The sequence below is a fragment of the Molothrus ater genome, chromosome 23 (genome assembly GCF_012460135.2).
Source record: "Molothrus ater isolate BHLD 08-10-18 breed brown headed cowbird chromosome 23, BPBGC_Mater_1.1, whole genome shotgun sequence".
In the NCBI taxonomy this organism is placed as follows: Eukaryota; Metazoa; Chordata; class Aves; order Passeriformes; family Icteridae; genus Molothrus; species Molothrus ater.
In genome coordinates this window covers 7984822-8123437 of record NC_050500.2, presented here as the reverse complement: position 1 = coordinate 8123437, position 138616 = coordinate 7984822, and the positions used below count along the sequence as shown (strand labels likewise).

Here is a 138616-nt window from a genome sequence, read left to right as displayed (position 1 = left end):
TTCATCTGATACCCAGACCCGGGGCCAATGACTTCATTTTCCCCAGGGAAAATGGATTCTATTTGTGGCCTCTTGCCCTAACCAAGAGGGTGGTGCCCAGCAAGACTTTTGCAATCTTGGCACGATTTCTCCAAATCTAAAGCTGCCAGTAAGTAGTACCCTGCAAGTCCTTAGAGCCCCAAAGGCCACCTTTCATTGATACTCAGACCCTGGGGACATGACTTCTTTTTCCCATGAAAAATGGTGTCTCTTTGGGGCCTCTTGCGTTGGTCGTCTGCATCGTTCCCGGTGTGAAATGTGCAAACTCGGCTGATTTTCTCCAAATCTAAAGCTGCCGCCAACGAGGACCCTGCAACTCCTTAGGGCCCCAAACATCACCTCTCTGCTGATTCCCAGATCATGGGGAAATTACTTCTTTTTCCCATAGAAATGGTATCCCTGCGCGGCCTTTTACCCTGGCAGAATTTGGGGTGCCAAGCAGGAAATTTGAAAATTCTGCTGGATTTCCATAAAAGTAAAGCTGCCAGCAACTAAGACCCTGCAAGTGCTTAGAGCCCCAGATGCCACCTTTAATCTGATACCCAGACCCAGGGCCAATGACTTCATTTTCCCCGTGGAAAATGGCCTCCATTTCTAGCCTCTTGCCGTAACCAATAGGCTGGTGCCCAGGAAGAAATTTGCAATCTTTCTTGAATTTCTTCAAATCTAAAGCTGCCAGTAAGTAGTACCCTGCAAGTCCTTAGAGCCCCAAAGTCCACCTTTCATCTGACACCCAGACCCTGGGGACATGACTTCTTTTTCCCATGGGAAATGGCCTCGGTTTGCATCCAGACACCCTGGCAGAAAGTGGGGAGCCAAGCTAGAATAATGCAATCTTTGCTTGATTTTTCCAAAAGAAAAGGTGGCAGCAACTAGGACCCTGTAAGTACTTAGAGACCCAATGGCCACCTTGAACATATTACTCAGACCCTGGATAAGGTCATTTTTCCCATGGAAAATGGCCTTCATTTCTGGCCACTTGGCCTGCCAAGCAGGGCAGTGCTTAAGCGAGAAATTTGCAAACTGTGCTAGATTCTTCCAAAACTAAAGCTGCCAGCAACTAGGACGCTGCAAGTCATTAGAACCCCAAACGCCACCATTCATCTGATACCTAGACCCTGGGAAAATGACTTCATTTTCCCTATGGAAAATACTCTTCGTTTGCGGCCGCGCGCCCTGACCAAGAGAGCTCTGCCCAGCAAGAAATTTGTAATCCCTTCTGGATTTCTCCAAATCTAAAACTGCCAGTAAGTTGTACCCTGCAAGTCCTTGGAGCCCCAAAGCCACCTTTCATCTGATACCCAGGCCCTGGGGAAAGGACTTCTTTTTCCCATGCAAAATTGCCTCCATTTGCAGCCATTTGCGCTGGCCAACAGGGCAGTTCCCAGTGAGAAATTTTTACACTTTTCTGGATTCCTCCACAACTAAAGCTGCCAGCAACTAGGAGCTTGCAAGTCCTTATAGCCCCAAAGGCCACCTTTCATTTGACATCTGTTTTTGGCCTCTTGCGCTGGCCGTCTGCATCGTTGCCTGTGTGAAATTTGCAAACTTGGCTGATTTTCTCCAAAACTAAAGCTGCTGCCAACGATGACCCTGCAACTCCTTAGGGCCCCGTTGGACGAGAATTGATTTAAAATGTCTAAATCTCAAGGGTAGTATGGCCCACACAGTCCCTATTTCCATGGCCTTTTAAATTCTGAATTGAGGTGGACTTTATTAATCCCACATGATTAAAAATAGCTTTTTTCATGCCTCATGACCTTTACAGAATTCAAAAAATTGACAATTCACATAGACACAACTGTTAAAAGAGGCTCTCCCTGGCTTGCATGCTGATCCAAACACACCCTTAGATGCTAATGGTATGCCAATTTCCATTGAGCATCTCTCCAGTGAAGGCCAATGGTCTTCACCCTCAATCCAAGCTACCACAATTCCTGTAGAAACACTCAAGAAAGTAAAGGAAGCCGCTGAGAAAGCATTCTTTTCCCTCCAACCTGAGGGGCCTTTTGAGCCCTACAGTAAGATTAAGCAGCTACCATCAGAGCCTTTTCTGAAATTTGTAGAATGGTTAACTAGAGCCATTGAAATCCAAGTTAAAAAAGAGAATGCAAGGGAAGAGGTTTTAGAGGAAATGGCATTTACAAATGCAAATGAACAGTGTCGAGCGGCAATTTTGAGTCTCCCTCTAGAACCTCCCCCTACACTAAAAGATATGCTTCTAGTCTGCAACAGGAAAGTGCCTCTGATGAGTGTTGCTGAAGACACCAGATCAAGGCTGCTGCCAAGACCACCACAGCGTGTCGGTGTTGCCAGCCCTGAGCCCATTCCCTCAGCACAGCTGTACCCTGAGCAGCAGCGAAGACCAGCAACGGTTGACCCCACAAATCCATGCCTGCTTTGCAATAACCTTAGGCATTGGAGTAGCCAGTGCCCCCTGAAAAAGCAATTTGATGAATTTAGAAATGGCACGGGAGGAGAATTACAAGCACTCCCAGGAGGTCAACAACAACAAAAAAACTAAAAGGGGAGCGCTGGCCTGCCAGGCATGCAGACACAAAAAGAGCAGGCCAAGGGAATAAGGGAACCAAAACAAACCAAGTGTGCGGTAATATTACTATTTATGTAAGTGAAGCAGATGCTTCAAAGACCCCGTCTGCTGGTCCACTGTTGAGAGTGAAAGAAAATAACCTTTGTTATGATTTAGGTGAACCTATGTTAACCACGTCTTCTGTCAATGAGCCTTACAGTTTGCAGCTGACAGGATCACTCCACCTGAAAGACACTGACTGGCATTTTGTCTCTGTCAATCCAGAACAGAAGGGTACTTGGCACCGAATTCGTTGTAAGTACATGGTCATTGGGGACACCAAACACACACCACATGAGATTGAAATTGTTCCAAGAATGACAACATCAGATCCTGAGCAATTCGTTCTTGGGCTGCACTGTTTCCACCCACCCCTGTTTCTTCCCAAAGGACAAATTGTTGCACAAGCTATCCCTGTGCCGTTTTTGCCTGAAGGCACCAAAAAACAAGGGCCCACAGTTGCCCGGGTCCAAGTTATTGGGAGAGACAAACCCAAATTATGGTGTAATGTTGGTGGGGGTGGGGAGTCAAAATGCATTGAGATTCTTGTAGACACAGGTGCAGACTGCACAGTGACCCCAGTACAAGACTGGCCTGCACATTGACCTTTGGAAAATGTTGCCGGTCACGTTCAAGGTGTAGGAGGCCTGCAATTGGTGAGACAATCCAAAAGCGTCATCCAAATCGAGGGACCAAACGGACAATTGGCAAATATCCGTCCATTTGTGTTAGATTATTCGGAACCTTTGTTAGGGAGAGATTCAATGGCCCAGTGGGGTGTCACAATTGATATTCCAGACTCTCCACAGCATTTTTGTACAGCGGCCATTGAACAACAGCGCCCCACCCAAAAACTGAAGTGGAAAACAGACAAACCAGTCTAGGTGAAATAGTGGCCGCTCAGTAAACAAAAAATGAAGGCGCTTGAGGAGCTAGTGGAAGAGCAACTTAAAAAGGGTCACATTGTGGAGACCAAGTCCCCGTGGAACTCTCCAGTGTTTGTCATTCAGAAAGCTGACAAAAAGAGATGGTGGCTCCTCCACAACCTCCGACAAATTAGTAATGTCATTGAAGATATGGGCTCTCCCCAACCTGGTATGCCATCCCCAACAATGCTTCCCCAGGATTGGAAATTAGCTGTTATTGATATAAAAGATTGTTTTTTCCATATTCCCCTACACCCTGACGACGCACCGCGTTTCGCATTCTCAGTCCCCACCATCAACATGGAAGCTCTTATGAAAAGGTACCATTGGACAGTTTTCCCTCAGGGCCTTAAGGTCTTGCCAGCAATCTGCCAGTGGTATGTCTCTTCCCTGCTTTCCCCAGTGTGTGCAGCCACAGAGAAGGCCATCATCTATCATTATATGGATGATATCCTTGTGTGTGCCCCCAATGATGATCTACTCACACATGCGCTTGACCTAACGATCGATGCATTGATTGTTGCAGGGTTCGAACTCCAGGAAAGAAAATTCAAAAGATGCCACCTTGGAAATATTTGAGCTTAGAAATTGGAAATAGGACCATTGCTCCTCAAAAACTAGAAATCAATCCAAGGATCAAGACCCTTGCGGATGTCCACAATTTGTGTGGGTCTTTGAATTGGGTAAGGCCATGGCTTGGTCTGACTAACAAAGACCTTGCCCCTCTTTTCAATTTATTGAAAGGGGGAGAGGACCCAGGTGCTTCTAGGTCTATTACCCCAGAGGCACGGAAAGCTCTAGAAAAGGTTCAGATTGCAATGTCCACAACACAGGCTAACCGATGTCAGCCTGACCTGTCGTTCAAATTTATCATCTTAGGTAAGTTGCCATACCTCCATGGAATCATTTTCCAGTGGGAGGAAAAACAAACACCTAAGGCAAAGGACACACCTAAAAAAGGGCCAGGAGAAGAGGGACCCTCTCTTCATCACAGAATGGGTTTTCCTCAGTCACAAAAGGTCCAAGAGAATGACAAAGTCTCAAGAGCTGGTAGCAGAACTGATCCAGAAAGCAAGGACTCGGATCAGAGAGTTAGCAGGATGTGACTTTAAGTGCATTCACATTCCAATTGAGTTAAAATTGGGTCAAAATACTATGCAAATATTGGAACAATCATTTCGAGAAAATGAAGTGTTGCAGTTTTCTCCTCATTCCTACTCAGGACAAATTTCTGTAGAGCGGCCTGTGCATAAAATTTCAAACAAGATGTTCAATTTACTCTGAAATTGAGAAGTGCTCAGAGTAGGAGACCTTTAAAAAAGGCTCTGAGTGTCTTTACAGAAGCATCCGGGAGGTCCCACAAGTCTGTTATGATTTGGAAGGATCCTCAAACCCAGTGGTGCGAGACGGACATTGCTGAGGTGGAAGGTTCACCTCAGGTTGCTGAATTGGCTGCTGTTGTTAGGGCTTTTGAAAGGTTCTCAGAACCATTCAATCTGATTACGGATTCTGCATATGTGGCAGGAGTAGTATCCAGGGCAGATCAAACAATACTGCAAGAAGTGTCTAATAACGCACTTCTCGAATTGCTCTCAAAACTTGTAAAGTTAGTCACTCGCTGGGAGCAACCATTTTATGTGATGCACGTCAGGTCACACACCGACTTGCCAGGGTTTATCGCTGAAGGCAACAGAAGGGCAGATGCCCTTGCTGCACCTGCAGTGATGGCCACACTTCCAAATGTTTTTGAACAGGCAAAAATCAGCCACCAGCTTTTCCACCAAAATGCACCTGGTCTGATTCATCAGTTTCACATCACTGGAGAACAGGCCAAAGCGATTGTGGACACATGCCCAAATTGCCAACAACATGCACTCCCTACAGTGAGTACGGGAGCAAACCCTAGGGGGTTGAACAGTTGTGAACTGTGGCAAACAGATGTTACACACATACAGTCATTTACACGGCAGAAATACGTTCACGTTAGTTTCTGGAGCGGTCTATGCTTCTGCCCACACAGGAGAGTCATCTAATGATGCCATTAAGCACCTCTTACAGGCTTTTTCTTTCATGGGCATCCCCAAGGAGTTGAAAACTGATAATGGGCCTGCCTACAAATCCAAGGAATTCGGGAGCTTCCTGCAGCAATGGGAAGTAGAGCACAAAACTGGCATCCCCTACTCCCCTACAGGTCAAGCCATTGTAGAAAGGACTCACCGTGATATTAAAAGAGTCCTGGACCAGCAACAACAGGTTCTGGAGCGGAACCTCCCCACATCCGGTTGTCCAGGGCGCTGTTCACAATCAATTTTCTGAATTGTTCCTTTGGCAGCCTGAACCCGCCCATCCTACGCCACTTTGGGGGGAGCAGTCATACGTTGATGAAAGAAAAGCCTCCGGTTTTAGTAAAGGACCCTGAGACCTGGAAGACGGTGAGACTTTAAAAATTGGTTACTTGGGGACGTACATATGCCTGTGTGTCCACCCCCTCTGAGTTAAAGTGGGTTCCTTCCAAATGGGTAAGGCCCTATGTTCCCAAGGTCTCAGAGAAATCGACAGAAGCGCCCCAGGTTGCCAATGCTGCCTGGAGAAGGAAACGCCGCACGCGTTCTCTGGAGGAAATTCCATTTAAGCCTCCTATCTGGAATAGTTTGTAATATATGTTCGTCTTAAGTTTCCTTTTACTGGTTTAGATCCCGCTGTTCATGTGCAGTCTCGAGACGCCATGAGACCGAGCCTGCTCCTCATCCTATTTGCGATCATTTCTCCAGCGATCTCCTGGATAGTCCCTCAGCCCAAAGCGAACGTATGGACCACCTTAGCCAGAGCCCTTGGACAAGATCACATTTGTCTCTCCACAGCAATGGCCTCTGATCCCCTCTCAACTTGCCTGGTGGGAGTTTGTGGGAAATCGGCGGAAGAAATGCGGCACACAATATGCGTGATCAGCAAGTCTCAAACTTTATTGATAGTTCACACATATTTATATTGGTGTTAATGAAGCTTATACATATTGCAAAGCTGAGCTCATTATTGGTTAATTACTTATCGGCCAACCATGCCTACTTCTATATTCTTATGGTTATTTTGTTACTACTTCTACATTCTTGTGGTTATTCTGCTGAAATTATCCTCATATTTTTGGCATAAGAGCCTCTCCTCTATCCAGTTGTTGCACCAAGGGCACAATGTCCTTGTCAGTTGTTGGACACTGACTGCTGAATCCTAGACTTGTCTCCTTCTAACTTAACCAACGGTATTATGTCGACATGACCTTTCTCAGCTAGCCAACTGTCCACAAAGCTCTCCACAGGAGTTCCCTTTAAATCCTCAGAGTTCCCAAATGAAATGTGGAATGCTTTAAAAGAAGTTAACTTACTTGCACCTTCTCCTGGCCCCTATCCTGCTGACAATCCTTTACTGTTTTGGTAGGAGTGGGCAAGAAAGTTACCAGTGCCAAAAAGGGAGCCACAAGAGTTCCATCTCTTAGGCTCCATGAATGCAACCTTTTGCATTCACTTTAAATTCAATTCCCGATTACCATATCAGGAAGTTAAACGAAACACCTATCCTGACCCTAGCAACCCACACTATACAGACAAAAACTGGTGTGAAAATTCAGTCCTAGTCATGCACTCATCAGGTGGTGATTATAAGCCTCATGAACTCCCAAAAGGTGTGTTTTTAATATGTGGAGACAGAGCATGGGCAGGTCTCCCTCCTTGTCTGCTCTGGGGTCCATGTACCTTTGGCAAGCTAAGCTTGTTAACCCCAAATCGAACAATCCTAATTCATTGGCAAACAAAAAACAACACACATACATTGGCTATCCAAAAAAGAGACCTAAGGCAATTAGACCCTGACTGTAATTCGGAAATTGTTCACTGGTCTAGACCTAAAGCCACCGCAATTACAGTCCTTCTGCCGTGGATCTCGGAAGTAAAAAGCATGGGAGAATTAGGCTGATTGGAATGCTGGGTTTCAAAACAGGCAAACCTTACTTCTACTGCCCTGAGTGACCTCTTATCAGATGAGGAAATTACCAGGCAAGCCACCATTCAGAATAGGGCAGCCATAGACTATCTGCTCCTTCTGCACAACCATCGCTGTGAAGAATTTGAAGGTCTCTGCTGCCTCAATTTGTCATCAAAGGCACAGAACATCCATGCCACGATCGACAAGATGAAAACCATGGTGAGCGACATCAAGCAAGAAACTGATGACTGGCTGAGTGGACTGTTCAAAGGCTGGGGACTCTCGGGCTGGGTGGGATCTATTCTGAAAACTGTAATTTTAGTATTGTTTATATTAGTTACTGTTGTTGTAGTTGTTAGCATTGTTTTTGGACTAGTCAAACGCATGGTTCTCAAGTTGATTTCAAGCTCATCTCCCCCTCCTGAAGTTTACCATTTGGAAGCCCTTAGTGCTCCAATGAATGACATGGAAGCCTCAGTGGAAAGCACTGAACGTCCTGTAGAGGAGGAACCGCTTTACCAACCATGGTTTGGCAAGCACTCTGCACCACAAACCCAGTCCTCTTCTTTTTAAACAAAACTAGGGGGAGATGTTGCAGTGTGATGCCATTTCCTGTTTCACCTATCCCAACCCCCCAGTGTGCCTTTCCTTTCCCCTTTTGCCCTCCTACTAAGAGCTGTCCATCAATCTTAACATTCCAGCAAGGGTGCCGTGTGGTTGGCAGAAGTTCAAAAGATGCCCCTCAGGTCCGGGCTCATTGGCCTGTCCAAGTGCCTTTATCCCTTGAGCCTTCCCCTCCTCACACCTGGTTGGTCCTCACCTGTCCCTTCCCCTCCCCCTGTCCCCAGGGCTTAAAAGGAGACGAGACCATGTGGTCGGTATTCTACTGGGAGCTGTTTCAGAGGTCTACCATCCTGCAATAAAACTCTGGATTAAGACTCTACGATAGAATCCTCTCCTTTCTCTTCACCGTCGCCTGAACCTTTTCCACCAGAGGTAAACTGAGTTCCTACTATGCCTGGATTTGTTGCGAGTGCCTAGCTGCAGCACCCAGCCGGCCAAATGTATCTCTGAGGTGAAACACCACAGCCGCTGCCTTTGGCCCAGCAGCAAGGGTCAGACGGGCCCAGGCATGTCCCACCCAGATATATTGGGATTACTATTCTATACACTATGTCCTTCCTTCTGCCACATCCTTCTGCCACTTCCTTCCCTGCCTCCACTTTGATGTTAATTTGCAAACTGTCAAGTAGTTACAGGAAATTACTCTTTAAGTATCCTTTTGGAGCTTAGAAATGAAGAAATAACAAAATTGTGTCAAAACAGTGCATTAAAAACCGATTTTAAAGTGAGAATTAGCTATTGAAAATTCAGAAATAAAAAAGGAAAGGATGGAATGGATGGTTTTAAGGGATCTTCTTTGTATTTCTGTGATACAAATGAGGTTCTCAATTTTTACACCTTCTAAAAACACATCGTGAAAGTTACTACTTTCAGTAACAAAAATATTTCTAAAACAAGGAAATTGATTTATGCAGATGAAAATATCATCTTCCAAATAGTCATCATCAATTCCAAAGGATTACCCTGCTTTTACACAGTAAGCTTTATGGAGATTTCTATTCTCACACAAACACAGAAGAATTTTTCAAATTACTAGAAAATCTTAAAGGAAATTAACCTTTGAGAAAAAAGATCCAAAAAAGAGCAGGAAGTTATATACGTCCACACTTGTTACATGTTGGTTACTAAATATTGGCTCTGGTTTTTGGCGAGTACACTTCCCATTCACACACGCAGATACCCCTCTTCCTCCTGCACACAGATGTGTGATATTAGATCTCAAAGAATGGACTATGTTTTTTACTCTTAGATATGTTTTGGTTCTCAAAGTCAAAGTGTATTCTTCCTGAATCTATTACCTGGATTTTTTTCCTGGAAGGTAATGTGCTTGTGTCTGTTCGAAATGTGGGGGAGGGGACAGGGAGCACAGCGATTTGAAAATAACTTGCAGCTTAACTAAGAAAGAGGGCTGCTTCTTGAATGTGCAGCAAATGAAAGATTGGGGGCATAATCATGGAAAGTTTGAGGTGCTAGAAGAGTTTCTCCTTGCAACAGCTTTAAAACTTATAGAGGTCAATACCTTATCAATCTCCTGCCTCTTAAATTCACGTTAACATTTGAATGGAAGGAGTTTTAGAAAACCTTCTTTTGCTTCTCGCTAAACACTATGTTACACTCTGTGGAAATTCTAGGGCAAGATCAGGAGATATTTTCTATACTGGCACAGTTTTTCCTTGTGAGACATAGTGGAAAAGCTTTCTGCTAAGATGTAGGTGACAAGAGATGCTAAAGACAAAGATACAGAGCTCTCCGAAGCGAAGTGCCAGTCCTGTGTGTCTTTGAGCAGAAGCTGCGCTCCGGAGCGCACGGCACCCGGCACAGTGCGCGAAGAAGCTGCTTCTTCACTGCCGGGAGATGGAGAGAGTGGGATCTTCTGAAAGGTGAAGAACGAAACTGCACAACACCAGCATAGTGTGCGCAGCTTTCAAGCTTACAGGAAACAGTACCTTAGCACTCTCCTGCCTTTTCCATTCATGTTAACATTAATAGGGAAGGAGTTCCGTAACCACTTTCCATTGCTTCCTGCTAAACTTGATTAAGCCCTCCATGCAATGTCTAGGACAAGATCGAGGGACGTCTTCTGTGCTGGCATAGTTTTTCCTTGCAAGACATAGAAGAAAAGCTTTTTGCTAAGATGCACATGACAAGAGATGCAAAAGATGGAGATATGATGCTCTACGAAGCTAAGCACCAGTTTCAGGCACCTTTGGGCAGATGCCGATCTGGAGCGCAGAGCACCTGGCAGTGTAATCTGTGCGTGAAGAAACTGTTTCTTCAGCTCCGGGAGACGGAGAGCGAGGCAGATCCTGAGAGGCGAAGAACAAAACCACACAACACCAGCATTCTTTGCTCAGCTGTCAAATTGATAGAGAATAGTTCCTTTCCACACACCTGCCTGTTAAACTCACATTACCATTTGTATGGAAGGACTTCTTGGTAAACTTTCTTTTGCTTCTTGCTAAACCTTATGCAACCCTCTGTGGAACCTCTAGGGGATGATCTGAAGACGTTTTCTTCAATGGCATAGTTTCAGCTTGCGAGACATAGTATAAAAGCTTTTCGCTAACATGCAGGCGACAAGAGAGACAGAAGACGGAGATATGGAGGTCTCCAAAGCGAAGTGTTGGTCCCGGACATCTTTCAGCTGAATCTGCGCTCCGGAGCAGACCGTGCCAGGCACAATGCTTGGTGCATAAAGAAGCTGCTTCTTCACCTCATGGAGAAGTAGAACGCGGCAGCTTCCCAGATGTGAAGAACGGAGCCACACATACCCGGCATTGTGTGCGCAGCTTTCAAACTGAGAGAGGACAGCACCTTTCCACTCTCCTGCCTATTACATTCACATTAACATTCGAATAGAAGGAGTTCCAAAAAAACTATCCTGCGAAGCTTGCTTAACTTTATGCAGCCCCCCGTTCAACTTCTAGGGAAGTGTCAGGGGACGTTTTCTGTGCTGGTACTGTTTTATCTTGTGAGACATAGTGGAAAAGTTTTTGCTAAGTTGTACACTACAAGAGATGCATAAGACTGAGATACAGAGTTTTTTGAAGTGCCGGTCCTGTGCGTCTTTCAGCAGAAGGCGCGCTCTGGAGCACACCGCACCCGGCACAATGCTCTGTGTGTCAAGAAACGCTTCTTCGCCTCCGGGAGACGGCGAGCACAGCAGCATCCAAGAGGAGAAGAATGGAGCTTCTCAACACAAGGATTGTGTGCATAACTTTCAAACTGTGAGAGGACAGTATCTTACCAATCTCCTGCCTTTTACATTCACATAAACATTTGAATGGAAGGACTTCTCAGCAACTTTCTTTTGCTTCTTGCTAAACACAATGCAGCCCTCACTAGTAATTCTAGGGCCAGATTGGGAGATCTGTTTTCTGTACTGGCACAATTTCTCCTTGAGAGACCTAGTGGGAAAACTTTTCTCTCAGACATAGGCAATGAGAGACCCAGAGGACAGTGATACTGAGCTTTCCAATGGTAAATGCTGGTCCAGGGCGTCTTTCAGCAGAAGCCACCCTCTGGAAAGAACTGCGAGCAGCACAGTGCTCTGAGTGCAAAGAAGCTGCTTCTTTGCCTCCGGGAGACAGAGTGAGTGGCAGCTTCCAAAAGGCGAAGAAGTAAGCCTCCCAACACAGGTATTGTGTGCACAGCTTTCAAACTGAGAGAGGATAGTACCCTTTCACTCTCTTGCCTTTTACATTCACGTTGACATTCGAATACAAGGGGTTCGAAACAACTTTCTTCTTGCTAAACTTTATGCAGCACTCCGATCAACTTCAAGAACAAGATCGGGGGACGTTTTATGTGCTGGCACAGTTTCTACTTTCGAGACATAGTGGAAAAGTTTTTCACTAACATGTAGGGGACATGAGAAGCAGAAGATGGAGATACAGAGTACATTGAAGCTAAGCGCCAGTCCCGAGCGTCTTTCGGCAGAAGCTGCACTCCGGAGTGCACAGTGACCGGCACAATGCTTTATGCGCGAAGAAGCTGCTTTTTCACCTCCGGGAAAGAGAGAATGCGCAGGTCCCATGAGGCGAAGAACGGAGCTGGAAAACACTGGCATTTTATGTGCAGCTTTCACACTGAGAAACGACAGGACCTAACCACTCTCCTGCCTTTTCCATTTACATTCACATTCCTAAGGAAGAAGTTCTGAAACAACTTTCCTGTGCAGCCTGCTAAACTTTATGTAGCTCTTTGTTCAAAATCTAAGGAAAGTTTGGGGGACCTTTTTTGTACTGACACAGTTTCTCCTTGCAAGACATAGTGGGAAAGCTTTTCGCTAACATGTAGGTGACAAGAGACACAGAATACAAAGATACGGAGCTTATTGAAGCTAAGCGCCAGTTCTGAGTGTCTTTTGTCATAAGCCGTGCTCTGGAGCACACGGCAACAGGCACAATGCTCTGTGCACGAAGAAGCCGCTTCTTCACCTCTGGGAGAACGAGAGAACAGCAGGTCCCGAAAGGAGAGGAACGGAGTCGCACAACACTGCCATTGTGTGCACAGCCTTCAAACTGAGAGAGGACAGGACCTTTCCACTGTCCTGTCTTTTACATTCACAGTCATATTCGAAGAGAGGAGTCCCATACCCACTTTTCTGTGCATCCTGCTAAAATCTATGCAGCCCTCCGTGCAATGACCAGGACAAGAGAGAAGGGCGTTTTCTGTGCTGGCATAGTTTCTCCTTGTGAGAAATTGTGGAAAATCTTATCGCTAAAATGCACACAACAAGAGACGACAAAGACAGAGATAACGAGCTCTCAGAAGCTACACACCCGTCCTAGAGGTCATTCAGCAGAGAAAGGGCGGCGCCATGCAAGAAATTGGCAAGCTTCTCTGGATTTCTCCAAAACTAAATTTGTCAGAAGCAAGGACCCTCCAAGGCCTTAGAGCACCAAAGAAAACCTTTCAACTGATACCCAGATGCTGGGAAAATTACTTCCACACGGAAAATGGCCTCAGTTTGAGGCCAGTCTGGCTAACTGGTGCTAGGCTAGAAATTGGAAAACTTTGCTGGATTTCTCCAAAAATAAAGCTGCCAGCAACTAGGACTCTGCAAGTCCTCAGAGCCCCAAAACTCACCCCTCAACTGATACCCAGTCCATGAGGAAAGGACTTCATTTTCCCTTGGGAAATGGCCGCCGTTTGCAGCATCACGCTCTAATTGACAGGGCGGTGCCTGCTAAGAAATCTGCAAACTTTGTTGGATTTCTCCAAAACTAAAGCTGCCAGCAATTAGGACCCTGCAAATGTTAGAGACCCAAACGTTACCTTTCATCTGATACTCCAACCCTCTTTTTCCCACAGAAAAATGCCTCCATTTTGCGGCAACATGCGCGGGCCAGCAGCGCAGTACCAAGCTCAAAATTGGCAAACTTTCTTGAATTTCTCCATAACTTAAGCTGCCAGCCACTTGGACCCTGCAAATCCTTAGAGCCCCAAACGTCACATTCCATCTGATACCTAGACCCTGAGAAAAGGACTTTTTTTTCCCAAGGAAAATGGACTTCGTTTGCAGCAACCCCCCCCTTGCCGCCATGGCGGTGCCAAGGTGGAAATGGAGAAACCTGGTCGGATTTCTGCAGAACTAAATCTGCCAGCAACTAGGACCCTGCAAGGCCTTAGAGCCCCAAACGTCACCCCTCAACTGATACCCAGTCCCTGAGAAAAGGACTTCTATTTCCCTTGGAAAATGGCCTCCGTTTGCAGCATCTCGCCCTGACCGACAGGGTGGTGCCTGGTTAGAAATCTGAAAACTTTGCTGGATTTCTCCAAAACTAAAGCTGGCAGCAACTAGGACCCTTCAAGGTTTTAGAACCCCAAAGATCACCTTTCAACTGATTCTCAGACCCTGGATAAGTGACTTCTTTTTCCCAAAGAAAAATGGAATCTGTTTTGCAGCACCCGGCCCAGGACAACAGTGCAGTGCCAAGCTCCATATTGGCAGACTTTGCTGGATTTCTCCAAAACTAAAACTGCCAGCAACTAGGACCCTGCAAATCCTTAGAGCCCCAAAGGCCATCTTTCAACTGACACGTAGACCCTGAGGAAATGACTTCTTTTTTAGCAAAGAAAATGGGTTCTGTTTGCAGCATCTCGCTCTGGCCAACAGGGCGGCGCCTGGTTAGAAATGGGCAAACTTTGATGGATTTCTCCAACACTAAAGCTGCCAGCAACTAGGACCCTGCAAATCCTCAGAGCCCCAAACGTCAACCCTCAAGTGATACCCAGACCCTGAGGAAAGGACTTTTTTTTCCCCATGGAAAATGGAATCCGTTTCCAGCATCTCACCCTGACCAACAGCGCGGCGTCAGGTTAGAAATGGGCAAACTTTGCTGGATTTCTCCAAAATTAAAGCTGCCAGCAACTAGGACCCCTCAAGATTTTAGAACCCCAAACGCCACCTTCCAACTGATACCCAGACCCTGGATAAATGACTTCTTCTTCTCATGGAAAAATACCTCCATTTTGCAGCATCTGGACCGGACAAATAGTGCAGTGCAAAGCTCTTAATTGGCAAACCTTGTTGGATTTCTCCAAAATTAAAGCTGCCAGCAACTAGGACTCTGCAAGTCCTCAGAGCCCCAAAACTCACCCCTCAACTGATACCCAGTCCATGAGGAAAGGACTTCTTTTTCCCTTGGGAAATGGCCGCCGTTTGCAGCATCACGCCCTAATTGACAGGGCAGCACCTGCTAAGAAATCTGCAAACTTTGTTGGATTTCTCCAAAACTAAAGCTGCCAAAAACTAGGACCCTGCAAATCCTTAGAGCCCCAAATGTCACCTTTCCTCTGATACCTAGACCCTGAGAAAAGGACTTCTATTTCCCCAAGGAAAATGGCCTCCGTTTGCTGAATCTTGCCCTGATCAACAGGGCGGTGCCTGGTTAGAAATGGGCACACTTTGCTGGATTTCTCCAAAACTAAAGCTGCCAGCAACTGGAACCCAGCAGCATTTTAGGGCACCAAACATCACCTTTTAACTGATTCCCAGACACTGCGGAAACGACTTCTTTTCCACACGGAAAATGGCCTCCGTTTGAGGCCACTCGCTCTGACCGGCAGGGTGGCACCTGGTTGGAAATTAGAAAAATTTGCTGTATTTCTCCAAAACTAAAGCTGCCAGCAACTAGGACGCTGCACCTCCTTAAAGCTTCAAAGGCCACCTTTCATCTGATACCTAGACCCTGGGGAAAGGATGTCTTTTTCCCATTGAAAATGGAATCTGTTTCCAAAAACTCACCCTTGCTGACAGGGTGGTACCTAGATGGAAATGGACAAACATTGTTGGATTTCTCCAAAAGTAAACCTGTCAGCAACTAGCACCCTGCAAGGCTATAGAGCCATAAAAGTTACCAATCAACTGATACCCAGACCCTGAGGAAACAACTTCTTTTCCACATGGAAAATGGCCACCATTTGAGGCCATTTGCTCTGACCAACATGCCGGTGCCTGGTTAGAAATAGGCAAACTTTGCTGGATTTCTCCAAAACTAAAGCTGCCAGCAATTATGACCCTGCAAGACTAAAGAGCCCCAAACGTTACCCCTCAACTGATACCCAGACACTGGGGAAGCAACGTCATTTCCACAAGGAAAATGGCCTCTCTTTGCGGCCACTCACTCTGAGCAACAGGGCAGAGCTAGGTTAGTAATTGGCAAACTTTGCTGGATTTCCCCAAAACTAAAGCTGCCAGCAACGAGGACCATGCAAGGCCTTAGAGCTCAATATGTCACCTTTCATCTGATACCTAGACACTAGGAAAAAGGGCTTCTTTTTCCCATAGAAAATGAAATCTGTTTGCAGCAACTCACCCTGACTGACAGGGTGGCACCTGGTTAGAAATCTGAAAACTTTGCTGGATTTCTCAAAAACTAAAGCTGCCAGTGACTAGGACCCTTCGAGGTTTTAGAGCACCAAACGTCACCATTACACTGATACCCAGATCCTCAGGAAACAACTTCTTTTCCATATGGAAAATGGCCTTCATTTGAAGCCACTCGCTCTGACCGACAGGGCAACGCCAGGTTGGAAACTGGCAAACTGTTTTGAATTTCTTCAAAACTAAAGCTGCCAGCAAATACAACCCTGCTAGTTCTTAATGACCCAAAAGTCACCTTTCAAGTGATTCCCAGACCCTAGGGAAAGGACTTATTTTTCCCATGGAAAATGGAATCTGTTTGCAGCAACTCACCTTGACCGATAGGGCCGTGCCAGTTTAGAAATGGGCAAACCTGGTTGGATTTCTCTAAAACTAAAGCTGCCAGCAACTAGGACCCTGCAATGCTAAAGAGCCCCAAAACTCACCCCTCAACTGATACCCAGTCCCTGAGAAAGGACTTCTATTTCCCTTGGGAAATGGCCTCTGCTTGCAGCATCTCGCCGTGACGAAAAGGGAGATGCCTGGTTACAGATCTTCAAACTTTGCTGGATTTCTCCAAAACTAAAGCTGCCAGCAACTAGGACCCTGCAAATCCTTAGAGCCCTAAGTGTCACCTTTTAACTGATACCCAGACCCTGAATAAATGACTTCTTTTTCCCACAGAAAAATGGCCTCAGTTTTGCAGCATCTGGCCCATGTAAACAGTGCAGTGCCAAGCTCCAAACCAGCAAACTTTCTTGGATTTCTCTATAACTTAAGCTGCCAGGAAAGAGGACGCTGGAAATCCTTAGAGCCCTAAACGTCACCTTTCATCTGATACCTAGACCCTCAGGAAAGGACTTCTTTACCCCATGGAAAATGGACAACGTTTGCAGCATCTTGCCCTGACTGACACAGTGGTGCCAAGGTGGAAATGGAAAAACTTTGTTGGATTTCTCAAAAACTTAAGCTGCAAGCAACTAGGACCCTCCAAGTCCTTAGAGCCCCAAACGTCACCTCTCAACTGATACCCAGACCCTGAGGAAAGGACTTCTTTTCCACAGGGAAAATGGCTTCTATTTCAGGCCTCTCGTCCTGGCCCAAAGGACAATGCCTGGTTAGAAATCTGCAAACTCTACTGTATTTCTCCAAAACTAAAACTGCCAGCAACTAGGACCCTGCAAGGCTTTAGAGCCCCAAATGTCACCTTTCAACCCATTCTCAGACCCTGGGGAAAGGACTACTTTTTCCCATTGAAAATGGCCTCTGTTTGCGGCATCTCGCTATGGCCAACAGGGCGGCGCCTGGTTAGAAATGGGCAAATTTTGGTGGATTTCTCCAAAACTAAAGCTGCCAGCAAATACGACCCTGCAAGGCTATTGAGCCCCAAAAGTCACCTTTGAACTGATACCTTGACCCTGGGTGCTGGAATCCATAAAGTTAGAGGGTTTTGAGAAAATGGTAAAAAAGCAGGCCCCAAAAAGCCAGCAAGGACAGAGAAATGCCAAGATAGCAGAAAGAGTTTTAGGCTGCAGCTTAGACATGAGAAATAGAACAATAAGCCTATGTGGTTTGTCCTTTTTGGTTGCAACAAATTTACTTAATGTATGTTTTAGAAGGCTAACATGAACGAGCCATTATGTTAAAAATAGGCTGCTATTGTTTTAACCGAAGCTACGTGTGCTCCATGTAATTGGGTAGAAGTAATGTCAATATGCTTTTGCTCTATGTGTGATTGGCTGAAACTTGGAAAGATTTTGCTTTATGCTGTGTTGTAACATTACGTTTCTTTGGCATTCTGTTTAAATCAGTGAGCTGTTCACATCGAGTGTCTCCATTGTTAAGTGTTGAGACTGATGTTGAAATAAAACGGCTTAAGACACTGATTTTCAAATGTTCCGTCCTATTCGAGTCTGTAAATAGTTGCCAGTGGCAAAATGGTGCCCCTCAATGAGGACTTTGGTAGAATAGCATAAAAAAGAGAAGAAGAAAATCTTGGATAATTCTGGCCACTGGAGACCCAAGTGTTAATCTGAAGGAGTCTAGTTCATCCCCTGAATTTTGCATCTCATGTTTGTAAGTAGTTTTTTCAGGGGTGCTTGGGTTACGGAGATGGGAAATCATTTAAGTAAAACAGAATGGGACGTTTTTTACCAGCTTGAGAAAATATTACAAGATAAAGGACGTTCAGATATCTCAAAAACTGAACTGAAAGAGTTGTTAATTTGGGTGAAAGCCAATATTCAAAATATAACGTTACAGTCTGCTTTTACTTTTGCTTTTTGGGACCAAATAAACTGGAAGATTTATAATCTGTTCTCTCAAAAAAGACGAAACTGTATGCAGGCTAATGCCTGTATCTAGAGCTTTGCTGGAGAGCTTTAAGCAAAATGACTGTAACAAAAATTCTTAAGAACTACAGAACAAATTATCTTGTTCAGATCCTTTAAATCTGAATGAAATTGAGCCTGCGTCCCTCTCTGGGGGGATTTTGGGTTTTGGTCGAGAGGAATCTGCTGACTCGCCTGGTGAATCTCCCAGAAAGGTTGGCTGGGAACCAGAACAACTTTCAGATGGGGTAGTGTCTTCTGGGTCCCCCGGGTTTCTTCTGAGTTCCTCAAGTCTCCCTGCGGCAGAAAATAATCTTTCTATCACCCCTCCGGGAGACGATGAACTCTTTCCATGTCGGGAAAAGCGTTCGGGAGTTTCGTTGTATTCTGGGAATGTAAGAGTTCATGAAATTTGTTCGGGGGGGAATGCAAGCCGCGCAGAGGGGGGAGATGAGAATTTGCAGAGGTTTTGTGATAAAGGAATTATGTGTTCTCAATTTGTACCAGTAGGGACAACTGAAACTGATTTAGAATCTGCTTTGCCTGTTCGGGGGGCTGTGGGGACCACTCCTGTCACTGTTTGTCGTTCTCAGGAAGGGAACCCCTTGGATTCGGTTCATAAAAATAGGGTGCTTTGTGATTCGGGGAGTTCTTTTTTGGTAAATTGTTCAAATAAGTTAGTGCCAGGTTTTTCTGTTGTTTGTCAAAGTTTTGATACAGATAATGAAATGGCTGGAACTGCGGCTTGGTTTTCGGAGAGCAGAGCAGGGCGGGGGACACATGCAATGGACAGCAGTCAGGAATTAAGCCAAGTTAGAGGGATTCTGCCCGGACAGAGGTTTGAAAAAAGAGCAGGAGATTTTTGAAAGGTTTTTGGAGAAAAAGAAACTGAGATTTTAGAGAATACGAAAGCTATTTCTTTTGCTGTTGAGAGAAAAGATGTTGGCTGTTCTCCAACTGAGTTTTCATAGGCAAAGAGACTTTGTGAAACGTGTCCTTGTTCGGTAAAAATTATTAAAAGTAGCAACTCAAGATCGGTTTCCCAGGGAAGCCAGGGGAGCTCGAATTTTGGCTTCCCTCCACAAAACGGGGAGCACGCCCTTTGCCCAGCCCCTGTAGGCAGGGCTTCGGAGGGAGTCTGTTGTTTGGCTGAGCCCTCCTCTTCTGTCCCTCATGGCAGTGCACCAAGGGGGGCGTGTTCTTATGTCCATCTTGGCAGAGTTCCCGGAAAAGTTTGTTGCTACAGTGTCTCAAATTTGGATGCTGGCAGAGTTCTGGGAACAGCTGCAGTCAGTGAAAATGCCAGCTCCAATTCTGAATTTTCATTAAAATTGCCTGATTGGTCTTCTATTAATCAAAAATTAGAAAAAGATTCGGACTCTAAGAAACAACTTCTTGCTTTACCTGTGAGGTATGGACGTAATGATCGTAATCCTCATTATGAAAGACTTACTCACCATGACATAAAGGAATTACGTCAAGCTTTAAAAGAAAGTGGGTTCTCTTCTCCCTATTTTAACAATGTGCTGAAAAGTACTTTTAACTCTTATGATTTAGTTCCTGCTGATTGTCGAAATTTAGCTTCTCTAATTTTAGCCAATTCACAGTATCTATTATGGGAATTACAATGGAAGAAACTTCTTAATAAGTTGGTTGAAAAATACGCAGATACTGATTATGCAAATTTAGATGTTGTTCAGTTAGCAGGTGACCCACCTTACCATAGAGCAGAAAATCAAGCAGTAGAATTACCCCAGCCTGTATTAGCAGACGTTAAAGATGCTGCTAGGAAGGCCCTGTTTTCTATAGAGCCAGCTGGCACACATATAAATTCTTATACCCTGATTAAACAAGGTGAAGCAGAATCCTATGGTTCCTTTTTGGATAGGTTGACTCAAGCAGTTGAAAGATAATGCCCAGATGAACAAGCTCGTTCCTATATTGTTCAAAATTTTGCTTTTGTAAATGCTAATGATGAATGTAGAAAAATTATTTTAACTTTGCCTGATCAACCTCCAACTGTCATGCAGATGCTAACAGCTTGCAGCAGACTGGGTGGACCCCAGCACGATGCCAATTTACAAGTCAATGCTTTGACTAAAACATTGGAAGATAATTTGACACAACGAATGGATAAAATTGAAAAGCTTTTAGAAAAACAAGAAAAAAATATGGAACAATCTGTTAGCACTGTGCAGTTGGATTCTGATAAAAGGCATTGCTGCTTTGCTTGTGGAAAAGCAGGTCGCTTTAAAAAGGATTGCCGTGTGAAAACACGCAATCGCTCACATCGCTCCCACAAACAGTCCCTGGAATTCTCCAGTCTTCGTCATCCACAAGAAGACATCAGATTCCTGGAGGTTGCTGCATGACTTGAGAAGGATCAATGAGGTGATTGAAGACATGGGACCTCTTCAGCCTGGACTTCCCTCTTTATCAATGATACCAAAACATTGGCCTCTCGTCGTAATTGATTTAAAAGACTGTTTTTTCCACATTCCACTCCATCCCGATGATGCTCCAAGATTTGCCTTTTCCGTTCCCATCATCAATCGAAGAGAACCCGTCCGAAGATATCACTGGAAATCGTTGCTACAAGGAATGAAGAATTCGCCTATAATTTGCCAATATTTCGTCGCTCAAGCTTTGTTTCCTGTTCGCCAAAAATTTCCAAGATCCATGATTCTACACTACCTGGATGATCTGCTCATTACAGCTGCAACACAGGAAGAGACGGAAGAAACCCGTGATTGTGCTGAAATCCAAAAGGCTGGACTTGAAATCTCTGTAACAAAAATTCAAGAAGTTCCACCCTGGAAGTACCAGGGATGAAAGATGACTGAAACAACAATAACACCACAGAAGATACAGATCTGGACCAGTATCAACAATCTGAAAGAATTACAACAACTTTTGGAAGAAATCAATTGGGTCCGACCAGTGTTGGGAATCACCAATGATGAACTGAGTCCACTTTTTGATTTGCTGAGAGGAAGCGGCGACATCACTTCTCCAAAAACTTTAACCCCTTAAGCTCATGCAACCCTCGACAAGATCACAGAAGCTCTTCAGAAAAGACAAGCTCATCGTTGTGTTCCTGAAAGTCCTTTCTTTTTTGCAGTTTTAGGAGAAAAGATGCAACTTTGTGGTCTCATTTTTCAGTGGGACCCTTCTGAGCCAGATTCTTTGCTGATAATAGAGTGGATTTTTCCTCCTTACAGGTTTTCAAAGACTATTTTCACAGTTTTAGAAATGATTGCACACATTGTAATGAAGGCCAGAACCAGATTGTTAACGTTAGCAGGCCAAGAGTTTTCTGTTACCTATTTACCATTGAAAAAAGATTACCTTAATTGGGCAATGCAAAATTCTGAGGATTTACAATATGCATTCTTGGGTTTCCCAGGTATTTGTTCTGTTCACTACCCAGCTCACAAACTATTACAAGCAAAATTGAGTTCCAGAGAAAAACCTAAATTAAGTGAAGAACCTTTAAATGCAGTGACTCTCTTCACTGATGGCTCTGGCAAAAGTCACAAATCAGTCGTAACTTGGTTGGATCAAAAAACTAATGCTTGGGAATCTGACATTCAAACAGTAGAAGGATCCCCTCAAATTGTTGAGCTTGCTGCTGTGGTTTGGGCCTTTCAGCTTTTCCCTCAATCTTTTAACTTAATCACAGATTTTGCTTATGTTGCTAATGTAGTTAAGAGATTAGAAAGGTCAATTTTAAAAGATGTTAATAATGATATTTTATGTCATTGGCTTTCATGTCTTTTTACAACTTTGCAATATAGAACTAATCCAAATTTTGTTTCTCACATCAGGGCTCATTCTTCGCTTCCTGGATTTTTAGTGGAAGGAAACATGAGAGCGGACAAACTCACAATGGTCATTTCAAATACTTTGCCAAACATTTTTGAACCAGCAAAACTGAGTCATGCTTTTTTCCATCAAAATGCACAAGCACTTGTGCGAATGTTTCAAATTTCTAAAAGTCAAGCTAAAGCTATCATCAGCACTTGCCCTGACTGTCAGCTTGTGCAACCTCCTGTTTCTACAGGAGCTGTTAACCCACGAGGTTTGCAAAGTCTGCAGTTATGGCAAACAGACATCACTAAATATCCTTCCTTTGGTAAATTTAAAAATATTCATGTCTCAGTGGACACGTTCTCCGGTGCAATTTTTGCTTCTCTTCACACAGATGAAACAGGCAACCATGCCTGTCATCATTTTTTGCAAGCTTTTGCTTCATTGGGTGTACCTCAAGAGGTAAAAACTGACAATGGTCCCGCATATATATCTCAAAAATTGGCCACCTTTATAAATGAATGGGGTGTTCGTCACATCTTTGGTATTCCTCACTCTCCCACAAGCCAAGCAATTATTGAAAGGACACATCAAATGTTAAAACGCATCTAAGATCAACAGAGAGGGGGAGTTCAGGTGACACCGCAGATGAGGCTGAACAAAGCTTTGTATGTTTTTAATTTTCTAAACTGTTCGGATGCAGAACCTCATCCACCAATCCTTAGGCACTTTTCAAATAATTCTCAGGCAAAACTGAAAGAAAATCCTCCTGTTCTAATTAAAAACCCTGAATCTGGTAAAATTGAAGGTCCTTTTAGATTAATCACTTGGGGCAAAGGGTATGCTTCTGTCTCTACAGGTACTGGAATTAAGTAGGTCCCCGCCAAAAACGTCAAACTGTATCGCACCCCAGAACGTGTTGACGAGCCCAGAACCAAGGAAGCAAGTATGCAGACGTGAGCCGAGCAGAGGGATCTCAGGTCACGCCTGACGTTCCTTGTGCCTGATGTTCTTTGAGCATCAGCAGAACCTGTAAACTCTGATTTCGTGTTAATGTTTTTTATAAGTGTGTCAATTGTATGTTAAATGTTTATTTAACAGAGCTAATTTTTGGCAAAAGTTGAAGTTTTTGTTTTTGTTGAGAGCAAAATTTTGAAATTGATATACATGTAAGGATTCTGCCAAAACTTAGCTCATGAAAAAGATGGAGCAAACGCAGGTTGTATGTTGGTATTGGTAGGTTTTAACTGTTTTTTGTCGTGCAGAGTTGCCTGTGGAACAACCGAAAACAAATGTTTGGGTGACTTTAGCCAAGGTAGCCGGCTCGGATACTATATGTTTGTCTAATTCGGAACCAGAAAAACCTTTTTCAACCTATCTGGTTGGTGTGCCAGTAAAAGAGTTGCCTTCGGTCAATAGAGCAGCAATTGATTTTCTTTTACTGGCATAGGGACATGGTTGTGAAGAATTTGAAGGATTGTGTTGTATGAACTTGTCCCATCATTCTGAATCCATTCACAAAAGCATACAAAAACTGAAAGATTTGACAATCCAAATTAAAGAAGATGGTGGCTCCTGGTTGGATGATTTGTTCCAAGAATGGAGCTTTGCACCTTGGCTAAGGCAACTTTGCAAGATAGGTCTTTATGTACTGGGTGTTCTAGTAGTGATATTGATAGTAATTCCCTGCATACTTCATTGTGTGCAGCGAATGATGAGCAAAACAGGCAGAGAAGTTTTTGCCATACAAGAGAGAGAATTAGCAAGTAGAAGCACAGAGAGTGTTCAAGATCTCACAGAAATGGTAGACGAAGGTATAGAAATAGAGGAAGGTTTTGAATTAAGACCCAGGAATCGACAAGAATTTTTTGAACAATGACTTGTAACCAGTGTTACATCTTGTCAGGTGTGATTCAAATCTCTTTCACTGACTGGGCCTTCACAGCATTAAGTTGCTGTGCTGTAATATAGCAATGCTTAGTATCAGCAAAAATAGGCCTTCAGCAGACATTAAGCAAAAAGTTTAGAGTAGAGCTATGGAACGCAAGTAGTAAACGACAAGAGTATGAGGGTCTCTTTTTAGGTCAACAGAGAGGGGGAAGTGCTGGAATCCATAAGGTTAGAGGGTTTTGAGAAAATGGTAAAAAAGCAGGCCCCAAAGAGCCAGCAAGGACAGAGAAATGCCAAGATAGCAGAAAGAGTTTTAGGCTGCAGCTTAGACATGAGAAATAGAACAATAAGCCTATGTGGTTTGTCCTTTTTGGTTGCAACAAATTTACTTAATGTATGTTTTAGAAGGCTAACATGAACGAGCCATTGTGTTAAAAATAGGCTGCTATTGTTTTAACCGAAGCTACGTGTGCTCCATGTAATTGGGTAGAAGTAATGTCAATATGCTTTTGCTCTATGTGTGATTGGCTGAAACTTGGAAAGATTTTGCTTTATGCTGTGTTGTAACATTACGTTTCTTTGGCATTCTGTTTAAATCAGTGAGCTGTTCACATCGAGTGTCTCCATTGTTAAGTGTTGAGACTGATGTTGAAATAAAACGGCTCAAGACACTGATTTTCAAATGTTCCATCCTGTTCGAGTCTGTAAATAGTTGCCAGTGGCACCTGGGGAATGGAGTTCTTTTTCCCATGGGACATGGCCTTCATTTGCAGCTACTCGCTCTGACCAACGGAACGGCACCAGTTAAGAAATGGGCAAACTTTGCTGGATTTCTCCAAAACTAAAGCAGCCAGCAACTAGGACCCTGCAAGTCCTTAGAGCCCCAAAGGCCACAATTCATCTGGTACCCAGACACTGGGGAAATGACTTCTTTTTCCCATGACATATGGACTCCATGTTTTTCCAGTTGCCCTGGCCGACAGTGCGGTGCCTAGCGAGAAATTAGCAAACATGGCTGGATTTCTCCAAAACTAAAGCTGCCAGCAACTAGGACCCTGCCAGTCCTTAGAGCCCCAAAGGTCACCTTTTATCTTATCCCCAGACACTGGGGAAATGACTTCTTTTTCCTATGTTAAATGGCCTCTTTTTTGCAGTCACTTCACCATGGGTACTGGACGGCGCTTAGCTCAAAATTTGCAAACTTTGCTGATTTTCTCAAAAACTAAAGCTGCCAGCAACTAGAACCCTGTAAGTCCTTAGAGCCCCAAAAGCCACCTCTGATGTGAGACCCAGACAGTGGGAAATGCCTTCTTTTGCCTATGACATATGGCCTCCATTTTTTTCCAGTTGCCCAGGCAGACAGTGCAATTCCAAACTTGAAATTGGCAAATTTTACTGTATTTCTCCAAAACTAAAGCTGCCAGCAACTAGGACCCTGGAAGTCCTTAGAGACCCTAAGACCACCTTTCATCTGGTACCCAGACCTTGGGGTAATTACTTCTTTTTCCCAAGGGAAATACCCTTCGTTTGCAGCCACCGGCCATTAGTGCAGGTCCAAGTGAGAAATTGGCAAACTTTTCTGGATTTCTCCAAAACTAAAACTGCCAGCAACTAAGACTGTGTAAGTCCTTAGAGCCCCAAATGCCACCTTTTAACTGATACCCAGACTATGGGGAAAGGACTTTTTTTTCCCATGGGAAATGGCCTCCTTTTTGCAGCCTCTTGCTCTAACCGACAGAGCGGCGCCAGGTTAGCAATGGACCAACTTTCCTGGATTTCTCCAAAACTAAAGCTGCCAGCAAATAGGACCCTGCAAGTCCTTAGAGCCTCAAAAGCCACCTCTGAGGTGAGACCCAGACACTGGGGAAATGACTTCTTTTGGCCATGACAAATGGACTCCATTTTTTTCCAGTTGCCCTATCAGACACTGCGATGCCAAGCTTGAAATATGCAAACTTTGCTGGATTTCCTCAAAACTAAAACTGCCAGCATCAAGCACCCTGCAAGTTCTTAGAGCCCCAAAATCCACCTTTAGTCTGAAATACAAACACAGATGAAATGACATCTTTTTCCCATGGAAATGGCCTCCATTTGTGGCCACTCGGCCGGGCAGACAGTGCGATTCCAAGCAAGAAATTTGCAAACTTTGCTAGATTTCTTCAAAACTAAAGCTGCCAGTACATAGGACCCTGCAAGTCCTTTGAGCCCCAAATGCCACTTGTAATCTGGTATTCTGACCTTCGGGAAATTACTTCTTTTTCCCAAGGGAAATACCCTTCGATTGCGGCCACTTGCCCTGGGCAACAGTGCAGTTCCAAGTGAGAAATTTGCAAACTTTGCTGTATTTCTCCAAAACTAAAGCTGCCAGCAACTAGACCGTGCAAGTCCTTTGAGCCCCAAATCCCACCTTTAATGTGGCACACAAACCCTGGGGAAATGACTCCTTTTTCCCATGGAATATGGCCACTGTTTGCAGCCACTTAGCCTGGTAGACAGTACGGTGCCAAGCTAGAAATTTGAAAACTTTGCTGGATTTCTCCAAAACTAAAGCAGCCAGCAACTAGGACCCTGCAAGTCCTTAGAGCCCCAAAACCCACCTCTGAGCTGATCCCCAGACCCTTCAGAAATAACTTCTTTTTCCCAGGGAAAATCTCCTCCCTTTGTGGCCAGTCGCCCTGGCAGACAGTGCGGTGCCTAGCAAGAAATTTGCAAACTTTGCTGGATTTCTCCAAAACTAAAGCTGCCAGCAACTAGGAGCATGCAACTCCTTAGACCCACAAATGCTGTGTCTGTGGTGATACCCAGATCCTTTTTTTTCCCATGGATAATGGTGTCTGTTTGCAGCCACCCAACCTGGCAGACTATTTGGTGCCAAGCTAGGAATTTGCAAAGTTTACTGGATTTCTCCAAAACTAATTCTGCCAGCAACTATAACCTTTGTTTTTTTCCAATTGCACTGGCAGACAGTGGGCTGCAAAGCCCTCTCCCAAGCTTTCTTTGTATTTCCGTCTTCAGAAATGATGCAAGAAATCTGTACTTGGCTGTAATGAATAGAAGTACTGGATGAGACAGATTAAGTATACCATGGAAACACTGAGAGTATTTGGAAATTTGGCATCTCTTCATTTCAAAGCCTTCAGTCTCATCTACTGGAAAGTGCCTCAGTCTTTGCATCATTCTGAGAACATGTGATAACCAGTTCTATGCCTTGTTCTCTCTCTTTTCAATGCCCTTCTTTCTGGTTCTAGTTTGTATTCACTTCAAAGGAGAAACCTCTTTTCCTTATAAAAGAGATAAGTCAATTATTTTATATTTGTTCTTTGCAAGAGAAGTACTTGTCCAAATCTCCACGATCTAAATAAATGACCTCTCCTTAGTGCTGATCAAGCCTCTAGGAAAGACGAAACAACAAAAAGTGCTCAATTTTGTGCCCTCCTGCCGTTGTAGGGTAGGAGGCCAGAGGCAAGAATCCAACACAGCTTTTCTTTAACCTTTCCTTTAAAACAACACTGTCTGATCCCACACCAAAGGTACAGAGGGTGAAATACTGCCTGGAAGTGACAGGGTGTAACAAACAGTAGATGTCCTACTACTCTCTTTCCAGAAGAGCTCTGGGGAGTGCTTTACAAGTATGTACCAGTGTATATCTATGTGTACATGTGTACCAAGGTGTGTGAGTCTGCACATGCAATACCTGTGTGTGCCGGGTGCACACACACAAGTACCAAGGTATACACGTGATGTGTGCATTACTATATACATAAGTGTTAAATTATCCCCTCTTAGGTATGACTAAGTTGGTGTACAGCCCTGTGTTTGTGAATGTGCACAGGCCCTACAAGTGTGAGCATAGCCCTGTGTAAGATATGTGTGTTGATGACATTACACATATTAGTGTGCACAGATTTATATGCTCATGTTAATATACACAAGTTCTACATATGAGCAAGTCTCGTGTTTGTGAGCGTATGTGCATTAGTAGAGAGTGTACATAAGTGAGTGTCTTTGTGGCAATTGTGTGCTGGCATGTGCAAGTAGAGTGTGCACAGCTCTGTGTGTGTGTGTGTGCAAGTGTATGCTGCTGATAGGTACCACTGTACACCAAGGTTCTATACCAGTAAACAAGTGTGTCTACTAGCTCTGCAAATACCCCTACGTGCAGACATGGGCTAAGCACGCCCATAAACACGGCTCTGGATGCACAGCTCTGTGCCTCTGACTGCTGTCCCACCTGAGAAAACAAACATGTGTGTTTGTGTGTGTCTACGTATATGTATCACTACTGAGCTCTACTGATCACAGTAGCCCCAACTCCCTGTGTACACTATGTTAGAATATGTAGAGTTCAACTTAGTTTATGTTCTTACCTTGTGTCTTAATTTTGCTGTAGACTTGTTAAAACTTATGAGTAAACTCATTCTTGTATATTGATAGATTAGCATTATTCCCCTGTTGCTATACTTTGTGAAAGACAAGTGAAAGCCTCACAGGACTACTCTACATGGTTTAACTAACAGTTTAAGTGTCCTAGGGTGAAATTATGATGCTTGTATTCCCATTCATGTGTTCTGTTAATGTTGGATATTATGTTCTGTACCTTTAAGACTGGTTCTGAAGAGGGAAAGTTTTGTTTTGGTTTTCTTATCAGCCTGGCAGGACACAGAGACTGCAGCTTTTGCTTTTTCTGCTTTTGCTTTTCACTTTGCTCTCTCTCGCTCTTGCTTGCTTCGCTTCTGCTTGCTTTTGCTCATTAGCTAGTTTAGCTAAACTGTCCAAATTTCTTCCTGGACTGTTTCTCCTTTCCTTTTCTGACCATTTTGAACCTGCTCCGGACTGGGACCTGGGAAACACCGAGAGTTTCCACCTTGTGGCCTGCAGCAGCTGCCCCAGCACTGGAGGGACTGAGAACAGAGTGACCACCCCCCCAAGAGAGACTTTCTGAATTTGTCATCTTTTTCAGAGTGCTGTCATCCAGAATTGTTCCTTTTGCGTGCTGGGGGGTGCTATGCCTATTAAATAAACAGGTTCGTTCCACTTCTCTCCGAGGAATCCTTCCCGAACCAGTTGGGGGGAGGGGCCGTGTGGGTTTGCTTACTGGAGGGGCCCTAATTTGGAAATTCTCCTCCAAATTTGCCCTAAACCAGGACATTAAGTAACATTTTTAATGGAGAATTTAAATTGTATTAGTCATTAATATAATTGTCCTATTAAAATTACAAGTATCTGTGAAGGGGAGGAACAGTGTAAAGTGTTAAAAGGATTCATTAAAACTAAAGTATGGTGGGAACTGAGAGCAAGACCAAGTTGACCCCTGTACTCCCCATTGAGAAGACTACAACCCAGCTGCAGGCAGCAACCCCCATGGGAGGTGGGGGTAAAAGCCATACTGGACCTTTGTTCTCAAACTCCACCAATCATTTTATTTAAAACCCTTTTCCACTATCCTCACCCATATCAACAGATACTATTATAACTAATCCATAATCAAACTTGACTTAAGGAAAAAACAGGAGTAGTTCATGAAAAAAAAATAGCTAATTGCTCAAGCCAAATAACTTATAAAAAAGAAAAGGGGGTTTTGTTTATGGATTATCCATTATCTATGATGGATAATAAGAAGAATGGCTCTCACAATTAAGGGATGAATATTGTGTGAATATTAAGAAAAGCTTTAGTGATGTTATGTTATTGTAGTTTAAATGTCTTCTCCCCATAGTTCCCCATACCCCCCGCCCCATCCCCTCCACCCCTGTATTGTTGCCATCAGACAGCCAGGGTTGACTAGGACCAGTAGAAAGAAGGTGTGCACATGTGCCCCTTGCATGGGGCAGTTGGGAATGGAAAAGCTTGTTGCGAGGCAGGCATGGCATGACAACCCCTGACCCTCCAATCAAGTTACAAGAAAGCACGTTCCACTGATAAATGGCAAAGAAGAGCCAACTGACAGACTTTGGGAGGGGCCAGGGTTGGCTGATGCAACCTCCCCGCCCCAGAGTATAAAAGACTGAGCATCCATCTTGAAGATGAGCCAGCCACATGGTAGGCAGCCATGAGGGCAGTTCCCAGTGCTGCAGTTTTTCTCTCTTTAGTCCTTTTGTTGTATTTTTTTAAGGTTTAATAAACTCTTTAAAATTTTTAAAGTGAGTGGCTGTTTCTCACAATAATAACAATGGCAGTTTTAATAGCAAAAGTATACAAAAAGATAAGGTGTTTCACCCACAGAAAGGTGTTTACCACTGGGAACAAAAAAAGATGGTAGATGCTTCTATATATTGTGTCCACATGACTAATATGGCAAGCATTCCCACACAAAACCCATGTGGTCATCAGGAACTAAAGCAAGATGGCAGGGAAGCTCCTGTGGCTAACATTTCCTGCTTACCTAGCCTGAAATAATGAAAAACAGTGACAAAATAAACCCCCTGGAAGCCAGGTCATCCAAGTAGGGGTTGCATTGCCACTCTGCTGAGCTCAGTTTTGCATGGATGCCTCTGTCACTTATACAGCACTGTGGGGTCTCTCCTGCCAGTCCTTTTCTGCAATAGTCTCCCTGCCAGTGCTGTCAGTTCAGCACTGCAGTCAGTTAGTGTTTTCTGGGCTGTCCATTTCAGCACTATGGTCTGTGGCTGCACTCGGGAGAAAAAATGGGAGAGGGGACCAGTGAGATGGCAAAGGAACTGAGGCCATAGAGGTTGATGCTGACACCTTTGCAGAACGAGGGAAAAATGGCCAACTTCCAGTTAGGGTGCCCAGGTTTTCCTGCCAGAACTAGTGATGACGTATATGATATAGAATAACAACTTGGTCACATCCACAGAGTCTTAAAACTCTGCTCCCTCTCTGTAAGCAGAACAATATTACTTTGCTCGTGATGGGCATCCATTGTGCCAGTACTGCCTAAACTGCTCACTGGGTCTGGCCAGAGCTGGGTGGCATGGGTGAAGTTGCCAAAATTTGGGAGATCCAACCCTGCTACCTGGACTGGGGGGACCTGTTGGAGACTGAAATGTTATAGTTTATGACTTAAACATTTTCATGGATAACTTTTGCCTATTATAGCAAAATGCATTACAAAAGCTGCAAAGAAGACTGCCACACCCTGAATAGGCTGTCTGATTGGGGCACTGAACTGTTCACGGATGGAAATAAGATAAAGTAAACTCAGGTCTAGAAGAAAAGAATACATTCACACAGTGATCAAGCTTAACACCTTCAGAGTGGAGACCAAAGCCCCAGGGCTATCAGCTGCCAGGTTCCCATAGGTCCTCACACCAAAGGGTGGGGGGAAAAAGGCTTTAGGCGTGTGATGAAAATGCCTCTGGTTTGAGGCAGTTATCACCCACCCTCTACTGTGCAGAGAACCCCAAGCTGCAGGGGCCCTTTGTCCCAGGCAAAGCTTATCCACAGCACAAGGGGTGCCATGGTCCATCAAAGGCACCCCCAAGGGGTCCCCAGAACCTGCACCAGAACACTGCAGATGATGCAACAAATTCACAATATTGCAAGGGACAGTGACCTCCTGCAAGGGAGGCACATGGGCATTCCCACCTGCCCAAAACGTATATTAATGCACTGGATTCCATACTTTTCATCGTGATGTGGCACAGTGCGGTGATGGCGGACACTCACCACCAAGAAGACCAGATGAAGGGGAGCAACAAGACATTGTTGGGACCCCCAGAAAGGTGATATGTTTCTACCTAACCCCTGTCACTCTCTCCCTGTCCCCCCACCCCTCACACACACTTTTCTTTCTTTCTTTTCTTTTCTTTCTTTTTCTTTCTTTCTTTCTTTCTTTCTTTCTTTCTTTCTTTCTTTCTTTCTTTCTTTCTTTCTTTCTTTCTTTCTTTCTTTCTTTCTTTCTTTCTTTCTTTCTTTCTTTCTTTCTTTCTTTCTTTCTTTCTTTCTTTCTTTCTTTCTTTCCTTTCTTTCTTTCTTTCTTTCTTTCTTTCTTTCTTTTTCTTTCTTTCTTTCTTTCTTTCTTTCTTTCTTTCTTTCTTTCTTTCTTTCTTTCTTTCTTTCTTTCTCTCTCTTTCTTTCTTTCTTTCTTTCTTTTTCTTTCTTTCTTTCTTTCTTTCTTTCTTTCTTTCTTTCTTTCTTTCTTTCTTTCTTTCTTTCTTTCTTTCTTTCTTTCTTTCTTTCTTTCTTTCTTTCTTTCTTTCTTTCTTTCTTTCTTTCTTTCTTTCTTTCTCTCTTTCTTTCTCTCTTTCTTTCTCCCTCCCTTCCTCCCTCCCTTCCTCCCTCCCTTCCTCCCTCCCTTCCTCCCTCCCTTCCTCCCTCCCTTCCTCCCTCCCTTCCTCCCTCCCTTCCTCCCTCCCTTCCTCCCTCCCTTCCTCCCTCCCTTCCTCCCTCCCTTCCTCCCTCCCTTCCTCCCTCCCTTCCTCCCTCCCTTCCTCCCTCCCTTCCTCCCTCCCTTCCTCCCTCCCTTCCTTCCTCCCTTCCTTCCTCCCTTCCTTCCTTCCTTCCTTCCTTCCTTCCTTCCTTCCTTCCTTCCTTCCTTCCTTCCTTCCTTCCTTCCTTCCTTCCTTCCTTCCTTCCTTCCTTCCTTCCTTCCTTCCTTCCTTCCTTCCTTCCTTCCTTCCTTCCTTCCTTCCTTCCTTCCTTCCTTCCTTCCTTCCTTCCTTCCTTCCTTCCTTCCTTCCTTCCTTCCTTCCTTCCTTCCTTCCTTCCTTCCTTCCTTCCTTCCTTCCTTCCTTCCTCCCTCTCTCTCTCTTCCCTCCTTCCTTCTGCCACTTTCACCACTTCTGCCACTTCCGCCACTTCCTTCCACCACTTCCTTCTAACCACTTTCTTCCTTCTGCCACTTTCTTCCTTCTGCCACTTCGTTCCTTCCCTCTTCTACTATTAAATAAAATATATAGATTTTTTGGCACCAACATCAAACCCCATTTGGTTTTAATCACATTTTTTGGGTATATTTTGAACCTTCAAATTCTTTCCGCTTTATACACAGAGACTTGGTTTTCTTTACTCTTCTGGGTTTAAATGGGATCATAACAGGACCCCAAAATAATGAGACATGGGGAAAAACCTGGGAGCTTAATCACTGCCACAGCAGGAAGGAAGAAGTCATAGTCTCCAGGCACAATCCAGTTCAAACTGAAAACCAGGGGAATAATGGGAGATGAGTGAGTGCAGCCATTGACCCAGTGGTTCATTGTCTCCACTGGTGGGTTGCACTGTCTCAGTGCAACAACCAGAGGATCCAGTCAGGGAGAGGATACCAAAACCCACCAGCATGCAGGTGTTGAAGCTGCCAGTATTGAATTTGCACCACTGGGGATGGATGGAACAATGAAGGAGACCACCAGGAAGGATACAACTCTGGGATGCTGATTGAGAATCAAATTGCAAAAATTTGATATAGTTTTGGTTGGGAGTGGTTTGGAAGGTGAGGGGAGGATGAGGATGGGCAGTATGAAGAAAGCAGCAGTGGTAAAACTGAAGGCAAAAGGAGAAACCAAACAGGTGGAGAACTTCCAGCCCCATGTCAACAGGGCTGCAGAGGGCAAAGTCCAGTGTTGGCAGTAGGTGCCCAGCATGGGTTTCTCCTCTGGGAGAGTCCCCACCAGAACCCCCATCACCCATTACAAGGGGAAGAAGAGGCTGTTGCCGAATGTTGAGCTCTTCCCCAGGGGCCCCCAATTCAACCAGCAGCCAGTGATGATGGAAGTCACCCCATGTTTCAGTCTGGGGAAACTCAGGGGTGAGGGAACCCTTAAATTTCAGCTGCATAATCTGGCACTGAGCTCCCAACTCTTTGGTGAGCAATGAACCCCCCACCAAGCATGGGAATCTTTGGCAATCCCTTAAAATGTTGATGGAGTAGTGGAGCATCACTGCCCCAAACCATCTTTAACTCATTTACTCCCCTAAATCCATCTTTTTTGGTAGGTGATCAAAGATTTTGTGTATACTTTCAAGCAGGGGAGGTGTTTAATAGCTCCCTGCGCTTGGCTTGGCTGAAATAAATGTTAACGCCCAAAAAGTAATGAGAATGTCTGTGCAGTCTGGACATGGAGTTGGGGAGCCAGAGACAGGTTTTCTTGGGGCTGGCAATAAGGGAGGGGAGTTAGGCTGTGTTTTAGGGAAACAGAAGTGGATTTCAAGGGGCTAGGGCTGGGTTTGGGGGGCCTAGGGTGGGTTATGTTGGGCTGGAGATTTGGGGTTTGGGGATGTATCATGGGGTGCTCAGATGGGTTTGGGAGACTAGGGGAGGTTTGGGGGCCTTGGATGGGTTTCGGGGAATTGGGGATAGATCTTGGGGGGCTTGAATGGGTTTTGGGGAACAAGGGACTGTGTTTAGAGGACTAGAAATTGGTTTTGGGTGACTGTGTATGGGTCATGGAGGACTTGGATGGATTTTGGTGGACCAGGGAAAGGGGTTAGGGGGTTGAAAATTAGTTTTCAGGGGGCTGGGATCCTTTCTGGGGGAACCAGGAATGTGTTATTGGGTTTGCAGATGAATCTGGAGACAACATGGCTGGATTCGGGGGGGCAGTGTTGGTTTGAGGGGGTTCCTCCACCCAGGTTGCTTCTGTTGTGACATCATGTGTTGTCATGGTGATGTTGGAACCTACAGTGTTGTGAGGCTGGGTTGGGACAGTTAGGTGTCTCCAGTCTCCACTGGATGCTGAGCTGGAGGATCCTGAGCCCCTGGTGAAGAGCCAACCCACCATGGTGACACCAGTGGTAGGTGCCGAGTGCTATGACATAATGGCCATGGTGGGGAAGGGGACTTTTGGACAGGTGATCCAGGGGCAGTGCAGGAGCACTGGGGAGATGGTGGCCATCAAGATCCTGAAGAACTGTGATCACGATGGCCAAATAGTGAAGAATGAACTGAAACTGCTGCAGGCTTTGCAGGAGGGGGACACAAAGGACTCTCACATCATTCATTTCCTCGAGTCCTTCAGTGACACGGTCTGGACCTACCTGGTCTTCGAGCTGCTGCAGCAAAACCTCTTTGACTTCCAAAAGCAAAACAACTTCTCACCACTGCCAGTCCGACACATCCGAACCATCACAGCACAGGTGCTGGTGGCACTGGTCAAGCTGAAGGAGCTCTCCATCATCCATGCTGACCTTAAGCCAGAGAACATCATGCTAGTGGACCATGCACGCTATCCATTCCGCATCAAGCTTGTTGACTTTGGTTCGGCTATCCTCCTCCCTGAGGTCTGCCATGTCCAGGAGCCCTACATCCAAACCCGCTTCTACCGGGCACCAGAGATCTTGCTGGGGTTGCCCTTCTGCGAAAAGGTGGACATCTGGTCTTTGGGCTATGTGATGGCCGAGCTTCACTTGGGTTGGCCACTCTACCCGGGCAATGATGAATATGACCAGGTATGCTACATCTGCTCTACCTTGGGGCTACCCCGGGGTGAGCTGCTCTGTGCTGCCCAAAAGACACAGTCCTTCTTCCAACGTGTGCCATGTTCCACTGGCACCTGGCAGCTCAAACCACAAGGGAAGGTGATGGCAGAGCCGATGGAGAGGAGGGAGCATATCTTTTCCTCACTGGATCAGTTGGCAGTGGTGAATGTCCACCCGAGGCCTGATCCTGATCAGGAGGAGCTAGCCAAGCACTGTGATCTGTACAGGATGGTGGAGCTGGTCAAGAGGATGCTCACTTGGGACTCGCATGAGCGAATCACACCCAGTGCTGCCCTTCATCATCCCTTCATCTCCATGAAGGAGGTGAAGCCCAGCTTTGAGGCCACCCAGTACTACCAGCTCAGTCAGGAAAACCTGAGGGCATCCTGTAAGGATTCCAGCATAGTCAAGATCTTCCCAGGCACAGAAAAAGGTGCCTTCATCCCTGCCAGCCAGGGAGGCATCCAGAAAGCCACTGCTCAGATGGATGGGCTCAGCCTGGCTGAGCCAGCTGGGGACACTGGTGACAAATGTCAGCAGGACATCTGTCAAGCCCCCAGTCTCATCCACTGTGGAAGCCAATGCTGTCAGCATCACTGGTGTCCCCAGATGGAGCTCACCAAGGGTCACTTGGCTGTGCCACGGTCTCCCAGCAAAATGAAATGGTACAGCCACTGGTATGGCAGCCCAGGCAGTGGCATCATGGAACAGAACCTGCCTGGAAGATGCTACAGCTCATCCTGTGCCAAGGTACAGGGAGGGGGCTCCTGGGCATGGGGACTCTGGGACAAAGGGTGCTTGGGGTCCCTTCCATACTTGGGTTTCCTGGTGCCACAGGTCCCCGGGTGCCTGAGGTTCCCACAAAAAAGGAGGTAACACTCACCCTGTCCCCATGCTTTCTGCCCTGCTCCCCACCACAGAGAGCTCTGGTGATGTGGCGCAACCCCAAGCCTCCAGGGATTTGGAGAATAGGCTCCAGAGGCTGGGCTGGGATGCCCCTGCAGTACTCAGCATGCTCTTCCTACCACAGAGCCAGTGGCACTCCCAGCACCACTGAGATTCCACAGCAACCCTTGCATACACTCCAGCAGTCCAGAGCTTGCAAGAGACCTTCTTCTTCCTCACCCTCAAGCACCCCAACCACCAAAACCCAGCGCCTTGCTGGTGGAGACCACAGTCAGGGCTGCAGCAGAACATACTGTGCCAGGTGCTACCGGCTATGTTTCTCACATTGATTCCCCAATAAATAGTTTTGCCCAAAACTGAGAATTTCAACTGATTATTTGCCAGGGGAGTTTGATACTGCTAAGACTTGAGGGGTATCCCAGCTTCTCACCCAGGGCTGGCAGAGCACTTGGCAAAGGCCTGTCACTTTTCACCATTGCAGCATGGGAAACCCCCATCCCCAGGCTCAACAACAACATGAACTCCAGAAAACTTGTGTTTTCTGCTTTTTCTCCTGTAGCAGGACATCTCACATCTCACAAAATTTATCTGTAGCTTGTTAAGTGGTCCAATAGCTCAAACAGGGCAAGTTGTCTTGTATGAATTATTTTGGTGCCATAGGGTTAACATTAGTCTGGCATCTCCCAACTGCCAATAAACACCTTACTGTTGAAGTGAAATTTAGCAAGATAAGCTGCATTTCTGACTGACAGACACTTCACAAATTATAAAAGTTACTTTCACAAAGCAAAAATCTGCACATTTTTCTGGAAATACGTGTAGTTTGTCTCCATATCAGGGATGTCTGCTTTCCAATTACTCCCCTGGAGGCTGAGTAAAAGAACTCTGTGTACATTATCATCATCTCGGTAGCAAGTTACATTTGACTCCTAATCAGTACTATTTCTTTTACTAGCTTTAATAATGGTACCTTAATATTGTGCACTGTTCTATATAATCTACTAGTAGATCCTTTAATTTTATACTGAGTAGTAAGTAATTCTGATTAATATCTTTCATGTTATCGCCTTCTGTTTAATAAATAACTCATTTATAAATAGACCTAATGCATTATTCTTAGAACTTGTGGGCCATAGTAATTTCTTAAATTTAAACTGGCAAGGCTTGTCTAAGGCTTCTACTCACCCTGTGACATTCCCCAAACTGGAGTGGGAAGCCAGATTCAGCACAGCCAGACCCAGTGGTTCCTCAGTAGAATATTCCTTAGCCTTGAATGGAGCCCACAGAGGGTTTCCCAGCACTTGGCACTGCCTGCTTACAAACTGCCTGTGGCTGCTCTTGGGTGCTGCTGGTGGCATGGTATGGGCAGCAACAGCTCCACTCACCCTGAGCTTCACCACCAGCACGAGCTTGCTGGCTGCACAAAGTCCCAAGACCAGTCGGATATCCCTGCAAGGAGATTTTTGGGGAAGGACAAAACAACCCAAGAACTGCCCCAAAGCCCCTGTCAGCAGCAGCTGGTGGTGACTCACCCAGAAGCGCTGACCCCAACCAAAATCCAGAGTGGAGGCGACACAGGCATTCAGGACACCCTCCAACAATATCCCCACACAGCACCCTCAAATACAGCAAGGGGCAAACCTCCCCCCACCACCCGTGGGACCCCTCCACAACACATGAGGCCCCCTAAAAGAGGCCAAGACCCCCAAGAACTCCCCCAGTAGGACAGAGGCTCCCCCAGCACTCCTGGGATCTCCAAATGGGGTCTGGAATCCTCCCAAGCTGGGTTCTGAGTACCCATCCACACTTTTATCCCAGCTCCTCAGCTCCCAATCATGCCGTTGTACTTGTGCTGGTGGGGGTCAGTTTTGGGGGTTCATCTCACTGCAAACTCCCCTACGCTGTCACACATGTAGGGGTTGTCCTGCTCCAGAATGGTATCCATCATCATCTTCATCTCCATCCTATGCCTGTTGGAGGTGGGGATTCCCACCTGTCCCTCTCTGTTCCCCTGCAAGGTATCACTTTGCCCTTCTTCTTGCAGCAGTGATAGTCATCGTCCAGCTTGTCCCCTTCAGGATCATGGGGGAAATTGGGTGGAGAAGGCTTCTTGAGAGGGTGGGGGCTAGGGATAGATGGGATAGATGGATGGACAAACACCTCCCTCTCTCCACTGGGGGGATGGATGGATGGATGGATGGATGGATGGATGGATGGATGGATGGATGGATGGATGGATGGATGGATGGATGGATGGATGGATGTCGCGGTGAGGGAAACTTAGACGCTCAATGAGTGTTTAGCAAGCTTCCTTTATTGAAGAGAGCATCAGACTTTTATGCACAACAAGTAATAAGCTCATACATATTCTGCAAGCTAAGCAATCTATTGGCTATACTACAATATCAGCTCTTCCTCATACCTTAGGGGTTACATCTTTCTTTTCTCATGTCTCTCTCACTACTTGTTATTGCACCACAGCTATGCTCAAGGACACAGTGTTTTGCAGGTGCAGGGACCCAGATTAGCTGCATCCTCCCAATTCTTGGTCCAGAACATGGCCCCTGTCACGAAGCCATTCCTCCATGGATGGATGGATGGATAGATGGATGGATGGATGGATGGACGGACAGATGGGTAGACGGACAGCAGGATTGGCCAGCCATGAGCCATATGGATAAACAGACAGCAGAGATGGCCAGGCCAGGGGGAGAGATGGCAGGGATTGTCTGGACAGATGGACAGCAGGGATAGCCAGGATGAGGGATGGATGCACAGCTGGACGACTGGCTGGGGTGATGTCATGCACCAGTCTACTTGGAGGGTTTAGGGGAAGGTTCTTTGATTTACTTTGGGCAGTGTGTGGGAGAAACAACAAAGTACTCAGGAAGTTCAAGAACAAACTATTTTTTGCAAACTTTAGAACATTAGGTAGAATAAGGTTTTTAGCAAGTTTTAAAATGTAGCTGTTTCAGTTGTTATCTATAGTAATGGGCAGAAAATCACACAATGAAAAGCCAGTGTCCATAAAGAAGACAGAGGAGTCCTGCAACTTTATTTGAATAAAGGGAGAGAGTCCACTGGGGCACACGCCCACTGGGTTTTCTCTCTTGAAGTTTTGGAGGGTGCAGCCTCCTTTTATCCTAAACTCCCAGACACATGTTGCCCTCTTCCTTTCCCCATTGGCTGAGGTACCAGGAATATACAGCCTTCCCTAATCACCTACCACATATTCCCCCCTTAAACATAAAATTTTGGCCCAAGTTCAGAAACTCAGACTTTTGCAGACCCATTTGCCATTTCAGGAGTCAAACAGTCTGGGTTCTGCAACAAACCTGTGGCTTCAAGTTAGTAGAGACATTAAGACTCATTTCAAAGACATTAATATCCATACCCATGCCCATGGAATTGTTTGTAAAGACATTAGCATTCAACTTTCCTATCAGTAATATAAAAGCATAAAAATAACATTAAAGAAAATTTATAAGGAAAAAGAAAGAGAAAGAAAGGATAAGAACAGAATGGTTATATAGTTATCACCCACAAGCAGGTCCAGCGACAAAACCTGGTTGTTGCAATTTTAATGCAAGTTGGTCAAAGTGATGTTCACAGTCTTGATCCATCAGGGGTGGAGGAAGCCTGCAAAATGCAATGGTCAATAGGTTAATATATAGCCAGGCTTGGTGGGAACACCCAGGTACCTCCCTTGGAGCAGGAGTTCTACACTGTATAATGTAACACTTCAGATGGGGCACAACTGTTTTGAGTCTTTAACCATAAACATTCCAGGCTCTCACAGGTGGATGGCTGGACAGATGGAGAGAGCAGGGATGGCCAGGCCAAAGGGAAGGATGGTGAGATGGATGGGGATAGGATAGATGGGAGAGTGGTCAGATGGTAAGATGGATGGATGAATGGATGGATGGATGGACGGAAGGACAAAAGGACAGATGAATGGATGGACAGATAGCTGAGTACTGATGGACATCTGTGACAACGGGTGTCTCTCGGGGGTCTGTACTGGCACCTGTGCTATTCAATATCCTCATCAATGAAACAGACAGTGGGATCAAGTGCACCCTCAGCACACTGGCAGATGACACTGAGCTGAGCAGTGCAGGTGACAAACCTAGAGAATAGGGCCACCCAGAGGGACTTGGACAGGCTCAATCAGTGGGCCGATAGGAACTTTATGAGATTCAACAAGACCAAGTGCAGGTGCTGCACATGGGTCAGGGCAACACCCAGTATCGATACAGGCTGTGAAATAAAGAGATTGAAAGCAGCCCTGCCAAAAAAGATGTGGGATGCTGGTAAGAGGCTGGACATGAGCTGGCCATGTGCACTGGCAGCCCAGAAACTAACTGCATCCTGGGCTGATCCCCACAGCATGGGCAGCAGGTGAGAGGGGGTTCTGCCCCTCTTCTTTGCTCAGACAGAACTCCATCTGGAGAGCGACTTGGGACAGGCTGGTGTGACAAGAAAAGGGAGAATGGCATCATACTATTATCTGGCAGGGTTAGATGGGACACTGGGAAGAAATTCTTTCCTGCAAGGGTGGTGAAGCACTGACATGGCTTGCCCATAGAAGCTGTGGAGCTGACAATGTGTCACTTATACTCAAGAGCATCCCTGAACCAGCCTTGGGACTTGATACCAACTTGCCTCACCAGCAGCCTGGAGAGCTGCCTTCCAATCAGCTCTACAAGCAGGATATTGCCAAGGCATTACTGTAAGTTTCCCTCTTCTCCTTGAGAAACCACGTTCCACACCCAGAGACAAACCAGGATGTGCTGTGATGGTTCCCACCAGCTGTCCAGATCAGAGAGACACAGGTAAGGCACCATGGAGGAGACACTGTCATTTCTCTTGCAGGAACTGGGTTTAACAGCAGGAGGGAGCCAGGGCACAAGGGCTCATAAGATCCAGAAAATGCATCAAACAGCAGCAAGAGAAGAGGAAAATGTGCAGATCACCAAGCTGGGATAGTGCTTTTAGGTAACATCTGCCAGTACAATTACAGTGAAAAGCATTGGGGGGTCAGGGAGTGACTGAGAAGAGTGCCCAGCAGAGAGGAGAGCCCAGGGAGACAGGACATGAAAAAGATGGAAAGTGGAAACTGAGGGCACTCATAGTGTGCAGGCCCTGGAGAGAGACACTGTTGGTTGAACAGATGATGGGGAAGAGTAACCTGGCTTGTATTGCAATTTTTACATGATTTGCAAGGGTGTTTTTTGATGTCATGTGTGCCTGAGAAGATAAGAGGACAAGGCAGAAAGAACTGGTTTATGCAGATGCAATACATGTAGCTAAATAATAAAATCATTTATCTTGGTAATTCTATAGTAAAGTATCTTTCCCTTTCTCCGGGGCTGCTGAAGAAGTGACTTTTACACAGAATGTGACTAGTGCCAAGAAAGATCCCTGCACTTGGATGCTTATCTGGACTCTGCTCCTGCTCACATCCCCTACTCCCAACACCTTTCTCATTGGACTTAGTTGCTAGAGGGCACAGCAGTCCCAAGCACTGGCAGTGGAGATCATTCCTCATTTTGGAGTGAGCTTCACAGCAGGCTTGGGAGCTGGTGCTTTATACTTTCTGTGGTAAGAAATGCTTAAATATTTGTCTTGGTTTTGCCTCAGAAACTGATTTCTGAGTGGAAACCCACCTGCTTAACCAAACAGCCCCGTTGATGGGAACTGTCAGTGTCCATGCTTGCAGTCACTGGGTTTCCCTGTCTCTTGCAGAGATATCTCTCCCTGGGTGTTGCACTTGGGAGAACGTGAGCCACTCAGAGGGGAGCTGAGCCTCTGATCCAGGAGCTCTGGAGACACTTCCTGAGAATTCTTTTTCCCTGAGATCTCTGCATGCTCTTTCAATACAATTGTACAAAGCTCCCACCTTTCTACATAACAGGGGAGTGTTCATAAAGGAAGTCTTGAGTTAAACAAATTTTAAAAAACCCTGTTGTTTCTTGCATGGTCAAACTCTCTATAGAACAATCAGAAGCAACCACTTGGGACCAGGTTTGGTTTGATGGTTTTATTGTTTCAATCATAAATGTCAGGTTTAACGGTCAACATTCTTCTGAGATATCTGCAGCCTTTGATGGTCACTGGCAGGTTATGCTGGGAAGCTTGGTGACCAGTACTGAACAGGTCTGTACAGAAGCTATATGCACTTGAAATCATTGGCAAAGAGTGAGGCAACTGTTGCAGTGTTGCAAATGTTGCTACTTTTTAGTCCTCCTCTCTTGAGAATGAATGAAAAAGTTCCCTTTCTCCATTCTTGCACCATCCTCCCCCGAGCTTCTACCATCAGGAGGCTCTTTCTCTCCCTGTGGGAACAGCTGAGCAGGTTCCCATGGCCATGTCCCAGCTGGTGGTGAGGGTACCCTGAACTTCCTGGGAGATGGAATGTCTAGCTGGCTTCTATTCAAGTCTCCCCCTCCTCAGCGTGTGTGGGCTTTCTCCACCTCCTTGATTTCTTGCAGTCTCCTTGTGGCTTCAGGCCTGTCATTTTCTGGCACACTTGACATGACATGCAGAAGACTGAAGCAGCACAAGGCTTTGGAAAATAGATCACTGTTTTCCAGTCATGTCTGTCCCTTTCAGGCAGTGACTGATCTTTATGCTCCCAGATGTCCATTTTGCCCCTTTTCACAACTGGCCCTTCTCAAAGAGCATGCATCTGCCAATTTACACAAGCCCAGTTTAGTCAGTGCTCTCCTGGGGGTCAGGGCACCTCAGAGCAGACAGGGAAATATTCCCGGTGCCCTGGGTTTCCACAAATGCATATATAACAATTTCCAAATCAGGATTCTTGTCCAGGAAAGGTCTCTTTCCAAGCAGAAAAGTTGCAGTGCACTTGTTTACATACCATGCTCATCTTTCTGCCACAGAAAGCATGACTTCTGCTCAAGCACGGTCAGGACATTGAAGGATGTCCTGTAAACCTCTCAAAGGCAGTGTTCAGCTGATCAAACCTTGAAAACAAGCACAGATCTAACTGTTGCCATTGTGGAATTAGTGGAAAAGACCCTGAAGATTGAAACCAATTGCTTGCCCACCACTGCCAAGGCCACCACTAAACTATGTCCCCAGGTGCCACATCTACATGGCTTTTAAACCCTTTCAGGGATGGGGACTCCACCACTACTCCGGACAGTCTGTGCCAGGGCTGGATGAGCCTTTCCACAGAGATTCTTACTGATGTCCAACCTGAACTTCCCCTGCAACAACTTGAGGGCAGTGCCTCTTGTCCTGTCCTTTGTTCCCTGGGAGCAGAGCCTGACCCTCACATGACTGCATCCTCCTGCCAGAGGGTTGTGGAAAGTGAGAAAGTCCCCTCAAGCCTCCTTTTCTCCAGGCTGAGTCCTCCCAGCTCCCTCAGCTGCTCCTTGTGCTCCAGACCCTTCCACAGTTCCGTTCTCTTTTCCAGACATACTCCTGCCTCGCAAGGTCTTTTTTGTAGAGAAGCACCAAGAACTGACCCCAGGACTAGAGGTGCCTCACCACAGCTGGGTGGTGACTGCCCTGGTTCCACGGGCCACGCTTGGCTGGTACAGCCCATGTACTGTTGGCCTCCTTGCCCATGTGGGCACAACTGAGCTCATGTTCAGCCGGCGTGCGCCCAGGGGGCAGGGAGATGAACGGGCAAGCCTTCCCAACCGAGCAGCGGTCTACTCTGGGGAGTCCGAGCTGCCCCAGCAGGATGGAGCTCCCGACGCCACCCGGATACCACAGACACGGTCTGGACACAGAACACACATCCCAGACGTCCCGGACAACCTCACCCCCATCTCCCGCCCGTCTCGCCTTTCGTCGCTGTTTCCACTTCCGCCCCCATTTCCGCTTCCTGCAGTGGTAGTCGCAATGTCGGCGCTGGCAGCGAATCCCAACAACCCCGTGGTTTTCTTCGATGTAACCATCGGCGGGCAGGTGGGGGTGCTCCAGGACGGGGAGCGGCGGCGCCCGGGGAGGGACTGCGGGGATAATTGGGGATGTCGGAGTGTTGTGGGGATGAGAGAGCACGGGCGGTGCCCGGGGTTCAACGTGAGGCTTGCGGGGCCGCAACTGGAAGCGCTGGGAGGGGCGGCACCAGGAGCCGGATGGCGGGCCTCTCGGGTCACTGGGCCCGTCGGGAAGGGCTCGCAGGGGAGAGGGGAAGGAGGAGCCTGGAGGGGTGGGGATGAATGAGGGTGAATGAGGTGACCGGATTTGTGCGAGTGCCTGGGGTCGGGCGGCAGGCGTCTGTGCGAGGGGACCTGGAAGACTCACCTGGCCCTCGTCTCCTCAGGAGGTCGGCCGCATGAAGATCGAGCTGTTCGCAGATGTTGTACCCAAAACAGCAGAGAACTTCAGGTAACGAGCAGCTACCATTCCTGCAGCTCAGCCTGGACTGGAACTGCAAAGGCTTTCTGGTGCAAGAATGGCTTTTGGTGGCAAACTGATTAGCTGCACCCACCCCAAACTGCTTCACCTACTTTATATCTCTCTGTTCTCAGAGATGCTGTGTGGCATCCTGGTCTCTCAGGGGACCCTGTCTGGCTGGAAGGGGTCCTCCTCTGCTTCTTCTGTGAAGCCTCCTGGTTTGCTCCATGCATTTAGAGCAGGCAGTGCCTTGTGCCATGGTGGAGGTCTCCTGGCCACCCAGTTCTCCTGCCATCAACTGAGGGATGCACCATGTGAAATCCCACTTCAGTTGGAGGGATGGACATACCCTGGTCTCTGTCAAACACAGTGCCTGCCCCACATTCACAGTTTCTTACAACCTTGGTGTTAGGTCTCTGACTTCCTCACTACAAAGAGTACAGAATATGTTTGAAATGTCAGGGGGAAGGAGTTACCATTTCCTGTTCCTGTTTCTCTGGGAACATCTCTGATGCAATAAGGAAAATCCTGTGCACCTGTTGATGCAGCCCTCAGAGTTCATATGCACCTAACACTCTGCTCTCTTTTTGTTTGCCAGGCAGTTTTGTACAGGTGAATTCAGGTAAGTGGATTATAATGTCCTTTAAGTGTCGCACTGGAGAAACAGGGCTGGGTGAGGTAGAAAGGGTTTGTTTTGAACTTCTTCATGTTGTACTAGTACAAAATGGAAGAGAAATCTCTGAGGAAATTGTGAGAGGCTGGAGACTCACAGAGATGGCAGGTTTCTCTTTCTGATATGACTTTTTTTGTGCTCAGGTAGCTCTAAAAAGCCCTATCTGCAAAGCCCACCTGCTCATGCTGCACATTGCAGTGGGATTCTGTAAAGGTGATGGTGTGGGTGTTGCAGGGAACAGATTCATTTCATCTGCAGAGCCCACTTGAGGCTTTTTTTTGCCTCCCAACAGCAGCGGCCGAGAGGCTGCGGCACTTGGCTGTATTTCAAGGCAGCTGCTAATGTATACAGCAACCCTTTGGGACTCTGAATTGCTGAGACAATTTTGTGTTGGGATATCTAGTAGGTTGCAATAATTCTCCTTTTCACTTCCCTGCAGGAAAGATGGTGTCCCTATAGGTTATAAAGGAAGTACTTTCCACAGGTAAATCATCTGCTGTTGTTTTGACACTGAATAGCAGCCTGAGACATACGGGGTTTTGTGACCTGCCATGAGCTATTAGTGGTGTTGGAGACATTTGCGGAGCATGGCTAATGTAATTCTGTGGCTTTGGGGGACCTGGGGATGCTGTCCTCCCCACTGGGAGGAATCCCCTGGTTCTGGTGTGCCACGTCAGATATGGCATCTGTGACGGTATCACTTTGCCTGTTGAAAAGCAATGAGTCCTAAATAACCTTGTATCAACCATTAATTAATATTTGTTGTAGATTTTAGGCTGCAGCATTCACAGATTGTTAACTTCTGTTGCACAGCAAGGCAGAACCCCTTTTCATCTTATCCTGAGCTTCTTGAGGCTTTTGGCCACTGAGAACTAAGTGTTGTTTTACTTCTTTAGGGTAATAAAGGATTTCATGATCCAAGGAGGTGACTTCGTAAATGTATGTACTCCTGTACTCTTTTTGTCCTTTTCCTCTATGGTATAACATGCTGCTGTTTCCAAGGGTCTGTGCTGATTTGTGAGCTCTCTTTCTTTTTTGAGGTATCCAGTAGTAACTGGAGGTATCCTCATAGCATTGCTGCCATCCTACTGCAACAGACAATAAACCACTTGAAAACAAATCTGGAGCCTTGGGGGAGCACACATTCTTCCCAAAATATTTTCTCTCTGCAGTAACCTGCCAAAACCCTGGAAGCTTTCAAAACTTGAAAAAATTTGTTTGCCCTGTTTTCCTTCCCCCTTCTGTGGACCTCCTCCAGACAAAACACCTCTGTGAATTTCAATTCACATTGTTGATAAACCCTAAGTACAAAACCCAGTGTGCAATGTGCATAATGTAAGAAGTCATTTAAATCAAAACTAACCTTTTGTTACTAAATTTTCTCAAAATAGAAAAGTCTTTGCACCCACAATGGTGGTTGTGCTCTGACATGGGGATAAGCAGAACATATGAGTAAGGCTGAAGGGCCACAGGATCTCTTCACTGTTCCAGGATCCAGTAAAATTATTTTATTTTTGGAAGTGTTTCAAAATATGAGGGAAGTAATAAAGATTTTTAATATAAAACTTGGTTGTATGAAAGTCTCTTAGAGAAATCACCACACAGCAGGTGGTTCAGCAACACCAGACTCTGTGGTAGTTGCTAATCGTGACACTGCTCAGATGTCCCAGTGCACTGTATTACTTCCACTGCATCTCAATAAGCTTTACACATTGCTCCAGTATTTGCAATTTATATGTTATATTTATTACAAAGCCACCTGGGGAGCAAGCGCAGTCACACTGACCCCTGAGACAGGGTGCAAGTTTCTTTCTCAGAGCCAAAAGTTTAAGTAAACTACAGAGAGCAGGAAGGAAACAAACAAGGGCTGGGCAAGTAGAGCAAAAGGACTTAGTAGAAAGTACAACATAAACAGAAAATCTTTATTTTAGAAACTGTCCTTGTAGAACAGAAAGATTGCTTTCCTATTTCCAATAAAGTCACAGAAAATAAGGTGAAATATATAAAACCACTGTAAGACAACTTTTGCCATTGCCATGCAACCACTTCTGCTTTCTTTGTCACACCATCCCATACTTCTGTGTCTCCTGCCTTTTCCCTTCCAAGTCCTGATGGGTCTGTACTAAGCAATCTGTAGCCTCCACTTCACTCTGGGAGGTTTGGACTTAAACTTACCATCTGCATAGGCTTTTGCCAACATATGAATGATGAACAATGAACTGTGTAGTTAGAAACTGGTTCATTTCTTGTTCTGAAATGAAACGCTGAATGTGTTCACTGCTGGTGTATGTAAATGGCAATACAAAGTCCCTTTTGCCCTTTCCTCTTGCTTAGAGATTTTAAATTAATTTTTAATTTGAATTGTTCTGTAGCAGTTGCTACAGAACAAATGCTGTAGCTGACTGGGTACCTCTGTCATGCAGGGAGACGGCACTGGAGTAGCCAGTATATATAGAGGTCCTTTTGCAGACGAAAACTTCAAGCTGAAACATTCTGCTCCTGGCCTGCTTTCTATGGTGAGTATAAAATAATGACATTACAGACTAAAATCTTTTGGAACTTTCTCTGTGCCCTTTTCCTAAATGTATATAGTATTTGCTTGGCAACAGAATCTGCCATTGGGTACAAGGTCTGCTTTGTAGCTACTAGTCAAGCAGCTACTTTTAGGTTAATATGTTGAGTAACACAATAGTCCTGATCCTGCAGCATCCTTTCTTTGCTGCCCTTTGGAGCACAGGGACAGGCTTAGCTTGATTTTGCTTTCAGAAGAGCTTAATTCTTGCAGCTTTCATACAGTGGTGAGGTGGTGGTGTTTTCGTCTTTCCTGATACTCTTATCAAACACTGACCTTGGCAAGGATGAAACAGAGACATTTGGGAGTTCCAAAGTCACAGCAGTGTTACCATGGTATCTTTTAAAACAGACCTTCCTATTCAACATAGTAGGAGAAACTGCAACCATTGCACATTGTCTGGTAGGAACAATACCCTGACTTTTGGAATAGAAAGCAAATGGAGCCAGTGCTTCAGTGTTCCTATCCACAGCTGCTTCTTCCTCAGCTCTTTCAGCTGCTCTGCCCTTAAAACCACTTGCTTAGGACATTTAGTAATTTGGGTTAGTTATTCATCCATGTTGAAAACATGGCCCAAAAAGATGTCATGGTACAGCTAAACAGCTAGTGTACTGTGGTGTGAGAGAAGGGATTCACTCTAGTATTGCCAGTTTTGTATTAAAGTGGCATGGCTCTGAAGTCATTATACTGGGTCAAACCTAGGATCCCAGGAACCATGGATCCCAGCTGGATTCTTTTGAAGCTGGCTGGCATTAACTAGAAAGCCAAAATGACCCTGTCCTTTGCAGTCCTGCAGCTGCAAAACTTGACCAGTTCACTCATCAGGACAGAAACTTGCTTTAGTAGCTTCTGGTTGTCAATGTGACAAGTGGCATTCAGTGTTGCAGAGATGTTTTCTTAACAGAATGCAAATGCTCTGGGGTTTTGTACTTGGGTGTGAATTAAATTTCACATCTGCATCCCAAGGTTCCTGTGAGTCCTGTGCCAATACAGTTGTTATTTTTCTCATCATGATCACTAAAAGTTTTTTATTTGTATTCTGAGGAAACCTCCCAAAAAACAGAAATCAGCTGGGTTCTTTTCTTGCCCTGGTTTCTGGTGTTCAGTTTTCCTCAGGGTAATGCTGCAGCCAATAAATACTCATCACCAAAACGTTCAGCCTTTTTTCAGGAGTCTGCTCTTAAGCCTGGACTTCGGCACAGTTTTGTAGAAGTATAATAAATAGTTAGTGACATGGCGCTTGCGCATTCTGGTGTGACCAGGTGTGGTGACATGCTACATCCCAGCACAGGGTCTCCTGCAGATATGTATTGTTTCCTTTGGTTTGTCTAGCAATAATCTAAAATAATACATACTTAAATAACACCTCTTCTTTATGTGTCTGCCTTCAGTTTTGTTCAGTCTGAAATAGTATACTTGTATTTTGCTATTCTCAACCCTCAGGCAAACAGTGGTCCGAGTACCAATGGCTGCCAGTTCTTCATCACGTGCTCCAAGTGTGACTGGTTGGATGGGAAACATGTTGTGTTCGGTGAGTACCTGCCGTAAAAGTCCTGGAGTGGCAGCACACAGACATCCCTGCAGGGAAGCTGTTAAAATAAGTACTGAGAATCAGAATCTTCCGAACTGGGAGGAACCCAGAGAGATCATCAAGACCAACTCCTGACCCTGCATAGGTCACCCCAAAAATCCCACTCTGTGCCTAAGAACTCTGTCAAAATTCTCCTGGAGTTCTGGCAGCCTTGGGACTGTAATCATTCCCTGGGGTGCCTGTTCAGTGCCCAGCCACCTCTGGGTATGGACTGCTCATTCTTCCCTCCTCACTTGTGCTATCTAAGGGATCTGTGCAACCTGTTGGATCACTGTTGAATCATTTTTTCAGGTTAGCTTTTATCCAGATCAGTGTTCAGTGTACTGTATTTGCACACAAATCATTGTGCGTGTGCAGAGGGCACAGATGAGTGGAAGTATTCCTTTCTTCTCCACTATCAGAGAGGGCTGAGCTTTCACCAGAGTTTTGGACAGTAATTCTGTGAAACCTTATCTGCTAACTTGCATTTACTGCTGGTTGAACTGTAGGAGTTCCAGACCAGTCTTAAGCTGGTGGTCTCAACCCCCGAATTTCTATACACACTACCCCTGTGATGGGAAGAGGCACTTAATCTGTGCTGAATGTGGAGAATGTTTGAAGAGGGATTGTTTCCTTTATGAGTTTAGAGATCAGTAACATATCCTGAAGTGCCCAATAGCTACACACTGCCCCGGGCTTTTCAGGAAGGACAGAAATATGTGTACCTGTGATGAGTGGGGGGGAACAAAGGTAAAAATCAGACATATTGAAGTGGATAAATTTTCTCATTCTAGGTAAAATTGTCGATGGGCTGTTGGTCATGAGAAAAATTGAAGTAAGTTTGAATATGGCTACTTCCTTGTGAATGTCTGCATTGGAAAGTTATGTACATGATTAAGTACAGTTGTCCTGCTGTCTGTTTACAGGATACCAGTGAATACCAGTGTTGATAACTGGCATTATTGGTTGTCATCATTATAATGTAGCAGGAAATCTGTTGAAGCACAGGCTGTCATATGAGTTGGCTTTGGAAATGCTAGGATCTTGTGACTGTGATAGTCTTTGAGCGGGGATTGTGCTCTTGGCTTTATTTGCTTTGCATTTGTTCAGAGGCTGAATTAAAAAGTTGTTCTATCAGCAGCTCAGACAAGAGCATAAAGCATCTCACTTCTTTGCCATTGACTGGGATTATTCAGTGGATGCAACATCATCAGTTCTGCTGATCTATGATCAGCATGTTTAATAAGAAAAAATTAAGCTAATCTCCTGATAGGCTTCCAGGAGCTGAAGATAAATACAGTCCGGGTGATGATTGCTGCCAACATCAGGCCTGGGTGTCATGGCAAGATAATGAGTAGATTTAACAAATAGCAGCAAGTTCTCTGAGACAGCCAGCATTGACTCCATGACACATGTGGGATAATGTGCATAAGGGTCTCTAATCTAGGAAGTGGGGCAAAACACAGAGCTGTTGGGCTTTGAGACGAGGTTACATGGAAGGAGTAGTACCGTGTGGTATAATCTGCTGGAGCATTGTGGTGAGCGTGCTTTGGGTATCGGTACAGTGAGACCAAAGTAACGAAACTTAGAGATTCAGAGAACAGCTGAGTCTAGCGTATCAAGAGGTTCAGAATGAGGGTTTCTTTGCCACGGTCTCTTTCCTTTCTGTGTGAGCACAGGTTTGTTTTGCTTGTGGCAGCCGCTTTTAGTATCAAAGCCAGAGCAGCCTCAAGTATCTCCATGAGGAGCTCTCCAGTTCTTACTCTATTCCTTCCCTCCAATTCAAAGGACCAGCCTCTGGTCTGTGTCCCAAACCTCTGCTTACAGAGGGAGTTCACCAGCTTATGGCTGGGCCTGTTGCCAAATGTGTAATGCTGCTTTTCTGCTCCTCAGAGCTGTGTCTGGAATTCCCTGTTCCTCATGTTACAGAGATCTCTCTTAGCCAATCTTCCAGTACCTGTCACTGCCTGAGTTTGCTGTGCTTTTATAAATTTTAATGTTCTGTATTTGTTTGTCCCCAGAACGTGCCTACAGGTCCCAATAACAAACCCAAGTTGCCAGTTGTGATCTCTCAGTGTGGGGAAATGTGAAGCGATGAAAAAGCAATGTGGTAAGTCTCAATCTTCACAGGCACAGTGCCATGAACTCTGGGCTGTTCTGCTTCTTACTTTTCTCTTGATTTATTTTCACATTTCTTTGAACCTGCAGAGAGCTGTGTCAGCTCACTGAAAGACCAGAAAGAGCTTCTCTAACAGCATTTGTTTTTTGTCAGCTGAAGTCCCAGAACTGGCTTTCCTCCAAGCTGCACAAACACCAGAGGCAGCACAGCAGGGATAAGATTTTGCAGCTGTAGTTGAGGAGAAGATGGGTTTGTGGGAGCTTTTTCTTGGATTGGGTTAGGCTGCCTTGAAGCCTCGATTGTAGAAGGTGGATGAAAGGGAATTACAGCAGTAATCCCTCTGGCATTACCCAGGCAGTCTAGCTGGTGGGAAGCCTCACTTTGACCTGCATATTGGAGAACTTTCCAACAGCTACAAAAAGCAGATTATCCATGGGTGGGACAGGCAGGGATCAAGAAAAGGAGAAGAGAAAGGGAGGACTTAAGCCTCCTGCTCAGTATAGCTGTAGGACCAACATTACTGAAGGACCAAGGAATACCATTTTGCATAGTCTTACCTTGACTTGAAAAGAGTACCACTGTCTTTATCTGAAGAGAGATGTTTCCACTATTTACTTATGTTATTCAGGCTTCATTTTGGTTAAACCAATAGTCTCAGGCTAACATACAGTAAGTATTCTGTTTCCATTTGTCTGCTCAATTTACTGTAAAAACTACAGGTATTTAAACAAATCTGTCTAGATTTCAGTGTGTTGGGCTTCAGCTTATCAAAAATCTGCTGTATTAGCCTTTTGGTTGCTGATTTTTTCCACATTTCAGGAGGCAGTTTGGACAAAAGCACATACTCACAGTTTTTGACCTTCCATTAAATGATATCCAAAGGCAACTGGAATTCCCCACAATGTTCCTTCTTTTGTAATAAAGCCTTAGAGACCTGCAGCACTTCAAACTTTTTGGAGCTCTTGCTATTTGATGAAGTGACAACAGGGAATGTAATCATTCCTCCATTCCCCTGGTACTTCTGGTGGCATTTACAGGCTTTTGAAAAAAGCCTGCAGCAAGGCTGTTCCTTTTCTTGCAGAGCTATGCTGAAGGGGTCAGGTTCCCTTTAGGGTTGTACTCAGTCCCAGACTTTCTTATCATTTTGGTTTGGAGTACTGGATCTCTGGCCAATGCCCAGCTTGAGCCTGGAAGCTTTTCATTCATAGGTGCAAGGCTGGTGCCACTTTACTTATTTGCAGCCTTGCTGCACTCTCATGTCTCTCATCTGACTGGAGATGAGAACAGCTTTTGCATTGCCTGATGTCACACAGCCACATCAGCTACTTGTCAAGATCCTTGAAAACCAGCTGGGAGAAACAGGCACTGTTGCTTTTAACTTCAGAAGTAGATGGGTTGCCTGGCAGGCAGACTTAGGAGAACTCCTGAGTGCTCTGGATGATGAAAGCTGGTGTGTGTAGCAGCTGGCATGCATTTAAAATCACTGTGTGGCCCCCAGTGTCACTGCACAGCCTGGCTGTTGTAGGATCTGTTGGGAACGGTTGTCCTGTATTTAGACTTACCTGTTTCTTCTTCCTTTCAGTGTTCCTTTACTGGTGATTAGACCTGTGCTGGCTCTGTGCAATTCTAATTCCAGCCAGCTCACCTACTGCCCCAGACTTCTGCACAGGCCAGATCCATCCTCTTGAGGTTCTCCTGAAATTATTTAATAATGGGTGTCTTTTTTCTTCTTTTTTTTTTCTTTTTTTTTTTTTACATTTTGAAATGTAAATAAAGAATTTTTTAAACATGTGCAGTGCACATCAATTAACATTAGTGGGAATGGATTCCTCTCTAGGTGAGAAGGGCTGTAACATCTTCAGCAACATGTATTATCCCTGGCTGGTTCAGTCAGGAACATTTACTGCATGGAATTGAGAGAAAGAAGGGGTGGAAGGAGCTTGGCAGAGCTGTGCTGCACCAGCTCTTCCACTCGGCAGGTAACTACAACTGCCTGGCTGGCAGAAAGGTTCTTGGCATCTTGCGAATCTCCAGAACCTTTGTGTGTACAGCCTTTCTGAGGCATGAGGAATTGGTATAGCACAGATTCCACCACCATGAGTGCTGTGCTCTGAGGAGAGTTCTGATTTAAACAGGTGTCTTTCAGTCTTCCCCTAGCACATGGTAGCACCAGGCAGTTGAGGTGTTATGTGCCACATGTGTTGGAGGAGGGGTTCACCTGGGTACTTAAAAAGGTGTTGGAGCAGGCTTGTCATATGGGAAAACCAGAATGGTGATGGTATAGGAATGAAACTGGGGCTGCTTGTCCTGTGTTTTGAGGAGAGTGCAGCTGAGGCTGTCTTTCTTCTCCCAGAACAGGGCTGAGAGCTCACCCTCCTGGCAGGGGACAAGCCAGCACCTGCACAGGGCTGGGTTCCAGCAGGAGCTTTTCATCCAGCTGTTTAAAGGTAAAGCGCCTGATGAAAGTTAGGACAGAGTCTGTTCTGCCACATGCAGGTGTTCATCCCATGTGGAGACATCCCATCCGTGCCTGGGCAGCGGGTGTAGGGTGCACTCTCTGCCTGAGCTTGGCCTTGCTGAGCACTGACATGCTGGAAGAAGCTCCCATAGGCTTGGCTGTGCTCTTTTCTCTCATGGCTCTTTGAAATCCTGGCAGCAGGCTCTGGCTGTCAGGATTCCTATGTCCTCATTCCTAGGATTGCACAGCAGCTGAGAACACTCACTTCTCTCCAGCCTGAGGCATATCACTTTGTACCTGCAGAACATCAGGTGATAAAAGAAGCACAGACACCGTAGTCCTTTCTTCCCCAGCCCCACACATGCTTTGCAGAAGGCTCTCCTGTAAGAGGACAGTTGAAGATTCTCAACAGGCTGGCTCAGGTGCCTCAGAGAGCTATGCCTGCCAGTGCTGTGCTGAGGTTTGCACTTCTGGCTGCTGGTACCCAAATTCACCATTTTTTCACCAGGGAAACCAGTTTATTTCTGGTCCAGGCTTAGCAGCACTTTTTCAGCCTGATGTATTTATACCACTGCCATCAGCTGGCCTCACTTCCTGCATTCAGGGGTCACAGAGCTTCCCCAGATTAATTAAGAGTGGCAAATCAATTACTACCTCTTTGTTGTTACAATGGTTAATTACATCCCATTATATTTCCCTTCAATGTGGAGTATGCAGGATTCCAGCTTCTGTGCCATGTTCCTTACCTGCTGGCTGAAAGTCTTCTCAAAACTCACATTTTTTGTTTGAATTCTGCCATGAAGATGTCACCCTTGTGTTGTACGTAGCAAATCCTGGAATGTCCTGTAGAGGAGATGATGAACCTCCTCTCAGCTCCAGCATCTTCCTCCAGCTGTGGATGCTGCAGCTGGAGATGGTGTTTCTGGTGGCCTGTGCATTTCCCTGAGGGTCTGAGTTGCCTCTGGATCCCAGAGTGTTACCCCCCAAAGACATTGTTGGGGCCCATGATTTCGGCTGTAGGTGTATGGCCCTGACACATCCCCACAGATTTCCTCCCTGGAGTTTTCTCCATCATGGGTCACTGCCTGGTGTATTCCCTAATTCTGATTCTATAGTAAGATTATTTTTCAGGCGATTCACTGTAGTGGTTTTGGTCTGTTAATTTAGGATTTCTTTAATGTTGAGATTTTTTTAATTAACGTGTTGATGATTGTGGTGGGTTTTAGTGTCAGCTAATTACTTACATACTTATTTCTTGTTGTGAAATAGGAAGATAGGATCAGGAGAAAGGTAAAGTAGGCTTAAAATTTTAAAACGGTATAAAGAAAATTTTATTAACAGTAATTAAAAGAAAAAAGTAGTAAGAATTAAACTCTTTAGAATATTTTTCTTTTATAACTTTTTTTTACTGATAATGTTAAGAAATAAAATTTAAAATTTTTTGTTAGTTTATTACTTTTAAAATAGGGTTTGTTTTTTTTTTTCTCATACAAAACTCTGACAGTCACCAAGCAGCATCCAATTTTTACCTCATTCTAGCTTCTTTATCCAGGTCATCATCCTGGTGCAGATCCTTGTGGGATTGTGTTACTGTTTTCAAGCCCTTCCTTTCATTAACTGATTTAAAGATTAGGTGAAAGAGTTCCCAAGAGAGCAGGATGAGACCAGTGTTCCTAATGGGTTGAGCTTGGCCTCTTGGAGTCCCTCACCTGGCTGGGGTGGAATATGGGGGACCGGGATGGCCAACAGGGCAGCGATTTGTGTGCAGTGCTGAGAGGGCTGATCCCAAGGGGATACAAGTTGGTTGCAAAAATGGTGGAGTGGTGGGTCATCTCCCAGAGACATTCTGGGTGGCTGCTGATGACCTTTCCCTCCTGCCATGTTAGACAAATGACATAGCCAAAGCAGGGCTAGGAATCTGGCCACCAACCACATTCTTCAACTGCCTAAGAAAAATTTAATTGTTGGACAAGGACAGGGTTTTCCTCTCGACCTTCCTTCTGGGGAATCCAGCAAGAGATGTCGGGTATCTCCAGGCCACTGTAAGGCGAGGACATAGGGGTAAGAAGGCAAAGAGGAGCTGAGCGGTGGTGGTTGGAGAAAGGCTCCAGCAGGGTAAGTAATGCTTTCCCGACAGCCTGGGTGGGTAGAAGGGCTCAGGGTGAGGAGCTGCCCCCGCCCCTCCGGGAAGTGAAGGATGGGATGCTTAGGGAAAGGCTGAATCCGTGCGGGTCAGCTCAGTGCTGTAACTGCACGTCCGTACGTGGATTGGGGAGCTCTAACACGGCTCCAAATCCGTCATTTTCCGCTGGAATTTAACGTTCCCAGGCCTTTTCTGGCAATCACTAACGGGATTGGGCGCCCCCGGAGCGCTAGGACCGGAGCCGCCCGCAGGATCGCTCTGCCCTGGATCTTGGCAGCAAGCGGAAGCGGGGTCGGAGGCGGCATAGGACATGAGCCGCCGCCACATGGTCGCGCGCACTTCCCCGTTCGTGCCCGTTGAGGGCGGGAGAGGCGGCCGGAACGGCCAATCAGGGGCGGGGGCGGGGACCCCGGGTCGGCCGGTGAGAAAAGCTAGCTTGGCAGCCGCGGGCGAAGCAACCAATAAGCGCTCGCTCCTGAGGAAAGGCAGGTGTCACCGCCAATAGGTTTTCGGTGGGGGCGGGGGCGGGTTGAGGAAAAGCCAATGGAGTCGCTCTCCGTTTAACGGGCGGGCCGGGTGGCGAATTGCGGCGCGTGCGGGCGGGGCGCGCGGGGTGGCTAGCCGGTGCGCGCCGCCATTGTGGCCAGTTCGATCGGTATCGGGAGCGGAGAGCGGAGCTCAGCGAGCCCGGAGCAGGGAGCAGCCCCCCCCCACGGCCGGCCTCAGTCACCATCACACCGCGGGAGGCGGCGCAAACAGCAGTCACCACCACCGTCCGCACCGAACAGCCGCCGCCATGAGCAGCGAGGCCGAGACCCAGCCGCCCGCCGCCCCCGTCCCCGCGGCGGCCCCCGCCGCCCCCGCCGACTCCAAGCCAAACGGTGGGACCGGGAACGGGGGCAGCGGCCTGGCCTCGGCGGCGCCTCCCGCTGGCGGGGACAAGAAGGTCATCGGTGAGGGCAGCCTGGGGTCCCGGAGTGGGGTGGGAAGCCCCGATCCCCTGCCCCTCCCCCGCCATGGCTGAGGGTGGCGCGCGCTCCCTTCCCCCCCGAGGGGCGGTGCGCGCCCCCTCCCCGCCCCCGGCTCGTGTCCTCGCTCGCTAGCTCGCGCGCGCGGCGGCCGTTAGTCGCCCCCCTCTCCTTCGCCTCCCCGCGCGCCGCCGGCCCCGCGTGCCGGGTGGGGGCGGGGCGGCGCAAGATGTCCGCCACGCGGGGCCTTTGTGCGCGCGCCCCGCCACGTGCCCCTGACGCGCCGCTCCCTCCCCTCCTTCCCCTCTTCACTCTGCCCCTTCCCGCAGCAACGAAGGTTTTGGGAACAGTGAAATGGTTCAACGTGAGGAACGGTTACGGCTTCATCAACAGGTGAGCGCCTAGACGCGGCGGGCCTTGTTACGGGGAGGCCCGGAGAGGGGGGCACGGCGCTTGTGTCGCGCGGGTGACAGGCGGGGCGGGGGCGGCGGTGCCTTTGCCGCCTCTCGCCCTTCTTGCTTAGAAGGAGCTGATGAGATGCGCCCTCTCTCCACCCCGGGGTTTCTGACCCGCTCGGGGCTTGCCTGGTTGGCTTTTGAGTCCTTTAACCTAGGCAAGAGCTGCGCTCTCGAAGCGAGTCTGTTTCCACGGCGATGTGTCTTACATTATGGTCCATCCTTTTATGGTGTTCGGGTTTTTTTTTTTTTCCCTTAAGGATATAAAAGTACATTGGCTGTCAGCACACGCAGTATTTGTTTAAACTGCTGCGTGAAGTTCAGTCAATGCAAGCAAAAATTGCTTTTAGCACTTGGTAGTTAAAACACGCTCTAATGAGGACACCCCCAACATGCAGGAAAATGAGCAAAAGGAGCACAGTTCACACAGTCTACTGCCACACTCGAGTGTATGGACTGGTCTCATGAAACAAGTGCCTAGAAGATTCTTTTTATGACAGTAGTTGATGTGAAAGAATAATTTGAACGCTTTGGGACTTATTTAAGTACCTGAAGTAGGCCTGTCAAGGAGAGGAAGTGCTCTGCAAACAAGTTTCTTAAAAATGGGCAATTCTTGGCCCCATTAGTTGGGGGGGCCTCCCCGGAGTGTTGCCAGAGCTGTTTCCCTTAATTCGTGGTACTTAAACTTCCCAGTCTCAGAATGAGGTTGCATACTGGAAAATCCCCCTTTAGGCAAGCAAATACAGTGTTATTATTGGAACTTTTATTTATGTTTGGTTTAAACACTGCCTTTTGGAACTGCCTGTTACTTTATGAACTAGTCTTAAATTGTCTGTCAAGCTCCTGAATTGGTTTTGTGTCTGCAGCTTTACAAACTTGCCTCCCAGTCTCCCACTTGGCATTGTTCCTCATGCCATGCTTCAGCTCCCAGTGTTGAGGAGTCACCAGTGTTGAGAGCTGTCGTGTCGCTGGCCTTGGAAACGCCTCCCAAATCCCAGCCACAAACTCCACCTCGAGGGAAGGCTTTTCCTGTTTCCTCGGCAGTGAAAATGTTCTGTGATGTCAGTCAAGCAAGGAAGCAGCAGCAGCTAGTTGAGACATCCGAGTAGTTTCCCCAGTCATTACTTTGGCAGCTGTTTAATCCCTGAGGTTGCCATTTGTAATGAGAAACTCAGCATGATCTCGTATTATCAAGAGATTAGAGCCTGGTAATTGAAGGGGAGGACATTTCCTCAGCTCTGGAATCTTTGCTTGGCTATAGGGAAGCTGTGCAGGAGCTCCTGCCCTTGCGTGGCTCTGTTTTAGCCAGGTCTGCTTTCAGATAAAATGAGGCTATGGAACTGAAATGAGCTTTGATGTGGTTGCATGCTCACTTCAGGTATTTCCTGTGTGTTCTTAGTGTTAGAGGTGTGATTCTGTTCCAAAATAGGAAGGAGTTTGAATTATGGGTCTTTGATGGTTGTTTTCTTGTGTTTGCCAAAATAACAAGTGGATGTGCAAAAGCCACTGGCTTGGTCTGTGCCATAGCTGGAGCTACACTGTCTGGCATGGTATTTGGTGCCCTGCTGGACTTGGCATCTTCTTAGTCTGCCTGCTTGTCTGTTTCCCTTTTTCTAATATATTTTAGTGGATAAAAGATGTGAATGGAAGAGTGGCATAGTGCAAAGATCAGTTGAATTATTTGTTTGGCTTTCAGAATGGGTGTTTCTCTTGTACCCTTCCAAATTTTCTTTGAAAAAGTGATGGTCCTGTTGTTCCATCATCCACATGACAGCATGCTTGCTGGAAAACAGCATTGGGAGTGATGTGGCCAGTGTCATGAGGCTGTAAAAATGACATGGTGTGTTTTTCACTTGAATCAGTGAGCTCTGTGTGACCTCGTTAGTTGTCCAGCCAAAACTCCGATGTCCTCTTGAATGGAAACTGCTTTGCAAATGGATTTTAAAAACAAGTATTTGGTCTGGTTGTCCAAAATTCAACCTGTACAAAAGTACAAGGCGTCCATATTGTGAATGAGCACTTCCTACCACTGTTTTTCAGCTGAGGCTGAAAGAAGGTGCTCAGCATTTTTACTAGAAGCATGTTACTATTCTCTTGTGAAGGTTTTCAGCGTTTTGGGCATTATATTTTGAAGAAGAGTCTTTCAGCTTTGGCTTTGCAAGGGCTTCTGAGTGCTGCTTTCTTGGGGCTTTGGAGATGACATAGGAATGGCTCTGCTTTTTGGCTGCCTTTTCCCAGTAACCTTTGTGGTCTGTAGGCATCAATTTCAAGAGGAAACAAGGGGACTTATTTTTACTGGTGATGTCTGATGGAATAGCTGTAGCTTGGATGGAGTTTCTGGAAGAAGTTTAATTGTCAAATCTCACTTTTTAAAGCCGGGAGTAAGGAGCACCTGGCTTTATCTTACTAAAAACCATCCCAAGTATTCTGTTTCCACTAGCCATGAGCACTTCAGTTCAGAGCATGTTTTTCACACAAGCTTACTTATGTCTTTAACTAGGAAATAAAAGCCATTTTGCTGTTGATTCAGGCTGTTCCATGCTGTAATGAAACTTAACACTGCAGTGAGGGTGGGTTGGTGTGGTGGGAGCTGGAATGCTTCAGGAGTGGGGGAGATGGCTTGTGCAGCCCTAACCAGCGCAAGGTTGTCTCTGTTGTACCTCTTCAGAGCAGAAAAGAAACTCCTGACTGAAGCTGGTACTGAGCTGTGGTTGTTCAGGCTCATGGCAGTTGTGAAAGCTCTGCCAGGGTCACGCTGAAGGATGGGTGCTCTTGGGTCCTTATAGATACAGACCTGAGCTCTTTTCTGTTTATTGAGAGGGGAGACCAAGGCTTGACCAACTGTGCTGCCTTCATGGGCAGCTGATGTTGCTGTTCCTCAGGTAAGTGAAACACTGAGGCTGAGGGGTTGTGAGGCTACAGTGGCAAGGGCAGAGCTGCTTCCAAAAGCTGAAGTGCCAGTCTCCCACAGAGCACTGCTGGGAGGGAGTGAGTGTTCAAACATCTCTGATGATAGGATGTGAAGGATAGAGGGGTGTGCAGCAGTGAGGAGGAATGTGCCTTACTGACCATTCAGCATGCGCTTTGTACTTTGTGTAAGCTGATCTCTTTCCTACACACAGTAGGAACTAGTTGGGAGCAGGTTGAGGAGTAATGCTGAAAGCCTGTTATGATAGATCTGCATTTTGCCTTTGTACCAAACAACTGAATTTTTAATTTACTGTGCATTTTATTAAGTTCAATTTCCTGTTGTCTTGCAGGAATGACACCAAGGAAGATGTGTTTGTCCATCAGGTAAGATTTCCTTGAAACTGAAACATATTCTCTCTCAGAAATTGCCTGTTCCTGACCCATTTAAGTAGGATTGAAGTTGTGGAAGAGCCTTGCCTTTTCACTGTTACTTAAACAACTGATTTTTGGTTGCATTGCAAGAAGAACCTGCTTGCACTTTGGGGTTTTGCACATCAGCGAAGTGGGCTGAGGTTGTACAGTGATGAGAATTGCACTCGCTGCTAGTATGGGCTGGGGATAACTGCTTGGAGTTCAGTCATCTTGTGGATTCATGAAGAGGTTAAGTAAGCATCTGGAAATAAATGAATAGCTTGCAGCAGGGAGAGAAATTAATTTAACTTAGGGATGAAGTGACAATGAAACTTTTTTCATAGGCAGAATTACAGATTTTATTGCTATAGGCTTTCCATGAAAGTCTACCAACATTTTAGTACAGGCTTTTCAATTTAACTGATATGTATCCTTAGATATGATGTATGGCAAATAGGTAAGCCTCTGGAAAATAGACCAAGAATGCACACAACACCTGTGTCTTACTTTATGGAGCAGGTTTGCCTTGGTTTAGTTCTTTGTCTAATTAAGAGGCTGTGATCAGCAATTTGCTTTTTGCCCTTTCTGGCTCAGGATCTCCTTAGTAAGCAGACCACAAAAAATTCTTAGTGGAGCCTGCTTTACTCTGGCATTTCGGAGTCATTCTTTTGTCTCAAGTTAGGGATATGCTGCTGATGTTAACACAAAGGAAGGGAAAAACAATGCCTGGAAAGTGTTTTGTTTTTATAATCTCTCAGCTTCATGCTTGTTCTTTGTATGAATTACCAGCTTTTAGAGGCAGTGGTTTGTGAGAGGTTATACACACCCTGAGGGGGAGGCTTTCAGACCCGATGGGCACGTAAGGCCACCTGTAAGTGACCTTGACTTACTGGTTGTGTTACAGGACTTGTCATGTAGCTGGTATCTATGTTTCTGAAATAACAGTTTGGTAATGATTTGTTTTAGTGTAGTATTTTTACAATTAAGCCGTAATAGGGCTCTTATCAGAAAGAAATCAGGTTGTTTGAGAAGTCTAGCTGTGTATGCTTTTCTCCATCCCTGTTATATACCTCAGGTGTCACAAAAAGCTGTTGGACTGGCTGCTTGTTGTAATAAGGCTTTCCTTAAGGTTACTGAGACTTTTCCATTGATTTTGTACAATTTAGGCAGAAGAAATCCAATCAAATTGTGTGGCAGGAATTTATATTAAAGTTGTTACACTGTTATTGTCCTTCATTTAAAGTGTTCAATAAGCAGGACATGCCTGAGTACGGTGTGTATTGAGTATTAACTTGTCTGCTGAAGATGTCATCCAGTACAGCAGAGCACTGAAAACTGAGTCTGTTCTAGTAATGTTGTTTGACAGGTGGGCCACTGATACAGAGGATTGTCTGGTGCTGATGCCTGGAAAAGACCAATCCTTGTTGTGCAATACACAACTGGAGTAGATTTTGGATTAATTGGTTAGACCTGTAGTAGAAACTATGGTGTTGGAAGCCTTGGAGGAGGAGATCTCTTGATACCTGGCCATTTTTATGTTTACAGAGTATGGAACACAGAAGCTTCTGTGTCCTGTGGTGTGTGGGAAATAATGGAGGGCTGGAAATCCAAGAGGGTGATTGGAAAGGCTGTGATATATTGATGTATAGGCATCGGAGGAATGTATAACTATCATAGTGATGTTGAATTTTAAACTCTGATTATAGGAGTGCTTTAGCCAGTGTATGGTGTGAGAGTTTTCCTCTTTGTTTTCAAACTGCCTTTTTAGCCAGCAGACAGCATGTTGACAGGTGCTTCCAGTTAATGGTAAAGCTGTTGCGCATTTCAAATAGTCAAGAGCATAATTCACGTACATTTTATGACTTCCTGGATTTTCCCAATTATTCAATTGCTTTTTCAGAAGTACAGGTCTTTCTCCTCAGATAAAGAAACTTGAGTATTTAGTAATCTTAAAAAAAAAAAAAAGTCTTCCTTTGTATTCTTATGCTGTGCCTGCACTGTTGTGTTGTTAGACTGCCATAAAGAAGAATAACCCCAGGAAGTACCTCCGCAGCGTAGGAGATGGAGAGACCGTGGAGTTTGATGTGGTTGAGGGAGAAAAGGTAAACACATCTCTCGGGTGTCAGAGCGCACATGGAAAACTCAGGTTGCAGGCTTTGGTGTGGTGCCTGTGGTTTGAGTTGATGCCTGATGACATCCAAGGAGGTGAATGGTTTTTCATTTCTTCACAATGTGGATGTAAATCTTTGCTCAGTACTAGACTTATGCTGTAGCTGGTGGGATGGTGACTGTTTCCCTAATGCTATTTCCACTCTAGGGTGCGGAGGCAGCCAATGTCACAGGACCTGGTGGAGTTCCAGTGCAGGGCAGTAAATACGCAGCAGATCGTAACCATTACAGACGATATCCACGTCGTAGGGGTCCTCCACGCAACTATCAGCAGAACTACCAGAACAGTGAGAGTGGGGAAAAGAATGAAGGAGGAGAGAACATACCAGAAGGCCAAGCCCAGCAACGCCGTCCCTATCGCAGGCGGCGGTACCCACCTTACTATATGCGTAGGCCCTACGGGCGTCGTCCACAATACACCAACCCTCCCGTACAGGGAGAGATAGTGGAGGTAACATTTGCCTGACATTGATGCTAAACGGGCTTGGTTGCTTTGGAGCAGGGTGATGGGATGCACCTTTTGACACTTCTTGTAGGTACTCCAGCTGATTTTGGAAAGGTTTGGCAGTAGCGTGAGATGAAGTAGCTGAAGGTCTTCATGTTATAGCTTCTAAAAACCAGAGTGTTCCAGTTTGTATGATTAAGTGGAGGATTCTCCATCATGTGTGCACCTCTTCCCTAGAACTGCTGTCCACCTTGACTGAACTGATGACCTTCCAGCTGCTTTCTCACAGTGTGACAAGCTGTGGAGTTAGCACATTTCTGGTTGGGGCTGAGGAGGTCTGTGGCCTGATGTCTTGCAGGGTGCTGACAACCAGGGTGCAGGAGATGGCAGACCAGTCAGGCAAAACATGTACCGGGGTTACAGACCAAGATTTCGCAGGTATGCTGCAGATCAGCTGCTGGTTTTAGCCTTGTTCAGCAACAGAGCCGGGACATGGTGATGCTCAGGTGCTGCATAGTTAAAGCCTAGCTTGACTTTCAGGGGTCCTCCTCGTCAAAGACAGCCTAGAGAGGATGGAAATGAAGAAGATAAAGAGAACCAAGGGGATGAAACCCAAAGTCAGCAGCCACCTCAACGTCGGTACCGCCGTAATTTCAACTACCGACGCAGACGCCCAGAGAACCCTAAACCACAAGATGGCAAAGAGACGAAGACAGCCGAACCACCAGCTGAGAACACGTCCGCTCCCGAGGCTGAGCAGGGCGGGGCTGAGTAAATACCGGCTTAACATCTCTACCATCATCCGGGTGCGTGACAGGGGCCTTGGGATGCCATTTGTTGACTTTCTTTTGTTGCTTTTTATTTGTGCCTTACAATGTTTGGACTCTTCTTGCTCACACATGCTGTAACTGATCTGTGATTGTGTCTGCAGAACTGAATTGTGAGGCTTTGTTGCATCAATGCTGACTGATTGGGAGGACTTAGTTACAAGCTTCAATTGTCATTGATGGAGTACTGTTACACCTAAAATCTTGGCTGTGTGCAGTAGTTCAGGTGCACAGCAGTCTCTGCTCACCCAGAAATTCAAGCAGTGCAAATGTAAAGACTTGAAAGTAGTCAGGAGAAGCTGGGAATTACATGCTGGGATTTACCTAGCTCCATCAGTGCCTGTGCTAAATCCCTACAGGGAGGTGGATGGCATTGAGACCTTGGCATTTTGAGACCTTGGCATCCATTTCTACAAAGGTGATGCAGAATTAGCAGGAGTGTCTCAGGAGCAGCTATTTATCTAATCAAAGTGCTGGAAAAACTGGTAGAAATTGTGGCTTTATCAGAGCATGTGGGAGTTGTGTTGCAGTGCTAAGATGTGGACTCTGGAAGGGTTGTGTGCAGGGCAGGGGCCAGAGGCTGGGTTAGTTGCAAGGGAACCTGTTTGTGATTGAGGCTTGTTTGGTGCTGACTCCTGAGAGACAGTTCTGCTAATTTGGGAATATTTTCATTGCCAAGACTCTACTTGTTCTGCATTTCTTGTCACCCATGTGTGTATCTGGTTCATTTTGTTCCTTATTACTTGGAGGGCAGGAAAGTGAAAGAAGCATTTAGGCTGTAGTGGGAGCAGTCTGTGTGGTCACACTGATGGGATGGACAGGGGCTGGAGGAGTTGGGCTGGGAGATGGCTCAATGTTGGCAGCAGCTGCAGCCTCTCCCAACTATGGGAGCTTGGGGAGTTCATCTGCATGGGCTCTACTGCTTCATGTTCCACTTGCAGATGGATCATTCATTCACTGTCCAGACTGTGCTGCAGTGATCTCTGTGCACTTTTGGTGAACATCTGCTGTATCCTAGTATTCATCTTTGTGGTCAGCACCTCCTGGATGAATTCTTAGAACATAGGCTTCAGAAGAATATGACAAAGTCACCTTGGTTCCTCTTGCTGTCTGGTAGCATTGGAGAATATTGGGTTTAGTTTCTGTGCTTTGAGCAGTGGCTGAATGTTGGCAAAGCGTGGTGGAAGCAGCCTTCCCCATGACGGGAAGGATCCCTGTGGGTTTAAGTTGACTGACTCTTTGGAGTCCTTGGCATTGTTCCTTTGCAAAGGTGGCTGGTGTGGTTGTGGGGGGTGGGGTGGACAAGGAGAAGTGTCTGGTGAGGGTTGCGCTGTGAGCTTGTGAGAGGCAGCTTAGGGTGAATTTTTGAGTTGTGGGTGAGCCTTGGTACACAAAGCACCCCGTAACCCTTTGACACCTGTCTGATCAGCCTTTTTTTCCCTCTTTTTCAGTTTAGTCATCAAAGAAAAGACTTCAAGAAATGAAGAAGAAAATGAAATTCCAGCAATAAGAAATGAACAAAAGAATTGGAACTGAAGACCTTAAGTGCTTGCTTTTTGCTGTTGACCAGATTACTAGAACTATCTGCATTATCTATGCAGCATGGGGTTTTTATTATTTTTACCTAAAGAATTCTCTTTTTGGAAATGATAAACGCGTTTTTTAAAAGCCTGGTTTTTCTCAATATACCTTTAAAAGTTTGTAAATTGTTTCATATCTGGTCACGTTGAGATTTTTAAGAACCTCATTTTTAATTTGTATGAAATATACGCCTGATTTTTTCAAGTCAAACTGCAAGCATCTGTTAATAAAGGTCTTAAAGAGTTACCATGTGTGCTTGGGTGTTTTAAAGGTTTTCAGTATTCATAGAAGGTTTGGGGAAAAAAATGACTGCTTTACTCTATAGGCATACAGGCTGGTGGGGTAAAGCAGAAAAGTTGAAGTAAAAAAACCATTGGAGGTGCAATTGAGTCACATTGGAGAATGATGGGCAGCCACAGAGGGGTGTGAGTTTCTAGTGCTAGCCCAGTGTGTTTCCAGCTGTTTGCTGGTACAGCTTGGCTGTGTCCTTGCTGGAATACAGCACTTGCAGACCTGACTTGGTGTGATGGTGCTTAAAAAAAAAGGGGGGAACCCTCCCCCAAAAATGGTAAAATCACACATTGGTTTGGGTTGGAGGAATGTGGAACCTTAAAGCTCACCTCATCCCATACCCTGTCAGTGGGGCAGGGACACCTTTGTACTTGCAGCTTGCAGATTGGGTTGCTCCAATCCCTGTCCGGGCTGGCCTTGAATACTTCCAGGATGGGGCAGCCATGGTTTCTCTGGGCAGCCTGTGCCAGGTTCTAGATACCAAAAAAGTCCCAAACTTGCCATTGGGGCTGTGCTATAGCACAATTGCTCCATGAATGCACTGCAGAGCCAGCTGGGTGCAGAAGCATGGAGATGGGGCTGTGCCTTATGACAAAACTGGCTTTGCCTGCACCCCACTGCCATGGTGAGAACCTGGTGAGTGGGGGCTGCTCCCTCAGCATGGAGCTCACAGCTGTGCCATGTCTGACAACACCCATTAGAACCACTGCAGAGCACCTGCAGGAGGGGGTCACTGTCCAATGGCAGTTTTTGGGACCCTTCTGCATACTAGTGAGCTCTGTACTCTTAAAAATTTTCTTGTGGGCTCCAGTGTCCCAGTCTTCCCAGGTGTCCCAACAATCCTAGTCCTCCAGGCTTTGCTCTCTGCGCCTGCTAATGCTCACACGTGCTCATCCCCTGGCTGTGCCATTTGTGAGCATCCTGCCCTCCAGACACTGCTGTTTGACAGCACAATCTCATCTCTACTCCTTCCTACCACTCAGTGTTTGGATTTTCTCCTTTCCCAGGTTCCTGGGGTCCTGGGAAACAGGACAGACTTGCCCTAGACATTCCATCTTGCAGAAGTGTGAGAAGCAGAGCTAAAAAACAGCTTTGCTGCCTTTTGACTTCATGTGAGGGGGCAGATGGCTCAAGAAGACCCTTACAGCTCCTCTAGGTTTTGGATGCAGGTGCTTTGCAGCCTGGCTGGGCTGCAGGAGTGGGACTGCGAGTCTTCACACCCGTCTGTTTTGGGGACTGACTGCCCCTGCAGCACCATCTACTTGGGCCTGGAGCTTGACTTTCCTCCTCTCAGGGTGACAGTGCCAGGGAGATTCTGCTTGGTTTCCCTGTGCTGCAACGGTGTCTGTGTGCTTAGCTTGGGGTGAGAAGTAAGGGAATGAGGCCACAACCAGTATTCAGTAATTGAGGGTGGTGGGGATTGAGTTGGTGAGTTTCAGGTTCTGGTTTGTTTTCATAATGGTTTACAAATGCTGAAAGATAATAATTCATTTGGAAAACAGAATTCCCATTTTGTGTGAACTTAAAAACCACACTCTTAGTAGAGTATCTCCATCAGGCTTCAGACTGACTCACCTCCTTCTGTGTATGGCTTCGGTGTTCCTTCATGATCCCCTATGAAAACATGGATAACTAAGTATTCCAGACTCTTGGTTTTACCCAGTTTTTGAGCGCAAGCCTCGTACCACCCTGAGTCTGAGCCCAGGGAAGGTTTCCAGTGGGGCTGGTGTGGGAGAGCTACCAGCCACATGGAGTCAGTGCTGCTCTGTGTGGAAAAGACTTCCCACTGAATTCTCCCAAAGCATGGGCTGAGCAATGTCAGAGGAATTACTCTGCCCTCAGTGTCCTGACAGCTTTTCCAGAGAACAGGGGCATCTTTCCTTAAAGCAATACTTTTCTGGGATTTATTTTCATTAAACCTGGCTGGAAGTGGGGAAAACACCCTTCCCTGGCTGACTGCTGCAGTACTTTTGCTTTTAGCAGTCAGCTGGCTACATCAGAACCTGGAAGCAGCTGCAGAAATGTCTCAGTACAGGTGCTAGAGCTTTAATGGGGTTGGACTGGCATGGAGAGTGTCCCATATCAGGGCAGGGTGCAGGAGGTGCGGTGGCCATCACACACGGGAATCCATGGCGTACATCTTGCTGGTGGCTGTCCGGGTGGCTGTTCGGCCCCGGGGCTGGGGATGCCTCTGGGGTTGACAGTGGCTGCTGGGGGCTACCAGAAAAGAGTTGGGGTTGTGTCATGGCTGGCAGTTGCAGGGTGACTTGGGACTGCCACAGCATGGGGACACGGCAGGAGAAATTAACTGAGACAGCCAGCAGGGTTAACTTCCACCCCATGGGACCAGGCATAAAGATTGGAGATGATGTCTGGAGAAGCATCATCTGCCCAATGTCCCTGGTGGGAGGGCTGTATTTCAACCAGCACATCCCTGTAGCCACTGTCTCAGGCTTTGGCTGATGACAGGGATTCAACTTCAGCACAGCTACTGCTTTGAGTAAACATCAGCACACCTTCATCAGGACCTGGAGGCCCACAGAGTGGATGGATCCCTGCACCCTCTTCATGCCCTTATAGGGTTTATCGGGCCCCTCACTCAGCCCTGTTCTGCCTTGTGTAGCCTTCCCAGCCAAGGGGCACAGGTTGGGCACAGAGGGGTCCCCCTTGGTTAGGCTGGGCCCTGCAAGAAGCCTGTGTGCCCTCTGAGCTGGTCCTTTACCCCTTATATCTGCAGGGCAAAAAGCTACTTGAGATAAGATGGGGTGGAATGAGACAGACTGACCTGTGCAGGCATAGAGGCAGCAGGTCAGCAGGACAGATGCCACAAAGCAGCCCATGGAGCCAGCCATCCCCAGCCAGCACGACCACCCAAAGTCATAGTGGACTCCCAGGAATATATTGTGTGACACCAGCATGGCCCTCTCCACGTAGACATCCACTGCATACCACACAGAGCCTATGAGACCCAGGATGCCTAGGAGAAAAGGGGCTTGTTAGAAACAACCATACAACACCCCATGCTCCCCAAGCCCTGCTGAGGGGGTGCCACTAGCTCCCAGCATGCTCCCCAGCTCCCTGTGGGACATGAAGTCTGTTTGCTCCAAAGCTCGCCCAGTCACGCACTCCCAGCGCAGAGTATGACTCCAGCTCCATAGCACATCTTCAGTTTGACACAAGGATCTTCCTTGAAGAAGGTGATGCAGTCAAGCCCAAGGACCAGTGTGGCCAAAGCCAGGCCAGCCAGGAGATCTGCCGTGATCATCAGGGTCCGTGTCACCACGATCTTCACTGGGCAGAAACGTTAAAAACAACCAAAAACAGGAATGAGGAATTACCAGAGGAACAGGGGTCTCCAGATTTCTGCCCATGTCCTTTATGACTCACCCAGCTCACCAGTGGCCATCACACTGGAATCCACCAACTCCATCCCTGCCATGGGCCAAGGGAAGGTGCTCAAAAAGCTCATCAGAAACTTAATGAGGACTTTAACCCATGATTATACCAGCTCAAGAAACCAAACAACTCAAGGTATACCCATCAGCACCTGGTATGTCGTTGCCTGCTCAAGCCATTCTTGAGCAGAGGACACTGCTGCTCACACCGTTTTTTCCTTCAAGTTGTGTAGCAGTTGTTTTAAACAGCAAACATCAATATACCAGTGAAAAACTAGAGCTGGCAGGGATCATTTCACTAGCTGTGATGGGACTGCCCTGCAAAGCTTGCTTCTCCTCCAGAGCAAGGTGGCAGTCCCCCCTTAGTCCATACCAACTACTTTCCTTCTCCACTGCCTGAATCTGTGTTGTTCCATGTCATGACCCAACACAAAGGTTCTCTCTGGAGGGCTTGGTATGCCCTGTGCAGGCCAGAAGAAATGTCCCTACCCTGATGTGACTGTCCCTGAGCTGTGGGCATGAGTCCTTGGCCAGTGGGAATGGTCCTTGCTCTGCCTGCAGCATAGTGGGTTGCAAATCCTAGGCTCTACATGCTGGAGCATGTTTGTTGTGTGGTGGCACAGCTTCACAGCATCTTTCCTGCCTGATGACCCCATGGCAGGTCTAACTGCCAAGTTTCTGCCAAGACCAGGCTATTGGGGAGGAGATCAAGAGCAGCCCGAGGCTGGTGTGGCTGACTGACAAAGGGCAGCTTGGCACAATGAAAATCACTTTCCCTCTTGCCTTTCAAGAAGACTCTGAGCTGTGAACTTAATAAATGCCTCCAGGCCAGGTCAGCTCACCTGGGTGGTCAGCCAGAATTGAGTCATATTGGTCGCAGGTCCTGACCCCATCCTGCATGTTGGTGACACACTCCCTCCAAAGGCCCCGGCACTTGTGACTTACCTGGAAGCAGGAGAAAGGCACTCATGCAAAAAGCACCAGGGTCTCCCCAGCTTCCCATGGATCTCCCAGCCCAGCAAGGCAGATTTCAGGCTCCCACTACTACACCTGGATATGTCCTGGTGACTCCCTGCCCATACCTGCTCTCTGTTTTCTCCTGCTCCATCCCTCTACCTCCATAATCATCTAATCCTTCAACTTAAAAAGCAGTGGCTTTGCCCCACCGTGTCCCTTTTCTAAGCCTGTGGAGCCAACCTCATGGATGGCAAGGCACCCATCTTGCTCTCAGCTGCTCACCTTGAGGATGATGGTTGCTTTGCTCACCTTAAAGGTGGCTACTCTGCTCACCTCCAAGCTGTCATCAGCATTGACCATCCAGCAGTCCGTGCACGTGGCCAGGAGTAGGAAGAGTGTTGAGAGAAGAGCAAGCCCGAATGCTGTCACCTGTAGGGCTGCGCTCATGGGGAGACCTGCAAGGGCACAGAGATGTTCACCAACTCTGCTCTGGTTACTTCCAGACACCCAGTCTTACAAGGACAAGGTGCCACCGGGGCCAGGCATCCTATGGATACTTAGGAGTCATCTGGGTCCTGTCTCACAGTGCTCACTTGCTGTCAAAATGCTCTAATATCCTCAGCCAAGGTTGGGCCACAAGGTTTACATGTAGAGAGAGCTTTTAGACACACAGTAATTTTGTAGTGGATACATTCCCACATTGGTTCCCTCTCTTCCAAATAGAAAATGCCAACCATCAGTACTTGCCCTTTGGCAATCAATAGATGCTGGAAACCACTGTCAAATAACTGCTGCTAGGAAAACCTGTGACCTAAGTATGTCTCCAGAGAACCTCTAGACACCTCCATCCCTGCCATATGACTTGGTGGGTACATCCTCTGCCTTTTCTTACTTTAGCTTTTCACTCCAAGAAAAGCTATGAGGTGTTGAACGTCCAGGTTGGAGTACAAACAAGTGTCCCATGGAGACGTCCTAATCTTAAGCACAAGCCCAAAGACACATCTCCCATTCCAAGGGGAACAAAGGCTGCTGGGGCATGATGTGGGTGCCCTGAGGAGCTGCCAAGGCTTTCCACAGAGGAGAAGGGAGGGCACCATTTGTTTTCCATCCTAGATGGATGTTTTCCATGCCTAGATGAAGGGACTTTGGAGAGAGGGGGGCTGTGCCCAAGGTATGAGCTGGGGACATTGTGTCTGCAAACCCTGGTCAGGAACCCTATTTTGTCATGTTTTTCAACCCCAAAAGCCAAATATTTTACTGCATGAAGTTGCAACCACTGCAACAACCCTTTGGACAGGGATTCATACAAATGAGTTAATTAGCAGCACCAGATGAGTTTCTGAGCTACATGAGTTAATTACTGAAATGATAACTCATCATGATCCTTGTTTAGTACCTCCAGCCAGAGGCCGCCCACCCTGGCATGACACAGGCTTCCTGTGGGGCAAAGACAGAAAGGAGGGTTGTCCCCACACCCAATGTGCCCCATGTCCCCCCACATCCCCTCTTGAGATCTCACTGGTAGTAAATGCATCACTCTCCCATCATGTCTGAGCACTTCCATCAGCTTCACTCCAAGTGGGCAGTCTCTTAGACCCCAATTTATAGTAAGTTTTTTTAATTCCCCATGCTCTCTTCTGAGCTAATTCCCCAGAGCATTATTTGTTTCTGCTAGAGCCCAGCTGTTTTGGAGCCTTTGAAGAAAATCTGTTCAACCACTTCAGTTATACAATCAAGAAAAAGGAAGAGAAAGAAAATCTTAATGCTGGGAGAAATCAGCTCTAAACCTTGTTAATAATAAAAGGTGTTCATGGAGAGCATGAACTATTTACCTTCACTGCAGGCTCATCCTTGTTGCAGAGGGAGTGATGACAGAATCTCTTTGTTGCTGATGATTTGGGATAAGGGATGTAAGTCTGGAAGGCTTTTAGGTGCTGATGGGATTGGATCCTGACTCATCTAATGGAGTCAGGGATAGGCAGCAACAGCTGGAGCTTGTGCTGGGCTATTTAGGGTTTGTCCAAGGTATGTCAGCTGGGTTTTGTGCTCTGAGACATGATGGGCATCCCTGCAGTTAGAGCAGTCATAGGCTGGGAATGGAGCCTCCCCAAAAATGTCACATGAGGAAACCAGTGGAAACCTGCTGGGAACTCTCCCCAGGTGAGGGACTATGTGTGCTAGAAAAATAATCGTTTTTTTTATTAGACCTTTCAATTACTGCCTAAAACTGAGTGGCCTAAGACGCTGGAATGGAGTAAGATCCAGGAGTGGAACCTGAGTTCAGAGGGTTGGAAGGGGCCAAAGAAAGGAGCTGGAATGCCACGGTGATAATGAACCTCTTTGACTGGTAATTAAGACCTTTCTTTTTTTTCCCATTAAGCAGAAAACAAGTGAAAACCCCTGCAGCAGTGATAGCTCAGGTACCTGTCTAGTCAGCCCCCAAGGATGTGCCTCTGAACCTGAGTAGCAGCATCCCAGCTGTCTGGCACTTGGAGCTGCCCTAAAAGCTTCAGGTTTCTTCTCTAATCCCCTACTGTTTGGATTACACAGGATCTGTGTTACAGCATCCTCTGAGCATCCCTGGGCTCAGCTGTGCCTCATGGCTCTGCCACCGCTCACCCTCATCTCTCATTTCCATTCGTGGGTCATAGTTGAGGTGCACTTGGGTTTTTAGGGTGGGTTTTGCTTTTGTTGTGTTTTGTTTTTTTGGGTTTTTTTTTTCCTCTAGATAATCCTCTGCAGCATTTTACTGTGGGCATTTTGGCAAAACACCAATCTTGGCAAATCCTTCAGCTCTGCAGAGATGCCCAGGTGCCTGATGTGTGAGATTCCTGGGGCTTTGAGTTATTCTATTTTCCCAGAATTCTGGCACACGGCAAGCCTAATGCTTTGGAATGCAGCAGTGAATTAAGGCCAAAAATGTTCAGAAGGGTTTGCTAACCTTCATTTTCCAACCCTTACAGATCAAGAATCGTTCTTGGACATCTGTGACGCATGAAATACTGTGTGACCACAAGTGATACAAAACTGTACCTCCATGGTCTTGGCAACACATATAGAATAGGTGTATTTATATTTTCTGCTCTGTCTAAACACTCAGTTTATGATATATCAAACTAATCCGCTTTGTTAATCCCCAACTGAAACCTTTTTGGGGGTAAAAAGAGGCAGGTAGAGGAGCAGAACTAGGAGCAGTCTGTCACAGCACAGCTAGTCTGTAGCTGAACAAGGTAAATCTGGCCATAACAAATCCCATTCGTCTGCCCTGGCTCATTCTAGAAAAGAGGTAACAAAAACCTCAGCCAACCCTGTTCAAGCTTAGATGCAGATATACCACTGGCCAGAGAGCTGGGGGAGAGAGGTCCCATCCAATCAGCTATCTAAGCTGGGAGATTCAAACGCCCCATAAAGAGGGCAGCTGCATTCAGCTCAATGCTCTTTGCTGGTGATTCTGTGTTGTGTCGTGTGTCTGTCTCCCACCCACGACTCCACATAACAGTGGTCAAATGATTAAGCTCCTTTCCCGGGTTAATGACAGTGAAAATTGGATCTTGGGTTTGCCAAAAAAATTTTGGTTTGTCAAAACTATGAGGTTTGTCACAACCATGTGTTAAAAAAGTGCTGGCAAGACCTAAACCTTGAACTTCAGCAAATATTTTACTAAAAAAACCTGCTGTGGCTGGAAGGGAAAAAAAAGAAAGATGTTTTCTGAGATGGGATCATCTCAGAGAACTAGAGAGGACTCAGCAGATGCTGTAGGGGCAGGACAGTGAATAAGAATTATTAAAATCACCACCAAATTCAAACAGCCATGTCTCAGATGTGTGAGAAAAGCCCTTCTGCATGCCTATGTGTGGGGGTAGTTTTCCCTTTTCCATCATTTCTGCCTATTTAAAAAATGCCTGTTATTTCACAGGGCTTTGGCTGAAAGCACGAGGTATGACCCAAAACCTCAATACTGCTCATTAATCTGGTGTGTTTGTTTGAAAGACAGGTGTCTGCCAGGGAAGGCAGGAGCCTCCCTTGGAATGGAGAATGTAAACCCCCTACCCCTGGATTATTATAATTTTGAAATCAAGGGGCTCTCAGGCAGATATGAGGAGAAGAATAACAATTCTTTACTAGTATGTATAACAAGGCAAACAAAACAATAACTATAACATTAACAAGAAACAGAAGCAGGGACCCAGTAAAAGCCTTCTGGACTGCTGGCACTTTCCCCTTTAGTGCAGTTACTGTCACAGCTGGCAGAAATGAGCAAAAAAAAATCCCGGGGTGGTGGACTAGATGTATTAAGAATTCCACAGTGGTAGCTGGAACTCAGGGACGGCGCCGGCCACAGTGTGGAGAAACCCAGAGGCCGGACCGAAAAAACAGCGGGGCCAGGGCAGCGGGGGCCCGGCTCCGAGCAGGGCAGCGAGAGGCGAGGTTCAGGATTCCCAGGGCACACGAGCAGATGGTGATCGGTCCCTCAGGGCTGAACTGTGGCGGTGCCGGTGAATTCTCTCTTGCAGTAAGCGACAGCCTGGCTGTCCTCCTCTGATGCTAACGAGCGGAGAGCACCCAGCTGCCTCCAACCCCGTCTTTTTTACCTGCCCCCTTTCTGGCGGTATCTCTGTCCCCCGGAGAGAAACTCCCCGAGGGAAAAAAGGTATAGCCAGATGCTCCATTCCTCTCCCGACTTCAGACACAGTCTTTTGTCTTTCTTAAGTACCCGTAAGTATCCATAAGTCCCCAGTAGTTAGTTTCCTAGCAATTTATGGGAAAAAGAAAAATCTGTGAGTAAAAGAAAAAGGAAAAAAACCCCAACTCCCAACAACTGGTTTAATGACTAAGTGGTTGGAGGGGGGGAAACAGTTTCAGCCTGCCTGTGCTGTGAACAAAGGCAGATCCCCCCCTCTGATGTGCTTCCAGACTGGGTGTCCACCCCCAGGGAGCCTTCAGGTGACTATTGGAGATGTCACAGCAGCCACCAAGGACAGCAAATCCCTGGGTTTGAGGTGGGATGGGATGTATTTCTGGACTAGATGCAGGAGGCTAAGACGACACAGCAGCCATGCAAAAACCTGGATGGAAAACATGACCTCTAAAGAAAAACATGCACAGCAGGGGCCACGTCCCTGCATAGTGGAGTAAAAATCGGCTTAAATTAGTAATTACCCAATTAGGCACAAGTCAGCTCTGAATTCATGGGAAATGGGAGAAAACAGCGAGACTTCAGCTATGAGGGTTCATAAGAGGGCCCATAAATGGAAGATGCTGGTGGCATTTCAGCCTTGGGAAGAGACTTGTGGAGGGGTCAAGCTGGATTCCCAAGGATTTAATCTGAAGAAATTTGTAAGACCACATCCCCACCTTTGAGAGCAACACGTGGCAAAAGATGCAATATATTTACAGGAGGGCCAGAACCGTTGAGGATGGGGGAAAGGCTCCTGCCACACTGCATTGGCTCCGGTCCAGATGGGGAGTGAGGGGAAATCAAAGAGACAGTTCCAGAAAGATGCCCATGATTTAAAATATTATAATTTGGTAATACCACCAAGTCACAATTTTAAGTACAAAAAATTCCAAGGCCATACATCCCAAGGAAAAGTTAATGAAATTTATATTAATAGAATAAAAACCATTATTTACAGTGAAATATAAAAAGGCCTTTTTAGTGTGTGGGGGTTTTTTTTGGTTTTTTTTTTTTTTTTTTGGGGGGGGGGGTTGTTTTTGTTTGTTTTAAAGCATAAGATTCCTTTTCAATCCTTACTGCAGTGGCTTTGGTTGTTTTTCGAACCCCAAAATCTGGGTTCAGCACCTGATGGGTGATGCCAGCCTATAAGCACTGCTCTCCCATGAGGTGTGCAGGACAGTTTTACAGGGGGACTGCAACTTAAAAGAGATAAAGGCAGTTCATGCCAGGGAGAAAGAGAGAAATCACGCCCCCCTTCGGGGAAAAAATAGCATTGTTTATCCTCCAGCGCAGCCAGGAACCCAGACCCGGGCATGGGCATATCATCAAATAGAGGGAAAGGAAATGAAACAGAAGGAAAGAAAATAAAAATTAGAAAAGTAGAATAAAACACAATAGAGCAAAATAAAATAAAATAAAATAAAGCAAAATAAAATAGAGCAACTCAAAATTTTTAAAAAATCAGCTTTCTCTTCATATTTGGGTTTAAAAATAAAATTAAAAAATAGATAATGAAGCTGTTTGGATAATTTTCAGCGTCCTTCCCTGTGGGTTGGTTGGTGCAACACTTGCAGCAGGGCTGGAGGGATGGAGTACAGAGAGTTTGGAGGATTTACAGATGAAATTGGAGCTTTGGCAGGTGCAAAACAATTAGTAACAGTAGAATAGAGGTACAAAGTGGTGTAGACAATTAGCAGGTTGTATTTGGAACCTCCACTGTCTGCTCTAGGGGATCTTGGCAGGGGAAGAGGGATTTGGACCCAGCAGGGAGGCACCAAAATTCAGGGCTCTGTCCATCTGCAACAAAACCAAATAATTTATGTTCAGACCCCCTTTTTGCTGCTTTAATTTGCCCAAACCCATTTATTGTTTAACAAGGCACAGCCTGGTCCTGGACAGGAATGAGTCCAAGGCAGGTTTGGGCTGGCTCAGCTGGAGCAACTGGCCTCCAGGAAGGAATCAATAATAATTAATAATAATTTTAAACTGTTGCTTTTCAGTAGCAATGAGGAAGGGTAATGCTGCATCCTAAAAGCATCCCTCTGCCAAGAACAGGGTGTAGGGATGCTTGAACCCCAAGTTGGGCTGGTGCTGTTAGAAGTAAAGACCTCATCCAAGGAAAACCAAACACTGGCTTTCCTCCCCACTTGCTCCTGAAAACAGGATGTGAGAGAGGGGTGGCCATGGTAGAAACCCCTTCCATGTGGCACACCCCTGTGGGATTGGCCAATTGGCTCTGTGCCCCTTTGCCACTGGCATCAGCCTCCCTGCATCACCCCCACAGAATGCCTGTGATAGACAGAGATGGCGTGGCCACAATGTGGGGCTGGGGGTACCGGCCCGCCCAGCTGAGGAGAACACAGCAGTGATGGATATGAGAGGTGTGACACTTAAAACCTCTACTTTAGAGGCTGGCACTGAAAATGGTGCTGAAACCTGGAAGAAGGAGAAAGGTCTCACGGAGCATTCAGGGTCCAAGCAGGGTGGGAACACCAGGGTCTTGCCTCTTTTTGGGAGGGAAGGGAGGCACTGGGCAGCAGGAGCGTAGGGTGAGGGCTCAGACATACTCCCGGGCTGTGGAGGGCCGTGACTGCTGATGGTACTGCTGTCCTCGGCGCTCCTTGGCAGGGCAGGAGCAGCACAGGAGGGACCCCCCCAACATGGAGAGGCTGGCAGCCCCCCAGCCCACGAAGAGAGCAGAGCCGAATTCGTACCTGTGATGAAAGGGGTAAGGGAGCATCAGGGAGGGGCAGAGAGGCACAGGTGCAAACTGAGATGGGCAACAGGATGCTTGAAGCTCTGATTAGGTGATCAAGGTGATGTCAAGGCAGATTTTAGTTCTTCCCTCTCCATCCTCATCTTTCCTGTTGGCTGTATCCAGCTACCACATGTCCCCAGCTTATAATCCTCCCCTGGGCTGAAATTCCACATGTGCACCACTACCCAGTCCCAGCTGGTAACAGCTAAAGCTTTAGCATCAGGGACATCTTCTGCAAGGTGCCAGCGAGGGCTGGCAGAGGTCCCACCCGTGGGGCACATTGGCCCACAATGCTGTACCTCACCAAAACCAGAAAGGAAAGGTCCAATGGGAAGTGCAGGGACAAGACAGGATTCAGAAGGGCACCCCCTGAGCCAGGCTCTTACCTAGCGTTGATGGGGATGGTGCTCTCTCTGAAGAACTCATAGGTCACCTGTGTTGCATACAATGACACGGCAGCCAGTGTGCACAGACCTGGGCACAGAATCGTGGAATCACAGAATGTTTTGGGTTGGAAGGGACCTTTAAAGATCACCTAGTTCAAAGCCCCTGCAGTGAGATGGTTGCCTAGCTGTTCCACTAGACATCAAACGTTGGCTGTCAGTGACATCCAGCCCTCACCAAACTGCTCCCCTTCCTCTATCAGTGTTGAAAGGTGTTTGAGGATTCCTGCACCAGTGATGTATGAAGGCTAGAGCTGCCTTACCAGAGAGAATGAAGAGAACACCTCCAGCAACAGCTATGCGGCTTTTGGTGACAGGATCCTCCTCCCCAACTTTAGTGCATTTCATGCCCACCACGCTCACGATGATGCCAAAGAAGCCCAGGAGGAGAGAAATGACCATGAGAGCCCGGCATGTCTGGATGTGAACTGCAAGAGGGGAAGAAAAACTGCTCCCAGCAGGTGCCTTTGACCACGGCTGGGCACTGGAAGCAAGGTCACTGTGTCCCATGCTGGTGATGGATCTGTCCTTAACCCTGTCCTTGCTGTGTAGCTCCCATGTCATATCCTCCCCACTTGGTAGATATGGGGACCTCAGCTCTGCTCAAGGCACTGCTCCCAATGCTTTCCCTGACCTTCCTCCCTTCCACCCTCATCCTGGTCATGACTGTGCTGGGCTAGGAAACACCTTGGCAGGAGTGGCACCACAGTCACCAAATGCCAAAAGGGTGATGCACGGTCATGGAGCAGGGGTGGGGGGGAGTGTTTGATGTCCCCATGGGGCACTGTTGGTATCTAAATGTGATGCCCACATTGGAGCTCAAACCTGCTGGGGCCAGGAGCATCCCAGCCACACAAATGGGCTCAAACCCACAGGGCCAAGAGAGGCTCAGTCCTGGGATGGGGGCCCAAGATTCACGGATGGAGAGGGAAGCTTGGACCCACATCAAGGCTCAGTTCAGTGGATGAGTGGACTCAGACCCTTCTGAGGGGGGGTCAGATCTACAATAGGAGTGGAGTCAAGAAGGACTTGGACCTGAAGGTGACTCAGGCTCCAGGAAGAGCCAGGGGAGCTCAGATGCATAGGGGAGGGAGGCATCCAGACATGAAGAGGATACAGACCTGTTCGGGATGTGCATTCAAACTCATAGAGGTGGGTTCAAACACAGAGAAGGGCTCAGAGCCTTATGGGGGAGGGTCAAACCCACAGCGGGACTCAGACTTACAAAGGGGCAAGGGCATCTCAGGATCCCAGGGGAGCTCAGACCAAGGCGGAGACGGGGAGGGGGGACTGCATCCAGGAAAGGAAGCGGGGCTCATCCTACGGGGCCCCGGGCCCCGGTACCCACCTTCGAGGGAGAGCAGCGAGTCGTGCAGGCGGCACTGCACCTGCCCGGTGCTCTGGGCGGCGCAACTCATCCACAGCCCCTCGTGGAGCCCCACGGCCGTGATGATGGCGTCCCCGGCGTACGAGCTCTGCCGCCACTGCGGCAACACGGCGACCGCCAGCCCCGCCACCCAGCCGGCCAGCGCCGCCAGGTACCCGGCCAGCTCCCGCGCCCCGCCGCCCATCGCCGCCGCCGCCGCCGCGTCCGGGCCCGCCCCGGCGGACGGAGAGCGGCCGTGGGAGGAGGGACAAGGCCGGAGGGGGGGGCTCTGAGGGGGAAGACGGGTCGGGGCGGGGGGAGGAGGACAGTGTCGGGGGAGGATTTAAGGTGAAGGGAGAGACATGGGTCTTGTGCGGGGAGATTTAGGTCCCAGAGGGGATTTTTTGAGTCTCGAGTGGGAGAGTTGGGGCCAAGGGGGTGGGTTACCTGGAGCTTAGGGGGAATTGGGTACCGGGAAGCGGGAATTAGAGGCCTGGGGGGGGGGGGGCACTGGGGCCCAGGGAAGAGCATTAGGTCTGAGGGGGAGAGATTTGAATCGGAGGAGAGTGATTTGGGGTTGGAGGCAAGGGATTTGAATTCTAGAGGGAAGAATGTGGTCTTAAGGGAAAGATTTGGGGCATGGAAGGAATTTGGGTCCTACAAGAGATTTGGGTCTTGAGAGAGATGGAAACCACTCAACGACAGTGGGGGGATATGTGAAAATGGGGCTCCCCGACAGGAGGAGGGAGTGGGTTAGTGGGAAGTTACCATCCTTGACCCCCTGCCGTGGACTGGGAGCCCCCAGGGGTCACTCCAGGAATTCAGCAGGAAGCAGGGAAACAGTTCATTCAGTGAGGGAATTCAGGCACACCACGCCACCATGGCACCAACAAGAGAAGCCACTGTCAGTGGTGTATACCTGCGGGGGTGTGGGGAACATGTGTCACCACCCTGGTGACACCAAGCACATTGCTGCCCCAGGACCTGGCAATCGTTAACTGCCATGGCCTCATCAGCAGTCTGCTCACGAACTCAGGCAGCTGGGGGTGGACACTGGGATGGTGGGCAGCCTCCACTGGGACTGTATGTTCATCCTGGAGAAAACATCCTCCAGATCCCCCCTTGCCCACCCCAATGCTGAATGGCCCTCCAAGTGAAATAGGGGTGCTGGGTGGCTGCACATGGGGCAGGATTTATTTGCCCACATTCCCGGGATGGTTATGGTAATGGCCAGACATCTGTAGGAACAATTCAATGCCCTGTCCGGGAGTGCCAGGGTGCTCAATGTCCTTCTTGTTCAAGGACAGTTCCCTCCTCACTGGAATGGTGGGTTCCTTCCCACGTTATGGGAGCGAGGTCCAGGGGATGCTCAGCCAGAGATTGCATTGCTGCTACTGCCCCTGGGACACTTTGTCTCCCATAAACACCTTTGTGAGGCTTACAGGGCTACAATACTCCTGGGTAGATACTTGCCAGGAGGGAAGGTTGCACCCCAACGCTGACAACAGCCAAAGGGTGACACCAGCCTTCAGGCCCCACCTGGAAAGCAACAGCTTAGAAAAAAAATACCTTTATTCACCCATTTTCTGCAGAAGGCACTTATATACCTCCAAGTTCAGGAAAGGCACACATTTGCACCCATTGGCACCAGGGCCCCACCCCTAACAGAGCATCCCTCCCTTTTCCCCATGTCACCCACCCCTGAGCCTCCATCACACACCCCAGATCAGCTCCACAGGGGAATACTGGATGCTGCAGGGGTAGTACACAGCATTCCCCAAAACCCCACTCCAACTGGGTTGGGGGCAGAGGGGATCCTGTATGTTACCCTTATGACTATGCAGCCTGAACCCACAATGCTGACATGACTAGTCCCAGCAGAGATGTCCTGGTCCCCGTAGGATGTCAAAGCTCATCCTTCCCGACCGCAATGGCAGCTGGTGATTCCTTCTCTGGCTCTGGCTCCAAATCCCCCTCTTCCATGCTGAAAAGCATCTTCACCAGGTCATCTGCCTGCACACGCTCCTGTGGGCAGACCCATAGTGGTAAGCATAGCCACTGTCCCACCCAAAACCCCTACGCACTGCTGAGAGGGAGCTTACCCGCTCACTGTGCCGAGGGTCTAGGGTGAACCAGAGGGCAATAGCGCAGCGCTGACCCTTGGTCACAGCTTTCACCCCGTGGGGGTTCTCTGAGCCAGAGGAGAAGCCCACAGCACGGCCACACTGCGGCTGGACCTCTGCCTGTCAAGGGTGGGAGACCAGAAGACCCCAGTCAGGGGTGAGTTGGTTCCCCTCAATCCAAGTTCATCTTTTGCAGTGGCTCAGGGGATGTTCCCAGGGCAGAGGGCCAACAGGCAGGAGCTAGATTTGGTGCTGCACATGGATCCTTGGAGCTGAGATACTCACGGTCTCAGTCTTGGCATCCAGCTCGGTGAAGTAGAAAGCTCCTCCTTCAAAGTCCCCATTGAGGTAGAGGATTGCACTAATGGGAGCAGGGGACAAGTGGAGATGACAAGTAACCATCACCAGAGCTCTCCAACACCATGGCAAGAGCCAGAGGCAAGAAAGCCCAGGTTTGGTGTACCTCCTACCTTGCTCCTCCCAACTCAGGTGCCACCAAATCATGGTACCCTTAGCTGACAGCCACCACCAGTACCTGTAATCCCGGAAAGTGTAGGCTGGGGGTTCCTTCACGCACAACAGTGCCTCTGCATTGAGAATGCAGTTGTCCACATGCACCTCATGGCTGTTGTCACTCCGGCCTTCTTGCTTCTCTAGGGTAGAACAGGGCATGTCAGGAGCCCTCTGTGCAAGAACAGGGTCCATCCCCAAGTATCCCGTGCTTGCAGGTGACAAGAAAATCATGCATTAGCCTAAAGCACTTCCACTTGCTGGAGTGTGGACTGTGCAAGGCCATTTGGGTGGCATAAAACACTGTTGACTTGTCCCATGGCATTTCCATGGCCCTCCAGGTAAAACCTCTCTCAGCGCCCATCCCAAAATGCCTCAGAATGATGAAATCCTGTATGGCATGAGGCCATCTGCCCTGTTAGAGGCAACCAGCAGAGCTGCTGCTCATCTTCCCAAACTGGGCTTAGGGACAAGCTTCCTACACCCTCCTGGGAAGAGGAGTGGGTTAGGGAGCAGCAAGGAGGTCTCCAAAGAAAGGTCCAAGACTACACCACTCCAGCTGTTAGAGGAGATCCAGACAGGAAAAGACAAAAGACTTGTTCCTCTGGGCCACACTCACCATCAATGGCTGTGCGGCACACTAGGTGGGAGTAGGAGAAGTGGAGTGGGACCTCCAGGCGGAAGTAGGACTCAATCATGTGCCGCACCTTCTCTGTCACGTTGTAGTACAAGTAGGCACTGTGCAGGGGCACCTTCCCCTCCTGCCCCAGCTGTGGAGGACAGACAGGACAGGGGCTCAGCCCCATATGGGCATGGGCAACCATCTCCCCCAAAACTACCCTCCCTTGTCCCCACAGCCTGTTTCTCCACACAGCCACCCCAACCTTGAGGGCCTTGAGGACAGTCACGCCATAGAAGGTCTCACTGGGAGTGTGAGGAGAGGTCTTCCCCCGATAGCCATCTCCAGCCGAGGCAGCTGCCTGTAAAACCCGATTTGTGTTACTGGTCTGATGTGTGAGCTGCAGGATGGGACCCCTTGGCATCCTCTATCCATCCCTGCCTTCTCCACCTGTTCTTGCACTCACGTTAGTGAGTCTCTGCAGTTCTCGGCACTCTTCAGCAGAAAGGACTCCATCCACCACGACACGCTGGGAGCCATTCAGGGCTTTGGAGTTCATGGTGACACTGGCTCCTTCGTACACCAAAGGGCCGCCTGTGGCACAAATGGGATCGGTGGACATGGGGAGAGATGCTACCAGCTCTGGTGTGGCTGGGGGAAGCTGTGGTCCCTCCACCTGCTCCTGCTGCCACCCATGTGTAGAGGGACTGTGAACTGGCAGCAGGGGTCACAAAGGTCTCCATCCCACCTCCCCTCCAGGCCTTCTCCACCTTCTCGGATGAACTTGCTCATGTCGGCAGACTCTTTGGCCTTCTCCTCCACCAGTGTCTCAATCTCCTTCATGAGGTTGCCGATTTCCTCAGAGATGCGTGCCGCAGTCTCCCGCTCCACCCTGGGCATGCGGCAGCCATCAGCACCACCACCCCACTGTCCCCACATCAGAAATGAGGGCCACTAAGACAAGGGCTGGATAAGCTGTCTCAGGTGCTGGTAACAAAGCTCGCACCTAGACTGGAGAGTCACCTCAATGCATCCCTCACTGTGAGGTGTTTGGGGTGACCTACACATGCCCATCATCTCATGGGCTGATGGGAAATAAAGTTCTGCCCTCCAGCAGCCTCTTCCAGTCCCAGCATCAGAACATCCCCTGGCAGGAGCTCTATGCCATGTCCTTTGGCCCAAAGCCCACACTGGAAGAAAGGTTTGTCCTGTCAGACCCCCATTGGGTGAGCTTGGCTGGGGACAGCACTCACTTCTGTTTCTCTCGCAGTCTTTTTGGTATCACCTCTTCAGGTGTCCATGTGTCCTGCCACCAGAAGAACAACATCAGGAGCTGGACAAAGATCTGGCCAGGACACAGACCCCTCGTCTGCATTCCATCTGGCCACTGCATCACCCTGGTCTCACATCACCCACCGGGTCCACAAAAGGGATGCCAAAGACGTCATAGCTGAAGAAGAGCAGCTCCTTCTCCATCAGACTCTGCTGGTAATATACCTGGATCTCCTGTGGCAAGGGGCAGAGGGATGGGGTGAGGTACAGCAGGAGGATTCTGAAAAACCCCGAGTGTGGGCAGGAAGATGCAGGTTTACACCATTCCTGTGGTCCTTGCACTAGACCCACAGCCTTGTTTCCTGCTCCATCTGGCAGCTGGGAAGCAAGTGGCATTCCCCATTCTGTCTGAACTTCCCAGTGGACAAGCCCTGGGGAGATGACATTTGAGCAGAGGCACATGTGTGTCCCTTCTGCAGGAAGCTCTTTAGGAGCAGTTTCCCTTCCCGTACTCCAACTGGTGTGGAGCAGAGACTCCCATCCATGGGAGTCTCACATCCCAGGCAGGACCTAGCCATCCAGATTTGGCTATTTTGAAGCCAAATTCTCTCCTTTTTAAGCAATTTCACTTCAGCTGTGGAAAAGTGCAATAGAGGTAGCCTCAGATCCTCCTAAAAAGATTGTCCACCTGCCTCTCACAGCCCCCTCTATCAAGAAAGGGTCCATGTGTGCCTGTCATCCAGCTTCACTTGGCCTAAGACATTTTGCCAGTGATGTTTTTCAGCTACTTTCCAGCTTGTTTGACCTTAAATCCACCCATTCCTGTCCACCTTCGGTAGCTGGTATGGAGGAGACCCTACTACAGCTTCTGCAAAGGTCCCCAGTGAGAAGAGAAGATGTTCCTGCAATCGTTCGTCCTTCTGACTGCTCACCTTTCGCGGTTGGATGGGTCTGGCCAGGTTTTCCCCCAGGACGGCAGTGTAATAGGCCAAATTTTGGTTCATCACCTCGTCATGTGGGAAGAAGAGCAAATAGGTTTTGGCACATTCAATGGCTTTTTCGTAATTCCCATCTGCAACGAGAAATGGGCTGTTAATGGCATGTCCGAGGACACTGGAGGCAGAACAAAGACAGATATGGAGGAGAGATGAAAGACATAGTCCTTTTGTTCCAAACTGTGTCACGAGTAGGGCAGATCCCCTGGGGTGAGGATAACTGCTGCTACAAAGGCAAAATTCAGATTCTGTGGTGCTCTCCTCTCCCCAGAAACCATCACAACAGAAACCAGGGGTACTTGTACAGCTTGGGTACTTTTCTCACTTGGAAAACATGACAAAGCCTATTTAGAGGTAGCCAGACCCAACCATTTACTGGCAAACCTGCAGTTTCCAGCCACTGAAACATCCTATCCCACTTTCATGTGGTCTTTCACAGAATCAAAAAATCACAGAATGAGTCAGATTGGAAGGGACCACAGTGGGTCATCTGGCCCAACCTCTCTGCTCAAGCAGGGTCCTCCGAGAGCATACAGCACAGGACTGTGTCCAGATTGCCTGGAATATCCCCAGTGAGGGAGATGTAACACCCTCTCTGGACAATCTCTTCAGTGCTCAGTCGCTGCAAACATCCTCATATCCAGATGGAACTTCCTAGCCATGAGTTTCTGCCTCTTGTCCTATTGCTCAGCACCACAGAGCAGAGCCTGATCACATCCTCCAGCGCTACCCTGCAGATACTGACAAACATTTATGAGGTCCCCTCACAGCTGTCTCTTCTTGAGGATTTCTATCCTCTTGGACTTAATATTTTTTCTCCTCCTTTTGGAGAAATTCACACAGAAACATCTTATACTTTTCTAAAGAAATAAATAAAAAATGAAATCAAATCAGGTGTATTTTCCTGGGTTGTAACTTCTGCGTTGGGAGTGTGCTGCTGTGATTTGAGGCAAGAGGTGGACAGCTGGCAAGGAGGAAAAAAAATGCTTCTCTCAGCTGTTGTTTCACTTGAAAAGTGAAGCTGCCCAGTAATAAAGCAACGTGGACAGGGACTGCAGCCAAGCACAGAGTGATCTAATCTCCTGGAAAATGTTTCAGGCAGGAGGAACATGCCTGTTGAACCTCATGAAGTACAAGGCCTAGTGGAAGGCTCTCCAGCAGTATCAGTGAAGATAGTGAAGATAGGGGGGATGGATAGGATTAGAGCACCCAGAGGAGAAGGATATGGAGATAATAGTGGATGAAAAATTGCACAGGACCCATCCATGTGCACTAGCAGCTCAGACCCCCCCCCCCCCCTCCCCAGGCTGATCCCTGGCAGCATGGGCAACAGGTGAGGGAAGGATTCTGCCCCTCTGCTCCACTCTGGTGACATGCCACTTGCAGTGCTGTGTCCAGCTCTGGGTTCCCCAGCATAAGGATATGGACTCATTAATGCGGGTCCAGAGGAGGCCACAAAGACGGTCAGAGGACTGGAGCCTCTCTGTGAAGAAAGGCTGAGAGAATTTGGCTTGTTGAACCTGGACATGAGAAGGCTCCTGAGAGATCTTGACGGCCTTCCCATACCAAGAGTGGCCACAAGAGAGATGAAGACAACTTTTGTAGTTCGTAAGGTTTATAGTGACTGGACAAGGGGAATTGTCTTAAACTGAAGAAGGGCAGCATTAGGTTGGCCATAAAGAAGGAATTTTAGGTCTGGGCAGTCTGTGCCAGGGAAGGAATTAGGTTGGCCATAAGGAAGGAATTTTAGTCTGGGCAGTCTGTGCCAGGGCCTCACCACTCTGATGAGAGTGGTGAGGCCCTGGCACAGACTGCCCAGAGTGTTAGAGACTGGGTTGGATGGGGCTCTGGGAGATCTGAGTGACCAGTGCTAGATGTCCCTTCATCTTCGGTTGTACTGATGAGATTATCTTTGAAGGTCCTTTCCCCACCCTAAACACTCTAAGGATCTATGATTTCAGGCAGAGTGCCGAGTGCTGACAACCACAGAGGATGAGGTGAGGAGCTGCTTACTGTTGTAGTAGGCAAACTGCAGATAGTTGAAGTGCGAGGGCAGGAAATCCTCCAGAGGCTTCTCCTGGCCAGGCTGGGAGGCCAGCTCTGTGACACAGCCCTGCTTGCAGCTTAGCACTTGCATGGAGTGATCTGGCAGAGAAAAATGCCATGCTCAGTCACCCACGGGCTGATGGGCAGGACCCTGAGGGGTATTCAATCTCCTGCTCATACTGGGGTTGTTGCAAGCTTTTTGGTGGTGGAAAACCCTCAGGGATGGGGGTCGTCCACCTCAGAGTTGACTAGTGTGGGGTTGTGGTGCTCTCTCAGGACGGACTAGCCATCATCAGCCTCCCATCACATCCTGGTGACCGTCTACTGGTCTCTCTTCTGTCTTTCCATGTTCCCCTGGAATTAGGAGAATTCCTGGGCATCAGTCCCAGTGCTAAGTGCGGGTAAACACCTCCTGCCATTTACTGGCCACACCTTCCCTAGTGAAAGCTAGGATGGGGTTTCCAGTCTTCAGGGACTCCCTACCCCCACCCCAGGTCTTTGTGGACCAACCTCCTGAGAATCATACTCAACTCTTGTGACAGGACACAGAAGGCATGGCTCCCACCTGTAATGGCCTGGAAAAGGTCTGCATTGTACTCAAGGTAGTTGTAGCCCTCGTAGTCATACGGTCCCTCGCAGAGAGCGCGGCATTCAGTGTCTGCCACAAAATACTCCTCCAGCGCCTTCTCCAGGTGCAGGATGGCAGCAGCTGGCTGGTCCTCTGTGTAAAACCGGATGCCCAGCTGAAACTCGCTCTACAGAAGGATGAGAAACGATGAGGGGATCTCAGTGCTTCATCCCCTGTGATGGGTCATCTCATCCCCAGCACAATGGCACCTCACGAGCTCTCTGAGCTAGCAGCTGTGGTGTGATTGCCCGGGGTTGCACAGCGGACAGGGACTTTGGGAGGGAAGGTTCTCACCAGGTGGGGTTTGGCTTCCAGGTCAGTGAAGTCATCCTCGTGGACTCCCACCATGGCCTGGTAGTACTCCAGGTTTTGCCTCATCTCCTGGTGCCCGGGTTGGCCACGAAGAAAGTGTGAGCGGCCGCCGCCGCCTGCGCTGGCCGGTTCATCTGGGTGGGACGAGGGTGAGACAGCGCGGATCCCATGCAGAGCGGAGTGGACACCCGTCCCCTGAGCATCCCCGTAGCCGGGGCGGAGGGCGGTGACAGGGGCGGCTCCAGCGAGCTCCGACGTGGCACTGATGGGGGGGCGCGAAGGCGGGGGGGCAAGGCCGAGACTGCCGGCCGGTAACCCTACTACGCCGGGGCAGACACCGAACCCTCCCGGCGTCCCGGGACCGGGATCGCCACCGGCCGGTTCACCCGGTCCTTCCCGCCTGATTCTGGGATCCTCCGTGCATCCCGTTCGTCCCAAAACCCGTCGTAGCGGGACACCCCTTCCCTTCCCTTCCCTTCCCTTCCCTTCCCTTCCCTTCCCTTCCCTCCCTTCCCTTCCCTTCCCTTCCCCTCCCTTCCCTTCCCTAACCTTCCCAAACCTTCCCAAACCTTCCCTTCCCTGCCGCCGGTGCCGCACCTTGAAATAGGCCACCTGGAGGTAGTTGTAGGGGCTGCGCCGGCTGAACTCCCGGTCCAGCTCCTCACCCAGGCGGTATCGGGAGGGCGCAGCGGGCCCGCAGCCCCGCAGGCAGGCGGCGCGGCGAAGCAGCGCCCGAAAGAACCACAAGTCCCGGAGCACCGGGTCGGGGTGGGACTCGGCCGCCTCCGCCGGCCCCGCTGTGGCGTTGGCGCAGCGCAGGCGGCACTGCATCAGACGGGAGCGCACGGCGGCCCGCGCCCGCAGCGCCCGCTCCATCTGCAGCACTACGGTGGGCCAGTCCCCCCGCGCGTACGCCTCGGCACCGGCGGCGAACAGCGCGTCCGGGGACTGGGCGGGCAACGGCGGGTCGCCCAGTGCTATGGTCGGGACCGGGACCGGTTCCGGTGGCGTGGCCGCCCGCGCCAGCAGCACCATCAGCAGCGGCAGCAGCAGCAGCAGCAGAAGCGGCGGCGACAGCGCCATGTCCGAACACCGGCCGAACCGCAGCATCAGCCACCCCGGGCACCGGAGCGATACTAACTCCGCCCCCTCCACCCCGCCTGCCGGCCAATCAGCGACAGCAGAGCCCCGCCATGGTCGCACCCCTCACCGTGCGTGCGGACGCCTCAGCGGAAGCCTCCCCACCGGGCGGAAGTGGTGGGTCGTGGCTGTCCATGGCGGAGGGCGGCTCGGAGCCTGGGCATGAGGGCCACGGCCCTGGTCCCGGTCCTGGGCTGGCCCTGGTCGAGGGCAGCGCCGGCCGCGCCGGCCGCGTCGGGGACCCCGGTGACCTAGTGGCCCTGGCCCAGCAGGTGCAGCAGGTGAGGGCCGGGTCCCAGCGGCGGGGCTGCAGGGGCAGGGCTGGCCTCGCTGTCCGCTGCTTCCCGGGCGTCTCCGGGGCCTTCTCAGGCGGCGGCGGCCTTGGTGCCTCCCAGCACGTCCCGCTGCTTTCCGGTGGCCCCGGCGGCCTCCTGGTGTGTCCTGTGCTGATTTCCGCAATCTCCCACTGTCTCCTCCCAGTATGTCGCAGTGCCCCGCCAGGATCTTCCCGAGTTCCCACGTTGTTGGTGTCTCCAGAACCTGTCATTGCACTTCAGTGCTTCCCACTGTGCCTTGCTGCCCCACAGTGACTCAGAGCATCCCACTGAAGTCCCATTCCTGTATGCCCTGCTGCCTCCCAGTATGTCCCCCTATATATAGTTCACAGCAGCATGTACAGATGCCTCCCACTACCATACTGCCAGTCCATCCTAGCACCCCTGATATGTTCTATGACTTTTTCAGTGATTCTCAGTCCATCCTGCCTCTCAGTCCTCCCCAGGTTTTCTGATATGTTCTACTGGTCCTCCCAGTGCACTCCAGTATGTTATAGTATTCCTTCAGTGCCTCATAGTACATCCTACTGATCTCTGGTGATGTTCCTCAGAGCTTCTCAGTTCACCTAAAAGCTCAGTGTATGTCCTACTGCCTGCTCCCTTTGTAGCCCACTACCTCCCAGTCCAACTCATTGCCGCCCAGTATGTCCTGCTGCTCCCTCTCACTGCCCCTCAGCCTATCCAGACAGCTCTGGTCCTTGCTCCTGCCTAGGGGTGCCAGGACAGCTCCTGCACCCGCCAACTCTGTGGATGCCTTGAGCTTGACCACAGCTGGCTCAGCACAGTCCAGAGGGCTGTCGTTCTTCCTGTTCTGACTTGCCCTAATTTTCTCTCCCAGGCCAATGACTTTGTCCGAGCAAATGCCTGCAGCAAACTGACAGTCATCGCTGAGCAGATCCGGCACCTGCAGGAGCAGGCGCGGAAGGTGAGTAAGGATTGGCAGAAGGCTCATTGCCTTGGGAGATGAGCATCTGCTGCCGCTGCTGGGCATTTGGGAAGGGCTGTGGCCTACATGTGAATTGGGGCTAGGAGCTGAGCAGAGAAGATTTAGTGGAAAAATAAGGAGGTTTATTGTCCAATGTCAAGGGGGATGGGAGAGGGTAGATTTTTGTGCTTTCCCTGCGTCCTCAGCAAACCAAGAAGGACTTTATGAATAAAGTAGGGGAGCAAGGGCAGGAGGTCCAAAACAGCTCGCGGGTATCAGGACAGAAAGAGATGACTCTGGTTTTGGGACTGGTGATTTGTGTGTGCACTGTGCTCTTGGAAGGATCTGATGAAGTGACGATGTGGTCCTAGCTGGATCTGAGGCCCTGGGGTAAAGTGGTGCACTTCAATGGATTCCTCTGTGAGCGACTAGTGCTTTCAGGGCCTGGAGCACACTCGCTATGATAGCTGACAGCAGAGGCAAAGGACAGGTCTTTGTATGGAAATCCAGGACAGTCTATCAAGTCTGAAAGGGAATCCAGGGACAAGGACAAACTTGGACTGAGGGCACAGGGTTTTATATGGTGCAAAAAGGGGTGGTTCTGAGGGTCAAGGTCCAATGGGAACAAGTGAAAATGGTGCAGAGGAGGGGCAGCCAACCAGGGGAACCAATAGGGTAACATGGGTGGAACACTGAATCAAACTGAGACCACTGGGGCATCAGGAGAGGGAAGAACATTCTAGGGAACATACAAATAATGGTGAATAGGGGCTGAACTGGGGTGGAGCAACTGTATGAACCAATGGAACTTAAGATATTAATATGTGCTTGCAAAGGCCTATGGGAGTGAGGCACTTCTCACCCTAATCTAGGAGGGGTGTTTCTCCTTGCCTGCTTCTGCCTCTGGGCAGTTTAAAGGGCGACAGTTCTAGTGGTTGGCTCTCGGGCCTCCCTACTGGAAAAGATGAGTTCTCCGTCTAGTGATAAGCTTGGTTTCACATTTATCTGGATGGATTTGCAGGAGTGGGTGGTCCCAGGAGGGGGGACACAGCAGGGCTTGGCTGTGTTCATCCGTCTAGCCTTCCACTCTTCATAGTAAAATCAGGAGCCAGAGTGGGGAAGGATCTGCCAGTCATTGCAACTGGCCCACTGCCATTGAGGCCATTACATCATGTAATCATTAACTGGTGGAGCTGGAGCAGTCAGGTGGTAGAACTGGGGAGATGAATTCTCCTTTGTTTGCTGCCCCTTCCCTTTCAAGGCACAGCAGGAAGGCCTGTCTTTGGTTGCAAATGCAAGTTGTGGCTGGGGGTATGTATTCTATTACCATCTGTTAGAGGTGGGGCAGTTATCTTCTGTTAATTGGGCCACCTGTTAAAACCAGGTGGGGCAGTTTTCCTTATCTCTTCCATGACCCATCCTCCTTCCCGGGAGATCTCTTCAATCTCAAACTCAATGTCAATGGGCATTGAGTGTCCCTGCATGACTGATAAAGTTATCATCATCCCATTGGGAGATGCTCTGCCCAGGGGGAGGAGCCAAGCATTCCTACCTGAATATAATCTGAGATTTGGAACAGCACAGTTAGCCTTTTCCCACTTGATTCCCAGAGGAGCAGCTTTCTTTTCCACTGCATTCCCAGAGAAATACCAGGCCCATTTACATCACCCCTGGACCTTCAGAGGAAAACTCCACCCTTCTACAGGATCACTGCTTCTGCAGAGCCACAGCTGGCACTGCAGGAGGACTGCAGCCATTATTTAACCAGACTGCTACCAACAGCCTGACCAACAGGGTGTGAGGTCATATTTCTGACTCTGTCAGTGTTGTTTTGTATTACTGCATTTTTATTTTAATTTTTTTTTCCTAATAAAGAACTGTTACTGCTACTCCTGTATCTTTGCCTCAGAGCCCCCTTAATTTCAAAACTATAACAGTTCGGAGGGAGGAGGTTTACTTTTCCATTTCAAGAGAGGCTCCTGACTTCCTTAGCAGACAACTGTCTTTTCAAACCAAGACAAGGCCCCAGTCCAGCAGCTGTGTGTGGAGATGAGGAATAAGCCCAACATGTGGTGGCGTCAAGTATAGAGATGAATCTGGAGTGAGATGCACAGGTATCTCCACCGCTGTGGAGAGGTTGTCTGAAGTCCTTCTGACAGGGAATAATTGGAGAAAACTATCTCTTTGGAAAACATCTCCTTCCTGTGTGGCAGGGAGATCAAGGCCTTGTGACCCATAGGTCAAGTGATGTGTCTTGGGCCATGGCTGAGAGGCAATAGCATGTTGTCATTTTATTTCAAGTGTAAAGATGTTTTGTTATTCCAGGTCTTAGATGAAGCTAACAGGGATGCTGATCTGAACCACGTGGCCTGCAACCTTGTGAAGAAGCCAGGAAACGTTTACTACATGTACAGGCGGGAGAGTGGGCAGCGGTATTTCTCCATCCTGTCTCCTAAGGTGGGTGGTTACAGGCCATATGAAGAAGCAGGGAGGGGAAAAAAGTAGTGTTTCTGGGGCTTGGGAACATAGGAAGCTCAGGCAAAAGCACCAGCTTGATGGGGGCATTTGTTTGTCCCTACTTAGGTTTGGTGTTTGCCCTTGCTCTGGGTTAGTCTGCTGGAGCCAGAGCCATCTTACAGAGTTCTCTGGCTCTTGATGGAGAATGGCAAGAAGCCCTTTGGGGCATGGATCTGAATTTTGTCTTTTGGTACCTGTGGTTCTTTGTCTGGAAGTAAAGAACTGCCAACGTGCCCTGAGCCTTCGCTGGCTGGTGTGGCTGCCTGGCAGGACAGTCTCTTAGGTACTTCAGCCCAGAAACTGAGTTTGCCTGCAGCTGAGGTGATGGTCTTAGAGATCTCCTTCCAGACTACCCATTTTCTTACATGCAGGGTGAAGGCTTCAGGGCAGGTCAGGGAGATCTTGTGTCCACAAGCCTTCCTCTGTCAGTAGTGCTGGAGCTTGACCTGATCTTGGACTTGAGGTAGCTGAGCTTATTTTTAGGTTAGGAAATGGTATGGTTGTGTAGCTGGGACTGCTTCAAAGGTAGTAGGGCTTAAGGACAGCACAGCCCAGCTCCAAGGGAAACTGAACACTGATGGAATCTCTCTTTTCTCCACCAGGAATGGGGTACCACTCCCCATGAATTTCTTGGTGCCTATAAGCTCCAGCATGACATGTCCTGGACTCCGTTTGAGGACATAGAGAGACGAGATGCTGAAATAACTGTCCTGGAGAAGCTGCTGAACCAGCAGGCAGCACTGCCCCTGTGCATGGAGCCCAACTTCCAGGGCCTGACCAAGTCACACAAGTGACCCCACAGGACCTCCTGAGCAGAGTCCCTGAGTGAGGGGACACAGTGCTTGTATGCTGCCAAAGGCGAGGGGGAAAGAGACCAAGAAACAAAAATGCTGATTGTTTTTGTGCTTTAAGGAGACTAATGCTGCATTCAGTCTTACTGGATTTTATAGTAATTGAATAATTTACTTTATTGACCTATGCCAAGCTATACCAGGAGGTGTCAGTTCCAAGAGTGCTTGGAACAAAAAGCAGAAATGCTTGGGGTAGATGTGCTTATGTTGTAAAATAATATCTCGTATCTGCCTGGCTCTGGTGTACCTCACTGCGAGTGCGTCAGGTAATGATCTCAGGGCTGGATTTTCCCCCTTATTAAAATACACATGTTTAAAGAGCTCTGTGGCCTGGGAAGAGTAGTCAAAAGCCTGTGCAAAGGGTCTGTTGTGATGAGTCTTCTGGTCTCTGTTCTAGCTGGTCTGAATCCCTGAGCTAGGAACATAGGGTGACCTGAAGCTCTTTTCTCTGGAAAGAGCATTCTCAAAAGTGCCATGCAGACTTCAAGTGCTCTTCAGATGATGTGTGTTTTACATCCTCAGCATTCCCCCTTGGATGTGAGTGCATGAGCTGCCAGGTAGAAGCAGGATACTGGATGACTTTATGCCAGAGCAGTGCGGAGAGTAAAATAAATCAACTGTTATCTCACATATACCACCAAGACAGGCCCCTGTGTTCTTCCTGCGTGGCAAAAATACCTTTAGCTTTGCCAGGAAGACTTAGTGGCACACGTGGAGCTGATAGGACACGTCCAGCATGTTTTTTCCACCCAGGAAAACCAAGGAGAAGTAAAGATCAGAGCTGCTGAGGAGATATCCTCTCTCTGCTCAGCCACATGGGGCTTCTTCAGGAACTTGCCTGCTTTTCTGTGAGGAGCCAAAGTTGTAATTTATTGACAGAGAGGATGTCCAGGTTGGATCCTGGTATGTAACATTAGATCTGGTTGGATTCTCCCATGACTTGCTCACTTTCCTGACATTACAAGATGATCTTATATGCTGCTCCAGGCATTACATGTACACAACCGCCTTGCCATCTCCATGGGCAACATGGGAGGGTTGGCGTCCACTTGTAGAAGCTGAATTCTGACCCTGGGGTCTGGGCTGGCTATGGATGGAGTTGGTGCTTCTTGGTGGAGCCCAGCTGTGAGGGCATCTGCAAAAACAAGACCCTTGGGGACCAGCACTGTCACTGTGTTTTGTCATTGCTGGAGTTTATTCCCCCTTTGCAGGACACAGCCTCGCCTCAAGTGTCCCTCTGTCCTCATCCCCATGCACTGGGAGATGCTCAAGGCTGCTGGCAGTGACAGTTCCTCATGGGAAGAGCTGTTTCCTCCTGGTGTTACAGAGGATTGGGAGGTTTGAGGCAGCTCCCTAGCAGCCCAGGATTTTTTTTGTCCCAGATTTTCTTCTAGCTGTGTCCAGTGCAGTAGCTCACCTACATCCCACCATGGCAGAGCCTCTGTTTGGAAGAAACCTGTTCCTTGGATTCTATATGGGACATTTTTCTCAATATCTTTCCTCACTTGGAGCACAAGGGCATATTAACAGCAATTTAGTAGTAGTAGTAGTAGTATTAGACAAGGCTATAATAAATTCCTTATCAAGTTACAGGTGCCAAATTTGACAGGGTTTTTCTCTGCTGGTTTCATTGCCTTGGGTTTGATTTTACTGCATGCTATTATATCTTAACTTGGAAGGGAGAAAGTTAATTACTGCATGGACTTTGTGTGTTGCTAATTATAGCAATACCAGATCTTCATGTGTGTTGATTTATGCTCCTCTGAGAAGTGGGGATTCCTGCCCTGGTCTTATCTGTTTCCATCATTAATATCTGTACCATGGCACGCACAAGAGGACTGGGGGGTGATGGTTGTGGGCCTCTGTAGCCTTTGGTGGGATGTCATGTGTGTTCAGCAGACACCGCTGGCCCTCCATACCCCACAGCTCACTGGTGTTCTGCAGTTTGTCTAGGCACTGTCAAGTCTTTCTCTTGGATTTGTTCCCCAAAAGCAAAACCACTATGGCTTTGTATGAAAAGACAAAGGAGGTCTTAAGAGACAGGACGTGGAGGTGATGAGCCCATAGTCACGCTCAGTGTTTTTGGCACTGTGGGAAGTGGGGAATGAGGCTGGTGCAGGGAGGGGTTGATAGAAAGGGGGAACCATTCCCCCAATATTGCTTATGCATTGTTGGGATCTAATTAAAGCCAAAGAACTGAGGCATCATCAGAAATACTGGAAGGTGCTCTAAAGCCAAAGCAACACATAATCTGGAACACAGACAAGGATGAAGCTGATTGAGGGGGAGCCTCCTGTGATGCTTGTGGCGAGGATGAATTTCTGGAGGAATGATGAGATGGTACCCTGTGGGAGAATCTAGGGTCTCTCCGGCTTCTTGATCTCATCCACTTGGCTCAGCCCCTACCTAGCTGGTGCCTTTGTGCTTGACAGGGCAGGGATTTCATCGAAATTAATCTGGAAGAGACAGTGAGACACTGATACCTATTCATGATTTCATCTTGAAAATTCTTTTGAAAATATTCCTCTTCCTTTGCTCTTTTGTGAGTGCTCAGGGCAGCAATGAGCATATTCGGAAGGCAGTGGCTCTTTCCAAAATCCGCAGTGATGTCCAATATTTGCAGAAGACACAGATGTGCTTCTGACACCATTACATTGGGCAGAGTGGGTTTTGGTCTGTTTTTGGCCATGCAGATAAACCAGGGCTCATTTGAGAGGTCCAACAAAGATGCTCTGAGGGTTTGACCCATTCCAGGTGCTTCTCAGAGCCAGTGTTTGGTGACTTGAGGCTGCTGGCACTGGTACTTGCAGCTCTTCCCAGCTTTTAAAATTTGAATTAGCCTGGAGTATTCTGTTTCAGGCCAGATTTTTGCTGTACTTCTGACAGTAGCCATGTCTGGAGACTTTCTTTATAGCCTCTTATTCCTGAACGATGTGGGTGGTTAGGGGGATTTAACCTGTTATAAGTGCCCCCTGCTCTGGGGTGTCATCTCTCAGCCACAAAGAGTGTCCCAGCAGGAGGAATTGTGTGTCTTTAGCCCTTCTTATGTCAGCCTCAGATCCAGGGAGAAAAGACAAAAATAAAAAACAAACCCAAACAAAACAAAACGACAAACCAAACCAACAAAAACAACAACAACAAAACTAAAAAAAAAACACAAAAAAAAAACCCAAACAAAAAAACAACAACAAAAAACCCAAAAAATCTTACAGGGAATTTGGGCGCTGCCCAGGCGAGCCCACATGGGGCAGGCCGTGCCCGCGCGCGCCCCCTGTCGGTCCAAGCAGCGGCGCGAGCAGCGGCGCGTGGCCGGCAGGGGGCGCTGTAGCTGGCACGCCCCTCGCCAGCACGCTGCGCGATGACGTCAATCGGCTGCCCCTGTGCCTTCGCCGAGGAGACCCCGCAGTGAGCTGCCAACGCCCGGCGGAGCGTCCGAGGTGAGAGTGGGGGGGGGGGGGAGGGGGGCGGAGACGGGACCGGGACCCCCGGCCGAGCCACTGGGACCCCCGGACCACCGGCTGGTGTTGATCTCCGCGCAGCACCCACCAGTGGAGCCCTGGCCTTCACCTCGGTCGGAGCGCCCGCTGTGCGGGAGCCGCCCTGCCGGGCCCGCTGTGTGTGCGGAACCTCCCCGGCAGCCGCCTGCCGGGGGGAAGGGCGGCCTCATCCCGGCGGGTCTCGGTGGCTGCTGGCGGGCGCTTGCCTTTGTGGGCCTGGTCTGTTGAGACGGTGGGCATGGCCGCCGCTTCTCCTGCCCACCTTCCCCCCTCCCTTCCGGGCGGCGGACGGACTGGACCCTCGGAGCAGCGCAGGAAGCGTTTCCGCAGCCATGGTGGGGCCCGCCCGTACTCCCTTGGCCCTGCCCGTCCCAGCCCCGCCCTGCCCGTCCCGGCTCCAGCCGCGGCCCTCCGCGCTTGGTGCAGCCCGGCTACGCCCGGGACTGTGGGAGAAGCCCCAGGGGGCTATGGGTTGGGCGAGGTGTGCCGTGCCACGGGAGCCCTGAATCGCAGGGGGGTTCGGGCATGGTGAGGGATTGAGCTCCAGCTATGTGCCCTGCACAGACAGCGCTCAGTCGAGAAGTCGCAGACTCTTCTGGGCATCTGCCTCACGAGCCCCAGTGCTGTGGGTTACCCAGAGCTGTCCCACAGCTCTCGTTACAGCGTGATGCCCCTGGCTGTAGCTGGGGCAGCAGCTAACACTGCTTCGAGGGTTCGTGTTGACATGTGTTTTTCATTCTCCTTGGGAATCTCATAAAATGTATATACTGCTGCAACATAACGCTTCCCTGTGTTTTAAAGGTCTGTTTTAGTGATCTAGACTTCAGTTGTGTATTTGTAAGTAGATAGAACTTGCAGCTGGTGACAGCAGTAGGAGACAGTCACAGGGCCAGGTAGCTGTGAACATAACAGCCAGCATTAGAAACCTGTGCTTAACAAAGAGCATTCTCGTGCTCAGGATTCCTAGTGTCCTTTCTGTGTGGATGCTGTGGCCGGGGCAGCCAGAGATCCCATCTTGACAGCAGCATGAGGAAGAAAAGCTCTGGTGAAGAGGCCATGTTAGATGGCAACTGGGTGATCAGAAGTGGCTTGCTTGGTCTGGCCATCTGTGATTGTCTTTGTCTCGTATTCATCTGTGCTTCTCTCCCAGGACGGAGGTGTGGGTTGTTCAAAGTATTGAGTTGCAGTGCCCCAAACACTTTTTTTTTTTTTTGGAAGGGAGCATTTAAAACCTGGATCAAGCTCTTTGTATTGCTGATTGGGATAATTCAGTAAAGCATTACAGCTTCTCTTTTTCAGTAAGCAAATTATATTCAGCTGGTTGTACGTGAGGAAGCTGTTGTAAACTTCCCTTCTGTTGTAAACTTCTGCTTTGTAAACTCTTGTTAATGTAAGGTTCTGAGGAAGATAGTGTAGGCAAGTGTGTATTTGAGTCAGGTCTTAGACATACAAGTAAGGTTTGAATGAGTATATTGCTGACTGTAAAAATGATTTAATGTTTAAACAGTTCTCATTTATGCTTCAGTAACAAAAAAAAAAGATTTTTAAGTCTTGGCAAGGAATAAAAAATTACTGTGGTGCAAGATAAAACATGTTTTCACTTTGGTAACATATCCTAGGCAGAAATTTTAATCACTAGATTTGCATACTTTGAACTTGGTTATTCAGGACCTGCAGCTGATGCTCTGAATTCATTAAGTGCTCTGCTTTAGAATTGTTTGTTTGCCTAAAACTGATGGTAGGGCTGGGGAGTTTGTGATGTTTTTACTGTTTAAATAGAAAAGCTCTGGAAGCTCTAGAGTGTGAAGTACCTAAAACGGAAACTCGAAAACTGTCCTGCTAAAAACCAACAGTAAACAGAAATGGAGCCCCTGTGAAACTCCCAGGGATTTCTCTTATAAGTGTGCTGTGGGCTTTCCTTGCTCTAAACCGTATGTGTGGCTGATGGAAAGTGCAGCATGAAGCTGGCCACTAATCTTGATGTAAAGTTTCTTTTTGGTTAAAATAGTGCTGTAGTACTACAATAATTTTCTGTCTTATGAGCATAGATAGCTGGACCTTACAATTAAAACCTTTTCAGCCACTCTCTTGTTACCATGGGGGGGGTTGGTGTAGCTGGGTTCCAGCTCTGCTGTTAGCTCCAGAAGACTTGGACAATAAACAAACGTGCAGCACTACAGCTGAGGTTTATGTAAGATGTTGCAGGTGAGGTGTGTGTAATCTGCTTGTTGCCCATGTGAGTGCTCTCAGCTTTGAAAGTTGTCTATGGGCTTGTGTGTGCTTATTCCTCTGCCTGCTCTTTGTGGTCAGCTGAGCTCTCCTGCTGTCCTTTGACACCATCATGAATTTATGATAGGAGTTTCTAGAACGAGAGACGGGAGGAATTGTAGGGGGTGTAGTTATCCTTGTCTTTTAGGAAAATATTCTTTGCTAAAAAAAGAATGATATCTTTTTAATTTTAGAAGATGAAAGTTCTGTCAAATCAAATGGAAGTAAAATTTCCCGGGTTTCTGGTGCTTCAGGTAGCAAGAAGCCCTCTTTAACCACTTAATCTTCTTCCTTGGCTCCTCTCACTCCCTTACATTAAATGTAGGTGAAAGCACCCTTGTTAATATATGACAAATAAAGCAACTTATTGACCAGATAAGCTTTTATGCAAAATTTTAAAAGAAATTTTAAGTATCTTTACATTTTCGCAGCTGGTCATCATTTAATTATCTGGCTTTCGCCAGACCCTACACTTTACACTTTATTATGGTTGTACACTATACGAACTGAGTGTATATCCATCAGGAAGGACTGCCATTAGGAGTGGTAGGTAAAGAAATCCCGTTCCCCAGAGTTTCTGCAAGGGTTGAAGCCTGGCACAAAAGTTCTCCCTTCCTGAGGATGTCTGGCGACCCCAACATAGTGGTCAGCTTCCTCTTGCAGCCCATGGGTGTGTATGTCAGTACTTGAGGTGAGTGACAGGAATGGCATTAAGGGAGGTAATTTCCAGCTTCTTGTGGGGGATCCTTTAGGTTGCTTTTGAGTGGATGAACTGGGTTTGGTTACCTGGCCCTGGGTGTGCAGAAAACTGCAAACAGTGAGAACAAGAAGCAGAGTTTGTGTAATTAATCTTTGTAATCTCCCCTTGGAGTTTCAGAGAATGACTCTGACCTAAAGAGTTGTAAAACTTCAAAATACTAATTTTTAGTAGAGCAGCTGTTCTTTCCTTTAAAATGTTGATTTTTCTTCCAAACAAGTGATATTTTATAAAGAGAAAACAAAGAATTTGTTTTGAAAAGATTTTAAAAGCTGTTATTATGGTTTAAGCTCTTGTGCTGCCAGTTCACCCCATTACTTTACAGTGTTATGGCATAATTCCTACCAGGAGAGTTGGTCCATGCACCATTTTCTTTTTCTTGTCTCATGAAAAAATACAGAAGCTTTTTTGTAAAGTAACATGGGGACTTCCTTGGGGCCTTTGTCTGGAGAGGTACTACCTGTCTCCTGTAGGTACTTCCAGCTACATTTTTGCCAAGTTGTCCATGCCTGTGATGAGATTGCATGGGATCTGCATGTGTTTTCCAGTGTAGACCAAACTCTGGCAGGTGAAGGTTTTCACCAAGCTGAGGTGGTGTTAGAGCAAGCCTTAGACTGCTGTGGATTGGGACCAGTAGAGACCCTGGGGGAGCTGCAGAGGGTTGATGTGGCATGTGTTGCTAGACTCACAGCAGTAGCTGAGACTGCCAGAACTATCTTGCTTTGGAGCAAGCTGGTTAGAATTGCTCAGCTCGTCTCAAGTTGAAGGATGCTGACCTGTGTTTCTGGCCAGTGATGAGTGTTTTGTTTGGGGAAATAATGACAAAAATGATCCTGCAGCTTTGCATGCAAGTCAGGAAGGCCTCTGCCACTCCATGAGCTGGATGACTGTGTGCACCAAAGAGCAGCTGGGGAACAGCTGAATGCTGAGGGGCTTGTGTGGGGCCTGGATCTGACTGCATCAGTGTGTTTGAGCAGTTACCTTGAGTTCAGTGGTACTTTGGGGTTTAGTGCATGTGAAGTGTTGCTGAGTCTCCCATGTCCTGGAATGCTGTTACTTTTTCATGAGCCTCTTGTGCATCTGGCGATAGCTGAATAACTGCCAGTTGCCCAGCAGGTCCTGAGGAGAGGGCTGCTGGGGCTCATCTTGGGCTTGGCGAAGTGGGGTGGTTCCAGCTGCTCTGGTTCCTTCTGTTGGTTAGGTGAATGAAGGGCAGCTCCCCTGCTGCTGTCATGGTGTTGGTGAGCCTTCCAGCTACTTTATTTTAACAGCGATCCAGGATAGCTCAGTATCTGGAAAAAGTTGCTTTTGCAGTGTTTTTTAACCAGGCTTTATCTTTGGAGTCTTCAAACAGCATGTTGGTACGCAGCCTGAGCTATTCTCCCTGAACACAGTGCGTCTTCCCGGGAACTTTCTGTTTGTGTGGATGGAGGACCTGCAGCTGTCCTGTTCCCCGCGCATAACAGGGCTAAGCAGGATCTGCTGCAGTGTGCAAGACAGCGTGCTTCTCATGAAGGAAAACGTGCCTCAAAATAGAGGAACTTCTCCCAATATCTTTTCTACCTCTGTTGAATGTAGCTGGCCATGGGAAAGTGGGGAGAACCGTCAGGGCCACGTGGGCCTTGGTTGGATGCTGTGTTCAAATAAGAGCGTAGGTGCAGCTTGTATTTTTAAATATTACCAGTATGCAACAAAGTAGTGAAAATAGGGGTTTTTAAGTGGTAATAAAATATTGAACATGATTTTGTTGCATGGTTGAGGAATACAGCCTCCTGTAGAGTGTGAAAGTGAAGAGTAATAAGATTAAAATGCCTTTGGCAGAAAAGGGCTTAATGTAACCCCACACACTTCCCAGTGCTTAATCAGGGGCAGGTTTTTCCAGTGGTGATGCTACTTTTGACAGCGTAACTTTAACCAGAGTGATAATGGGAAAGTTGTCACTTTTTTTCTGTGGAGTTTGTGTTCATTTGAAGGTGGTTGGTTGGAGCCTTGAGGTGGGATAGTGGGCAGTACCTGTGGCTAAGGAGGTGCAGGCACAGCTGCGCTGCAGTGTAACTGATATGGCAGCAGAGCCTGCTGAGTCACACTACCTAGCTGGTCAGCTTTCTGGTTTTGAATTTAGGGCTAAAATGGGATGACATGTTTTTCCTCTTCTTTTTATTGAAGTTGCAAAACTTGGTATGTGTGTTACGGTGCTGCTGGTAGTTTGGGCTCAGGCTATTCAAATTCCCCTGCCCAACTGTCTTCACTTCCTGTTTTGTGTATGTGTACCAGGCGGTTGTGAGGAGTCTTTAGGAAGATGTGCAGAGTAGCTCTCAAATATTACAGAATTAGAGAGAGAAAATTACATTAAGTATAGAAAATATCAGTTGACCTCAAACAGTGGGGTCCCTTCCAACTCAGCATATTCTGTTCTATTCTATGATAGCTCTATGATAGTTGCATTTTGAGAAGAGATCTCTTATTGCTTCTTTGGCAATTCATAGTAATTTGTCCAGAAAGGGGACTTCAAACCTGCAGAGGTGCTGGGGTATACGGGCTCTGTTGAGTCCATTAATCTGCAGATTAAGGGATGCTTGAGGACTTCAGACACATGCTTTATCTTCCAACAGGGATTCCCGTGATGATAGCAAACTTTGTGGGTTGCAAGAACAACAGAAACCTATGAGATAAACCAGGGCTGTCATTGTATTGATCCAGCTCTGTTGGTGATGGTGATCCTGTGGCTCTTCCCACTGCTTGTTTTTGTGTGCCTGCCCACAGATTTCTCATGCTGACATCCAACACCAGGTTGAGACTGTTGATGTGAGCAGGCATGTAGGATGGAGCCCAGCAGTATGCTCTGCTGCTGTCGTTCTCTTCAACTTCAGATAAAAACCCACCCACTGCAGATCCAGGTCTTTACCTGAGTTCTTGTGTTTATCTTGACAAAGCTTCTAGTGCAACTGAACTTTTGTGCCTCTGTCTTGTAATTAGACACACTTATAAAGTAAACAGCAACACTGGTTTTTGGAGACAGAATTTGTACTCTGCAGGGAGAACTGGTAGTATTTAAAGGATTGTGTCTGATCTGTTAGTGATAGTTAACCCCAAAACAGTGCTTAAAGCACGATAGCCTTTTCAAGATCCTGAACTGATGGAGTACAAGATTGTGTCTCAAGTCTGTCCCTTGTGCTTTTGCAGGCTTTAGCTTGGATTTCATGATTCCCTTGTTCTAGAGGAGTGGAACTTCAGTACTGTTCTGGTTTGTAGTTCAACAGCCGCTTTAAGTCTCACCTAAGAAACTAAAGACCCAGGTGATAAACTTGACTTGGAACCTCTGGGAACAAGTGTGTTTGTGTATAGAGATTAAGTGTCTGCAGCAGCCTAAGCTCTGGGCAGGATGGGCGGTTGAGCTTGGGCACCAGGTAGTTTAGAACCTAATATATTCTTTTATGTGTCATTTGCCACTTTACTAGCATAGAAGTGGCAGATGTGTTTAGTTCTGGGGTGAGATCTTCATGAAGAAGATGATTCCTAGCAAGCTGGAAGGTGGGCTTTTTGGGTTGGAGGATTTTCATTGTGTCTGTAGATGGTTGCTGCACATGTGCAGAGGAGAATTCTGGCCCTGGTGATACTACTCTTAAAACCAGTCTTGCTTTCTGTGCCAGTTCATCCTTCTGTAGTTAACTCTTACTCAGAGAGTGGCTTCTGTTTGTGTTTTACATCACAGGTTTTGTGACTGTACCAAGAGGTCCAAGGTCTTCTCCCTGTGCGGTTGGCAGCTGAGCTCATGTGGTCCCTTTGTTAATGGCTTGGGATCTCTGCAGAGAAACAGTGTGTTGTATGTGGTGACCTTTGTTATGTAGTGTTTGTAATATAGGCGTAGAGTGCCTCTTCCATGTAATGCTGGTAGGTATCTCTGGTGAGGCAAATCAGGTTGCTGGGATTGTAGCAGCCAAGTACCTCTCCTTGGTGCCCCTATGACTGGAGAGATTTGTCACTTTGAAAAGCAAAAGTGTTTGTAGTAAGGCTAGAAGAGGTGGCTGAGTGTAAGGACCTTGAAATGGAATAGATTAAATTGGGAAGAAATTATCAATACAAAGGAGGACTTTATTTAGAACTGTGTGGTTTTGCAGGATATGAAATGAAACTACCATGGAAGGGCAAAAGTAGTTACCTGAGATCATGAATAAAATCCTGTGAATATTGTTCCTGTCATTGTGGACTCCTGAGTGCTTTGAGTTGGATGAATAAACTGTTAACTGTAAAATGACATTGGATGGGGAAAAAAAAAAATCTTAGTTTTCAGAAATGGCTGCTTGTTTTCTTTGAATGAGGAGCAGGTGCCCAAACAGGATCTGGAAGCTGTGATTGACTGGTTAAGGTTCAACTCTTATGCTAATGGTGTATCCCAGAGAGCACCACAGATTGGTTCTTAGTTGGCAGTACCTTGCAGTGAGCCAAGGTAGCCAGTCCTAGTGATGAAATGGCAGCAGTTTCAGTCCTGCCTGATAGAGGAAGTGGTGGTGCTGCCGAGGCAGGAAGCGAGTTCAGGACACGCAGACAGATCTGACAGCACAGTTTCCTTTAGCTGGGAGAATGTGCACATTTTAACCTGAAAACAAACTTCAGTAGCTTAAAAGTTAGAGAAATTTTAACAAGCTTGAAGGCTTGTGATTTCTTCTTCAGATTACATGTGAAGCAAGAGTGAAGGTGAGATCGTGGGGATTGTAATTCTGAGTTTAGTAGGGAACACTGATTGTGTACAAAACCGCACAAAATTTCACTTAGTTCTCCAGTTAATAGTGCACATAGGTACTGGAACAGATTGGAGCTACTCTTAAATTACATAAAGTTTGTGAAAGCCGAGTGCTCCCGTAGTACCACCATGTTTCATATGCTTGCCTCTAGGATGGGAAAGTCAGACTTGCACAAAAGATGCAAGTGTGTTTGGGATGGTATGGCTAGTGCTTAGTCAGTGGGAACCTGCCATGGGTACCGTGGATTTCTTCAGCCTCTTGTGATTGGTTAGTGTCTTGGTGCTTGAACAGGCCTGTGTGACCAAAGTGTGTCCCTCCTGAATTTCCTTTGCTCCAGGAAGGATTACCGAGCTCCAGAATGTCCCCCTGGAGACTTCTGTTCCTTGTTTGTTGTATTGCTCACGTCTCTGTTAACACTTCTGGAATTAATCCTAAATGCAGATCAGCTGTCTTCCACAAAAGTGTAATCGAGCTTTAAAGCAAAATTCTGTAAAATGTGCCTATGAATTTGACAGAGTTTACATGGCTGTATAATCCACAGTTTCCAGATGCCAGATCCCAGTTCTCTAGGACAGTGTTGAGTTCTCTGAAACCCTGCTGTTGTGGTCACATGCTGAGCAGGTTAAAATCCAGCAAATACTGCAAGTATCATTAGTTAACATGTACTTTATTGAATTGCTGAAGGTTTTGATTACACTACAGAGAGGCTTGAGGGATCAAATCAGTGCAATGCTCTGTTTCTTTTTTTAATATGTTTTATGTATGTTTTTAAGAAATCTTCAGAGCTCCTTGAACAGAACTAAGTCATATTGACCTGCATTGCATTCCTAGTCTTTATCAGCTCTTCTGTCTGGGCTTGGCCAGATGGCACACAATTACATGGCTCAAAATCAACTCACTGCCCTCAGGCTGGGATGACTTCAGTGCTTTCCAGTCTCTTTCAATTCTTTCAGATATTTAAAACTGCTTGGAGTGCTCTCTCTGCTGGGTGTTGTACATACAGACTTCCTTTTAGTAGGTGGTGACTTCTGGGGGGCAACAAGCCCAAAGCCTCTGTAACTTCTTTGTTTCTATTTCCCTTGTCATTGCACTCTGGGGATGAGTTATTCTGTGGTTAATCTCAAATTGGATTAAATACTTTTAAACCACAAGTCAATGATCTTTAAAGCTATTCCTATGGAAGAGGAGGTCCCAGGATTGTGTATCTAAGCTCCTTAGAAATGAGCTTGTTTTCAGCTGTGATCTGTGGACTTCTTACAAGTGCAAAACATTAGCTCATCCAGCTACTTTGCCACTGCTAAGACTTTGGAGGCCTGTGCTGAACACTCTAAATCTATTTAAAACTTACACCATCTTGTTTCAGTATTTAAGCATAAAGTTATGCATCCATTTAAAAAATGTAGGGGGGTCTCTTTACCTAAGGGATGTGCCCAAATTTTTGTCTCTTTTAATGTGTAATTTTGAAGTGTCTAATTGTGGTGGAGGCAACCAGAATTGAACAACTTGTGTGAGAGCAGTGGTACTTGCTTGTTTCATAGAGAATTTCCAGTGATCCAGTTCAATTGTTTAATGGTAAATGCTGTTAGTTTTGTGTTTTAGAAAGGAGGAAAAAAACAAAAAAGAAAGAAAACAGCCCTGCCTGGGCTTTTCCAGACCCCTGTTGTGCCATTCAAATTCTACTTTAGGCTCCAGAGCAAGGCTTTGGGTTATATGCTCTCTGTTTTATTCCCACTGCCAGAAAACTGAAAGGATCAGGTCACCTGGTAGAAAACAGTAGTGCGTGCTGCCTCACCCTGTGCAGTGGCTTGTGTGTTTGAGTCGTTGATCTGCTCTACACCAATGCTTTGCTTCAGGAGGGAATTGGAGGTGCAGAGAGAATGAATGAGCAGTGCTCCTGTAGATGCTCTTGATTTGCAGTGCTGGTGTTTCTTTGAGAGAAACTGTGTGGGATAGAGCTGGTAGCTCACTGCCGTAGTCAGAGCTGTGGTAGGCATAATATGAGATGTGTGCAGCTGGTGCTGTGTCAGCCCCAGACTCTGACCTGAGCCCTTGCCAGAGAACAAAATCTTCTCTCCCAGTGTCAGTGTGGGGGGACTTGCGTGTATCCAAGGACAGGGAAGAAGCAAAGGCTTGCAGCAAACTCTGTGACCTGAGACACTTCCTAGTACTGTGGCTTGCTTGATGCTCTCTGGAGTAATGAGCTTTAAATGTTTTTTCTTTTTACAAAGGTGTATGTGAGGTTTTTTGGTAATACACAAAACCTGAGTTTATGGAGAGTCATGGATTGGTCTGTTGCAGTGAGCACAGGGAATGCTTCAGAGTCAGGATTCTATCTCTAGTGTGTTTTCTGGGCTCTGGACAGGTGGTCTGAAGCAGATGTGTAACCTGTAACTTACAGGTAGAACAGGAAGGGAGGATTACAGCATGGAGGAGTTCTCGTCTGCCAAGGAGAGAGCTTCTTGGAAAGAGTGCTTCTCTAAAGGTTTGACTGTAAGTGCTGTTACGTGAGAGGGATGTTCCTCCACTAGTGCCAGCCCTGAGGTGAGCAAGGACAGCTGGAGCAGGGGTTCCAGGGACTGGCTGGGCAGTGTAACAAATTTGAGTGGAAGTTGGAAAAACATATGAGAAGTGCCTGGGAAACCCAGTCTGGAGATTTGTTTTGTACTTCATTTACTAACTCTGAGAGGAATTCTTGGAGGCTGCAGCTTACTCGCATTGAGCAGCAGCAGAGCTGAATGCTTTGGGCTTTGCCCAGACCGAAAGGTAGATGGTAGAATTGTATTGCCTATGTCAGCGGGGCATACTGCTGACTGTGTCTGGGATTAGCTGGAATGCACTTGGGTTCGTTTGCTCTGCCTGAGTTTTGGCATGTTTTCCTTTTGAAATCACCTTAATGAGTGGCTCATGCCTTTGCACCTTTTCTCTGAGCACGAAAACTTTCTTAATATGGGCCTGAGCTGTGCTGCTCCACTGCCTGCTTTCTGTCTGGTTGTTCTTTTTTTTTTTTTCTTCTGAAATGGGACTTTCTCTGGGATCAATCAGTGCTGACAGCATGGCAAGGCAGAACTGTGGGAGCCCTTCGCAACTGAGGCAATGTTGAATAATAGTACTTGGGTGTAAACAGTTGAACTGGCCTGAACACAGAACATGTCTTCTGAAATGTAAATAGTTGCTTTTTCCTTCTGAGTAAATATGTGTTTGCTTCAGGGCCAAATTGCAGAGCTTTTTGTTGTATTAATGAAGGGCCTGTTGATATGTCTGCACAGTGCATCCTTCTGGATGTCTGCTGGGAAACTGAGATCTGCATAAATCAATAGATTCTATTGATATTGAAATGGGGCACTGGTGGCAACACCTGATGCTTTCACACATAATTTATTATCTCTGTGCTTGCTGAAAGAAGAATTATAGGTGAGGATGGCAATGTGAGTGCCTGGTGTACCAGGTGCTTGCTGATGGCCTGCCCTGAGAATCTTTGCTGCCATTTCCTAAAACTGCTTGTGGTTTTGTCCAGGTCTTGTGGGAATGGTTGTAGCTAGTATTCCCCTACAAAGTACTGTTCTTAGGAACTTTTGAGGATGTTTATTATGAAGGTAGCTGTCTTTCTTGAAATCTTAGAGCAACCCTGTGGTATCTAAAGAAGAGCTGGGGGTGGTATGTTTCTTTTGAGTCCCTAGCAATTTCCTTTCCTTGCAGGCATGACGGTGTGATACACAGTATCAAATCATGTTGCTGGCTGTGACTAAAGCCTCAAAAATTTGGATTTGCACTGTACTTTATTTACATTACTGTAAGAAGTGAAATCTTCAGGAAGTGACCAAATGAATAGTTCAGGAGGGATTGATTTGGATTTTTTAATACAGTTACCCGACTTGCAGTTACCCAGACCTGAGAACCATGGCAACATCCTTGCTTGATAAAGCTTTGCTGGCAAATTTGTGATGGCAAATTTGCTGCTTGCAACACCTCCTGCTCCCCCTCAGGACTTTACAGAGACTGTGCAGCAAGTCTTTGTTGCTGTAAATAAAAGTGTTTTGGATGATATTATGCTGACAGTCAGTGAGAGCTTTGCCACTAATTTCCTGGGGTTAGGATTTCACACATCTATGCGAAGGCATGACCAGAGGCCTGGTACACCTCTAATTAAAATAATACACAAATGAAAGACAGCTGTGCAACACTGGAGATAGCCAGCAAGTGTTTGGAGGAGATATTGTGATGCATACTGGTTTAGTTCATGCACTAAAGTTTTTGCTGAGACTGTGTTGGAGTAACTGGGTGCATTTAGATTTTGTGATGTCAGAAGAGTAATCCCGTCTCCTTGGGATCTGAATGCCCTGCTGAGCTCTCAGTGCTGTAAACACTTCACAGTGGGCATAAAGGTATGTGTTAACTAGCAACTTTAACCAGAAAATTGTAAAATGATGCTTAGGTCCTAAAAAAGACAGGGAGAGAAGAAAATAATCATGTTTATTTCTGTCTGTACATGTTAATTTCTATTCCATAAACACTTCTGGTGTGTCTTACGCTGAGCTGCTCTCCAGCGGGAACTCTCTGGAAGGCAGATGTGTTCCTGAGCAGCTTTCAAGACCAGAGCTTACGCTTCCAGCTTCCAGTGCATGTGAGGCTAAGATACTTCCATGCATAAAAATCGAGTCTGGAAAAGCCAAAAGATGTTTTTGCCCATCTCTAGGTAACTAGGCAAGAATTCTTCTGTTTATGAATGTGAGCTGCTTTGTGTGTGTGGTGGAGGGAAAGGATCTACCAACTCATTTAGGAATGTCATGTGTCCATATCTCACATGTGCTATTAGTGGTTTGGGCTCATGTCAAAAGTTATGTGCATGGCTATCTAGTGCATGTGGGAAACATCTAAATATATGTATCTTTTTTTTTCTTCTAGGTTCTTTTTGGAGTTGATAATCTAGTAGATTTCAACAATGCAGACGATCAAGTGTGTAGTAGTGGGTGATGGTGCTGTTGGTAAAACTTGTCTCTTAATTTCTTATACAACAAATAAATTCCCATCGGAATACGTACCAACGGTAAGTGTGAGAATGGCTCAAATTGTTCTTTGGGCTTGCTGGGGCGGGGTAGCATGAGTTCCTTTTTGAACTAACCTTGATGGCATGCATTCCCTAATACGTGTTCTTATAGCCTCTTGGAGACTGACTAATACAGCATGGAGAAGTGAGAATCTGATACCATGCTGTTCCCTTCCATATCCCCTGGTAGTGCTAGTCAGTTCACCTGTATATGGTCAGTTCTTGCTACTTGACTGCTGTGCAGAATCTGCATTTTCTTTGTGGATGGATTCTGTGAGTGAGATAAGCAGTGCGAGCAACTGCAGATCAGTGGAGAGTAAGCAGTAGGAACACCTGCTCTCCTGGTTTTGCTCTCACTTCCTGCTACATCTTTGTTTTTAGGGAAAGGAGTGTTTCATGTTGCTAGAATAGTCAGTGACTACAGTTAACATTTTCTGAGGCTCATTTTTCTCACTCATTTTTCTCACCCTCACTATGGAGGGTGATTTGTCAACTTCAGCTAAGTATGAGGAGTGTGTTTGGATGCAGTCACATTCTTTTGTACTTCCAAATGTATGCATAGTCCTTAACTACGTTGAAGTAACTGTTTTGAGTTTCACAGGCTCAGTTTTCTGAAATACTGAATCCCTTGACTTATCCAAAGTTCAAGTTGAGAGCAGTTTGACTGCCTGTGAGGCATGTGCACAGTCTTCCTGCTAGAAAAGTGCTTTTCTACTTAATATTGCATATGCAAGATCGGTGTACTGCCACTGAGGTGGGTCAGTTTTTAGTGAGGTTGCTGCAAGAGACTGGCAACTGGATGCTCTTTTTACTAATTTTCTCTGTTATGGACTGAAAAGGCCATCTTCTATTAATATACAAGTTGAAGAGTTTATCTGTGTATCCCAAACAAATTTGGACGTGGAAATGCATCACAGAGAACATCTGCCACTGAAAGCGTGGTAATATTCTCTGTGTTACAAAGTAACTCAGAAGACCAGGTAGCTCCTCTGAGATGGCAGTTAGCTCTGCCTGATAGCTCTTTTGGAATAGGACTTTACGAAAATGTCTTCTCTTTGTGGGAAAGAAGTTGCAGTAAACATCATCACGTCTCTTTGAGATACTGGCTTTATACGCTATCCAGAATTTTTCAACTTAGCAGATACGAGGTTTGTCCTGGGTAGGACAGATTTCCACAAAATAAAAATGTTTGTCTTTAGTTGTAGATCAGGAGCTGAACATGAAAGAACTCCCAAACCTCCTAGTGTTCAGGGTAGAGGCAGTGGTCACTAGTGGGAACTTGTGGATTGTGCTGTAGGCACAGAAATCCGGGATCAGCCTCTCTCATGGGCTCTTTATGGATTGGTAGAGAAGTGGCATTTGAAACCGTTTTGCCATTCTTAAGTTTTTCAGTGGTGTCAGATATCCTGATGTGATGCTTGTAGGGCAGCTACATTCTGTGCTGAACCTGTGAAAGGCTGCTTGTCCTATTTAAGCTGTTCTTTATAGTCAAGGCAAAATGAAATTGATCAGTGAATTCAGCAGTGAGTGTTTCTATACTTACCCCTTAAGGGAAGTGATTAAGCTGAAAAATGTTACAATCTTAAAATGTATGTTTTGAAAGCCTTGGTTGGTATGCTGTCCTGCACACAGTAGTACTAGCTGTAAATCTCTGCTAGAAAGGAATGTGGAAAACATGCCAAAAAGTTAGTTGCCAGTGAAGTGTGTTCAAGGTGTGCTAAGGCTTCTCTATAGTGCCTTTTAAATCTGCCTCATGTTTCCAAAATGCTATTTACCTCTGAACTTCATGGCTTGAGGAACTAGCTGTTCTGGAGATATCAGAGGCCCATTCCTAATTCTGTGAACAGCCTAGAGGCATACTTCAGACTCTGGAAACTGGTATGTCACCTCTGATATTCCAGCTAATGCTTCTAGTAATAAATGGACAGAGAAATAGAACAGATACTTCTGTTCTTGTGCAGTGGCCTGGCCACAGTATGGATGGAGAGCACACCATTTCAGTTCGATAGATAGTTCTGTTCAGTTGGCGCTGTGTTTTGCAATCCTTTCCCTTCATGAAAGATGTTTCCCAGTGGAAGATGGGTTTCATGGTGGTACTGCACGTAGTTTGTTACCTGTATGTTTTTGATTTTGTTGCCATTCTCAAAAATCAAGGCAGTGAAGGGCATGTCTCTGGAAAGGCACTGGCAATGTTTGGGTTGTGACAGCTCAAGTGAGAGCTCATGCCAGTTGCTGCAGTGGGCTGCCTGGCATTGGCAGGAACTGCTTTGGGCTCTGTTTTTTAGCCATTTTGGCACAACTGAGGATGAAATTGTCTGTGAATTGTACTATGAGACTATAGTTGCCTGGTTTCTGTGAAGACCAGCCTCATAACCCTGGCCTTCTTAGGGCTCTACCCCAAACATTTCAATAGAAACTGTACCTTAACACAAAAATTGAAATTAAAAAATCCCATTTTGCAGATAGGGAGCTTTAAAAACAAAAAACAAGATGAGAAAGGAGACATACTAATTGCCCTGAAAGGGCAGCTACAGGTGGTAGCTGAACAAAAATGGGGGGATATTGCTGGGGGATTGAGCTGCCAACCATCTTCTGACATGTGGAAGAGGAAATGCTCTGACCTTCATCACTCTGGCTCCTTGTTCTGTTCCTAGGAACAGAGGAGTCCTCATCCTGATAGGTCTTTTGGGGTCTTAAAGCAGTACAGTCATGGGATGTTGAATGTGCCCTGTGAAAATGCTTTCAACCATCCCTCAACCTCAAGGTGTGATTTGGAGCTAGACCCTTGTGTGTTCAGTAAAGCAAACCCAGTGCAGTGTTTGATGGATTGAGTTGCAGGTAGTGGGGATGAATAGTGATGTCTCTTGCAGTGCTTTAAAATCTTGAATGTGCTAATTCAAAATAGTGTGAGAAGTGGATTTCTGCTTCTGGATGATGTTCTGGGGATATGCAGTGTGCAGTGGCCATAGTTACTTTCTCAGTCATTGTAAGTTTTGAAAAGCTGAAAAAAATAGGATAGTGTTAGGTCTGTCTTTAACCAGGGCAGTCAGGTGGGAAGGAGACATTTGAACTCTGGGGAGTACAGCTTTGAAGTGCGGTCTCACTGCTCTTCAATTTTTGTTGTTCTTTTTCTTTTTCCAAGGACCTAAGCTCTTACTGTTATTAACAACAGATGCATGTGACTACTTGTTTTCCACATCCCTCCCTGCTCACTTCCATGAAAAGCCTTCGAGGTGGCTGCTGATATCTTTCCTGTTGGGATTTACTTCAGCTGTGAGAGCTGCTTAGGCTGCAGTTCTGTGAGGAAGCAGAATTTCCTCATCATTCTTTGGAGATCCTGACTGGCCTCAAGTGACCATGCAGCAACTTGCAGGGGCAGGTGGTGGGTTTTTGGTTTTTTTTTTTGCAGTGGGGAGGATCTTTTTGAAGCCATAGGTTGTTTCTGCAGTATTGTCTGTGTGGTTCTGAAGGTAACATCGTTATTGAAATGAAGGATGCTGACCTCAAACAGTGCTCTTCTGAGTGGGTGGGTGTAGGAGTTGAGCTTTTGTGTAGGCCCTTGTGCTCAGTTGTACTGTGAGCCACTTAGTGGGTGAAACACTAGTGGGTAGTGCTGGTTTTAATCTGTGCAACGTCCTGGAGGGCAGTACTATTGTACCAGGTGCTGTTGCAGAGGCAGTAGAGCTTGGTATCTGGAGCCAGACTCTCCTTTTAGATTGGATTTGACGCAGATTGATTTTTTACCAGTTACTGCTTCCTTCAAAGATGGAGGATAAATCTCTCTTGAAAGGATGGACTCTATTATAGAGTTCCCTAGATACTCAGAAATATGGACTTCAGAGGATTTAGGTACTGTGAGATACAGCCCCATCACTGCGTGCCCTTGAATGGCAGGGCTGACTTTACCTGTTCTGTCCTTGTGAGGGTGTGTTTACTGTGTCTGAGACTAAGGTTGAAGTTTGGAATTTCTGTGGCAGCGTAGGAAACTTCCTTGCAGTAACAGGCAAAACACTGTTGTAGGTGTTTTGCTCAGTGATTTTTACCGTGTATTATTCAGTGGTGTACCTTACATGCCTTTGCTTGACTATGTTGTGGAAACAGTGGGAGTATCACTATTACATGTGGAATTGTTCTGTTAATAGTATTAGTGGTAATAGCACTGTAAGCCTGATGGTTCTGTTTTCCCCTAGAAGTGTCTCTTATTGAAATCAGATGTGCTCTGGCAAGGTGGGTAGGATGATGGTTTGAGAATCATGTCTCCTTGAAACATGTGTCTCTTTTTTTGCCAGGTTTTCGATAACTATGCTGTAACAGTGATGATTGGAGGAGAGCCTTACACCCTTGGCCTCTTCGATACTGCAGGTAAGAAACCAAGTGCTTGTGTCATTGTACTTGACCAAGATTTACCTGAGGTGATGTTGAACATGAAGACATACAGTTGGGGTTTTTTTGTTGAGATTTTCTTTTAATGGAAGGGGAAAATCTCTCTTGATTCGGTCAAGACAGGATGACTTATATTAGAACCTCTTAAATATGTTGTATGTCTCTGCGTCCTTAATGTGGATGAAGTCAGGGTGTGGATTTCATAAGCCCTCTCACTGCCTGCTTTTAAAAATTAAAAATTTGCTGGTCTCTTGTTCAAGCTGCATCTCAGTTTTAGGTTGGAGAAATGTGCAGTGATGAAACAGCTTTGCATGTGTGAAAAGAAATGGTAGAAACTGGTTCAGCTGCTGGATGCTCATCCCTACCTCCTAATAATACTGAAGTGATGTGGCAGCAACTGGTTTTGTAAACTCTTCTTCAAAAGAGCCCTTCTGGAGAGCTTAGTCCATAAGCATTCATCTAAAATTGTCTGATATAATTTAATCTGTTTCCAGCTGTGTTTTTACATGCATCATTAGTGTCTAATATGATTAATGAAACAATCTTAGGTTTCCAGTTAAACCCTATAGCTGTTGAAGAAACTTTCCTTTTTGGCCATCTGGTCACACTTCACCACCTGAGCTGGGACTGAAGCCTGTTCATAGTGGCAACTTCAGTGACGCAGTGGGGCCTTGCTTGATTCTCAGTGTGCACCACACTCCACAGTCAGACAAGGTCTCCTTACTGCCTCAGCCCCAGGTTTCCCATAGATGTCTCAGGCATCCAAAGCCTTAAAATTTAATTGTGGTGCAAAACCAAAATAACAGCTTGAGCTAGTGCCTGTGGGAAGAGACACTGAACAAAGCAAACCGTGGGCTTTTATATCCCTCACAGCATGTGTTTGAAAGTCTGGGAGCTTCCAGCTGAGTCCTTGGCTCCTGCTGTATCTCTGAATGTGCATCAGCTGGCGGTGCCACAGGTCCCTGTGCCCTTCATTGTGCAGAGGGTCAGTGCCAGCTCCTCTGGAGCTCCTGAACACCCAGAGCTCACCTGCTGCTGGCACTACATCTGTACCTTGAGTTGTCTGTACTGAACGTATTCTTCAGCATGGCTTCACTTAGCTCTCCATGTTCTCCTCCAAAATGTGATTTGTGTTCCCATTACTGTAAGCTCCCTAGTTCATGGATGAGGAGTTAGGTGGAAAAGAGAGTCTCTTTCCTGACGTATGTTGTGTGGTCTGCTGTAGGGATCTTGGTGGTCCTACAGCAGTTCTAGCATTGCATGGTCCCTGTGTGGGTGGGTGGTTGTGTTGGTCCTTCTCTGCCTGTTTTCCGGCTGAGGGTTCAGACCTCTGAGAAGTGTTGTGTGTGTAGTTACGCACATTTTCTGTTATCAACATGAGCAGTGATCCAGCTAGTAATTTTGAGAAGTTACCAAATTACTTTAATGCATGTAGGTGACTCTGTGCACTTGTGAATGTAAAGGCTTTCTTTCCAGAGCAGGACTGCTGAGGGGAAAGTATTTGTTCTTAATGGTTGCCTGCTTTTTCTAAATACCAGCCAGCACAGGTGACAAAATTTAGCAATGCATGAAGCCCCTATTGCTGGTTCTCAGATTAAAACCCAAGTCTTTGTTTTGAGCTTGTACTTGGAAGATGGACTTTTGGAGTAGTCTGTTAATTGCAACACGTTATTTTAGATTTAGATTAGATGCTAGGAGGAAATTCTTCTCTGTGAGGATGATGAGGCCATGGCACAGGTTGCCCAGAGAAGCTGTGGCTGTCCCTGGATCCCTGGAAGTGTCCAAGGCCAGATTGACTGGGGCTTGCAGCAATCTGATCCTAGTGGAAGGTGTCCCTGCCCATGGCAGGTAGTTGGAATGAGATGAGCTTCAAGATTCTTTACACCCCAAACCATACTGAGACTATGATTCTGGTCAGTGCTCACTCCTCTCTGTCCAGCCAAGCACAGTAGACGGGACGGGATGTCTAGGTTTCCATCTTCAAACTGTCGGTCTTCTCTATTGAGGTGTCCCAGCTGCTGTGTTGGCTCCTTCAAGATCTTGTAGGTCTTTGTATGATGAGCGAGACAGCATTAGTTGGAATCTGAGACATCTTAAACAAGTGTTTTGGATTTTGTTGCCAGTAAGTGCAGCAGCTTCATTGCCAAATTGGGTTTCTAAAAGTAGTGCTGCTGAATTGGGCAGGAGGAGGTTTAAGAATGAAATTTGACAGTCAGGCTGGTGGATCAGTGCTAGTGGTGCCTTGCAGAGACTGCGTGCACATAGGGACTCAAAGGGCGGAGGCTGGCTTCTTCCAAAGCACAGCCCATGCTGGGACTTTGGTGAGGTTTTAGGGGAATACTGCTGGGTGGCCTGGTCGCAGTCATGTGTACCAGCCACATTCTCCTCCTCATGCCTGGAGACACTTAAGTGAGTCACAGCATAAGTCAGAACAAAACTATTTTTTTCTCCCTTCTTAAGAGGAGGGGATTTTTTGCAGGGTAATGAAATTTGATGGCATAATACTTGTAATGAATGGTCACCTATAACTGGAGCGACGTTCTGCAACTGTCCTTCATAACTGAAGAGAGTGTTATGCAGTCTGAGGGTGTTTGATCTCAAAATGTATTGGAGGCTTCCCAGCTTTCCTGTGACTTTCAGCAGCTCACTGTTACATAGCAACTGAATGAATTCTGGATTTGAAACAGATTTTTCAAATGTTTGAGTTCACTATGTGCTTGGCTATTTGCTTAAGAGTTAGGATTAATCACAGCCATGTTATTGTGATGAAATGTGCATTCTGACTCCCTGTAAAGGGCAGGATTTTGTCATCTGGGTCTAATACAGTGTTAATTTCCTCCTCTCTAGGTCAGGAAGACTACGATAGATTACGACCCCTCAGCTATCCACAGACAGATGTATTTCTGGTCTGTTTCTCAGTGGTCTCTCCTTCTTCATTTGAAAATGTGAAAGAAAAGGTTGGTTGAACTCTGCATGAAAACAGAGCTGCTGAAGTATGTCAGGAGTTATCTTAGGTAGTTAGTAACAAATGCTGTGTCTCTTCTGTCTTTAGTGGGTACCTGAAATTACTCACCACTGTCCAAAGACTCCTTTTCTGCTTGTTGGGACCCAGATTGATTTAAGAGATGATCCCTCAACAATTGAGAAACTTGCCAAGAACAAGCAGAAGCCTATAACTCCAGAGACTGCTGAAAAGCTGGCCCGGGACCTGAAGGCTGTAAAATACGTGGAATGCTCTGCACTTACGCAGGTAAGGGTTGGTCTTTGACCATTTTTGCTTGCTTTTATTCCATACTTTTTTCAGTTCCAGGGAAAAACAGCTCAGTGTGGATGTGAAGGGATGTAAGCTCTGTTTCTGCTATTTACAGTGTAGCTTTCTCTTTGTCATGTTGTTCTAAGGCACAGAGAGTTGGCAGTGGTACAAAGAAAATCAGCCTGTGTGGTTTAGGCCTAATGTGGGTGATGGAGGAGGGTGTGCTTACTGTGTTTGCTTCTGTGCTGGAGAAAAATAACCGTTGATAACTTAAAACGTACATTATGGACAATAATTGGGTTGGGACACAGAGTGCATGTCACTGCTGAAACAAGCAGGCAAAGGAAAAAAATGCCTTTCGTTAAAGTTAATGCTGGTACTTTGAAGGCTGGAAACCTTCATAGTTGATAGCTGCCTTCCCTTCCTGTGCAGCTGGTGGTGAGCTCTTTCCTATGTCCTTCCTTCAGATAGAAGCTCTGTTAAAACAGAAAGTAACAGTTAAATAGTTCTTAAGACAGTTCTTACATCATGTTTATAACTTGTTAATGTGAGTCAAAAAAAAGTCAAGTAGCTGATTTGAGAGCAAGAAACTCAATTATCTTTTCCCTTTCAGTTAGGAATACTAGAGTGGGAGCCATTTTCTGGCTAGCTGACCTGTTGGCTTGACTTTGGATGCTCTGAGAACTTAATCTTAGGTTCTTACTCTTGCAGAATTGACTATAACACTTTGAACAGCTTCCTTAATGCTGGTCTGTAAAGAATTTGTTCATCTCTGATGTGCATGGAACCAGGGGTGCACAGTATCAAGCTCCTCACTCTTTCCAGTTATGTTGTTCATTGATCTCCTTGAGCACAAAGCTATTACCAAACTTCACAAATCCTGAAGTTCTACTTATCTTGCCCCTTTTTTCCAGATTGCATGTTTACTCTTCCATTTAAAATCCTCAGGCTTTTTTTTTGTAACAAAGATTTGCCTGGGTGTCTCCTGTGAAGGAATTGGCTTTGCTGGAGTTGTGCAGGACACTGGCACTGGAGATGATGTGGTGAGGCATGCTACTGTTCATCCTGGGAATCCCTGATCAAAAGGTGGTCTTGGCCATGCTTCCTAACTGCCCGCAGGCAAGCTGAGGGCTGTTCGTGCTTGAGCTGTAGTTTTTCTTGGGTCTGTTCAGCCCCAAAATACTGTTTTAGATGGTGTCTGGCACAGCCTGAATGCTGCTGCTGACTAGGTTGTAGAACCTGCTAATTGGGTAAATACCTGCCAGGGCCTTTGTCCTGTATTGCTCTCTGAGACCCTTTCCTCTGTAGCTTTGGACTTGCTTTGGACTTGAGCTTGTGTCTGCTCAAATTGCATGGAATCACTTAGAATTACTACAGCAAGAGTTGATATGACAAAAAAATGGTGGTGTTTATCCATTCTTTCTATTTCCCGATAGACTAATCTGTATCTGTTGCAGTGAACAACTTTATGCACTTGGAAGCTCAGCCTGTATTTTCTTCCAGAGCGTTAGTGCTTGTATACCAAGTGATGATTTTAGTGGTCAGGAGTGAACTGGGAGGAGGATTCAGAAGCCTTCTCACCTGGACAACTAGTTGGTTTGCATCTGCTCCATTTTTCTCCCTTCCTTTGTTGTTGACTCACCACTTTTTTCCTGGGTCTGTCATCAGTAGCTGGTGAAACAGCATTGTAACTGATCTGCACAGGGTTGTGTGGAGCTTCTGCAGTGATCTCACTGGCAGCTTGCTGAACACAGAAGGCAGCTTCCCTGGCCTGGAGGGTTATTTTCCTACGTGCAAGGTGATGCTGTAGTAGCTGATTTTAGCTGAAGTGAGACTCAACTGGGTGTTCAATCTCTCTTTGCCTTGGATGCTGTCTGTGCGGTTCACTTCAGCAGTGCAGGGTGTTTTTTTTCTTCCCAACTAATTTACAAATTACTTTGACACCACAGTAGCTAATACTCATAGAATCATGGAGCTGGCATTATTTATTTTTGTACTATGTGAGTCATGAGAGGCTGAGTTTTGAGGTTTTTTTGTAAAGACAGAGTATCTTCTCCCCAAGTTTGGATAACTGCTCTATTGCAGAGCCAGTTCTATCCCCCTTTCCTCAGATTGTGGAATCCCTTTTTGTGATGAAGGCATTTTCAGTGTCTGTCTCAAGCCTTTCTTTACAAAATCACCCAGTGCTACTGTGACAGGTAGGTGAGGCTTTGCTGTTAGGAAAGGGTGACTGAGAGATTGCAACTACAGTGATTGTTACTTCTGTTACTCTTGGGTATGGATGTCTGCACTTTCTGAAGCTCAATCCTAGTACCTCACACCAGAGATTTTCTCCTGATGGTGGGTTGCAGTTTTGACACAGATATATAAAGCGCTTTAAGCTGTCCATAAACGGAGGAAGCCTGATCTCAGCCTGTTTCCAGTGTAACGCAAAAGTCATGATTTTAACAGGCCTGTGTGTCTGTGGTATTGAAGACAATTTCTTCCCTTCATGTTGTTACTCGTGGTCATCCAGGCTTTTAACCCTGGTCCATTTTCACAACAATTTTGTCCCAGTCCTTTTTTTTATCCTCTTCCCTTTTTTGCTTCCTTCCTTCAAAACAAATCCCAAATTCTGCACTGCTGAACAAATTTCTTGCAGGCGATACAAAAATAAGAGGAATCCCTGAATAGGAGAATTTAAGTAAAATTGTTTTCTTGACTCTTGCCCTGCCTGGGTTCTTAATCTGTTTAACAGTACATAATTGATTTTATGCTGCAGCCTTTTTCACACAGAGAAATTAAATTTAATTACTATTTAGACTTCAGAGGCATTATATATCGGAAGTCTTTAGCTCTTTTGTGAGCCTGAGTTGCAACTCACTCAAAGAAAAAGAAAAATTGCTGGGGAGGAGGTACAGAATGTACATTGTAGTTTCCTTAAACTATTGTTCTTTCAAGTATAATCTTGCATGTTATGTGATGGCCTTAAATGCTTCCAGATTAGAAGGCCTTAGAGGTCTCCCATGTATGTGCTTCAGTAAAATAAGATTAAAGACCTTCTAAAAGGGATATATCCAGTATAACCTATTAAGGGAAAAACCAGTTACATTTGAATGATCTGAAAACAAATTAATTTTTGCACAGATTGCAGTTGTTTACAGGATGTAATTGAAGCTTTTCTGTTTGCTTTCAGCTATCATAAAGCAGTTCTGAATTTTTGAAGGGTGCACTCATGACAGTAGATTTAGGCGAGTCCAGTTAGTCTAAACTGAGCCAGGTTTCACTTCTGGTGTGGTGTGTAACCTGGCAGACTTGGGTGGGAGTGGTAACGCCCTGCACTGTTCCTGTTGTGCTTACAGCAAATGCAGCGCATACTTTGTGCTCCAGTGTAACCCCTGCAGAGTCCTGCAGCTCTGTGACTGCTTTTCTGGTGTTGGATCCCAATTGTTGCACTCATAAAGCTGTTCCTGTCTTTCTGTGGTTACACTTGCTTTGGCAACTAAACTGAATAACTGAAATGCACCATTTCCATGCTGGCTCCCAGTGTCAGAGTAGCACTGGTAAGGTATTGCATCACTTCTAAAGACTTGAGAGTTAGTGACTGCCAGTGATGATGGCTTACCAGGGTGGTCCTGCTTCCATCCCAGAATGTGTGTTCCCAGCCATTTGGAGACCTTCAGTTATTCAGGGGCTGAATTCACAAAGCAGAGGAGTTGTTTGGAGCCTTTGCTCTGGACCTGGGGAGTTGGGAGCAATACTCTGTGCATCCGAGGTGTTCGCTTATCCACAGTGGGTGACGACAAAAGGTTTGATTGACCTTTTGGGTCCCCCTGCTGGGGCAAGCTGCTGTGTGCTTGATTTATTCCTCTGTAAACTCCCTCAGCGTAGTACAGCAGTGGAGCGGAAACCGTCGCCATTTGTGTGGCCCCCTCCCCCATGTTCTTGCTGTGTTTGTGCCTCTGCCCTTCTGAGTGTTGATTTTGTCCGACTTGGCCTGTCACATGTTCTGTCTCTGTCATTGACTTCTGGGTTATCTAAATGAGATTTTCTCCTGGGATCTACTTTGTTTTTTTGCAAAGTAAATCTGTTTACTGCCTCTGTGAATTCAGCCTGCTCCTGAATGCTCTTTGTATCTGCTTGTTTTTCTCTAATCCTCTAACCTGGCTGCTGTTTTTTCTCCTCCCCTCTGTCTTGTAGAGAGGTCTGAAGAATGTGTTTGATGAGGCTATCCTAGCTGCCCTCGAGCCTCCGGAAACTCAGCCCAAAAGGAAGTGCTGTATATTCTAAACTTTCTTCTTCCCCTCTTGCTGCTGCTTCCTCTGTCCCACTACTGTAGAAACCCGGTTAAAAATGAATCAAACCACCTTGATTGAAAGCTGTTGTGCCTGCTTGCCATCTTAGAGCGACCTCTGTATTAGCTCTTGGACTGAAAACAGTACTTGAGATCTTTAGTAAAACATTGTGACTGTGGAACGTGAACTGGACTCGCTTAACTCCCTGCTGCTTGGGTTGCCAGGTGTGGCTAGCTTTATAATTCAGGCTGTTGGGGGAAAGGATTTGGTTACATTGTTGTTTAAAGAATGACCAAAAAAATGAGAGATGATGTTTCATCTTCCTGAATCCAACTGGAAGAAACAATGGGTGTGTTTTCCATTTCTACTTGTGACTCTTAACTGTATTTGCATGACAAAAGTACCTGAACTGGTGATCTGCAAATGATGATGTAAAGTGAAGGGTTTTCTGGTTCTCCTGTGTGCAGTGAGATGTTTGCTGTTGCTTTGGCTGTCTGTGCTTTAGTGGAGTATCTGTCAGTCCTTGGGGGGAAGGAAATATCGATGTACTTGCTACTGCTTTATGAACTGTTAAAATTATTGCTTTCATTAACATGGTAGAGCTCTTCATTTCAATAATAGATCCTTAAAGCCTGTTACTGTAAGATGTAAAGCTGCTGCTTACTATTGTGCTTCTGATTTTTATTGTTTTAAGGAAAAAACATCGATTGTAGCTTGTCTTTAAATTTTGAAATTAAAAATTGCAGTTGTTTGTATAAATGACTGATGAAACTTTATTCAAGTTGCATTTCCTGGCTCCAGTTTAATCCTTAACAGAGTGTATGATACCCCTCTGTACTCCTCCCAGCTCGACTTCTCTGTTACCATGGCGGCTTTCTGGGCTCTGCCTGGCTGCTTCTAACCCTGGTGTTTAGGGCTGGATGCCTGACCAGAACATGTACTGGACAAGGTTATAATTGCATACTTACCTTGTCTCTCCTCCACTGACACACGGGGGTGTGTTGTCACAGGTGTGCTCCAGGTTAAGTTCTTCCATCTGAATGCAGCACTTTCTACTTTGTTACTAGCACATGAAATATGAGTAGCCGGTTAGTCATAAAAGTTGCCTTAAGGAAATTACTTTGGTGCACGTGTTTTGCTACTTGTGAAGCACACTGCTCTGTTCTCTGAGGATTAGTTTTCTTGTTCTGAAAATGAGATGCTCTGCTGAGAAGCTGTACGGAGCTTCGCTGGGCAGGCAGGCTTTAGGGATGGCAGATCTCCATGTGTCCTTAAGGGGTGTGGCTGCCACTTGGCTTTCTGGGGTTTTGTTTGTGTGAAAAATCAAAAATGAAACTGCCCCTTTCTCTCTTTGCCCCTTTTCAGAAAGGCCTAAAGAATGTATTTGACGAAGCGATATTGGCTGCCCTGGAGCCCCCGGAGCCGAAGAAGACTCGCAGGTGTGTGCTGCTATGAACGTCCCTCCACAGCCCCTTCTGCAAAGCTGGTGTTTGATGTCATACTAAAAGCAATGTTAAAATCAAACTAAAGATAAAATTTTAAAATTTGTTTTTGCAATAATGATAAATGCCCTGCACTCCCGTCTCCCCCACACGATCCCTGTGTGAGATGAAAATGTTAGTGTTTATTCCCCAGTGCCCCCTCAATTCACTTAAACTAGTTAATTTTGAGTAATTATGTATTATCAGAAGACACTGATCTTTACTAGTTTTTTATTTTGTTTATTGTTTCTAATTTTTTTTTGTTTAACATCAAGGCATGCTCAATGACTTTTTCTATAACAGACTAATTTTAGGCTGTTTAACTGAAGTCTTGCCCCTTACGCTGGTGCGGCAAGACTTGGTTCTGGTTTCTAGACCTTGTAGGGCTGTTCTGCAGCCAGCCAGCAGCCTGGGTATGAGCAGACTTTAGTCAGAAAAGCAAAATGTCCCAAGCTGGTGCTCCTCTAAGAAGGATTGTAGAAAATACATCTTCTCTGAAGTTGCCTTGTATCTTTTTGCCCTGGCTTTTTAACTGTGCAGGTAATAAATTTATACCCCATCCTCTAAGTTACAAAGCCTTAGGAACAGGAGAATGATTTTCTCTGGATGCACCATCAGACTTGAGACTAACTTGCCGGTCTCTTCCTTAATCTTTGCCATCACATTCTTTTGGCTCGTGCTGAAGAAATAACTGCCCCTTTGGAAGTACACCTAGCTGGGTCAGTTGGCTTTTATTGAATCTACCTTCTGGCAATCCTTAATTATTAGAGAAATGCTTACAATGACCAGCACATACACGGCTGCTTGGACACCCTAAAGGGACCTGGGATGTGCTACAATGGGTTTTGGAGCTGGCTCTGATGGTGCATCTCTTGCTGGATGGCTTGGCATCCTTTGGGGAAAGGTGGAAAGATAGACCTGTGTCAGTTGAAAAGAAGTGCAGGGAGGGGCTTCTGGTGTTTGGTGTGACACCATATTGGGACCAGTTGAGGGAACCCCTTTTTCTGCATTTTGCTCATGAGTAACCTTGGACCTGTAAGAGGGGCTCCAACCCCTAAGGATCATGTGCAGTGTCTCTACATAGACCATCTGGAGTATCATAAGGATTTTACCAAAAATATATTTTGGTTTGCAAATTCAAAAAAATTTAAGACTTAGGGAATCTTCTCCATCTTCCACAATTTAAATTTCTTGTAGACTCATTAGTGTTGAACCAATGCTTTTTCATGTCTAAGTTCTTTGTATATGCATTCTTTTCAGATGTATTAAAGTATCTTCACAAGCCTGCCTGAGGGTAGTTATTTCCTTTGCCTTTCTTCTGAGTGTGAAGGACTTGTAAATATGGCTTTTATCCCTTGTGAGCCCCCCCTTTCCTCCTTGTGAGCTAGCTTTTCCTTAATGTTTAATCCTTGTCAGTCTGCTTCTGGCCTCAGTCCTGTCAAAATCGCTCTAATCTTTAATGCAGCATCTTTCCTGTCAGACCCCATGAAGAAGAGGGTTCGGTAGTTCTTAAACAAAGAAATACTCAGTGTGCATGCTCCCAAATATTAAAAGCTGGCTTTTGGGGCTTATTGGGTTCCTGAATCTCTTCTGTCAAGAAATTTCCTGTTGTTCCCTGCTCATGGGCAGATAGCAGAAGGCCTAAAGGGACAAATGATGTCATACCTATCCCAAAACTGCACACACTTCATCTCACCTTTTTGTTCATGCTTGAGAAGAATAGCAAAGTCTTAACACTGTTGATAATAACTTGTATTTATTATTAAATCACGTTAGAAAGAACCTCACTTTTCTTTTAAGAAGCTGATTTTTGGGTACGCTAATCCTGAATCTTAGTGTAAAATGTGTGGTTTTTCATTTTTCATAGTGATTAGTGCTGCTGTTCAACTTTGCAATTCAGTTTTAATTGCTGCCTTCCATGGGGAGATTTGGCTGGAACTCTGGGCTTCCTGGAGAAAGTTATGCTGGTATGTGTTGGTGGCCGTTCTTACAGCTTCTTCACCTTGTAACAGCTAATCCTAATTCCTATGTCTAAAGCCAGCAGCAAAACCAAGGGATTGCCTGCAGGAAACTGCCTTTGGAGTGGAGGGAGAACACTTATGACTTCTTCAGGGTTACCCTGTCAAGCCTTTTCTGTCTTGGATATGTTCTTAAGTGGTCCCTCTGCATACATCTTCATGGCAGTGATCTGTGCCAGTCCTTTTGGCCAAGCAATAAAGTCTGTTCTGTTGAATCAAGGCCACAAGGTTAAACTTGGCTCTGGAGGGAATCCAGGAAGTGCTAGATGGAAAAACACACTTTTCAAGGAGTGGTGCTGTTTCCTTCTTCCTAGTGTTCATTAGCTTTGCAGAAGTCTGATAGCTCCCTGGATCTGCTAGAATATAGCTGTCCCAGGCCTATGACTGGTTAAACAAGCTCAAACAGCTCTCATGCTGTTTCACACTATGCCTGGTTTTTTTCTGGAGTGTGGTGGAGAGATTTGTCTGAGGCTTGGTGTGTGAGATGTGCTCTCTCTTGCCAGGTTCTCGAATGAGCTCTGTGGTGACTGTCTTCCTTCCCATATGAAAGCATGAAAAGCTGTCAGAAGCAGGCAAATCCACCACTTGCTTCCCCTTCTGGAACTGCCACTTTCAGCTAGTGGGTTTGAGGGCACAGGGCTTGGAGGCAGGTGGGAATATGTGGCACTTTTTTCGTCCTAGAATGGCAAACCAGTCTGTAGTGTGATCTGGGATTTCCTCATGTTACTGACAGAGGATTTGCTTCTGCAGATATACTTGTGGCTAATGGCTCTTGTCCTCTCACCTGTGAGGGCTACTGAGGTACCTGCAGCAGCTCATGCGTGCAAATAGGACATGAGGTTTGGACTGGCTGCTTAACCAGCTGCTACATAAAATCTCAGAATCCCAAACTGGTTTGGGTTGGAAGGGACTTGAAAGCCCATCTTGTTCCACCCCCTCCCATGGGCAGGGACACCTTCCACTAGACTTGGTAGCTCCACGTCCTGTACAGTTTGGCCCTACATGTGCTGATGGGGTCCTGTGTAAAGGGCCAAACATCTCTGATGGAAGATGCCTGAGAATTGTATCAAGCTTGGGCTGAGGGTTACATGGAGGCTGAAGAGCAGCTTTGTGTTTTATTGGCTGGGACACTCCAATTTCTTATTAAATTTTTTGGGTTATTTGTATAAGTCTTTTACTAAACAGCCACTTCTTCCTGCACAAGGATTAAGTTTGTGATTTGAGGGTTTTGGTTGGCTCTCATTGTGAGCTACTAGTTCCTAATATTAATCAGGTTCTTGCTTCTGTTGGCTACTCAAAACAAGTGGCACTTGATCAGCTGGTTGTTGTCTCTGAAGCAGGAATCATCTCTTTTCTCTGTCTGGGCTGTCTGTTCCCACACGTCCTTCACATCAGTTCCATCAGCTCCTGTACAAGGAGACAGTTACATTCATTGCATGGAAATTTGACATCTTGCACAGTATTTTCTTGATGAACTAACAGACCCTGTTTTTCAGGGTCAAGCTGATACCAAAAAGAGTGCAAGGTAGGAGAGCAAATCTGCTGTAGAGGGTTAAGGGAGTAGGTGGGAGCATGCCCACAGTGTGACCACTACAACTGTGTCAGGTAAACTCCCATGTGCTGTGGTGACAAACAGTATGAATCAGTTTGTTTTCCCACTGTGTTGTTGTCAGTGGAGTTGACATATGGAAATCGAGGACTAAATACGGAAGTAGTTAATGTGGAGAAAAACCTTTCTCTTGTAGGGCATCTGAAATCCAAACCAAGACACTGAACTCCAAGGTTGATTACTGTTGGGAAGAGTACTCCAGGGCAGCAGTTGCTTTCCTGAGCAGAAGATAATTTTAAGCATACCCTAAGCTTAGTCCCTCCCTTGCTGATTTAGATGGTATGTGGAAATTTTCCACTATATATAATTCAGCTAAACTTGCTGTTTCTATACTTTTTGGTGCAGACACAGAGTCTGCATGGCTGCTGTAATGCTCACTGGTGCTAAGATTTTATTAAACTAGTGGCCATTTTTTCTCTCCAAGCTTTCCTGTGCTCTACTATCATGTTGGAGTCATGAGCCTTTTCTTGCTCTCCCTTGCCTGTTTCCCTGTGGGGCAATGGGAAACTGTTATGCCATGGAAGAAATGGTACTGTTGAGCATCAGATGCAGTGAGGGTCATCTTTACCTGAGGTGTTTGGGAGATCAGTGAGACAGGCTGAGCTCTGCAACTTTCCCAGAAGGCAGCTTCTTTGGTCATCTGTATTCTTCACTCCTCTCTCTCCTTCCTAGTAATGTGCTGGGCATTATACATAGTGTGGCCCTAATGGGGAGGGTATCAAGTAAGGAGAGATGGGCATATTTGATAGGATGTCTGAGAGAAGAGCTTTCAGAAGCAATGGCATCTTCCCCAACACAACTGAGTCACCCAAGCTTCTGAGCAGGTGGTTTCATGGCATTACACAAACCTGTCATGCACCCCCAGTTAGGTGTTGACTGTGGCCTTGAAGGCTTTCTGAGGATTGTGTTAGTTCATCTGACCTGGGATGGTTCCCTTTGTGCTTCACTGTCTCTGCCTTGATTATGTGTCTGCCCTTCCTGTCGTAAGGGGTTCTCAAAAAGGAGATTTGATCTTAGAATGCAGCTGTGAAGCTCCTTTAGTGTTACGTTGGATTGATGTACAAATCTCCTGAGCTTTCTGTCCTTTATGTGCTCTATTTCACATCCTAGAGTGGTTTTGGAGTGTGGTATTGAGATTTGCACTAGGTGAAATGTAAGTGTGTATTGCCATTCAGTGGAGAATGGAATTTGGGTCATTGGGCCTGACTGGAGGAGTTTGAGGGGCTCCCAAAATCTCAGTTTTGCTTTTGGGTTGGTTTGGTTGGTGGATCTGTTCCTGTTGCCTCTGCTGCCTGCTGCTGCTGCAGCTAAAAACAGACCAATGATTTTCTCATGTTTCCAAGAGACAGCAGTGTCCTCTGGTACTTGGCCACAATCTAGGTCTTGATTTGTAGATGGCAGCAGCTGCCTCCTTTTAAAACCAGAGTCTGAGTGGTCGCATTGTCCCACTGACCTGACCCAGCCTTCCTGCTGCCTTATCTTGTGTTAACCAGCCTCCTCACTCTTCCTGTCCAACTCTTTTCCATGGGGTGCTTCTGGGGTGCTGTGCTTGGAAGGTGTCTTACTTTGCTTTCCCTGGCTGCCCACACTCTGCATCCTCTGAAGAATATTCCTCAGTATTGTTGCTCTTTAAAAAGATCAAGCATGACAGAGGAAATTACTGCTTCAAAAACTGCAAAGAATAATCCTGAACTGATGAAACTATAAATAAACAAGTTCTAGCTACTGAAATGCACTCGTGAATTTCTGTTAGTTTTGTCACCTTGGTCCCAGTGGTGATCTGTGCCTTTCATGGGCTGAATCAATTCCTGAAATTGAGCCTGGAATAAAGCAACCATGATCTGGGAGTTGGCTGGAGCTCTCTGTGAACTTCTGCCCTAAATGACTTGTCCAGGATTGCACAAGAACCTGGCAGCATTGGTTCAGGCTGGAACTCAACAACAAGGTTATCTTAGCTAGAGATCCTGCTGCCCTGCCACAAACACACCAGCAAGTCCAGGGCTCCTCCCTCTTTTTCCTTTGGAAGCTGGTGATGACTGACCAATTCCTCGGTACAGTAAGGTGAGATGAAAATACAGCTTATCATGGGCTTAGGAAAAAAGTGTGAATGCAAAATAAATTGACTGTAGAAGAGATGGAGGAGCTTGGATGAGGGGCAGGGGAAAGCCTGATCTGCATCTGGACTTCTGTCTGTGTATTTTTTTTTCAAGCCATCCTGATGCTGCTACCCTCTGCTTACTGCTCAGCTTTGGAAGAGTAAGCAAGGGGGTATATTTATCTTATCACCCCCTAATGCAGTGGTCCCTGGAAGTTAGTACATTTTCTAACTTATGCCAGGGAGGTTTTTGGCTTGAATTGTTAATGTGAGCCCTGTGAGCTAAGGACCAGCTGAACACGGGCCCTGTGCAATGTGTTCTGTCAGGTTCCTGGCACCTGGCAGAATGCTTCCCTGAGGCATGGATGGGAGGGCAGCTCCTGGCCCCTGGAGGGCAGTGTGTGTGCTGGGCTCTTTTCAGTTCCTGTGGTGCAGTCGCTGGACAAGGGGAATGCTCAGCAGTGGAACTTCTCACTTTGTGTGCTTGTCTGTGGTGCGTTTCCAGCTGCCCTCTGGTGGTTTGCGACAGAAGGGCTGAGACTGGAATTTGGCCCATGTTCCTGGCGTCGCATGCTCGTGAGAGCCTCCGCGGCCAATGGGACCTTCCGGAGCTGAGCGACCCTTGGAGTGGGAGCCCGCAGGGTGGGACATGGTAGGCTTGACTCAAGCAGCCATCCGGGCCTCCTGTGTGAGCTGCAGTGATGCCTGGGTCACAGCTGCTAATAAAGCCTGATGAGGTGCTAAACGAATCGACTATAAGGGTCATACAAGTTGGTTCCTGCACGGGAGTTGGCTTCATGTTCCAAGGTGAGGGGGTGGAGTTCTGGAGCAGGAAAACGAAGACTAAAGTCTCTACGGCGGAGATGTCTTCATGGGCTCTGGTGAGAAATGGGCGTGAGCTCTGATGCACAGATTTGCCATCACCTTTAATCTTGCCCTCAGTATTAGTGCTGGAATAAACTACATAAAATTAAATTAGATATATACTGAGTTCCTGACCTTTAATCTTGATGTGTGTGTGAAAATACTTCTGTTAGTTTTGAATTTCCAGCTCTTGCTTGGTTTTGAAGAAATCAGGACCCTGCTGTGGGTTGTGTAGGGCAGCCTGGGGTGGCTGCCTGCACATACTGGAAGTGTATGTGCATCTGCTCAGCCCCCATATAATGGATATTTTTGCCCCCAACGAAGGAGGAATGATGAGGAAGACTCCATCTTATCAGAAGGCTAATTAATTACTTTATTATACTATATTATTCTATACTATATTACACTGCATTAGATTACATCTAAACTGAATCTGCCAAGCATTCAACTGCACTCCAACTGCACAGCACCTTGTGACTGTCAGCCGATGATCCTGACATGCACACACGCTTGGCCCTGATAGGCCAAGATGCAAAACACTATCACTTTGGGAAACAATCTCCATATTGCATTCTACTTTTGCACAAACACAGGCACAGCAAATGAGATAAGAATTGTTTTTCCTTTCTCTGAGGTTCAGAGAATGTGAAACCCAGAAATATTCTTGGGAAGAATTGTGCCTCACTTTTCTCTGTGAAGAGAAATGTGGCGACACCCCTGTGCCTCTTTGTGCTGCACCTCTCGGCCTGAAGTGGCTGTGTAAATGGTGTTTTCAGTGTGTGAGGGAGAAGCCTAAACTCCATAATACAAGGGCTGTACTGGTCCTCTCCAGTACAGTCCCTGGAAATCCTATCCAGAGTTGGACATGTACTGTGTAGGGTTAGTGTCGCTTATTTTGGGGTGATGGTGCTCACCAAAGTCTGCCTGTAATTGTATGGGGAGGAGAGAGGATTTCTTTCCACAGCGGGGAAGGGTTGGTTACTTAATCCAACACCCAGGTCTGGAAGGATGGGGGTGTTGGAAGCAGAGTCCTAAATTCCTTGAATTTAGTATAGGACCTAGGTCTAGGCTGCTGTCCCATGCATAGCTGTGATAACCTCCCTGTGCTCCCAACGACAGTTACAGCTGGAGGGAGCTTATCCCAGGAGAAACACACCTCTTGGCCCTTCCAGAATGTTTTGGGAGGATAAGATTGGAGTAGAGGTTCCCTTGCCAGATGCTGTGGCAGTGGTGAAGCCCATGGGTATCTTGCCTCCTCCTTTATAGTTCTCTGCTGGTTTGGTGGTGTTCTTCTTCCCATCAGATGGGAACCGTCAAAAAGTCCCGTGCTCCTGATCTGTAGCTAGTCCTGGCTTGGATCATATGTTTCCCAAATCTCCTCCCTCCTACCTTTCACTGTTGGCTATCCAAGGGGAACTGGAGATGCTAGCACAATGCTGCCCACTTCCCAGAGCTTGTAGCAGGGTGGACTCCTCCTTGATGGTTTCTGAGTTGTTGGCTGTCTGTCACCTGCTTATGCCATTCTGGGCTATGGACCTTATATCCCAGGGTCAGCGTAGGGTGAGAAGCAATTCCTTGTAAATGCAGCTGAGGCTAGTGGGGGCAAAACTCAAATGATTGGAAGCTTGCAAGAGTTGAGACCTGATGTCTTCCAGGCAAGGTAAGTGACTGCTTTGGACCTCAAGGAGTGTTTCAGCCCCCTTGGCCATGGCCTGGCAACGCAACCAACTTCTTCCTTCCAGCCTGTGTGTGCTGCAAAGGGGCAGGACTGTGCTGAGTCCATGGAAGATGCTTGGATACATGTGGGAACTTAGAGCACGAAAAAGGCTTGTCCTGGAAACCTGCTCTAGCTTCTTCCCTTCTCTTGTGGAGAGTCTGAACTGGGCATCACTTTCAGAAACTGCTGCAGCATCATCCTGGCAGCCAAGAGGTTTGGTTCCTGTGATCCTGGTGAGCTCTGAGAACTGGCCATGTATGAGTGGTTCTGCTGCAGAGGAGAAGCGACTTCGTTTTCTGGAAAGCAGAGCAGGCAGAGGCAGGAGAGCAGGGCGATGGGCTGAGGGGGGCTGTGATGGGGCTGTGTGGTTGTTCTCTGCTTTTATCCAACATGTGGCGTTAAGAGATGTTGGCAGCCCACTCTGGAGCACAGCATCCCTGGCTCATTGCTGGTGGTGACAGTGCTGGGGTATGTAGGTGGCTGGTGAAGTCACTGTTCATGGCAGGGGATACTCAGGAACTGAGGGGGTTGTTACGGCAGATCATAGAACCCTAAAATTGTTTGGGTTTGAAGAAACCTTAAAGAGAATTTAGTTCCAATTCTCTGCCAGGGACAGGAATACCTTCCACTAGACCAGGTTTCTCCTGTCCAACCTGGCCTTGAACACTTCCAGGAATGGGGCAACCACAGCTTGTCCAGATCCCTGGAGGCATTTAGCCGTACTTCAGAGCTGGAGTCTCTTGAGCCAGCAAAGGGTGAGGTAATGAATGTTGATTCAGCCATGACTGTCCGGAGTTGAATCCTGGTGGAAGATAAGGTCTGCTCGGTTTTCCAGGATTGCTGTGTAACAGGAACTGGAGCTTAGTGGCTCCTATAGAGTGAATCAGAGATTTGTGAGCACAACTGGTATGACATGGGACCCTTTACTCGCTGTCAGGGTTTACTGTGGGTGGGACAGTCTTGTCCTGTGTTGCCTCTGTTCAGCTCAGCTCACAGAAGTGTGCACCAGTAACTTGCAGCTTTCCAGGGATTTGCCTCTGAAGCACAAGGAAAAAGTCTTTTCCATGAAGCTGTGTTTCCCAGCTCATCTTCTGCACCAGGAGCAGAGCTCCAGCAGTAAACCAGGTAGGTATTGGTACAGGCATGGTATTTGCAAGGCTGGGGTGCCTTTTTGGATTTCATGACAAAGAAATGAGCCCACCAAGCCCTAGTGAGGCTGGCTGGCTCTATGTTTTGCCTCAGGCAGATAAATCTGGGCTTCTTGCACAGATTCTGGTGGTGGTACCCAAGCTCCAGGGATGCTGTGAGGCTGCAGGCCTTTTTTTACTTCCTTTGAAATAATGAAAAGAAAAAGGGAAAACTAAAGAAAAATAAGTCTCCTATGGCAAACAAGGGCAAACCAAAAGGTGCTGGCTGATAGCTAAAGCCTGTTTAAAATAAACCTGAAAATGTTTTGCATAGCATCTTCTTTCCTTGTTTGATTTACTGATCACTGATTTGGGCTGTGTTTGGATAACATGGGGATTTGTCACTTTTGTGTGGTGGGCGAACAGGTGGAGATGGAGTTGGCTGCAGGAAATAATGTGGAATTTCTCACTGCTGCTCAGCATGTGTGTCTCTGGGGCCCATGCAGACAACCTCATCATGGGGTCCCCTCCTCTGGTCATGGGGCTTTACCTAGGATCAAATCTAGCATTTGGGTTGGTAGTTTTCCATTTCCTGTCGCGTGCAGGATGACTGCGCCACCCCTGAGTTCCTTTTCTACAGGCTGAGAGCCCTCAGCTCCCTCAATTGCTCCTGGTGTCCCAGACCCTTCTTCAGCTCCATTCCCTTCTCTGGAGACACTCCAGCCCCTCAGGGTCTTTCCTGTCATGAGGAGCCCAGAACTGACCCCAGGATTTGAGGTGGGGCCTCACCAGTGGCCAGCACTGGGGACAATCACTGCCCTGGTCCTGCTTTGCCTTGGCCTCTTGCCCACCTGGGCACATGCTGGCTCATGTTCGGCACCCCCAGGTCCTTTTCTGCCCAGCAGCTTTCCAGACTTTTCTGCATGCCTGGAGCACTGCCTGAGTTTGGTGTGACCCGAGTTCAGGACCTGGCACTTGGCCTTGTGCAGTTGGCCTTGGCCTATCAATCCAGCCTGTCCTGATACCTCTGCAGAGCCTTCCTGCCCTTCAGCAGATCCCACTCCCACCCAGCTTGTGGTGTTGGCTGTGACAGCACCACCCTGGCTGCCTGGGGTGGATTTTTGGCTCACACCACATAAGCACAGCTCCTTTGCCCTGATGGATGTTGTCCTCAGCCATGTTCTCCCAGAGCTGGGCTCTCATCGGCAGGATGCTTTGCAAGGTGCTGGTCCACCTCACTGTCTTGCCTGCACCGCAGAGCATCAGGGGACTGAACTGGGGCACTGCCGTGCCTCAGGCAGAGGTGAGTTCCGGCTGTCTCAGGACAGCCCATGTCAGGTTGTTCCCAGCCCACTAGATGGCAAACATGTAAAGGCTTTGCTCGTTCCTGGCCAGCCCTGTCCCTGGCTCCAGTGCCAAGAGGAGTTGGATTTCTTTTTGCTGGTGCCGTCTGCACCAGCAGCCACCGGCTGTGAGTGCAGTGCAGTCATTTACATTTCCAGCTCCTTTGTGTAACATCAATACTGGGCCGTGCACTAACTGCTGAGCTGTTTACAGCTGTGCCAGAGCTGCAGCATCGGCTGAGCAAGCCACATCCAGCTGTGCTCCCATTGCTGCTGGTGTTGGTTTTGGCTTCCTCCGGATGAACCCAGCCCTGGTTAACAGGACCAGGAGGAAGAGGACAGAGGCTTGGGGGTTTAGTGGGATAGTTTGTTCCACTGACTATCCTGAGCAGTTTGGGTTTCCCTGAGTCTCCCTGGCTGCTAAGCAAGCATATCCTCGGCTGCCCTGACACTGTCCCCATTGAGTGCTTTACGGGCGCAATCCCTCTCTGGTACCCCAATCCGAGACCTTACTGCAGTCCACAGCTTCCCCACAAGAGGCAGTGGAGGGGCAAGGGCTGATTTCTGCTCTCTGGTGACCAGTGACAGGTCCTGAGGGAATGGCATGAAGCTCTGTCAGTGGAGGTTAAGGCTGGATGTTAGGAAAAGATTATTCCCCCAGAGGGTGGTGAGACACTGAACAGGCTTGCCAGGGAGTGGTCATGGCCCCAAGGCTGCCAGAGGTCCAGGAGTGTTTGAACAATGCTTTCAGGCACAGGGTGGGATTTTTGGGGATGTCCTGTGCAGACTCAGGCTGAACTCGATGATCCTTGTGGATGCCTTCCTGCTTAGGGTGTTCCATGGTCCAGGGTGGGTAGAATGCTTCCCAGACACCCTCTCTCTTTAGATGTCCCTTCAGTGCTGTCTCCTGTTATCTTTAGCACTGGTCAAGCTAGGGTGTTCTGGCCTCTTGGTCAAAGAAACTGCTATAAGTTGGATAGGACAAACCTGTCTGGGGGAGTACACTGCCAGAAGACCAGTTCCTCTGCCCAGCTTTGGCTCCTGGGCCTTTTGCCTTTCTTGCATGAACAGAAGGTGCCACTTGAGTTTCCAGGCTGGGGCTTTTCCTTTGTGGTTCAGCAAAAGAGTGGGAGCATCTTCTGTCTTCTGAGAGTGATGAAGCTGGAGTCTGCCAAGGTTTTATGGGATATGGAAGAGCTGCTGCCAGTTACAGATACTGGCCAGGGAATGTGGGGACATGGCTGTTGCTGCAGCAGAGCAGGAGACTTTTGAGATGCCTGAATAATTCAGGAACTTGATGGATACATGTACTAAGGTGCCTCTGAAAATCTCTCCAGACTTTAATCTGTATGATGAGGAACTGAAATACCTTTGAAAACGTGGCTGTGGTGTCTGGTTGGAGCTCAGCTGCCATGATTAGAGAGCAGTATTACTTTGAAGATGGGAATATGTTGCTTGATGGGCCTTTAGAAGTGTGAGCTTTGACCTCATGCCCTGATCAAGCCTGTCCTGTTCCTCAGTCCTGTATGGAGACAGAATAGGGCATAATTTGCCTGGGATGACCTGGTCTGACTGAAGTGTATGTTCAGATACATTTGTAACCCTGGTAGGAAAGAGGAAGGGTCTGGGCAATGTGGTGTGTCCACAGTGCTAGTGGGATCTGTGGAGTGCATATAGTACTTGTGCCATCCTTCAGTGATGAACTTGACAGTGGATGCGAAAAGCCTTCACATAGTGCTATGACCATCTGCTTTTTCACAGTAATCCAGACTAATTTGGACTGGAAGGGGCCTTAAACCTCATCTTGTTTCATTCCCCTGCCATGTGCAGGGACACCTTCCACTAGAGCAGGTTGCTCCAATGCCCATCCAACCTGGCCTTGAGCATTTTCAGGGATGGGACAGCCACAGCTTCTCTGGGCAACCTGTGCCAGGGCCTCACCACTCTCATGGGGAAGAATTTCTCGCTAATGCCTTATCTAAACCTACTGTCTTTCCATTTAAAGCCATTTTGACCTGGTCCTTCCTGGGGTCCCTGCCCACTGCATGGTGCAGGCTCTGCCTCTGCAGTTTGATTCCTGGCTCAACCTCCCCTCCTTCAACTGTCTTCCCCTTACTCTGCTCCCCTCTAGTTTCATCCTGCCTTGGCTTCAGCCTGGCTCCAGCATGGGTTAATCTGTCAAACTGTTTCTAACAAGCCCACCCAGACAATGGATGATCATGGATCTCTGCCTCCTCTCCCCTCCTGTGACCTACAGCAGTTTAGGTTAGAAAACAATAGTCCTGGTCTAACAGACCTGATTTCATTCTCAGGAAGATTGCAGCTTTGGTTGTAAAGATAACCAAGTTTGCATAGGGGGCTCCAGATCAGTGGAAGGTGCAATTTACTGTTGTGATATTTAAAACTTCTCACAACACACCGTGAGCTGAGGGTGCTTGCTTGCTCAGCCTGCTCCTCCTGTCCTGTGGGGGGCCATCCTGATGAAGAGAGCAGGAAATGGCAGACACCCTGCTGTGTTACTGAGGGTTAGCTGAGGCTGTGGCCTCCCTTCCCGAAGCACAGAGACTCAGGACACTGCCTCTAAGGCAGAGTTTTAGGGTCGGAAGGGGATGGAGCACTGACCATCTCTGTTGAGGGGAGTTCCAGGGTGATGGCAGCTGCTGAAAACATTTTGAGCCAACTACAATGCCATTACAGCCAAGCATGATGTCCAATGCCCTTTCCTAGCTTTAAATCCGTGGAAGGACTTGTTTGTGTACTTAGAGGTTCATTGCTAATGCAGTGATGCCAAGATGGTGGTTGTGTTGGAGGTGGAGGTAAGTCTGACTCCCACCTTTGCCTTGCCTGGTAGAATCACAGCTCAGCCCCAGTGCCCTGGTTTTATTTCCAGGTGTGCTCTCCATAGGTATCATGAGTGAAGCCAGATTTACAGTCTATTTCTTGCCTGTCCCCTGCTTCTGAGGGGGACATCTATTTGTGTACTGATAATGGAGCCTCTGAGCTACAGCCATGTTATTCCTTTTCTTTGTGTGCTGGTTTTGGCTGGGATGGAGTTAACTGCCATCATAGTGGCTGATGTGGGGCTGTGTTTTGAATTTGTGCTGAACACAAGGTTGATAATATAGAGGTGCTTTTGTTATTGCTGAGTGGGGTTTACACAGGGCCAGGGCCTTTTCTGCTTTTCCTAAGGCCATGCTGGGGAAGAAGCTGGGGATGCAGGGGAGGTTGGGAGGAGGCACAGCCAGGACAGGTGACTCCAACTGACCAAAGGGGTATTTCAGACCACATGACATCATGCTCGGTACATAAAGCTGGAGGGAAGAAGGAGGGAGGGGACATTTGGAGTTATGGCGCTTGTCTTCCCAAGTTGCTCTTCCATGGGATGGGGCCTTGCTCTCCTGGGTGTGTTGAATACCTGCCTGCCCATGGGAAGCAGGGAATTAATTCTGTTTTTCTCTGCTTGTGTGTGTAGCTTTTGGTTTCCCTGTTGAGCTGTCTTTATCTTAACCCACAAGTTCTCCAGCTTTTGCCCTTCAAATTCTCTCTCCGATACCACTGGTGGGGGAGTGAGCGAGTGGCTGCAAGGGGTTTGGCTGCTGGCTGGGGTTAAACCAGGACAATGTGCCAGATGCCTTTTATTACTGTCTTGGGTGGAGTTAGGAACTGCTGGAAAAGCAATCCAGGAAGTGCTGGAAAGCATAGTGCACCCTGCAGGTCCTACCACAGCTGGAGCTGTAGGGGAGGCACATACATGTGCTCTATGTTCATTGCCACACCCCCTTGTCTCTCAGTACCAACCCCCAACGCATACCAAGAAAGCTGGGGGGACCTAGGCTCCCTCCTGGGTGCCTGAGCAATTTTACAGCTTTGCATCAATGATGCATGTATCCAAAGACCAACACTGGATCCTGGAGTCTTGGAAAATGAGGATGAATAAGGGGGGAACATGAAAGCAAGTGACGCTGGAGGAGCT

The 138616-nt window shown here is 47.1% G+C and overlaps 8 protein-coding genes across 18 annotated transcripts; 5 read left to right on the top strand and 3 right to left on the bottom strand.

The window, feature by feature from the left end:
• The first annotated feature begins 34731 nt into the window (after nucleotides 1–34731).
• HIPK4 (homeodomain interacting protein kinase 4) lies at nucleotides 34732–44206 on the top strand. The gene is made up of 2 exons (XM_036396500.1): nucleotides 34732–35953; nucleotides 43974–44206. The coding sequence occupies exons 1-2, from the start codon at nucleotides 34732–34734 to the stop codon at nucleotides 44204–44206; spliced, it is 1455 nt and encodes a 484-aa protein (XP_036252393.1).
• On the top strand, nucleotides 44163–55561 carry PPIH (peptidylprolyl isomerase H). Its single transcript, XM_036396304.2, has 10 exons — nucleotides 44163–44277; nucleotides 44636–44700; nucleotides 45308–45331; nucleotides 45822–45866; nucleotides 46279–46321; nucleotides 47806–47898; nucleotides 49398–49485; nucleotides 50319–50359; nucleotides 51546–51634; nucleotides 53226–55561. The coding sequence occupies exons 1-9, from the start codon at nucleotides 44212–44214 to the stop codon at nucleotides 51612–51614; spliced, it is 534 nt and encodes a 177-aa protein (XP_036252197.1). The 5' UTR covers nucleotides 44163–44211; the 3' UTR covers nucleotides 51615–51634; nucleotides 53226–55561.
• Nucleotides 55562–56892: 1331 nt separating this feature from the next.
• YBX1 (Y-box binding protein 1) lies at nucleotides 56893–66256 on the top strand. 4 transcript variants are annotated; one of them, XM_036396082.2, is made up of 8 exons: nucleotides 56893–57197; nucleotides 57542–57605; nucleotides 60928–60961; nucleotides 63001–63090; nucleotides 63306–63608; nucleotides 63961–64040; nucleotides 64131–64408; nucleotides 65886–66256. In XM_036396082.2, exons 1-7 carry the CDS (start codon nucleotides 57041–57043, stop codon nucleotides 64375–64377), a joined length of 975 nt encoding a protein of 324 aa, XP_036251975.1. In that variant the 5' UTR covers nucleotides 56893–57040; the 3' UTR covers nucleotides 64378–64408; nucleotides 65886–66256. The 4 variants fall into 4 exon arrangements, with proteins under 4 accessions (XP_036251975.1, XP_054373119.1, XP_036251974.1 ...); XM_036396081.2 differs by having other exon boundaries at nucleotides 56894–57197; nucleotides 65881–66256; XM_036396083.2 differs by having other exon boundaries at nucleotides 56896–57197; nucleotides 64143–64408; nucleotides 65881–66256.
• Nucleotides 66257–68414: 2158 nt separating this feature from the next.
• On the bottom strand, nucleotides 68415–72559 carry LOC118695103 (claudin-16-like). Its single transcript, XM_054517168.1, has 6 exons — nucleotides 72486–72559; nucleotides 70936–71108; nucleotides 70539–70641; nucleotides 69428–69592; nucleotides 69087–69278; nucleotides 68415–68518 (listed from the first exon to the last, which is right to left on the bottom strand). The coding sequence occupies exons 2-6, from the start codon at nucleotides 71098–71100 to the stop codon at nucleotides 68415–68417; spliced, it is 729 nt and encodes a 242-aa protein (XP_054373143.1). The 5' UTR covers nucleotides 71101–71108; nucleotides 72486–72559.
• Nucleotides 72560–74749: 2190 nt separating this feature from the next.
• On the bottom strand, nucleotides 74750–81365 carry CLDN19 (claudin 19). Of its 7 annotated transcripts, none has more exons than XM_036396163.1 (5): nucleotides 79881–81365; nucleotides 78796–78960; nucleotides 78476–78563; nucleotides 77899–78045; nucleotides 74750–75402 (listed from the first exon to the last, which is right to left on the bottom strand). In XM_036396163.1, exons 1-5 carry the CDS (start codon nucleotides 80101–80103, stop codon nucleotides 75360–75362), a joined length of 666 nt encoding a protein of 221 aa, XP_036252056.1. In that variant the 5' UTR covers nucleotides 80104–81365; the 3' UTR covers nucleotides 74750–75359. The 7 variants fall into 7 exon arrangements, with proteins under 7 accessions (XP_036252056.1, XP_036252053.1, XP_036252055.1 ...); XM_036396164.1 differs by lacking the exon at nucleotides 74750–75402 and adding an exon at nucleotides 77008–77128; XM_036396160.1 differs by lacking the exon at nucleotides 78476–78563 and having other exon boundaries at nucleotides 77768–78045.
• An 87-nt stretch (nucleotides 81366–81452) lies between these two features.
• Nucleotides 81453–89524, bottom strand: P3H1 (prolyl 3-hydroxylase 1). Its single transcript, XM_036396158.1, is given in 16 exon segments — nucleotides 81453–81923; nucleotides 82001–82141; nucleotides 82307–82382; nucleotides 82557–82674; nucleotides 83151–83301; nucleotides 83416–83511; nucleotides 83617–83744; nucleotides 83921–84042; nucleotides 84404–84456; nucleotides 84567–84656; nucleotides 85355–85494; nucleotides 87431–87562; nucleotides 88029–88218; nucleotides 88386–88480; nucleotides 88483–88537; nucleotides 89001–89524. Coding segments are annotated over 16 exon segments (2220 nt in total). The 5' UTR covers nucleotides 89514–89524; the 3' UTR covers nucleotides 81453–81803.
• Nucleotides 89492–95910, top strand: C23H1orf50 (chromosome 23 C1orf50 homolog). Its single transcript, XM_036396166.1, has 4 exons — nucleotides 89492–89824; nucleotides 90717–90803; nucleotides 93129–93260; nucleotides 93923–95910. Exons 1-4 carry the CDS (start codon nucleotides 89597–89599, stop codon nucleotides 94112–94114), a joined length of 639 nt encoding a protein of 212 aa, XP_036252059.1. The 5' UTR covers nucleotides 89492–89596; the 3' UTR covers nucleotides 94115–95910.
• A 1592-nt stretch (nucleotides 95911–97502) lies between these two features.
• Nucleotides 97503–125157, top strand: CDC42 (cell division cycle 42). 2 transcript variants are annotated; one of them, XM_036396380.2, is made up of 6 exons: nucleotides 97503–97608; nucleotides 110338–110479; nucleotides 114769–114841; nucleotides 117710–117819; nucleotides 117915–118112; nucleotides 123755–125157. In XM_036396380.2, the coding sequence occupies exons 2-6, from the start codon at nucleotides 110375–110377 to the stop codon at nucleotides 123842–123844; spliced, it is 576 nt and encodes a 191-aa protein (XP_036252273.1). In that variant the 5' UTR covers nucleotides 97503–97608; nucleotides 110338–110374; the 3' UTR covers nucleotides 123845–125157. The 2 variants fall into 2 exon arrangements, with proteins under 2 accessions (XP_036252273.1, XP_036252272.1); XM_036396379.2 differs by lacking the exon at nucleotides 123755–125157 and adding an exon at nucleotides 122295–123165.
• The last annotated feature ends 13459 nt before the right edge of the window (nucleotides 125158–138616 follow it).

Coding starts and splice junctions, on each gene's coding strand:
- HIPK4 (XM_036396500.1), top strand. CDS start 34,732: ATGGTGACACCAGTGGTAGGTGCCGAGTGCTATGACATAATGGCCATG. Junction 35,954..43,973: donor TGAGCCAGCTGGGGACACTG/GTGACAAATGTC, acceptor GCGTGCGCCCAG/GGGGCAGGGAGATGAACGGG.
- PPIH (XM_036396304.2), top strand. CDS start 44,212: ATGTCGGCGCTGGCAGCGAATCCCAACAACCCCGTGGTTTTCTTCGAT. Junction 44,278..44,635: donor ATGTAACCATCGGCGGGCAG/GTGGGGGTGCTC, acceptor TCGTCTCCTCAG/GAGGTCGGCCGCATGAAGAT. Junction 45,332..45,821: donor TTTTGTACAGGTGAATTCAG/GTAAGTGGATTA, acceptor ACTTCCCTGCAG/GAAAGATGGTGTCCCTATAG.
- YBX1 (XM_036396082.2), top strand. CDS start 57,041: ATGAGCAGCGAGGCCGAGACCCAGCCGCCCGCCGCCCCCGTCCCCGCG. Junction 60,962..63,000: donor AAGATGTGTTTGTCCATCAG/GTAAGATTTCCT, acceptor TTGTGTTGTTAG/ACTGCCATAAAGAAGAATAA. Junction 63,609..63,960: donor TACAGGGAGAGATAGTGGAG/GTAACATTTGCC, acceptor GATGTCTTGCAG/GGTGCTGACAACCAGGGTGC.
- LOC118695103 (XM_054517168.1), bottom strand. CDS start 71,100: ATGAGCGCAGCCCTACAGGTGACAGCATTCGGGCTTGCTCTTCTCTCA. Junction 70,642..70,935: donor AAGCAACCATCATCCTCAAG/GTGAGCAGCTGA, acceptor TCCTGCTTCCAG/GTAAGTCACAAGTGCCGGGG. Junction 68,519..69,086: donor CTGCCTCTATGCCTGCACAG/GTCAGTCTGTCT, acceptor CTTTTCTGGTAG/CCCCCAGCAGCCACTGTCAA.
- CLDN19 (XM_036396159.2), bottom strand. CDS start 80,103: ATGGGCGGCGGGGCGCGGGAGCTGGCCGGGTACCTGGCGGCGCTGGCC. Junction 78,046..78,795: donor TGTTCTCTTCATTCTCTCTG/GTAAGGCAGCTC, acceptor CTTTCATCACAG/GTACGAATTCGGCTCTGCTC. Junction 77,129..77,767: donor GACCTTTCTCCTTCTTCCAG/GTTTCAGCACCA, acceptor GTTTTGTTGCAG/ATGGACAGAGCCCTGAATTT.
- C23H1orf50 (XM_036396166.1), top strand. CDS start 89,597: ATGGTCGCACCCCTCACCGTGCGTGCGGACGCCTCAGCGGAAGCCTCC. Junction 90,804..93,128: donor TGCAGGAGCAGGCGCGGAAG/GTGAGTAAGGAT, acceptor TTGTTATTCCAG/GTCTTAGATGAAGCTAACAG. Junction 93,261..93,922: donor TCTCCATCCTGTCTCCTAAG/GTGGGTGGTTAC, acceptor TTTCTCCACCAG/GAATGGGGTACCACTCCCCA.
- CDC42 (XM_036396380.2), top strand. CDS start 110,375: ATGCAGACGATCAAGTGTGTAGTAGTGGGTGATGGTGCTGTTGGTAAA. Junction 114,842..117,709: donor TGGCCTCTTCGATACTGCAG/GTAAGAAACCAA, acceptor CCTCCTCTCTAG/GTCAGGAAGACTACGATAGA. Junction 117,820..117,914: donor TTGAAAATGTGAAAGAAAAG/GTTGGTTGAACT, acceptor TTCTGTCTTTAG/TGGGTACCTGAAATTACTCA.